This window comes from Elephas maximus, chromosome 1 (genome assembly GCF_024166365.1).
Source record: "Elephas maximus indicus isolate mEleMax1 chromosome 1, mEleMax1 primary haplotype, whole genome shotgun sequence".
Lineage (NCBI taxonomy): Eukaryota > Metazoa > Chordata > Mammalia > Proboscidea > Elephantidae > Elephas > Elephas maximus.
The window spans coordinates 96199463-96342071 of record NC_064819.1 but is presented as its reverse complement, the minus strand read 5'-3'; the positions used below and the strand labels follow the sequence as shown (position 1 = coordinate 96342071).

The 142609-nt window shown below is 45.6% G+C and overlaps 5 protein-coding genes across 10 annotated transcripts; 1 reads left to right on the top strand and 4 right to left on the bottom strand.

Moving 5' to 3' along the window:
* Positions 1-60233: 60233 nt before the first annotated feature.
* On the bottom strand, positions 60234-63941 carry ZBTB9 (zinc finger and BTB domain containing 9). Its single transcript, XM_049890283.1, has 2 exons — positions 63679-63941; positions 60234-63500 (listed from the first exon to the last, which is right to left on the bottom strand). Exons 1-2 carry the CDS (start codon positions 63726-63728, stop codon positions 62018-62020), a joined length of 1533 nt encoding a protein of 510 aa, XP_049746240.1. The 5' UTR covers positions 63729-63941; the 3' UTR covers positions 60234-62017.
* Positions 63942-66287: 2346 nt separating this feature from the next.
* On the bottom strand, positions 66288-96647 carry SYNGAP1 (synaptic Ras GTPase activating protein 1). 2 transcript variants are annotated; one of them, XM_049890261.1, is made up of 19 exons: positions 96570-96647; positions 93210-93331; positions 90797-90902; positions 84185-84276; positions 83655-83776; positions 81644-81797; positions 81315-81413; positions 79692-80318; positions 79421-79565; positions 79109-79253; positions 77372-77608; positions 77030-77231; positions 76647-76825; positions 75969-76010; positions 74503-75580; positions 73953-74126; positions 72022-72233; positions 70839-70929; positions 66288-67050 (listed from the first exon to the last, which is right to left on the bottom strand). In XM_049890261.1, the coding sequence occupies exons 1-19, from the start codon at positions 96634-96636 to the stop codon at positions 66904-66906; spliced, it is 4041 nt and encodes a 1346-aa protein (XP_049746218.1). In that variant the 5' UTR covers positions 96637-96647; the 3' UTR covers positions 66288-66903. The 2 variants fall into 2 exon arrangements, with proteins under 2 accessions (XP_049746218.1, XP_049746229.1); XM_049890272.1 differs by lacking the exon at positions 75969-76010 and having other exon boundaries at positions 72022-72227.
* A 2062-nt stretch (positions 96648-98709) lies between these two features.
* On the top strand, positions 98710-100313 carry CUTA (cutA divalent cation tolerance homolog). Of its 3 annotated transcripts, XM_049890237.1 has the most exons (7): positions 98710-98818; positions 98906-98954; positions 99218-99426; positions 99598-99657; positions 99771-99816; positions 99942-99991; positions 100088-100313. In XM_049890237.1, exons 2-7 carry the CDS (start codon positions 98913-98915, stop codon positions 100212-100214), a joined length of 534 nt encoding a protein of 177 aa, XP_049746194.1. In that variant the 5' UTR covers positions 98710-98818; positions 98906-98912; the 3' UTR covers positions 100215-100313. The 3 variants fall into 3 exon arrangements, with proteins under 3 accessions (XP_049746194.1, XP_049746209.1, XP_049746202.1); XM_049890252.1 differs by lacking the exon at positions 98906-98954 and having other exon boundaries at positions 98711-98818; XM_049890245.1 differs by lacking the exons at positions 98710-98818; positions 99598-99657 and having other exon boundaries at positions 98825-98954.
* A 108-nt stretch (positions 100314-100421) lies between these two features.
* PHF1 (PHD finger protein 1) lies at positions 100422-105929 on the bottom strand. Of its 2 annotated transcripts, none has more exons than XM_049890219.1 (15): positions 105409-105929; positions 104522-104698; positions 104350-104431; positions 104143-104238; positions 103596-103699; positions 103320-103468; positions 103042-103137; positions 102791-102859; positions 102526-102649; positions 102346-102413; positions 102078-102179; positions 101758-101953; positions 101579-101673; positions 101219-101299; positions 100422-101051 (listed from the first exon to the last, which is right to left on the bottom strand). In XM_049890219.1, exons 2-15 carry the CDS (start codon positions 104678-104680, stop codon positions 100757-100759), a joined length of 1716 nt encoding a protein of 571 aa, XP_049746176.1. In that variant the 5' UTR covers positions 104681-104698; positions 105409-105929; the 3' UTR covers positions 100422-100756. The 2 variants fall into 2 exon arrangements, with proteins under 2 accessions (XP_049746176.1, XP_049746182.1); XM_049890225.1 differs by having other exon boundaries at positions 101219-101296.
* Positions 105930-106811: 882 nt separating this feature from the next.
* KIFC1 (kinesin family member C1) lies at positions 106812-118109 on the bottom strand. Of its 2 annotated transcripts, XM_049890201.1 has the most exons (11): positions 118009-118109; positions 113875-113991; positions 113683-113782; positions 111560-111613; positions 111388-111438; positions 110776-111176; positions 109291-110070; positions 108349-108639; positions 108172-108245; positions 107951-108026; positions 106814-106984 (listed from the first exon to the last, which is right to left on the bottom strand). In XM_049890201.1, the coding sequence occupies exons 1-11, from the start codon at positions 118018-118020 to the stop codon at positions 106940-106942; spliced, it is 2001 nt and encodes a 666-aa protein (XP_049746158.1). In that variant the 5' UTR covers positions 118021-118109; the 3' UTR covers positions 106814-106939. The 2 variants fall into 2 exon arrangements, with proteins under 2 accessions (XP_049746167.1, XP_049746158.1); XM_049890210.1 differs by lacking the exon at positions 107951-108026 and having other exon boundaries at positions 106812-106984.
* Between the last annotated feature and the right edge of the window lie 24500 nt (positions 118110-142609).

Below are 142609 nucleotides of genomic sequence, written 5' to 3'. Positions count from 1 at the left end.
GATCTGAGTCTTCACCCTCACCTCCCCAGTACCCCGTGGACCCGCATTTGTATTAAAGGCCCTGCCCTGTGGGAAAGCCTTACTTCTCTGTCCTGAAATGGTTGTTTCCTTAGAAAGTAGTCCTGCCTGTTTACTCTTTTTCAACAAGCTCTTTCTTTAGTTGAATCCCCTAACCATAGCTGTTTTCACACAGACAAAAATGCAAAGGCTGGTTTTGGTCCATTGTCTTCCCTTTTCTGTTTTCATTGCTATGAACAATTTTATTTTTTTCAAGACTAATCTGATCATCCAGCTGGAACAAAGGGAAGCATTGTGGGTACCAGATCTGCAGGCAGCTAAGGACAGAAGTCTCTTTACTCCCACGGGCGAAGGAGGGAAAGGTCATTGGTACCCTCTCCTTGTTGCAGCTACTTACCTTGCACCATTGAAAATGTTGATGAACCCAAGGCAGAACGCTGACTTAGATGATTCCCCATTTTCTCTCTTGGTCTCTAAGCTAGCAGGTGAAATCTGTTTGAAACCTCTGCATAAATACGTGTAGGTGGCAGGTTCCTCTCCTCTGGGTTAACCACCTGCACAGAAGTGGCCTGATGTAGTGGCCTCTACCTGGTCTTCTGTCTGCATGTCTGCACTGCAGCCATTGCCCTTGACCCTCTTGTTTGTTTCTGTCAGGGGTTGACCTCCAGATGGAGTCATGAGATGACTTCCCTGCCTAGTCCTTAGGTGTTTCTCCTTATCCCTTTGCACCCTCCTTCTTCTCTTTCATATATTAGCAGTAAGTATATATTCACATATTACCCAGCCACCTTGGTCTGCTATTTCTTGGAGGTTTCCTTTTCTGGGCCCATCCTTACCCTTACTATTAAGGGTTGTGAAGATAGATACCACACCGTACCATTCTCTCCTTGTTGTTCTTGATTATTCTGTTGTTCTCAAGTTGATTTTTGTTTAGAATGAGGATCAGGTCATGTTGTATTTTTATTTGTCAGATGATGAGAGGAGAACCAAGAAGATGGAATCAACTTTAAAGCAGGGCGTTTCTCATGACACAGAGTGTGAAGGGAGAGCACTGGGAGAACTCCCAAAGTCTGGGTCCCAGAGATCCAGTTTTGTAGAATTTCATGAATTCCAAGAGATCCTGGAAGACATGGATACTTCAAGTATGGTGGGTACAGTAAGGGATCCACTAGGAAGTTACAGCTTACCACTTGTCAGAAAATCTACATTGGAGAGAGGTTCACTCACACCCATCCTGCAGCCCTGAGGACTTCCTGGTGAAGAGTCTGATAAACGTTAAGGAGTATGATAAAGTGTTGAGAAACAGCACATCAGAGTGCCCACACCAGAAAGAAACCCCACAACTGCAGGGAGTGTGGGAAATTCTTGTGTCCAGTACTCTTTACCTCAGATTGTCCACAGCAGAGAGAGGGCCCACGAATGTGATAAACATGGCAAAGCTTTTAGCTCTAGTTCCAGCTTACTGCATGTGGGAAGACATCTGAGTGTGGACGAAGCCTGAGGGACCAGTCACTGAGCCACTCATCAGGGTTTGACAATAGAAAACAGCGTCATGAATCTAACAAGTGGAGAGATACCTTCCAAGACAATGAGCCCTTTCTTCACATCAAAGCATGCACGTGAGAAAGGAGCTGTGTATCTGTAAGGAGTGCAAAAAAGGCCTTTTCTCAGAAGGCTGCTTTTATTGATCATCAAACACTGGAGAAAAGCCTTATCAATGTTCTGATTATGGAAACATTTAGCTGAAATTTATACCTTACTAAACATAAGAGAATTCACATAGGCAAGAATTCTGTGGTGAGCCTTCAGCCGGGGTTCTATGTTACCCAGCTGCAGTGCAGTGAATTACTTAATACGGCCCTTCTAGCCATTTTCTTAGCCATAGTCTTTGTGACTCCCACACGATGATTGGGTAGGACTGTGCATATGGGGTGCTTGTGGCCCACCAAGGGGATTGGACAGATTGCTGCTAATGCAGATAAGGTGTATGGAACTGTGATGGTTAAGATAAGGTGTCAACTTAGTTGGGCCATGATTTCCGGTGGTTTGGAAGTTACATAATGATGTAATTTGGCAGTTATGTAAGATGTAGTTTGGCAGTTACATAATGATGTAGTCATCTTCCATTTTGTGGTCTGATGTAACTGTCCTCCATTTTGTGATGTGTTATAATTTTAGCCTCTATGCCTGTGGTTATGGTGCCATTTGGGAGTGAGTTGTCTGTTAATGAGGCAGGATTAGGGTGGGATGTATCTCGAGTCACTGCCTTATTAAAGGGTGTGACTCAAGTCACCACCCTTACCACCCTTAATCAAGTCACACCATTGCGCCACCTTGCTCAAGTAAGGGGAGTTTCCTTGAGGATATGGTCTACATCTGATGTATATATGAATGCTCTGGCAAAGCTTGCTCTCTTGTTCTGGATCCTGCACCTGGCCCATCATCAGCAGACCTTGGGCTCTTAGAACTTGAGTCAGCAGCCTATTGTCTGACCTGATTCACCAGGTTCCGCAGCCTTGTGAGCTAACAACCTGTCACCTGACCTGCTGATTTGGGTTCGTCAGCCCCTGCAACCACGTGAGTCAGAAGAAGCCTCCAGCCTGACACCTGACCCACAGATTTGGGTCTTGCCAGCCTCCACAACCAAGTGAGCCATTTCCTTGACAGTTCATGAGTTCTATGAGATGTCACAGCGAATTACAGAACCCAGAAATGGGAGGGGAGTGTACTGAGGAGAGGAGGAGTAGCTGATGTTAGAGATGATGGAGTGAAATAGCAGTCTGGAAAAGTTGAGCATTTGGGACATCTTTTACCTCTGCCTCATAGGAACCAGCTTTGTGCTGATCCTTCCGAAAGAAATTACTCATTCATCAGCATACAGAATTCATACTGGAGAGAAACCTTGTAAATGTCATGAATGCTGAAAAAACCTTTGTTCAGGTGTCACAGCTTAGTGCACACCAGAGAGCTCACACCCAAAAGAAGCCATATAAGTGCAGCAAGTGTGGGAGAGCCTTGTCTTACACAGCCTATACTGTACATTGCCAAATTTGCACTGGAGAGAAGTCCCACAAATGTACTTAGTGTGGCAGTGCGTTTAGAAATAGTTGCCAGCTCTTGGTTCATCAGCGAGTGTAGGAAGGCCTTCAGGGATCTCGCCCACATCATTGCCCTTTAGAGTATTCACACTGGGAAGAAGCCTTATAATGCCAGAGGTGTGGAAAAATCTTCAGCCATAACTGGAATCTTGTTGTTGTGGTTAGCTGCTGTCAAGTTGGTCCCTGACTCATGGCGACCCCATGCACAGTGGAACGAAATACTGCCCAGTTCTGTGCCCTTCCCATGATTGACTGTGGATTGGTTCTCCATAGTGTTTTCATTGGCTGATTTCCAGAAGTACATCACCAGTCCTGTCTTCCTAGTCTGAGTGTGGAAGTTCCACTGAAACCTGTTCAGCATCATAGCAACACACAAGCCTCCACTGACAGGTGGTAGCTGCACCTGAGGTGCATTGGCCAGGAATCGAACCCAAGTCTCTTGAATGGAAGGTGAGAATTTTACTACTGAACCACCAGTGCCTCATAAGCGGAATCTTAGGGCCATGAAAGAGTCTACAGGAGAGAAGCCCTGAGTGGAGGAAGGCCTTTATGAGGAATACCAACCTTGTTAACCATAGACTGCAGTCTGGGGAGAGGCATTGACTGGGAGGAGGGAAGCAAGGTTGTTAATAATCACGGAGACCTTCATTAACATAGTAGAATTCACAACAATTTCAAATCTCATGAATGTGATGAGTGGGAAAGCAGAAAAAGATCACACCTTACTCTAGCCCAGAATTCATGTAGGAGAGATATTGTACAAATAAACCAAGGATGGAAAAGCCTTCACTTATAGCTAATTCATTTTAGAGCAGAGGTTAGCAGCTTCTTTCTGTAAAAAGAGCGAATATTTAGGTTATGCAATCTCTGTTTCAACTGCTCCACTCCGCTGTTGAAGCATGAAAGCAAAGCATCCATAGACAATAACTACAGTTGTCCCTTGGTATCTGAGGCGATTGGTTCCAGGACCTCTCCCCTAGCCCCCGTGGATACCAGAATCTGTGGATGCTCAAGTCCTTTATATAAAATGGTGTAGTATTTGCATACAATCTACATACATCCTTCTGTATACTTGAAATCATCGCTAGATTACTTATAATACCTAATACGATGTAATGGTATGTAAATAGTTGTACTATATTGTTTAGGGGATAATGACAAGACATGAGGTGAATAATATTCAGTAAGTGCTAAAGAGACTGAGGATCTGAGTAATGGCAGGAGGCTATAGCAGGGTAAGGATTCAGCGTAGTGCTCGGAGCACAGCAAGTTCAAGTTTTGCTTTTTGGAACTTTTTGCCTGCAGAATATTTTTGATCTGCAGTTGGTTGAATCTGCAGATTCAGAACCCACGGGTACATGGGCTGACTGTACATAAATGAATATGGCTGTGTTCCAGTAAAACTTTCTCTACAAAAACAAGCGACCAGCCAGATTTGATCCATGGGCCATACTTTATGCATATCGGTTCTAGAGGGAACGACTGTGAGCCTTAACGGTCAAGAAGGCAGTCACACTAGATTGGACTTCTGCAGAGAAATCTTTAGAAGAACATGGTCAGTGCAGCAGTACCTTCAGAGCATGTTCAAGCCTTATCAGTGGGGAGAGAACCATGGATGATCCAGAGCCCTGGGTTCATACCTGAGTTCTGCCATAAGATAGCAGAAGGACTAGTGCCCAGTCACCCAAAAGCCACAGGGCTTCTATGAGAAGAATGAGATAGAATATGTGCAAGTGCTTTAGAAAGAAATACATTAAACACATTAAAACGGTGATTTATGGAAAAAGTCACTCATTCTCCAAATGGCGTAATGTTTGAGCCCCTACTCTGTGCCAAGTTTCTGCCAGAGGTAAACTTGGGAGTGTCAACATGTAGATGGCATTAAGAGCCATGGGACTGAATAATTTCGCCAAGGGGGTTCATGTAGCAAGAGAGGAAGACTGAAGGTTGAGCTGGGGGTCCCCAACATTTAGAAGTTGGGGAGAAGTGAAGAATTCAGCATGGAAAATTGTAAAGTGGCCTGTGAGGTAGGAAAATAGTAGTGTAGAGTCAGGAAAGCAGAGTGAAGAAAGCAACTGAAGAAGGATGAACCCATCAAACACTTGGAAATTGAACAATACCCTGCTCAAAAACAACTGGGTTATAGAAGACATTAAGGATGGAATAAAGAAATTCATAGAATCCAATGAGAATGAAAATGCTTCCTATCAGAACCTTTCGGACACAGCTAAAGCAGTGTTCAGAGGTCAATTTATATCAGTAAATGCAAACATACAAAAAGAAGAAAGGGCCAAAATCAAAGAATTATCCCTACAACTTGAACAAATAGAGAGCAACAAAAGAAACCATCAGGCACCAGAAGAAAGCAAATAATAAAAATTACAGCAGAATTAAATGAAACAGAGAACAGAAAAACAGCAATAAGAGTTAACAAGACCAAAAGCTGGTTCTTTGAAGAAATTAACAAACTTGATAAACCATCGGCCAAACTGACAAAAGAAAAACAGGAGAGGAAGCAAATAACCCAAATAAGAAGTGAGATGGGTGATATCACAACAGACCCAACTGAAATTAAAAGAATCATACCAGTTTTACTATGAAAAATTGTACTCTAGCAAATTTGAAAACCTAGAAGAAATGGATGAATTTCTAACACACTACCTACCTAAACTAACACAAACAGAGGTAGAACAACTAAATAAACCCATAACAAAAAAAGAGATTGAAAAAGTAATTAAAAATCTCCCAATAAAAGAAAGCCCTGGCCCAGATGTCTTCACTGGAGAGTTCTACCAAACTTTCAGAGAAGAGTTAACAGCACTACTACTAAAGGTATTTCAGAGCATAGAAAAAGACGGAATACTCCCAAACTAATTCTATGAAGCCAGCATATCTCTGATACCAAAACCAGGTAAAGACACCACAAAAAAAGAAAACTATAGACCTATATCCCTCATGAACTTAGATGCAAAAATCCTCAAAATTCTAGCCAATAGAATTCAACAACATATCAAAAAAATAATTCACCATGACCAAGTGGGATTCATACCAGGTATGCAGGGATGGTTCAACATTAGAAAAATAATTAATGTAATCCATTGTATAAATGAAACAAAAGACAAGAACCACATGATCTTACCAATTGATGCAGAAAAGGCATTTGACAAAGTCCAACACCCATTTATGATAAAAACTCTCAGCAAAATAGGAATAGGAGGAAAATTCCTCAACATAATAAAGGGTATTTATACAAAGCCAATAGCCAACATCATCCTAAATGGAGAGAGTCTGAAAGCATTCCCCTTGAGAATGGGAATCAGACAAGGATGCCCTTTATCACCACTCTTACTCAACATTGTGCTGGAAGTCCTAGCCAGAGGAATTAGGCTAGATAAAGAAATAAAGGGCATCCAGATTGGTAAAAACCCACTGCCGTCGAGTCGATTCCAACTCATAGCGACCCTATAGGACAGAGTAGAACTGCCCCATATAGTTTCCAAGGAGCACCTGGTGGATTTGAACTGCCGACCCTTTGGTTAGCAGCTGTAGCACTTAACTGCTACGCCACCAGGGTTTCCTCCAGATTGGTAAGGAAGAAGTAAAAGTATCTCTGTTTGCAGATGACATGATTTTATACACAGAAAATCCTAAAGAATCCTAAAAAAAACTATTGAAAGTAATAGAAGAGTTCAGCAGAGTATTAGGATATAAGATAAACATACAAAAATCAGTTGGATTCCTCTACACCAACAAAAAGAACATTGAAGAGGAAATCATCAAATCAATACCATTTACAGTAGCCCCCAAGAAGACAAAATACTTAGGAATAAATCTTACCAGCGACACAAAACACCTATACAAAGAAAACTGCAAGACTCTACTGTAAGAAACCAAAAGAGACCTTGCTCATGGATAGGAAGACTCAACATTATAAAAATGTCTATTCTACCCAAAGTGATCTATAGATACAGTGCAATTCCGACTCAAATTCCAACTATATTTTTTAAGGAGGTGGAGTAATAAATCACCAACTTCATATGGAAGGGAAAGAGGCCCTGGATAAGTAAAGCATTACTGAAGAAGAAAAACAAAGCGGGAACCTATTATACCGCCACAGTAGTTAAAACAGCCTGGTACTTGTGCAACAACAGATTCATAGAGCAATGGAACAGAATTGAGAATCCAGACATAAATCCACATATGAGCAACTGATATTTGACAAAGGTCCAAAGTCAGTTAAGTGGGGAAAAGACAGCCTCTTTACAAATGGTGCTGCATAACTGGATATCCACCTGCAAAAAAATGAAACAAGACCCTTACCTCACACCATGCACAAAAACTAACTCAAAATGGATCAAAGACCTAAACAGAAAATCTTAAAATGATAAAAATCATGGGAGAAAAAATAGGGACAATGCTAGGAGCCCTAATACATGGCATAAACAGTATACAAAACATTATAACAATATACAAACACCAGAAGAGAAACTAGATAACTGGGAGCTCCTAAAAATCAAACACCTATGCTCATCCAAAGACTTCACCAAACGAGTAAAAAGACTACCTACAGACTGGGAAAAAGTTTTTAGCTATGACATTTCTGATCAGCATCTGATCTCTAAAGTCTACAAGATACTGCAAAAACTCAACAACAGAAAGACGAATAACCCAATTAAAAAACGGGGAAAGGATATGAACAGGCACTTCACTAAAGAAGACATTCAGGTAGCTAACAGATACATAAGGAAATGCTCACGATCATTAGCCATTAGAGAAATGCAAATTAAAACTACAATGAGATTCCATCTGACTCCAACAAGGCTGGCATTAATCAAAAAAAAAAAAAAAACACGAAATAATAAATATTGGAGAGATTGTGGAGAGACTGGAACACTTTGCCACTTCCTTAAAAAGCTAAAATTGAAGTACCAGCAATCCCACTCCTTGGACTACGTCCTAGAGAAATAAGAGCCTTTACACGAACAGATATATTCACACCCATGTTCATTGCAGCACTGTTTACAATAGCAAAAATATGAGAGCAACCAAGGTGCCCATCAACAGATGAATGGATAAATAAATTATGGTATATTCACACAATGGAATACTACGCATCAATAAAGAACAACGATGAATCCGTGAAACATTTCATAACATGGAAGAATCTGGGAGGCATTATGCTGAGTGAAATTAGTCAGTTGCAGAAGGGCAAATTTTGTATGAGACCACTATTATAAGATCTCAAGAAATAGTTTAAACAGAGAAGAAAATATTCTTTGATGGTTACGAGAGGGGAGGGGTATTCACTAATTAGATAGTAGACAAGAACAATTTTAGATGAAGGGAAAGATAACACACAATACAGGAGAGGTCAGCACAACTGGACTAAACCAAAAGCAAAGAAATTTCCTGAATACAACTGAATGCTTCGAAGGCCAGCGTTGCAGAGACAGGGGTTTGGGGACCATGGTTTCAGGGAACATCTAAGTCAATTGGCATAATAAAATCTATTAAGAAAACATTCTGCATCCCACTTTGGAGAGTGGTGTCTGGGGTCTTAAACACTAGCAAGCGGCCATCTAAGATGCATCAGTTGGTCTCAACCCAGCTGCAGCAAAGGAGAATGAAGAACACCAAAGACACAAGGTAATTATGAGCCCAGGAGACATGAAAGGGCCACATAAATCAGAGACTACATCAGCCTGAGACCAGAAGAACTAAATGGTGCCCAGGAACACAACAGAGAACCCCTGAAGGAGTAGGAGAGCAGTGGGATGCAGACCTCAAATTCTCGTAAAAAGACCAGACTTAATAGTCTGACTGAGACTAGAGCGACCCTGGAGGTCATGGTCCCCAGACCTTTCATTAGCCCAAGACAGGAACCATTCCCAAAGCCAACTGTTCAGACAGGGATTGGACTGGACTATAAATTAGAAAATGATACTGGTGAGGAGTGAGTTTCTTGGATCAAGTAGACACATGAGACTATGTGTGCAGCTCCTGTCTGGAGGGGAGATAAGAAGGCAGAGGGGGACAGAAGCTGGCTAATGGACATGGAAATAGAGGGTGGAGAGGAGTGTGCTGTCTCATTAGGAGGAGAGCAACTAGGAGTATATAGTAAGGTGTATATAAAGTTTTATATGAGAGACTGACTTGATTTATAAACTTTCACTTAAAGCACAATTTTAAAAAAAGTCAAAAAAAAAAAAAAGGATGAACCCGTCAACTCTAAGTGCTGCCAGTTGATGGGTAAGGGCAGGACCGGGAGTTGACACTGGATTTGTCAAATTACCACAAACTGGGTGGCTTAAAGCAACAGAAATTTATTCTCACAGTTCTGGAGGCCAGAAGTCTGAAATCAAGGTGTTGACAGGGCCGTGCTTCCTCCAAAGGCTCTAGGGGAGAATCCTTCATTGTCTCTCCCTTGTCTTCTCCAGGCATTCCTTGGCTTGTGGCTGCATAACTCTAATCTTTGCCTCCATCTTCACATGTCCTTCTCTTCTGTCTGTGTCTCTCTTCAGTGTGTCTCTTAGAAGGACACTTATCATTGAATTTAGGGCCCACGCAGATAATTCAGGGTGATCTCCTCATCTCAAGATCCTTACGTTAATTACATCTGCAAAGAGCCTTCTGCCAAATAAATTCACATTCACAGATTATAGGGAATAGGACAAGAATTTATCTTTTGGGGGACCACTGTTAAACCCACTACACTACAGATGTCAGTGGAGTGATGGTAAGAAAGCACATGGAGCATGATCTAGAAGGAATGGGAGCAAAGGGGCTGCAGACAGCAAGTATGGTAGAGCCAAAGGGTAAGGCTGAATCACACAAGTGCCTGATAAAAGTAAGGGTCCTATGTCTACCCCACTCTGTGTCAGTTTCGGATGCAGCACCCATCCTCAGAAGGGAGGGGATGGAGAAGGTAGGGAAGGAGTTGCATCAGTCTTACGATTTCACAGCCCTGGCTTTCTGGAATAAACCATTGCAGTGGGTGCACTGCTTCAGGGTCTCTAGGTGCTTAGAGGCCACACAAGCCCAGCTGGTAGTAGGGGTAGAGGTAGGGTTTCTAGAGCCAGTGGGCAGGAGTAGAAAAAACAAACTTGTTATGGCCTGAGCTGCCCTCTGCTCCCACTACCCTCCGTGTCCGGGAGCAGTTGCTGGCTGCTCCGTGCAAAGTCTGTACCATAGCTGCCTTGGGCCTCTCAGGAAGCCCTTAAGGCTGCACTGAGGACTTGGAGAAACTGGGTTACCTTAGCACTGAGGCAGCTGTCAATAAAACGCACATTACTTGTGCTTCCTACTGCCACCTCCACTTTCTCCATAAGAAACTTGTCCTCTTGTAGCTAAACTCAGTTCCCAGGCCTCCAGGAGAAAGGAAGAGGCAGGCTTCCAGCAGCATGCAGGGTGTCCACATTAGACGGCATTAAGGCCACAGCCCAGATAGCTGATGGTAAAAGGTCACCCACAGGATTTCTTCTATAGGAACACACGTAGATGGTGTGCTTTGGGGGAATGTTAGGTTAAGCAAAAGAGAATTTAAGAGCAGGTCTTTGGGAAGGAGACCTTGGCTAGAATAGGTCAGATTTCAATTTGTCGGCAAAGACAGTGATGCCAGGATGGGAATGCTGTGATTGGAAAGGGGTATTACCTGCAAGAGGACGTTTCAGGGGGGTGTATTTCAAGTCTTAATTTAAACATCACTTTTTCCAAAAGGTTTTCATTGACACCCAGCCCTAAATAAGTTGGATCCTCTGTTGTATTCTCCCATTGCTTGCTCCACCATGGCAGGGACCGGTCTGGCCTGTTCAAGTTGCTCCAGCATCTCTGCCTAACACATGCTGACACTGAATGAATTGCAGATGAGGTCTGCTGCATTTTGGGCCTGAGCAGTTACCATCTGAAGTCCCTCCACACAAAGGAGGCCTGCTTCTGCCCTAGGAGGTCGACTAGGCCACCTGCAGGGGCTATTCAGTGAGTCCCCACCCCCACCCCCACATACCTCTAGAGGTGGGGGTGGAGAGTGGCTGGTCCTATGGATGCCCTCAGGTGCTGGTCTGGAGTCACTGAGGCTGGAGTGAATGTAACCCTCCCCCATTCCCTGCGACAGGTTTGTCTCACAGGCCTCCTCTGTTGTCATTAAAGCAATCTCTTGCCACCTCCCAATTCTTCCCCTTCCCTGCCCTCATTCCCAGACTAAGGAATGCCAGACTGAAGTGTTTCCTGGGAGTCACTTCTGCCTCGTTTTCCCTTCGTCTCTTTTGGGCATCCCTGGCTGAGGAAATGCAGAGGCTGGTGGTCTGCAGCCCCCAACACCAGTATGTTCGTCCATCCCATTCTTTCCCTCTGCCAGTCAGATGTACTCAGTCCATCTGCTTGAAGCAACCATTTTTACTTATTCATTTTACATATGCCTCTGGGGTAGTGTTCACACAGTCCTCACTATGGATCAGATAGGCTGTGTACTCAGCTGTTTATGAGGTCTGTCTGGAGCTGGAGTTACTGGAGAAGCCCACTTTCTGTATCACATTCTTTGGTTTCATCTTTAAAGAAAACAGGCATATTGTAACCAGAGTGAAAAATTAAAATATCGAAAAACATGAGATTCGTTTGCTAGTCGTTGTCTTCAGGTGTTGTCGTCGAGTCGATTCCGACTCATAGTGACCCTATGTACAACAGAATGAAACACTGCCCACTCCTGCACCATTCGCAGAAACATTAGTTATTAGTATCTTTTGTAAGTAATATTTTCAGGATTAGGGCTCTACTCAGTTGATCTTTCCATACATTTATTTATTTTGAAAATTAGGTCTGACACATTAAAGGTCCATACGATTTGTAAAGGAGAGTTTTTTTAAAGCGTGACTTATTTTTGGTCAAAGAGGTTGTAGAGAAATGGTTTATATCTAATAGATAGCTCCCTCCCACCCCCCCCCTTTTTTTTTTTTTAAGATTAAAGCCAGTTCTAGTGGGATTGGTTAGAAGGGTATGTAATTTTTAAATAGTTGAGGAGTACCTGCTTCGTTGCCAACTAGTGTACCAATTGGAGTTCTTGGGTGGCCCAAAAAGGTTGAGCTCTGGATTACTAGCCAAAAGATTGGCGGTTCAAACTAACTCAGAAACGCCTCCGAAAATGGGTCTGGCTATCTGCTTCCAAAAGGTCACACAGCCTTGAAAACCCTATGGAGCAGTTCAACTCTGCACACATGGGGTTGCCATGAGTCGGAATCGACCTGACGGCAGCCAACAACTGTACTAATTGCGAGGTTTTTTTTCTAAGTGATTTCATCTACTAGTTGTGAAGGGTGGGTAATGTCCCACAGCCAGTCACTTGGGGACTTGTCTCCAGAACTGGTGTCTCAGGAAAGAAGTCTGTGAGGAGTGAACTTCTTTATAACTCAGGGTTCCCTTGGTGCAGTGCTGTGCTCAGCACGGCCTAGAAGTGATGCTCCAGTGTCTTGCTACTCTTGGGACACAGAATACTAAATATGTAATCTGAAAAGAAAGGAGAGGGTGGTTCCAGTTTGTAGACAATCTAAAAGAAGGAAAATGTCTCAACCCAAAGAAAGCCTCTCGAATGCAAACAGACTATTTTCTAAAAGCAAACTTGGCTTCATCCTTCAGATTTCTTTGACCGTGATTGTATTTCTCACTCTATAAACTCTCATATATGTGAATTCTGTTTTACTCTTGAGATAGGTAATTTCCACTGTTCGATACTTCTTAGAGGGTTTCTCCTCCCCCGCCCCACCTCCCCTTTCACCCGCTGCTTGATATGGGCATTTTTTGAGAGGCTGGATTTAAGGGCACCGTAGGATTAGACTGAGCTTTTTGAAAACAGGGGCAATTTCTTAGTCATTTTTGCACCTCCAGCAGCAGAAGACGAATACATGATTGAAGGAGTGGAGCCTGCTGCGCCGGCGCCGTCACGTGCCGTAAAGCAGCCAATCGGGTGCGCGCGCCGGGGAGGGGTGGGGCTCACGGTCCGCTCGGCCCGAGTGCGCCTCCAGCGAGGGAGGCGGGAAGTAGCGGGGGTTCTAGCTGGGCAGCCTCGCAAACGCGGGAGGGAGGATCGCTGGAGCATCCCCAATCTGAGAACGGTGAGGGCAACACCCCGGCATGAGGCGGAGCGGTGAGCGCTAGCGCACCGCTGCACCATGAGTGTGAATCCCCCTACCGCAGGGCCGAGGAACAGGGGTGCGGGAAGGAAGGGAAGAAGAGTCATGGGCTGGGCGGGTCAGCGCCTCACACCCGCGAGGGAAAGAGAAAGGATTTACAACGCAGCGAGGACAGGCAGGAAAGAAGGCTTCCTTTTCTTAGAGAACAAGGGAAGAGAGAAAGCCTAATTAAAATAAGTAAATAAACCCCTCATCCCCGCCTCCCGTAAGCAAAGGGCCCAGGAGGCCGATCTGCGACGGCGGAGGGGTGGGCTGCGGCTTGTGGAGCGGCTCCCCAGCCCCCAGACTGCAGTCCACACCGGCATCCAGCCGCGGGAGAAGCAGGTTTATGAGCCTTGAAACCCTCTGTGAAGTGCGAGATAAAATCCATATAATACAAGATTGCTAGAAAGTTACAGACCTGTTTCTCCCAGACGGCTGAAAATAGAAAGTAGGAATCAAAATTGATAGCGCTGGGAATGAGAAAGAAACAAAGCCATGTGTGCATTATGTTTAAAACTAGAAAATAATACCCAAATCTTCCGAACACATTACATTCCAGGTGCTGAACTAAGCAATTTGCACTTATCATTTCGTTTAATGTTCATAATATACCGAGATAGGTATCATAGTCTTGTGTTATTGGTGAGGAAGTTCGTTTAGAAAGATTAAGTAACTTGCCCAAGGTCACAAAGCTGAACCCAGTTCCAGCTGACTCAAGAGTGTCCGATTTAATCACTATGCCACTACCTTTCAAACGTTTTTGACTTAAGACCCACAGTGAGAGATATATTTTAGATCACCATCCAGCACACATACATGTAATTTATAAAACTGAAAGGAAAGTTTCACAGAACAACATGTGCCCTTACTACCTGCAGTGCTCTCTGATATTATCTGTTCTGTTCATTCTATTTTAAAAGAAATACACATCATGACCCACTAAATTCATTTCATAATTCATTAATGGCACAGGATTCCCAGTTGGACAAACACTGCACTATGCATTACCACCTCCCAGTTGTGGAGGGGGAGTTTTGGGGCCTAGAAGAGGGCTTCAACAGGCTCCCCTGAATTGCTGGGGTAAAGGGGTAAATAGCTGCCTGCAATAAACAGGATTGTAAAAGTGTATTCTGGAAGTCTCCTGGTCCTGATGAATTATAGTGAGAAAACTTGCCTCAGAAATCCTTGAAGAAGTGCCACAAATGAAATTGGCAATGAATTATAAACAATTAATAAAGGGAAGCTGCATGAATTCACAAGGAACAATTCATGCCAGATTTGTTTCTTTTCTGTTTGAAATACTTCAACTAATAATGTAGACATGGTGCTTCTGAATTTCAGCAAAGCCTTTGACTAGGTTTCTGATGATGGTTCCGAGAATAACTTGGGAAATGTGGAATGGTTTGTGGCTAAGTGAATTTATTCCTGGTTGACTGCCTATCCCAAACAGAGCTCAAGAGAGACAATCTGCAAGGGAGTGCTTTGTAAACAAAAGCACTGACCAAGTGTTATGATTTATGTCCTATCATATTTAATTGCATCTGTCTCCTCCACTAAGACGTGAATCCTCTGAGGGTGGAGAACGTTTCATTCACCACCTTTGTGTTCTGAGCTCCTGGCCCAGGGTCAGGCATTTATTTAGATGTTCCTCGACAAATCATGGTGGAATGTTTCATTAATTAATCAATATCTGCCTGAAAGAGGACTCCAGGGACACAGTCTAGGTTCTGGCCTTAGGCCTTTTATGTTCAGCACTCTTCTCAGTTCCTTAGACATGGAAACAGATGACATATTTATCAAAGTTTCAGATGGCAAAAAACTGGGACAGCCAAAAGCACTGGATGACAGAATCAGGGTCCAAAAATAACTTTGCAGCCTGGAATGGTGGGCTGAATCAAGATGAAAAATAGTAGAGATCTGTATTCTGCCTTTAGGTCTTAACTTTATAAGCACAGGATGAGGGGGTATATGATTTGACAGCATGTTCAATGCTGTGAAGGACTTGTGGTCTTTATTGGAAATTAAAGAATGAAGCAGCAGCGTGGTTGCCAATACTGCAGACTTAGGCTGTGCAAATACAAGCCTTGTGAACAAAAGGGGAAGGTCAGAGTCCACTCTACTCTATGCAGTCAGATGAGCCTGGAAGAACTGGGTTTGTCTGAACCACAGTTACGAAGGAAGATTTTGACAAATTGCAAACCTCCTGGTTATTGTTATTGTTGGGTGCCATCGAGTTGACTGTGATCCATAGTGACCCCATGTGACATAGTAGAACTGCCCCGTAGCATTTTCTAGGCTGTCATCTTTACAGAAGCAGATCTCCAGGTCTTCCTCCCACAGAGCTGCTTCATGAGTTTGAACCACTAACCTTTCTGTTAGCAGCCAAGCGGGCTCCTTAAACTTCCTAAAGTAGAACAATATGTTGAACTTGCCTGCATCAAAATTAAGGATTTCTGTTGGGTAAAGGACACCACAAAGCTAATGAATATGTAGTAGAGTAGGAAAAGATATTGTGGTATATAAGATAACACAGAATTAATATCTTAGAGTATGCAAGGGACATCTGCAAATCAACAAGGACAGGAAGACATTAGGAAAAAGGCACAGGAAATGAGTAGGCAGTTCACAAAACCACTACCAATATAAGAAAGAGATGCTCGGATTCACCACTAATCAAAGAAATGCAAATTAAAACAACTGGACTTCTCTTTCTAGTAATAGCAGGATAACTCTCTCAAGCAACCCTCTGCTGAAAACAAATAAGCTGGAAAAAAATGTTAAAAACATCCTCTTTAAAGAACTGCCAGACGGGACAGCATCACACTGTAGAGGCAACAGGTACCAAGGGAGGGAGGAGCCTAGAGGCTGCTTTCACCCCAAGGGCCTTTGTCCATCTGGAGAGGGTTGAAATGTCCTTTTGGTGGCCTCTTGAGATGAATGGGTCTATACAGAGCCCAGGGCCTGCCCCAAGTGGGAAGTCTAAGAGACCCTTCCCCCCAAAGTAAGTTCAGGGTGAGGATAAACCAGAAGAGGACCAAAACCAAAACCAAACCCATTGCCTCTGAGTCTTCTAACTCATAACGACCCTATAGGACAAGGTAGAGCTGCCCCATAGGGTTTTCAAGGCCGTAAATCTTTAGGGAAACAGACTGCCACATTTTTCTCCAGCGGAGCAGCTGGTGGGTTCAAACCGCTGACCTCTTGGTGGCACAGTTGTTAAGCCCTCAGCTGCTAACCAAGAGAAGTGGACCAACCTACCAGAATTACGGCTTGGTTCTATTTGCCTGGGATATCCAGGGAACCCCAACCCATGAATTTGGATGGCCCAGGAGTCAGAGTGCTCCCAGACTCCTGGCAGAAGCAAACAAATCCTCTGTGGAGGAAATTACCTTCATCCTGGTCCTTAAACTATTCCTACAGATAATTTTTCAGATAAAATGACCAGTATGTATATATATATATATATAGTTAAAGATAACTAGGGCACTTGGAAATTGGGCTCCTGACTACTGCCCTGGAAGCCTGATTTCTGTAGCTGCTAGGCTCCAAATCTGATACCTGAGGAAATGCAGAAGTGGCATAGGGTGTGTGGGCACAGCTGTTGTGTGCCCCAGCATCCAGGGATTACGTGATTGGGTGAAAGTGTGGGTACATGTGTGTGCCACCAGGGTTACTGACCACCAAAGTTCTGCAAAAGTCAGGTTTTGTGATAATATTCTAACTTTTAAGAAATGTATTTGGTATTAGGCAGGAGGGAGGGGGAAAAGGGGACTATTGTTTATGGAATACTGCGTTTCAGTTTATGGTGACAGAAAAATCACATTGATTAAGGGTAGGGTTGGACAGCTGATTAATGTAATTGCTGCCAATTAATGTAATTACTGCTAATTAATGTAATGTATACCTGTAAAAAGTTGAAGTGCCAAAAGCTGTGTGATAGATATGTTTCCAACTACAAGCTGCTGAGCCTGCTTTGTACAATCAAGACACCTCACAGGATTTGGTTCCTTAGTTTGGAGGTTTAGGATCATGGCTTCATGAGACATCCCAGTTAATTGGCTTAATATTGTGTTTATTGCGTAGTGCCTGGGGTTTTAAAAGCTTACAAGCAGCCATCCAAGGTACAACAATTGGTCTGTATTCGTCTGGAGCAACAGGAATAAGAGTCAGGAACAGGAGGAGGAAATGGAATGTGAGGCCAAATGCCTCCATGAACAACTGCCTCTTTTGTCATGAGACCGGAAGAACTGGATGGTGCCCAGCTAGCATTACTGAATGTTTTGATCAAAGATTCTATAGACGAATCCTGATCAAAAGGGGGAAAATGCAAAGCAGAATTTCAAATTCTCATGGAATCCAGATTTTCTGAAGCTATGGGGGCTGAATGAACCTCTGAAACTATTGTCCTGAGATAATTTTTAAACCTTAAGCCAAAAATATCCCCTGAAATCTTCTCAAAACCAAACAATAAAAATATTAAGCTTAATTAGTAAAGACTGTCTGCCTGAGCACTGAGCTCTTTTAAGATCTATCTATATGGATCAAATTGACAACAATGACCTGAAAGGTTAGATAGGAAATTTAGGGGGCAGTGAGTTTATGTAAATGGGGGAGGAACAACTCAGATAAAGAGGATGAGAATGGTTGTACAACTCAAAGAATGTAATCAATGTCACTTAATTGTACATGTAGAAAAGGAAGATATTCGGAGAAGGGCCATTTTTTCCAATTTACATAAGGGTCCTCTGTGGCCTAGTGGCAGCCCCAAGGAAAGACTTCAGATATTGGAGCTGTCTGATACAGAGTATAAAATAACTTGCTGTTGTTGTTAATTGCCATCAAGTTGGCTCTGACTCATAGTGACTTTATGTATAACACAATGAAACATTGCCCGGTCTTGGGACATTCTCACAATGTTTGGTATGTTTGAGCCCACTGTTGCAGCCACCATCTCAATCCATTTCACTGAGAGTTTCCTTGGCTTTCCTTGACCCTCTCCTTTACCAAGATGATGTCCTTTTCTGGCGAACAAGTTCATGATTTTAAAGAAGTATAAAACAAGTTTGAATATACCTGTAGGAAATGGGAAACTATAAAAAGTTTTATGGCAAGCTTTAAAAAGAACCAAATTGAACTTCTAGAAATGATAAATTAATCAAAATGAAAAACTCACATCAATGAGATAACTAATTTATACTAATTGGACAAACCTTAGAAAGGTGGGTGATACCTAGCACTGCTGGAATGTGGGGGGCCAGGGCCCTTGGACAATGCTTGTGGGTACATATAGGGTGCAACCCTCTGGAGAGGCACCTGCAGTGCATTGTGAAATCAGGTAGGTGTGCTCACTGCAAGCTAGCAGTTCTGACCAAGGCTCCAGAGCTCAGAGAAATGCTCGTACAGCCCAGTTGAGAGACAAGCTTGAGGGCCTTCACCTGGGCTGCAGACATATGAGATGAACACCTTCCTGCAGCTGGCGGTGATTTTCTGAAAGCCAGTATGGAAAGAATGCTCTCATTTGGAATAATTCGCTTTCTAGCATGTGGAAACTGAAAATGGAAGGAAACTTGTCTTTGGGGGGCTCTAACTTATTATTATTATTATTTTTAACTAAATAGGAAGCAAAGGTGATTTTTCGTGTTGAAGTTGAATTTTAATTGAACTTTTAAAATGTTTTACTTGCACTGCTGGCATAGTATGAAAATTGCTTAATTTGTTTTGTTAAAGTCAATACACATTTGTTATGGAGGAAATAACCCAGAAATAATGTGGCCATTTTAGAAAAATAAAATACTTTTTTAATGTCAATTTTTTGGTAATGGTGGTTGGTCTCAAAGAGTCTCCCAGCCAAAACGCAAAACTGACCAGTTAGCTGGAGACATTTAATTTACCGGTAACTCCTTAAATTACCTGCATCATCTATTTTTGCTAAGTATCTTAAAAAAAAAAAAAAATTTTTTTTTTTTTTTTATCTTAACAAAGTCATCTTACCATTTTTGGATATATTTGCGAAGTTAATGTTTTTTTTTTTTTTAATCATTTTAGAGTCTATATAATACATGAAGCCAAGAACCAAAACTGAGTTTTGAAGATCATGTATTAAATTTATATCAAATATTGAACATTACTTCTTGTGGAACGATGATTAAATCAAGAGATCCAGACCAGTGCCTTCAATAAACTTATACCATATGTTTTAAATACTGAGATGAATCTACTTTATTAATATCAGATCCCCAGACTCCAAACATCCGATGCAGCTTATGCTGATCATATTTAAAACAGTTTGCAATTCCTGAACATCCTTGGCAGGTCTTTGGAAGATAATAACTTGGAAGAGGTCAACAGGTAAGGAGACATATCCCAGCATCCTGTCTGTGCCCGGAAAACAGGGGATTGCTAGTGAAATGGATTGCCGCCAATCACCTTTCATGCTTCCTGGTTTGTTGGTTTAAGATTATGTTGAGGCTGCATTTGTAAATTCTTCATTAAGGGATTAAAGTTACACTGGTTTGCTTTGTTGTATTTAGAATGCTTAGCTCGGATACATGTTTATTAGATTCTGGAAACTCTAGGGCTTTCTTTATAAAAGTAAACTGCTTGTTAATAGCCTTTTTTGTACGTAAACAAAATCCCAAATTGGAAAAATGAAAGCAAATGAAGAACTAAAATTCCTTTACTTAAAGTACAGTTCTTTTTGTAGTTTTATGCATTCTTTTTCATTAATTATTTAACACATTTTAATGATCCATGGGGGTAATTGGCCTGAATTAAAATTAAAACTGAGAAAAAAATACATATGTGGTCCAAATGGTAGTGATTTTTTTCAATAACTGTTCTGAGGGACAAGGGGGTGCATTTGTAAGGAACATGAACTTTATAGTCATTCAGCTGAGTTCTAACTGGGGTTCTGCAATTAGGTACAGATTAATAACCCTGCTGCAGCTTCTGTTCTGTAAATGGGAATATTACCTCCCTTTAGAGTTATTATGAAGGTTAAAGATAATATAAGTAAAGAGCTTGGCACATGGGAGAGTTTTTTATATTATTCCCTTGTGTGATTCCTGCCAGGGTTTAACCATGAGACTCTTTTTTGTTTTTCTGTTTGTGTATTTGTTTTTGCATGTTTTAGTATGCACTCGTGGCTTTGGGAAGGAACAGTGGCAGTGTAGTGGTTAAGCACTCAGCTGCTAACTGAAAGTTCGTGGCAGAAAGATGTGATAGGCTGCTTCCGTAAAGATAAAAAAAACAAAAACAAAAACAAAAACCAAACCCAGTGCTGTCGAGTTGATTCCGACTCATAGCGACCCTATAGGACAGAGTAGAACTGCCCCATAGAGTTTCCAAGGGGCACCTGGCGGATTCGAACTGCTGCCCTTTGGTCAGCAGCCATAGCACCTAACCACTACGCCACCAGGGTTCCTTGGAAACCCTATGGGGAAGTTCTACTCTGTCCTATAGGTCACTATGAGTTGGAATCAACTCGACAGCAGTAGGTTTGGGTTTTTGGTGGCTTTGGGAGTGCTCTTGCTCTTTTGTATATTCTTTTATGTGATTTCATTTCCCCTTTGATTTGAGATATACTTTCATATGAATTAATTTATCCAATCCTTACAACAGCCCGTGAAGATCTGTCTCAAGTCCATCAACATGAGCTCATAATCCAAAATTAGAAAACCCACAAGGAAATAATCTACATGAATGAGAGTTTATCAACACAACAGACAACAGAATTAGATCCTGAAGGACTTCACAATGGAATTACAAGATGCAGACTAAAAATATATGTAGTGCTCGGTCATGTCAACTTGAACAGGTTATACCCGCTGCCATCGAGTCAATTCTGACTCATAGTCATGACCCTATAGGACAGTAGAACTGCCCCATAGGGTTTCCATGGCTGTAAATCTTTATGGAAGCAGATTACTGCAACTTTCTCCCATGGAGCGGCTGGTGGGTTCAAACTGCTCACCTTCCCTTTGCAACTGAGCTCTTAAATACTGTGCCACCAGAGCTTCTTGAATAGGCTGTAGTACCTAGTCACTTAATCAAACACTAGTCTAGGCGTTGCTATGAAGATATTTTGTAGATGTGGTTTAACATCTACCATTAGTTGGCTTTAAGTAAATGAGATTATCCTTGAAAATGTAGGTGGGCCTTATCCAATCAAGTGAAGTCCGTAAGAGCAGACACTGAGGTTTCTAGCAGAAGAAGTTTTTCAAAAATGCAGGAAAAATCCTGCCTAAACTTCCAGCCTGCTGATTTGCTCTAAGGATTTCAGACACAAGACAGCAATATCAACTTCTGCCTGAATTTCCAACCAGCCAGCTTGCCCTACAGATTTCAGACTTCCAAACTCCCCACAATCGCATGAGCCAACTCCGTAAAATACATCTCTTTATCTGTCAATTGGAAATCCTGGTGGCTAGGTGGTTAAGTGCTACGGCTGCTAACCAAAGGGTCGGCAGTTTGAGTCCACCAGGCCCTCTTTGGAAACTCTATAGGGGCAGTTCTACTCTGTCCTGTAGTGTCACTATGAGTCAGAATCGACTCGACAGCACTGGGTTTGGTTTTTTTGTTTGTTTGTTTGTTTGTTTATCAATCTGTCTGTCTATACCTTTTATTGGCTCTGGGCTCTGCTGTTTTCTCTGGAGAACCCTGACTGATACCAAAAAACAAACAAACAAACAAATCTGTTGCTATCGAGTCGATGCCAACTCGTAACAACCCTATAGGACAGAGTAGAACTGCCCCCATAGGGTTTTCAAGGAGCAGCTGGTGGATTTGAACTGCCAACCTTATGGTTAGCAGCTGAGCTCTTAACTACCATGCAACAAGGGCTCCTCTGACTGATACAATATGTTAAAATTATTGAAGTCATAAAACAAGGAATCAAAAGCATGAGAAATAAGCAGAATGCTATACAAATTATATCACACACAAGTAAGATTTTCCTGAAGATCATTCAAAGGTGGTTGCAGCAGTACATCAACGGGGAACTGCCAGATACTCAAGCCAGATTCAGAAGAGGGTGTGGAACGAGGGATATCATTGCTGATGTCAGATGGATCCTGGCTGAAAGTGGGGAATACCAGAAAGATGTTTATCTGTATTTTATTGACTATGCAAACACATTTGATTGTGTGGATCATAACAAATTATGGATAACATTGTGAAGAATGGGAATTCCACAACACTGAAATGTGCTCATGAGGAACCTGTACATAGACCAAGAGGCAGTCGTTTGAACAGAACAAGGGAATACTGCATGGTTTAAAGTCAGGAAAGGTGTGTGTCAGTTTTGTATCATTTCACCATACTTATTCAATCTGTATGCTGAGCAAATAACCAAGTAGCTGGACTATATGAAGAAGACAGGGGCATCAGAATTGGAGGAAGACTCATTAACAACCTGAGATATGCAGATGACACAACCTTGCTTACTGAAAGTAATGAGAACTTGAAGCACTTACTGATGAAGATCAAAGACCACAGACTTCAGTATGCATTACACCTCAACATAAAGAAAACAAAAATCATCACAACTGGACCAATAAGCAACATCATGATAAGTGAAGAAAAGATTGAAGTTGTCAAAGATCTCATTTTACTTGGACCCACAATCAACACCCATGGAAGCAGCAGTCAAGAAATAAAGAATGCATTGCATTGGGCAAATCTGCTGCAAAAGACCTCTTTAAAGTGTTGAAAAGCAAAGGTGTCACTTTGAGGACTAAGGTGCGCCTGACCCAAGCTATGGTGTTTCCAATCTCCTCATATGTATGGGAAAGCTGGACAGTGAATAAGAAAGACCAAAGAAGAATTGATGCCTTTGAATTATGGTGTTGGCAAAGAATACTGAATATACCTTGGACTGCCAGAAGAACAAACAGATCTGTCTTGGAAGAAGTAGAGCCAGAATACTCCTTAGAGGAAAGGATGGTGAGACTTTGTCTCACATACTTTGGACATGTTATCAGGAGGGATCAGTGCTTGGAGAAGGACATCATGCTTGGTAAAGTAGAGGATCAGCGAAAGAGAGGAAGACCCTCAACAGATGAATTGACACAGTGGCTGCAACAATGGGCTGAAACAAAACAACGATTATGAGAATGGTCCAGGACCAGGCAGTGTTTCATTCTTTTGTCCATAGGGTCGCTATGAGTCAGAATGGACTCAACGGCACCTAACAATAACAACATAACAAAATATTAGACAGGTTTCATTGTATAAATGAGAATTATAAACTATTGGATAGGTTGGACAGAGATTAGAAGTTGAGGACTGGAAGATAAATTTGAAAAAATTTACCTAAATGCAGAAGAGAAAAACAGATAAAAAAATTTATAAGAGAGATTAAGAGGCATGGTGGATAGAATGAGATATTCTCACGAATGTTTGAAAAAAGTCTGAGCAGGAAAGAATAGTGAGAATAAGGGAGAGGAGAAAATGCTTGCTTACAAATTCATTCAACAACTATTTATAAGCACCTAATGTGTGCCAGGAAACCCTGGTGGCGTAGTGGTTAAGTGCTATGGCTGTTAACCAGAGAGTCGGCAGTTCGAGTCCACCAGGTGCTCCTTGGAAACTCTATGGGGCAGTTCTACTCTGTCCTATAGGGTCGCTATGAGTTGGAATTGACTCGATGGCGCTGGGTTTGGTTTTGGTTTTGGTAATGTGTGCCAGGCAGTGTCCTAGGCTCTTAGAATACATAATGAGATAATGAGATGAGACAATGGTTAATCATCTTCCAGAACTGATTTTGGGCAAGAATTCTCAGCCTCAGGAAATGAGTCCCAAGATAAACTAAATCCTCACCCAGACACATCTGTGTGGGACTGTACAACTCAAAATGGCGGTGGGGGGATGTTAAAAGAAAACACATTTTCTTTTTTTTTTTTTTTAGAAAACACATGTTTTCTAAAAAGCAGCAGTGCCTGGACTGATAGCAAATTTCTCAACATTGTTAGAGGAAGTACCTGGCAACTTAGACCTTTCACCAAGCTAATCCCTGTTGAAGAAGGAGGTGACTTAAACAGTCAATGACTGTTTCTGTTTATCTAAATCTTTATCAATTTTTTAGACAATTGGGGAAATATGAATATGGACTTGGTATTAGATGGTGTAAAGAATTATTGTTACTTTCTTAATGATATTCTGGTTAAGTAAGAAAGGTCCTTATTTTTATAAAAGGAATACTAAATAATGTAGGGGTGAAATGTCATGATATATGTAATAATTTAAAACACACAATGATAGATGGTGCCCAGCAACCATCACTGACTTCTCTGACAGGGATCATAATAGAGGGCCCCAGACAGCTGGGAAAAAATGTAGAACAAAATTCTAACTCATAGAGAAAGACCAGACTTACTGGCCTGACAGAGACTGGAGAAAGCCCGAGAGTATGGCCCCCAAACACCTTTTTAGCTCAGTAAGGAAGTCACTCCTGCGGTTCACCCTTCAAAGATTAGATAGGCCCATAAAACAAATCGAGACTAAAGGGGCACACCAGCCCAGGCGCAAGGACTAGAAGGCAGGAGGGGACAGGAAAGCTGGTGATTGGGAGCCCAAGATCGAGAAAGGTAAGTGTTGACATGTCGTGGGGTTGTTAACCATTGTCATAAAACAATATGTGTACTGTTTAGTGAGAATCTAGTTTGTGCTGTAAATCTTCATCTAAAGTACAATAAAAATTACAAAAATAATGAAAGCATTTTGCTGTTGAAATTAAAAAAACAATGAGATATTAATTCACATAAACATGTTGGCAGAATTTTGTAAGTGTGAAAATACCAAGTGTTGGGGAAAAGAAATGTCTTACTTGCTGGTAGAGGTGTAAATTGGCTAATTAGGGAGTAATTTAGTAGTAAGCTGTAAAGCTGAAGGTGCAATTTTCTCCTACCCTGCAATGCTACTTAAGTTTATATCGTAGAATAATTACCCTACATGTGCACAGGCCTGTTCCAGGTGGTCCCAAAGTCCTGATGCGTGCAAGTTAAAGTTAATTGTATATGCCCCTCATCCTCAACATGCATTTTCCAACACTCGTCCCAATCCTTTGTTTATGATATACTCAGTGGTATCCATCACACAGAAGGACCCAATCTTTAGCATAGAATTTTGTACAAGAATGCTCATAATCCAGATAGGTAAATCAGATAGTATTTTCTCTTGATGTGAATGTTGCATCACCTGTGATGTGATCTAGCCAATAATATTTTATTTAAATCCAATCAAGACTTTGAATCTACTTACACTCTATAGGAATTATGGAGGAAAGATGAACGTGCTGAACACCACCACAGGAAGCAGACGCAGAAGGTGGAATATTCTACAGAGCAACTGGCCCTGTCTCTTTAGCTAATCAGTTTCATGAAAAAAGGAACTGTTTGAGATTAAAAGAGGCTTTTGGGATGTAATAAATAAACTGACACAGTGTGTGGTTCTGGATTGGATCTGATTTGGAAAACCAGACATTATTGAGATAATTAGGAAAGCTTGAATATGGAATGGATAGTCAATGATATTAGAAATTGTTCATTTTAAATTCTAACTCAAAAAGCAAGTCAAGACTTGCTGGCCTAACAGAGACTGGAAAAACCCTGAGAGTATGGGCCCCAGACAACCTTTCAGCTCAGTAATGAGGTCACTCCTGAGGTTCACCCTTCAGCCAAAGATTGAACAGGCCCATAGGAAAAAACAAGACTAAAGGGGCACACCAGCCCTAGGGCAGGGACTAGAAGGCAGGAGGGAACAGAAAACTGGTAACAGGGAACCCAGGGTTGAGAAGGGAGAGCGTAGACATGTCATTGGGTTGTTAACCAGTGTCACAGAACAATGTGTACTGTTTAATGAGAAACTAGTTTGTTCTGTAAACCTTCATCTAAAGTACAATAAAAATATATATATATTCCTAAAAAAAAAAAAAAAACTTTTGTTAGATGTGTTCATCTTAATTTAGATATGTCGTAAAAACATATATTTAAGGTTGAAATATCAAGACATCTGGAATTCTGAATTTTTTAAATATAAAGTAAGTTTAAATGTTTTTTAAATGAGGTGAAATAAAGCCGTTTTTATTCAAACAAAAAATCAGAGTTTATCACTTACACAGCTTCAGTGAAGAATTCCTAAGGATTGTATTTCAGGATGAAAGAAACTGAACACTGAAGCAAGAGTGAAGAGTGTACAAATAAATTGGTAAGGACTTGAGTAAATTTAAACAGGTGTTGTCTGTGTAAAGCGGTAATAATAAGTAACATTGATGAATTTGGGGGATATAAAAACAGATTCAACTTAATGACAGACATATTAACACACAAGATGGAAGAAAGGTGATCAGTATGGTAGCAATTGGAGACCTCTTACTGTCCTGAAAGAAGGTACAGAAATTAACCAACTTTAGACTTTGTTAAGTAAGAATGTTAAAATATAAAAGTATTAACAATAAATAAAGGTATTTACTAAAAGAATAGAAATAGAAAGTATAATTTTGAAAGCACTAGTCAGCTGCAACAGTGGGCTCAAACATACCAATAATTGTGAGGATGGCACGGGACTGGGCAATGTTTTGTTCTTTTGTACATAAGGTTGGCATGAGTTGGACCCAACTTGACAGCAAACAACAACAGAGAGGAAATAAGAGAGAAAAGAAAAGTACAATCATTCCAACCACAAGCAGGAAAGGAGAAAGAAGCAGCATAGGAAAATCACAAAACAGAGTAAGACAATAGAAATAAATCCAAGTATATCACTAATTACAATAAATGTAATTATTCCACCTTCTCAAAGATTGCTAACCCAGTCAATTGCTAGCTTGGATTATTATTTTTTTTTAATCTCACTGTATGCTGTTACTAGAGCACATTTTATAAAAAGGCATTAAAACATTGAAAATAAATGAATGGAAAGAGACATACCAGACCAAAAAAAAAGCTAACCAAAAGAAAGCATTACTAGAAATGAAGATGAGCTCTACATAACTATAGAAGATAAAATTCACAAGGAATATTTAATTATTCTAAATCTGTATGTATGAAATAGCCTAAGATATAAGAAACAAAAATTGACAGAATTATAAGGGGAAATTTATAATTCCCAATGATAGCAAGAGATTTTAATACATCTCTCTCAGAAATTTCTAGATTAAGCAGTTAATAAGAAATAGAAGATTAGCACATCATAATCTTGTATCCAATAATTAGAGAATTCACATTGCTGTCAAGTACATGTGGAACATTTACAAAAATTACAATAATGGACTATGTACTAGTACACAGAATGTCTTAACCAATTGCAAAGAATTATTATTGTATCAGACAACATGCTTGGACTACAATGCTTAAGTTAGAAGTCAGTAATAAAAAGATTCTTTTAAAGCTCTGTATGTTTGTAAATTAAACACATACATACTTTTAGATGATTCATAGGTCTAGTGAAAGATACTACAGTAAAGATACTACATCTGGGACAGCAGCAGTTGGAGTCACCATGAGATTAAGTTTACAATAGTCTGCAGTCATTATCCAAGATCCATGTGACTTATGCACAGGCCAAACTGATAAATGGAAAGTGACAGGTATCACTAGTCCTGCTTCTTTCAAGTCCTTGATGGGGGCAGTAATCCCTACATTTCCCCCACAGATGTGGTATTGTTTTATTTTACAATCTTGCAGGAAAGGGAAGTTCCAGAGGCTTCCACTTACCCCTGCCTACCATAATGACCGTTATCCCATGTGTCATACCCAAGATGGGGATTCTGCCAGTTACTAAATATGTCTATTCCAATTATACAATCTAGGAACCAGGGAAATAACTAAAAGCTGAGTTCGTGGACCAGCTAGACCAACTGTGAGTCAGACTTGAGTTTAAACTCCATCCATCACCTGATCACCATCATCAATTAACTACCACTAAAGAATTCTGTAGGCCAAGGCATTCTGATTACTAAAAATTCCCTGCTTCCCTTTATGATTGGTGTGCCCACCTTGTCCTTGATGGCTGAGTGCTTCCACTTGGCCTCTGCTACACTGGGATCCCACCATCCTCAGTGAAATCAGGAAGCCCGTCTTAAAGGTAGTATACCCTACAATCATGCCTGGCTTACAAAGGAGAGCAACCACAAAACTTTTCAAGGATGTGGTTGCTCCCCTCACTAATGCATTTTTTAATGCTCTAGTAAAGAGAGTGTGTTCTGGGCCTTTATACGGAATATACCTAGGGGATGGATGTGCAAGTTGCTCATGATAAATCCAGTGCAACATCCATATCTCCCTGAGCCTGTAGATTTCCTCCTCTGCTTCATGCCAAGGAAGCTCTGGCACTTTAACCTCATTAAATTAAATTAACTCATTAAATACTGAGTTCAAGTTTAAATCAACTAAACAAGTAAGTGGTTAGTGCCACCTCCAGCTATACGAGCTAACACAGTATATCCAGAATGCTAGTAAGTACACCCATATCAAAGAATTTGGCATGATCACCTCACTTATTCAATCTGCATGCTGAACAAATAATCCAAGAAGCTGGGCTATATGAAGAAGAACGCAGCATCAGGATTAGAGGAAGACTCATTAACCTGAGATATGCACATGATACAACCTTGCTTGCTGAAAATGAAGACTTTAAAGCGCTTACTGATGAAAGTCAAAGACTACAGCCTTCAGTATAGATTACGCCTGAACGTGAAGAAAACAAAAATCTTCACAATTGGACTGACATCATGATAAATGGAGAAATAACTGAAATTGTCAACAATTTAATTCTACTTCAACAATTAATGTCCATGGAAACAGCAGTCAAGAAATCAATTGACAAACACAGCTGAAAGAGATTCCAAAACCAAAAAAACCAAACCCACTGCTGTCAAGTCGATTCCGACTCATAGCGACCTGATAGGACAGAGTAGAACTGCCCCACAGAGTTTCCAAAGAGCGCCTGGCGGATTCAAACTGCCGACCTCTTGGTTAGCAGCAGTAGCACTTAACCACTATGCCACCAGAAAACCTGAAAGAGATTAAAGAAATTTAAATAAATGAAAAGATGTTCCATGTTCATGGATTGGAAGACAATATTGTTAGATGTCAATACTACCCAAACTGATCTGTAGATTCAACACAATCCTGATCAAAGTTCCAACAGCCTAATTTACAGAGATGGAAAAACCAATCCTCAATTTTATATGGAATGGCAAGAGACCCTCAAATAGCTAAAGCAATATTGAAGGAGAAGAATAAAGTAGGAGGACTCACACTTCCTGACTTTAAAACATATCATACAGCTACAGTAATCAAAACAGCCTGATACTAGTAAAACGATAGACACATAGACCAACGGAATAGTATTGAGAGTCCAAAAATAAGCCCACATTATCTATGGCCAACTGATTTTTGACAAGGGTGCTAAGTCCATTTGATGCGAAAAGGAGAGCCTCTTCAACAAATGGTGTTGGGAAAACTGGATTTCCACACGCACAAAAATGAAACAGGATCCATGCTTCACACCATACACAAAAACAAATTCAAAATGGATTAAGGACCTAAATGTGAAAATAAAAATCATAAAATTATTAGAAGAAAGTGCCAGGGCAAGGCTGTTAGGCCTAGCTTTTAACAATAGATTATCTAATATAATAACAAAAGCACAAACTGCAAGACAAAATAAATAAATGGGACCTCATAAATATTTAAAACTTTTGTCCATCAAAAGACTATACCAAAAAAGTAAAAAGACAAGCCACCAACTGAGATTAGCTTCAGAAACCATATATCTGATAAGAATCTAATAACCAAAAAATATATAAAACTTCAACAACCTAACAACAAAACGACAAATCACCCAGTCAGAAAATGGCCAAAGCACTTAAATAGACATTTCACCAGAGGACATTCAAATGGCCACCAAACGCATGAAAAGATGTTCAATGTCATTAGCCATCAGAGAGATGCAAATCAAAACTACAATGAGACACAATTTCACTTCCACTAAGGTGCCTAAGATACAAAAGAAAGAAAAACCAGGAAATAACAAATGTTGACAAGGATGTGGGGAAATTGGAACCCCTGTCCATTGCTGATGGGAATGGAAAACAGTACAGCCATTGTGGAAAACAGGGTCGTAGTTCCTGAAAAAAACTAAAAATAGAACTACCATTTGACTCAGCAATTCCACTGCTAGTAATACACCCAAGGGACTTGAAAGCAGTAGAGTGAACAGACATATGTACACCAATGTTCACTGCAGCATTACTCACAGTCGCCAAAAGGTGGAAATAACCTAAATGCCCATCAACGAATAAGTGGATAAACAAAATGTGGTACATACATACAATGGAATACTATTTAGCTAGAAAGAGAAATGAAGTCTTTTTTTTTTTTTTTTTTATTGTACTTTAGGTGAAAGTTTACAAATCAAGTCAGTTTCTCATACAAAAAGCCATACACACCCTGCTGTGCACTCCCGGCTGCTCTCCCCTCAATGACACAGCACATTCCTCCTTTCCACGCTGTATTCCTCGTGTCAATTCAACCAGCTCCTGTCCCTCTCTTCCTTCTCATCTCACCACCAGACAGGAGTCGTCCACATAGTCTCATGTGTCTACTTGAGCCACGAAGTTCACTCCTTACCAGCATCGCTGTCTGTCTTATAGTCCAGGCCAATCCCTGTCTGTAGATTTGGTTTCTGGAATGGTTCCAATCTTAGGCTATCAAAGGGTCTGGGGACCATGACCTTCAGGGTCCCTCCGGTCTCAGTCAGACCATTAAGCCTGGTCTTTTTATAAGAATTTAAGATCTACATCCCATTGTTCTCCTGCTCCATCAGGGATTCTCTGTTGTGTTCCCTGTCAGGGCAGCGATCGGTGGTAGCCAGGCACCATCTAGTTCTTCTGGTCTCAGGCTGATGGAGTCTCAGGTTTATGTGGCCCTTTCTGCGTCTTGGAAACCCTAGTGGCGTAGTGGTTAAGAGCTACGGCTGCTAACCAAAAGGTTGGCAGTTCAAATCCACCAGGTGCTCCTTGGAAACCCTATGGGGCAGTTCTACTCTGTTCTGTAGGGTCGCTATGAGTCGGAATCAACTGAGCAGCAGTGGCTTTTGGGTTCTGTCTCTTGGGCTCACATTTACCTTGTGTCTTTGGTGTTCTTCATTTTCCTTTGCTCCAGGTGGGTTGAGACCAATTTATGCTCCTTAGATGGCTGCTTGCTGGCGTTTAAGACCCCAGAAGTCTCTCACCAAAGTGGAATGCAGAATATTTTAATGTAAGAAATGAAGTCTTGATACATGCTACAACATGAATGGAGCTTCAAGGTATGCTAAGTGAAACAAGTCAATCACAAAATGACAAATATTGCCTGATCTCTCTTATATAAAAAGACAGGGACAGGCAAATGTATAGAAACCAAAGTTTTTTGGTGGCTACCATGGGTGGGAGGGAGGGGAAAAGGAGAGGGCATTATTGCTTGTATAGTACTGAGTTTTGGTTTACAGTGATGGAATATCATAATTAAGCTGCATAGCTGATTAATGTAATTGCTGTTCAATAAATTGTACACCTTTAAAAAGTTGAAGTGGCAAAAGTTGTGTAATAGCTATTTACAAAGCAACAACAAAAAAGCAGCTGACAGCACACAATACAGGGGAGGTCAGCACAATCGGACTAAACCAAAAGCAAAGAAGTTTCCTGAATAAACTGAATGCTTTGAAGGCCAGTGTAGCAGGGGCAGGGGTCTGGGGACCATGGTTTCAGGGGACATCTAAGTCAATTGGCATAATAAAATCTATTAAGAAAACACTCTGCATCCCACTTTGAAGAGTGGCATCTGGGGTCGTAAACGCTAGCAAGCAGCCAGCTAAGATGCATCAATTGGCCTCAACCCACTTGGATCAAAGGAGAATGAAGAACATCAAGTACACAAGGCGATTACGAGCCCAAGAGACAGAAAGGGCCACATGAGCCAGCGACTACATCATCCTGAGACCAGAAGAACTAGATGGTGCCTGGCTACAACCGATGACTGCCCTGACAGGGAACACAAAAGAGAACCCCTGAGGGAGCAGGAGAGCAGTGGGATGCAGACCCCAAATTCTCATAAGGCCAGACTTAATGGTCTGACTGAGACTAGAGGGACCCTGGTGGTCATGGCCCCCAGGCCTTCTATTGGCCCAGGACAGGAACCATCCCCGAAACCAACTCTTCAGACATGGATTGGACTGGACAATGGATTGGAGAAGGATGTTGGTGAGAAGTGAGCTTCTTGGATCAGGTGGACACTTGAGACTATGTTGGCATCTCCTGCCTGGAGGGGAGATGAGAGGGTGGAGGGGGTTAGAAGCTGGCGAAATGGACATGAAAGAGAGAGTGGAGGGCGAGAGCGGGCTGTCTCATTGAGGGGAGAGTGACTGGGAGTGTGTAAAAAAACCAAAACCAAACCCAGTGCCGTCAAGTCGATTCCGACTCACAGCGACCCTATAGGACAGAGTAGAACCGCCCCATAGAGTTTCCAAGGAGCACCTGGCAGATTTGAACTGCCGACCCTTTGGTTCGCAGCCGTGGCACTTAACCACTACACCACCAGGGTTTCCTGGGCGTGTGTAGCAAGGTGTGTATGGGTTTTTGTGTGAGAGACTGACTTGATTTGTGAACTTTCACTTAAAGCACAAATATTAAAAAAAAAAAAAAAAGAGCAGCTGCTGAGGCAGCTTATGTACAACCAAACACCTCATGAGACTTCGTTCCTTGGTTTGGAGGTTTAGGGTCATGGTTTCATGGGACATCCCAGTTGATTGGTCTAATATCGTGTTTAGTGCTACTGTTCTGTCTCCTAGTTCATTGCATAGTGTCTGGGGTCTTAAAAGCTTGCAAGTGACCATCCAGGGTACAACAATTGGTCTTCATTCTACTGGAGCAACAGAGGAAGAAGAAGAGTCAGGAATAGGAGGAAGAAATGGAATGTGTGGCTAATTGCCTCCATGAACAACTGCCCCCTTTGCCATGACACCAGAAGAACTGGATGGAGCCAACTATTATTACTGAACATTTTGATCAAAGAATACTGATCAAAAGGGAGAAATATGCAGAACAAATTTTCAAATGATCATACAATTCAGATTTTCTGGAGGCATAGAGGCTGGATGAACCCCTGAAACTATTGCCCGGAGATAATCATTAAATCTTATACCAAAAATATGGCCTGAACTCTTCTTAAAACCAAACAATAGTTTAGCTTAACTAGTAAAGAATGTCTGCTCTGAGCATTGTGCTCTTTTCAGTACTATCTATATGCAGGAGGAGGATATGGACTGTGTGGCTAATTGCCTTCATGAACAACTGCCTCCTTTGCCACGAGACCAGAAGAACCGGATGGTGTCAGGCTACCATTACTGAACATTTTGATCAAAGATTCTGTAGAAGAATCTGATCGAGAGGGGCAAAAATGCTGAACAGAATTTCAGATTTTAATGGAACCTAGATTTTCTGAAGCTGCAGAGGCTGGATGAACTTCTGAAACTATTGCCCTGAGATAATCTTTAAACCTTAAAGGAAATATATATATATATATATCCCCTGAAGTCTTCTTAAAACTATACACTAGTTTAGCTTAACTAGTAACCGTGGTGGGTTTTTTTTAGTAACAAATGTTTGCCTTGAACTCTGACCTCTTTTAAGAGCTATCTATATGGGATCAAATTGACAACAGCAACTTGAAAAATTAGATAGGAAACTTAGGGGGCAGTGAGTTTATGTTAATGGGGGGGAGCAATTCAGAAAAGGAGATGAGAATGGTTGCTCAGCTTGAAGTATGTAATCAATGTCACTGAATTGCACATGCAGAAACTGTTGAATTTGTGTATATTGTGCTGCATATATTCTCAACAACAACAGCCAAAAAAAAAAAAGAAAAAACACCATTCGTCTGTCAGTGTGTCATTCTGTGGTGGCTTGTGGGTTGCTGTAATGCTGGAAGCTATGTCACTGGTATGTCAAATACCAGCAGGGGCACCCAGGGTGGACAGGTTTCAGCAAAGCTTCTAGACTAAGACAGACTAGGAAGAAGGACCTGGTGATCTACTTCTAAAAAAAGTATTTTTTTTTTTTTTTGGTCAGTGAAAAGTTTATGAATGAATAGCAGAGGAACACTGATATAATTCCAGAAGATGAGCCCCTCAGCTTGGAAGGCACTCAAAATATGACTGGGGAAGAGCTGCCTTTTCAAAGTACAGTTGATTTTAATGACGTAGATGGACTAAAACTTTCAGGACCTATTCATTTGCTGATGTGGCATGACTCAAAATAAGAAGAAACAGCTGCAAACATCCATTAATAATCGGAATGTGGAAAGAACGAAGTATGAATCTAGGAAAGTTGGAAGTGGTCAAAAATGAAAGGCATGAAGGGCAATATCCTAGGCGTTAGTAAGCTGAAATGGAGTGGTATTGGCCATTTTGAATCAGACAATCAAATGGTGTACTATGCCAGGAATGACGAACTGAAGAGAAATGGCATCAAAAAGAACATTTCATGATCTATCCTGAAGTTTCTGTCAGTGATAGGATAATATTCATACACCTACAAGGAAGACCAGTTAATGTGACGATTATTCAAATTTACCCACCAACCACGAATGCCAAAGATGAAGAAATTGAAGATTTTTACCAACTTCCGCAGTCTGAAATTGATCAAACCTGCAATCAAGATGCATTGATAATTACTGGTGATTGGAATTTGAAAGTTGGAAACAAAGAAGAAGGATTAGTAGTTGGAAAATACTATGGCCTTGGTGATAGAAACGACACTGGAGATCACATGCTATAATTTTGCAAGACCAATGACTTACACATTGCAAATGCTTTTTTTCAACAACATAAACAGCAACTATACATGTGGACCTCACTGGATGGAAAACACAGGAATCAAATTGACTACATCTGTGGAAAGAGATGATGGAGAAGCTCAATATCATCAGTCAGAACAAGGCCAGGGGCCAACTGTGGAACAGACCATCAATTGCTCATATGCTGAAAAAAATTAAAACTAGTGGATGAAAGCCAAAGTGTGACCTTGAGTATGTCCCACCTGAATTTAGAACCATCTCAAGAATAGATTTGATGTCTTGAACACTAATGACTGAAGACCAGAGGAGTTGTGAGATGACATCAAGGACGTCGCACATGAAGAAAACAAAATATCACTAAAAAGACAGGAAAGAAAGAAAAGACCAAAATGGATATCAGAAGAGACTCTGAAACTTGCTCTCGAACATACAGTAGCTAAAAAAAAAAAAAAAAAGCAAGTGGAAAAAATGATGAAGTAAAAGAGCTGAACAGAAAATTTTAAAGGGTAGATCAAGAAAACAGAGTAAAGTATTATAATGAAATGTGCAAAGACCAGGAGATAGAAAACCAAAAGGGAAGAACGTGCTTGACATTTCTCAAGCTGAAAGAACTGAAGAAAAAATTCAAGTCTTCAGTTGCAATATTGAAGAATTCTATGGGCAAAAGACCTGGCAATCTACTCCCATGAAGATTATAGTCTAGGAAACCCTATGTTCTGTAGAGTCTCTATGAGTCAGAATCAAAATGACAGCACCCAACAACAACGGGCAAAATATTGAACGATGCAGGAAGCATTAAAAGAAGATGGAAGGAATATACCACCCCACTGTACCAGAAAGAATTGGTGGACATTCAACAATTTCAGGAGGTAGCATATGATCAAAAACCGATGGTATTGAAGGAAGAAGTCCAAGCTGCACCGAAGGCATTGGCGATAAACAAGATTCTAGGACTTGAAGGAATACCAACTGAGATGTTGCAACAAAAGTATGCAAGGCTGGAAGCACTACCTGGACAACCAGCTGAAGAGATCCATATTTGTGCCCATTCCAGAGAAAGGTTATCCAACAGAATGCGGGAATTATTGAACAAAAAATCATTAATATCACATGCAAGTAAAATTTAGCTAAAATTAATTCAAAAATGGTTGCAGCAGTACATCCACAGGAAACTACGAGATATTCAAGCCAAATTCAGAAGAGAATGTGGAATGAGGGATATCACTGCTGATATCAGATGGATCTTGGCTGAAAGCACAGAATACCAGAAAGATGTTTGTCTGTGTTTTATTGACTATGCAAAGGCATTTGACTGTGTGGATCATAACAAATTATGGATAACATTGTGAAGAATGGGAATTCCAGTACACTTAATTGTGCTCATGCAGAACCTGTCCATAGACCAAGAGGCAGTTCTTCAATGAGAATAAGGAGTTACTGTGTGGTTTAAAATCCTTTCACCATACTTATTCAATCTGTATGCTGAACAAATAATCCAAGAAGCTGGACTATATGAAGAAGACAGGGGCATCAGAATTGGAGGAAGACTCATTAACAACCTGTGATACGCAGGTGACACAACCTTGCTTGCTGAAAGTGAAGAGGACTTGAAGCAGGTATTGATGAAGATCAAGGACTATAGCCTTCAGTATGGATTCCTCCTCAACATAAAGAAAACAGAAATCCTCACAACTGGACCAATAAGCAACATCGTGATAAACGGAGAAAAGATTGACGTTGTCAAAAGATTTTATTTTACTTGGATCCACAATCAAAGCCCATGGAAGCAACAGTCAAGAAATCAAACAACATATTGCACTGGGCAAATCTGCTGCAAAAGACCTCTTTAAAGTGCTAAAAAGCAAATATGTCACTTTGAGGACTAAGGTGCACCTGACCCAAGCCATGGTATTTTCAGTTGCCTCACATGCCTGCAAAAGCTGGACAATGAATAAGGAAGACCGAAGAAGAATTGATGCATTTGAATTATGTTGTTGGGGAAGAATATTGAATATACTTTGGGTTGCCAGAAGAACGAACAAATCCATCATGGAAGAAGTACAGCCCAAATGCTCCTTAGAAGCAAGGATGGCAAGACTTTGACTCACATACTTTGGACGTGTTATCAGGAGGGACCAGTCCCTGGAGAAGGACATCATGCTTGGTAAAGTATATGGTCAGTGAAAAAGAGAAAGACCACCAACGAGGTGGATTGACACAGTGGCTGCAACAATGGGCTCAAGCATAACAATTGTGAGGATGGTGCAGGACCGGGCAGTGTTTTGTTCTGTTGTACATAGTGTCACTATGAGTTGGAACCGACTGGATGGCACCTAATAGTAACAGCATATAAAAGAAGAACTACATGTGATCAACTTGACAACGCAACTCAAAAAATTTGGAAACTTATGGGGAGTGAGTTTATGGTAATGGGGGAAGAACAATTTGGAAAAGGAGGAAAAGAATGGTTGCAGAACTTAAAGAATGTAATCAATGTCACTGAATTGTACATGTAGAAATTGTTGAATTTGTGTATGTTTTGCTGTGTATATTCTCAACAACAAAAAAAAAATAAAATAAACAACATATTTCATGGGACAAATGCACTGCAAAAAACCTCTTTAAAGTTTTAAAGTCAAAGATGTCACCTTGATGACTAAGGTGTGCCTGACCAAAGCCATGTTTTTTTTTAGTCACTTCATATGCATGGGAAAGATCGATAAAGATTTGACGCATCCAAACTGTGATTTTTGGCAAAGAATGTTGAATATACCATGGACTTCCAGAAGAATGAATAAATCAGTATTAGTAGAAATACAACGCTCTTTAGAAGCGAGAATGGTGAGACTTCAGTTCGCTTACTTTAGACACGTCGTCAAGAAAGACCGGTTGCTAGGAAAGGGCATCATGTTTGGTAGAGGGTCACTGAAAATGAAGGAAACCCTAAATGAGATGCATTGACACAATAACCATTAGAATGGACCCAAACATATCAAAGATTTGGTGAAACCCATGTGAAATTGTGCACTACAGATTAGTAAGTAAACACAAGTAAGTCCACATGTACCTGCTTAATGTGAGCCTGTGCGTACCCTGCTTACTGGTTAATCCGTACCTCTGAACGTACCAGCAATGGCATGGAGATGGCACAGGATCGGGCAATGTTTCTTTCTGTCATACATAAGGTTGCCATGAGTCCAGAGTCAACTTGATAGCAACTAACAACAACAAAGAGGTCCTGGCTTTCATAATAAGGCAAGAAAAATAATGGAAAGGTATAAGAGTTGGAAAGGAAAAAATTAAAACTCATTATTCACAGATGACATAGAAAATTCAAAAGAATCCACTTAGAAATATTCGAATTAATAAGGGAATTTAGCATGAGCCCAGAATCAGTATTTCTAAAAAATTACATTTCTAAATACCAGTACTCTCAATTAAAAATGAGATTTAAAAAACAATATCATTCATATTGTATTAAAAACATCAAGTATCCAAAAAAATGTCTAACAGAAGACGTGCAAGCCCTCTCCAATTAAAAGTTCAAATCATTATTGATAGAAATTAGTACAGACTTAAGTGAAAGCCTATACCATTTTCATGGGTTGAAAGACTCCATATTATAAAGATATTAATTCTCCCAAATTAATCAAGAGATTCAATGTAATCCCAGTAAAAACCCCAGCAGGTGTTTTGTAGAAATTGACAAATCGATTCTAAGATGTATATGGAATTACAAAGGGCCAAGAATAGCAAATATAATTTTGAAGAAACAGAAGAAAGGTGGAAGTCTTACACTATCAGATATGAAGACTTATTATTAAGGTATAATAACTAAGACAGTGTGGTATTGGCACAGATTGAAAAATAGACTAATGTTAAAAACACCCAGTGCCATATAGTCGATTCCGACTCATAGCGACTCTACAGGACAGAGTAGAACTGCCCCATAGAGTTTCCAAGGAGCACCTGGCGGATTTGAACTGCCTACCCTTTGGTTAGCAACCGTAGACTAATGTTATGGATTATCAATTCCCCACATTAGAAAATGAAAATGACTTCTGAGAAAGTGAAGAAAGAAGGTGAATTAAAGAGACCTGCAGACACAGGTATATTGAAAGGGGTAAAGTGTATTGAGGGATAAAAACAAAATGATCTACCTTGGCCATACACACATCTCCATTTACCAGGAATACTTTATTTTCTGTGTGGGAGAAAAGTAAAGATAAATTATAAAAATGTTGGTTCTGGAAATTGTTACCGTGTTCAAGAAACGCATTCAACCGGAAGGAATAATGCCAGAAGGAGCTAAATTGGGGGAAGAAAAGGAGCTACTAGTACTTGACAACAAATCTTTAAAGGAAGTTTTAGATCATACAGACAGAATGATAGCTGTTACTTAAAAGAAAGTATAATCATGACAAGAACAGAAAAATCACATGCAAAAATGCAATTTCCACCACAGACTAGGGTTATCAGGAGCTACAATAACACAAGCAAAAGGAATGCAACAATCACCCTTTTTTTTTTTTTATGCTTTGTCAATAGTTTCAGAAGGTGACTCACAGCCACCCACTTGGAAGACTCAAGAAAAGCAGACTGTCCACCACCTTCCTGGATGTGACATTGTGAATGAACCCCAGGCATTTGCTATTTCAGTCATGCCTTCCACAGCTCATTCTTGCTCATCTTCTTCCTCCACTAAGCAGCAATAGTAACTACAGCCTCCATCTCTCCCTTCTCATTTCCAGACCTCACTCAGGAAACACTTCAATCTTCAGTAACCATGTGTAAAAATTTGCTTTGCTATTTATTATTGCTAAGTGTTATTTGCCTTCATTATCTGTCTTTAACATGTTACTTCACTGTTTATTTACATTATAGTACACATTTGTTGCAATTAAAAGGAATACAATTAAAAGAATTTGTATCCTATAATGTTACTGCACAAATAAACTCATTAATGACTTCATTAAGTGTTAAACATTTAGGTAATTGGTGTTTTAAAGGCTTTATATTAAGCAGAAAACCCTGGTTGACTGTTAAATATGTTCTTAAGAGTGCTTCAAGTTGTACTCAGGGAAATTGGTGATTTTTGGTGGGCTGGAAATACATTATTATCTCTTCCATTTAAAATAATGACATATAGGCTCCCGCCATTTAAAAATTCACTATCAACCCACCTGGAGCAAAGGTGAATGAAGAACACCAAAGACGCAAGGTAATTATAAGCCCAAAAGACAGAAAGGGCCACATAAACCAGAGACTACATCAGCCTGAGACCAGAAGAACTAGATGGTGCCCGGCTACAACTGATGACTGCGCCAACAGGGAACACAACAGAGAACCCCTGAAGGAGCAGGAGAACAGTGGGATGCAGACCCCAAATCCTCATAAAAAGACCACTCTTAATGGTTTGACTGAGACTAGAAGGACCCTGGAGGTCATGGTATCCAGGCCTTCTGTTAGCCCAAGACAGGAACTATTCCCAAAGGCAACTCTTCAGACATGGATTGGACCGGACAATGGGATAGAAAATTATACTGATGAGGAGTGAGCTTCTTGGAGCAAGCAGACACATGAGACTATGTGGGCAGCTCCTGTCTGGAGGGGAGATGTGAAGGCCAGGGGGGACAGAAGCTGGCTGAATGGACATGGAAACAGAGGGTGGAGAGAAGGAGAGTGCTGACTCATTAGGGGGAGAGCAACTAGGAGTAATATACCAAGGTGTATGTAAGTTTTGGTATGAGAGACTAACTTGATTTGTAAACTTTCACTTAAAGCACAATAAAAATTAAAAAAAAAAATTCACTTCCCAACATGTCTTTAAAAATGGATTAAATTCTCCAAGGCGTGCCTGAACAAGGTACTGCAAAGGTACTAGAAGGTACTAGAAAGGATAGCCATCATAGTGATGTGTGCTTTATGTTGCATCCTATTAGAAGACATGTATGATCCAGTTATTGATGAACACGTTTCTCCTTGAGACTTTAAAGAGATGTATGGTGTTACTTGGCTCTATGTGAATGTCCAGCTCTCCAACTTTCACCTATTGGTTATAACACCAATTGACAGTGTTTGCCTGAATCAGTAGTTACTGGAGTGTGTGAAATTGCTTTTCTTTTTATTTCTTCCACATTTATTAACTAGAATTATCCTGTGAAACGTTTCCTCATTAATTGGGGCTATTTGGTTATCCTAAAATACATTTCTACTGGAAGATCAGATTAAATACAGGAATGTTTTCTTCTTAAATTACCATTTTCAAAATAAGGAGTTGTTTTAATAGTTGCTTCAAATGGTAACAAATGATATTTCTTGGCTTACTCTTATTTTGAGTATCATGGTGAACTAATAAATTTTCACAGATTCAATATGTTAAATCCAATATAGTCATTCTTGTAGCTGCTCAAATTGTCATAACTATGGTCAGTGGGAATACCTTTACATGGGTCCCTTTGACATGATTCCATTTATCTTCTAAGCTTTCATGCTTCTTAATGCAAAAGGTGTCCCCGGCTCACCTTGAAAATTGCCTGCCCTAGGCCTGGAATCATCGTATAGGGTCTTTATGAGTCAAAATTGACTCAATGGCACACAACAAGACCTGGAATCAGTTTCTCCAAGACCTAGCTCATTTTAATGTGGAATGGAATTTGTGTCAGCTTCCTAGAGTTGCTGTAACAAATTACTACAAACTGAGTGGCTTAAAACAACAAAAATACATTCTCTCACAGTTTTGGAGGCTTGGAGTCTGAAATCAAGGTGTTGGCAGAGCTAAGCTCCCTTTGAAGGCTCTAGGTGTTTGCCTGCAATCCTTGGAGTTCCTTGGCTTGCAGCTCCATCGCTCCAATCTCTGCCTTTGTCATCACATGGCCTTTTTCCCTGTGTGTCCAAATACATCTCTTCTTAAAAAGACACGAGTCACTGGATTCACAGTCCACCTTAATTCAGTATCACCTCATCTTAACTTGATTACAACTGCAAAGACCCTATTTCCAAATAAGGTCACATTCTTAAGTTCCAGGTGGACATGAATTCTGGGGAGACACTATTCAACCAAGTACAGTGTTAGCACTAGTGGAGCTCATTGCTTCTAGTTCATTTCAGTGGGCAGAACCAGAAAATACATTTTTAAAAAACCATGAATTCATATTCATTTTTCAATTTTAACATTATTGAATTTTTCCTTAATTTCTTTGATTATGTAATTGTATCACTTTTAACCTATACTAAAAACATTGATTCCTTACAACATTAATGTAACTACTTGCTTTATTTATAAGAAAATAATAAATTTTCAAAATTCCGGTACTGATAATACTACAAGTAATATAACTTCTAGGAGAAGTTTAAAATTTAAGAGAATTTAAAATGTAAAAGAAGTTAAAAGTTTGAAATTTTAATTGGAATATTTTTTTCTTTTTCCTAGTTTTGTCCTTAGAATACATCCCATTAAAGGATGTAAAATCTCTTGAAATACTTTCTCTCTGTGATTATGTTGCCAAGTTGATATGGTTCAGTTCACTTGTTTGCTTTCAAATTAAAAGAATTAAAAAATTCCTTTTTGAAATTTTTTGGGATTAGGTGATGGATTTATTTACGTGATTCGAAGTATACATAAAAGAGATTTAAAGTTCTCACGGAGCCTTTTTCTGCTCTTGCCTCCTCTATCTACGCCTTTTCTGTTTTTATTGGTTTCTTATTTATTCTTTTTTTTTTAATTTATTCTAGGAGTGCTTCTTTTTGCAAATATAAGCAACTATTATACCTTTTTTATTTCCTCCCCACCTCCACCCTTTCTCAGATGAAACATAGCATGTGCCTTGCTGTTTTCTGCACCTTTATGTTGTTATATTGTTCTGCACCTTGCTTTTTTTTCACTCAGCAATATATACTGGAGCTCTTTCTACATCAAGACAAAGTTGTCTTATTAACTTGGGTCAGAACTATGTGTTTGTAATACCAAATTTCTGATTAGACATTCTTAAAGTGTATAAATAGCTATTTCCAAAGTTATTTCTCTTTTTCTTTAAATTGATTATATATAAAAAAAAATTTTTATAATTTAATTTATAATTGTATAAATTAAATTATAATTTGTCTATTGATTATATATTAAAAAATTTTTATATATAATCAATAGACAAATTATAATTTAATTTATACAATTATTTACAGCTTATATATTTATACATATATGCATTTAATATTTTAATTCAATGCATATCTACAGGTAATGTGTCTATCTATAAATTACCAATGCCATCAAAAGACCAGGGCCTCCCTTTTTAAAAGCCTAAACACAAGAACATTATCGCAACTAAAATATTTAACAGTAATTCCTTAATATCATCCAGTATCTAGTCAGTGGTTGAGTGTCCAATTATCTCAGGAGTATCGTGTTTTTAACTTTTTTTTTTTTTAACTATAACCCGAATAAGGTCTACACATTATAAATGGTTAGTATGTCTTTTAGTGTCTCTTTTAATAGGTTTCCCTCCATCTCATCTTTTCTTGAATTTTTTCTTTTTGGTGAATAAAATGAGTTTGTCTGTAGAGTTTCTTACAGTCTCAATTTTGCTCATTGCACCACTGTGGTGTGGTTTAACGTTTTGCCCTGCCCTCTGCATTTTCTAGAAATTGATAGTTAGATCTTAAGGCTTGGTCAGATTCAAGTTTGGTATTTTTGGCAAGACTAATCTATAGGTGCTGGTGTTTTCCATAAAAGCACATAATGTCTGGTTGTCTTTTTTGTGTGTGTGTGTGATGTTAGCAGCCACTGAAGCTCAATGCCTAGATCCATTAGTTCATTAGGGGTTCATTTGTATTAATTATGCATCTTGCTTAGTTTTAAATATTACCTGGGCATAAACTGAAAAAAAAAAGGACACATGGAAATGTGTGCAATCACTGATCAGAAATGTGTTATCTTGAAAAGACAAATACTACCTTATTTCCATGTCTTTACTCTCTTTAGACATATGTTTTGATTTGATATGTAATACATTAATTTGTTTCTTAAAATCTATAAACAGACTTTTTCTTATCACCCAGAAAGAAGTGGAACTTGACATACAATTCACTTTACTTTGAGCTTTTTGAATGACTGAAATGAGAAAGTTATGGTAGGAATGATTCAGAAGAATTTTTTTTTTTTTACTTATTGTGCTTTAGGTGAAAGTTTACAGCTCAAGTTAATTTCTCATACAAAAATTTATACACATACTGTTATGTGACCCTAGTTGCAATCCCTGTAATGTGACACCACACTCCCCTTTTCCACCCTGTATCCGTTCAACCAGCTTCTACCCCTTTTTGCCTTCCCATCCTGCTTCCGACAGGAGCTGCCCATTTAATCTCATGTATCTACGTGAACTAAGGAGTGCACTTTTCATGAGTATTATTTTGTTTTACAGCCCAGTCTAATCTTTGTCTGAAGAGTTGGCTTTGGAAATGGTTTTAGTTGTGGGTTAACAGGGAGTCCAGGGGCAATGTCTTCAGGGTTTCCTCTAGTATCAGTCAGACCATTAAGTCTGGTCTTTTTACGTGAATTTGAGTTCTGCAGCACAGTTTTCTCTTGCTCTGTCAGGGACTCTCTGTTGTGTTCCCTGTCAGGGCAGTCGTTGGTGGTAGCCGGGCACCATCTAATTCTTCTGGTCTCAGGCTGATGGAGTCTCTGGTTTATGTGGCCCTTTTGTCTCTTGGGCTAATATTTTCCTTGTGTTTTTGGTGTTCATTCTCCTTTGCTCCAGGTGGGTTGAGACCAATTGATACATCTTAGATGGCCGCTTGCAAGCTTTTAAGACCCCAGATGCCACTCACCAAAGTGGGATGCAGAACATTTTCTTAACAAACTTTGTTATACCAATTGACCTAGATGTCCCCCGAAAACCATGGTCCCCAGACCATGTTACTCTGTCCCTCAAAGTGTTTGGTTGTGTTCAGGACACTTCTTAGCCTTTGGTTTAGTCAAGTTATGCTGACTTCCCCTGTATTATGTGTTGTCCTTCCCTTCACCTAAGATAATTCTTGTCTACTTTCTAGTTAGTGAATTCCCTTCTCCCTCCCTCCCCACCCTCGTAACCACCAAAGAATGTTTTCTTCTGTGTTTAAACCTTTTCTTGAGTTTTTATAGTAGTGGTCTCATACAATATTTGTCCTTTTGAGACTAATTTCACTCAGCATGATGCCTCCCAGATTCACCCATGCTCTGAGATGTTTTGCAGATTCATCATTGTTCTTTATCATTGCATAGTATTCCATTGTGCGTATGTACCATAATTTATCTATTTGTCTGTTGATGGGCACCTAGGTTGTTTCCATGTTTTTGCTATTGTGATCAGTCCTGCAGTGAACATGGGTGTGCATTTATCTTTTTGTGTGACAGCTCTTATTTCCCTAGGATATATCCCAAGGAGTGGGATTGCTGGATCATAGTACTTCTATTTCTAGTTTCTCAAGGAAGTGCCAAATCGATTTCCAAAGTGGTTGTACCATTTTACATTCCCACCAGCAGTGTATAAGTGTTCCAATCTCTCCACAACCTCTCCACCATTTATTATTTTGTGTTTTTTTGGTTAATGCTAGCCTTGTTGGGGTGAAATAATATCTTATTGTAGTTTCGATTTGCATTTGTCTAATGGCTAATGATTGTGAGCATTTCCTCATGTATCTGTTAGCCTCCTGAATGTCTTCTTTGGTGAAGTGACTGTTCATCTCCTTTGCCCATTTTTTTTTTTTTCAAATTGTACTTTAGACGAAGGGTTACAGAGCAAACTAGCTTTTCATTAAACAGTTAGTACACATATTGTTTTATGACATTGGTTAACAACCCCACAATATGTCAACACTCTCCGTTCTCAGCCTTGGGTTCCTTATTACCACCTTTCCTGTCCCCTCCTGCCTTCTAGTCCTTGCCCCTGGGCTGGCATGCCCCTTTAGTCTCGTTTTGTTTTAAGGGCCTATCTAATCTTTGGACGAAGGGTAAACCTCAGGAATGATTCATTACTGAGCTACAAGGGTGTTCGGGGACCATACTCTCAGGGTCTCTCCAGTCTATGTCAGGCCAGTAAGTCTGGTCTTTTTTTTTGTGAGTTAGGATTTTGTTCTACATTTTTCTCCAGCTCTATCGGGGATCCTCTATTATGATCCCTGTCAGAGCAGTCAGTGGTGGTAGCCAGGCACCATCTAGTTGTGCTGGACTCGGTCTGGTGGAAGCTGTTGTAGTTATAGTCCATTAATCCTTTGGACTAATCTTTCCCTTTTGTCTTTAATTCTCTTCATTATCCCTTGCTCCCAAAAGGGTGAGACCAGTGGAGTATCTTAGATGACAGCTCACAGGTTTTTAAGACCCTAGATGCTACTCACCAAAGTAGAATGTAGAACATTTTCTTTATAAACTATGTCATGCCAATTGAGCTAGATGTTCCCCGAGACCATGGTCCCCATCTTTTGCCCATTTTTTAATTGGGTTATTTGTCTTTTTGTTGTTGAGGTTTTTCAGTATCTTGTAGATTTTAAAGATGAGACCCTGATTGGATATGTTGTAACCAAATTTTTTTTCTCAGTTTATAAGTTGTCTTTTTACTCTTTTGGTGAAGTCTTTTGATGAGCATTTTTTAGGAGTTCCCACTTATCTAGTCAGAAAAATATTTTAAAACAATAGAAAAAAAAGCACAACTTGCTTTTTTTTCCCCCTCTGGGCAATATTTGAGCATTTGGTCAGACTCTCTTTCCCTTTAGCATTTCAATGTGTTCTCATTCTTAAACTTTTCAGATACTGTAAAAATAGTTTTGATTAAAGTTTCAAGTTACTGGAGTGGACATTCTCATTTACATTTGAACATATGTTTGAAGATCTCTTCACCATTCCATTCTATAACATAATTGATTTATACCATAGTGTTTTTAATATGCCTCGCTTTAGCTATTTATTGATTGGTTTTAAGAAATAATCCTTTTTTTTTTTTTTTTTAGAATTCTTTATTAAATTAAAAAAAATTGGTTTAAAGCCAACTCTGATATGGTCACTTAACAGATTTAATTTTAATCAAAACAAATGACTGATTTGAGTTTTTCTCCCATCCTTCTCACTACCTGCTGAGTTTTCTCAGTCCATGGACACATACTAATCATTTCTACAAGTTTTGGTAAAACACTGAAGTTTTCTTTCTGATCGCATCAGATACATATTTTTGAGCTCCAGCTCTGTGCTCAGTGCTAAACAAGGTGAGATGAGCAACAAAATGATGCTAAAGTGGATTTTTTTCTTAAACGGAGTAATGTTGTTAGGTGCCATCGAGTCAGTTCCGACTCATAGCGACCCCGTGTACAGCAGAACAAAACGCTGCCCGGTCCTGGGCCATCCTCACGATGGTTGTTACGTTTGAGCTCATGGTTGCAGCCACTGTGTCAATCATCTCATTGAGGGTCTTCCTCTTTTCTGCTGACCCTCTACTTTACCAAGCATGATGTCCTTCTCCAGGGACTGGTCCCTCCGGATAACATGTTCAGAGTATATGAGATGAAGTCTCACCATCCTTGCTTCTAAGGAACATTCTGGCTGTACTTCTTTGCTGATGTGGCATGACTCAAAATGAGAAGAAACAGCTGCAAACATCCATAGATTGTAAGGATAGTGCAAAGGACCAGGCAGTGTTTTGTTCTCTTGTACACAGGGTCACCATGAGTAAGAACTGACTTGAGGGCACCTAACCACAGCAACAACATGGTAAGTATATGCTTAACCTCACTGAAACTGCCATAGTGTTTTTTTTTTTTAATAATTTTTATTGAGCTTTAAGTGAATGTTTACAAATCAAGTCAGTCTGTCACATATAAGCTTATATACACCTTACTCCATACTCCCACTTACTCTCCCCCTAATGAGCCGGCCCTTCCAGTCTCTCCTTTCGTGACAATTTCGCCAGTTTCTCACCCTCTCTACCCTCCTATCTCCCCTCCAGACAGGAGATGCCAACACAGTCTCAAGTGTCCACCTGATATAAGTAGCTCACTCTTCCTCAGCTTCTCTCTCCTACCCATTGTCCAGTCCCATTCATGTCTGATGAGTTGTCTTCGGGAATGGTTCCTGTCCTGGGCCAACAGAAGGTTTGGGGACCATGACAGCTGGGATTCCTCTAGTCTCAGTCAGACCATCAAGTCTGGTCTTTTTATGAGAATTTGGGGTCTGCATCCCACTGATCTCCTGCTCCCTCAGGGGTTCTCTGTTGTGCTCCCTGTCAGGGCAGTCATTGGTTGTGGCCAGGCACCATCTAGGTCTTCTGGTCTCAGGATGATGTAAGTCTCTGGTTCATGTGGCCCTTTCTGTCTCTTGGGCTCATAGTTATCGTGTGACCTTGGTGTAAGAAATAATCCTTTTTAGAGTTCAAATTACATCTTAAATATAACTGAAAGCAGGAGTTTAAAATAAAGTATCATTAAAAACTTTATCATTTGAGAACTTAGTGTTACTAATTGTTAAGCAAATTAAGTCTGTACTTTGTTCTTTATTATTTTTTGCTTTGTAATGCAATTTTTAATTACATAAAAATTTAATAGATTTAAAAAATATGAAAAGATATACAGTGAAGTCCCCATCCCATCTTGGCCACTCATCAGCCCAGTTCCCATTTCCAATACACACACACACACACACACAAATACATACACATACAGTAAATGCTATTTTTACTTTCTAATATATCCTTCCATAATCTCTGCATATACAAGCAAATATGAACATATATTCTTATTCCCCTCCCTTTTAACAGAAAAGATAGCATACTATCCATACAAGGTGCAGAATCTCACCCTACCAAATATCAAAGCTTACTATAAAACTATAGTTTTTAAGGCTGTGTGGCATTACAGCAAGAGACATATAGAACAATGGAACAGAATAAAGCATCCAGAATTAGACCCATGCATATACGAAAATCTGATATAAGTAATTCTGCATAAATCAATAAAGAAAACAATGGACTGAGTGGTTATCAGGGGTGGGAGGGAAAGGAGTCATTGCTTAGGGGGCACTGTGCTTCTATGAATGGTGGTGGAATAATTCGCACAGGATAGGTTGTACATGATGACTGTAATCAATGCCACTGAATTATACGTGTAAAAACTGTTGAATTGGCAGATGTTATGTTATACATTTTTTTACCAAAATAAAGAAAAAGAGAAAATGATAGCTTGCTCAAGAAATGGTGCTTGGAAAATTTTTCATCCATATGGAAATAAAATAAAAATTAAATCCTTACCATTCACGATACACAAAACTCAATTAGAGGTAAAGGCTTAAATGTGAAAAACACAACTTTAAAGCTTTAAGAAGAAAATACAGAATAATATATTTATGACTTAAGGGTAAAACGGGTAGAAAATATTTGAATTAATATTCCTTATGAAAATTTCAAACACATCCAGGAGCAGACAGAGCAGTGTGATGAAGCCCTACCTGCCCACTGTGGAGACTCAACAAATATCAAGTATCTGTTGCATTGCCTTCATATATCCCTTTCCCCTTCCTTTCTTTCTTCTTTCCTCTCTTTCACTCATTCTTTTTGCTTAAATATTTAATAGCAAATCCCAGACCTCCTGTCATTTCAGCCGTTCCCACTTAGTATGCATTTCTAAAAATATAGACATTAAATTAAAAAAATAAAATTAAAATATAGAAATTTTCTTTTATATCTGCAAGGCCATTCTCACATCAAACAAAACTAAGGATAATTTCTTGGTATCATCTAATATCCAGTTCATACTCAAATTACCTTGATTGTGCCAAATATGTCTTTTTACATTTAGTTTGTTCAAAGACAGGACATAAACAAGGTCCATGACACATTTGTCTGTTACATTTCTTAAGTCCTTTTAAATTTACCACAATCCCTCCTCTCTTTCTCTTTTTTCTTCTCTTGGGGACATTAATTTACTAAAGAAATTAAATCAGTTTGTGGTGTTCCACACTGTGGAGTTTGTTTGCTTTTTTGTGATTTTATTTAATTTATTCCTCCCTTGCTTGTATTTCCTGTAACTGGAAATTGATTAGGTTCAGTTCAACTTTTTTGACAATAATACTTCATAGCTGGTGCTGTGTACTTTATATTGAGTCACATCAGGAGGTACATATCCAATTGTCCGGTTCTAAGTGAAGCTCAGATAGAGGACTTAGGCGGTGACAGCCTGCTCTCTTCCTTCTGAAGTTCTTCTCCATCAATCCCTCACCTAATGGTTTTACCAACTGAGGGTCTTTCTCAATCAGTTATTTCCTTAAAGGCTGCAAAATGATGATTCTTTGTTTCTGTCATTCAGAAAAGATGTAAACAAAACAAAACAAAAGCACAAAGCATACAATAAAAGATATCTATGATGTTAAAATTAAAGCCTTTATATTAAAAGATATCATAAACAAAGTAAAAAAGACAAAACACACAAGGGGAGATGATTGGTGTAGATTGGTCACCTTAGTCAAATGCTGTAACAAACAACCCTCAAATCTTAGTTTATGTCTTGCTTAAAGTTGAGGTGGCAACTCTAAGCAGTTTGCCTTCAAATGACTATTCAAGAATCCTGGATTCTTTTATCTTGTGACATAACCATCTTCACCACGTAGCCTCAAAATTACTACTGAAGGGGAAGAAAGAATGGGAAAGGCATCCTGGATGCTCAACCACCTTAGCGTTGAAGTGACACACAACACTTCTGTTTATACTGTTAGAACTAGTCATATGGCCCCACTTAGATGCAAGGGGAACTGGGGCAGGTAGTCTTTGGCTGGGGAGCTGCTTCTCGGCAACAGCTCTACACCACAGAAGGGAAGCACCACCTAGACCTACCATAATAGAGAGACTGATATATTTGTACATGAAATATGTACAAGAATTTCATGTTCAGTTTTATACTCAATATTACTAAAACGCACATACTGCCTCATTTGCTATTTCCAAGAACCTTGTGGGGAGGGTATTATTATCCTGATTTTTTCAGTTTAGATCACCAAAACTCAGAGGAATAGTGATTTACTCAAGATTGCTAAGCAAGGAAATGGAAGCAGGTGACATACTGGAATAATAAGTATTTTCAAGTCAGAAAAAAAAAAAAAACCAAGCTCAAATCCTAGTTCCTACGTATCCTTTCATTCATCCATTCAATGAATATTTACTGAGTGATTACCACATGCCAGACTTTATGGTAGGGCATAAGATATATAAGTAAGATAGCAATGTCTCTTGTTGAGCTTAGTCTACAGCAGGTGTAGACAAGCTATGGCCTGTGCCAAATCTTGTCTACTGACTGCTTGTGTATGGCCCCAAAGCTAAAAAAATGTTATAAAATGGTTGGAAAAAAGAAATCAAAATATTTTGTGACATGTGAAAATTATATGAAAGTCAAATTTCATTGTCCGTAAGTAAAGTTTTATTGAAACACAGCCACACTTATTTATGTATTGTCTAAGGTTGCTTCCACAGCAAAGTTGAATAGAAGCAACAGCTACCTGTGTGGCTCTTATCACCTGACACTACTGCTCAGTGCACTAAAAATTGCAGTATGCAGTTCTAACTTCATAGCGTAATATGCCACACATATTGCTGTGCCGCATTTTATTTTTCATTATCAGTGCATACTCATCTCGTCAAAACAAGAAAAAGGGTGGACTTTGAATGTCATGCTTTTAAGGCACAGTGGAGCGTGGATTATTTTGTTAGTTAGATGGAAAAGCATTTTGTTTATTATGCAATGACACTAGAACTGTGCTTAAAGAATAAACATATATTGGCACTAGAGACTTAGTACTCATCATACTATTCACAGCTTACAGGAAAGTAGCAGTCAGAAAGATTAGAAAATTGAAAAAGGAGTATCTCATCACAACAGAATTTCTTCAAAAAAATGAAAAAGAGGCTGCAACCAAAGTGAGTTTCTAAGTGGCTCATTTGTTAGCCAAGAAAGGAAAGCCATTTACCAATGGTGAGTTAATTAAATCATGTTTGCTTGCAGAAGCCAGAGAGATGTGTCCAGAGAAAATCAACTTATTTAAGACTGTTGGCCTTTTGGCAAGGGCAGTTGCTTGAAAAGTTGAGAACATAGAGAAAACATCAGTAGTCAACCAAAAAGCAAGGCAAATGATTCCAAGTGGTTCTTGGCTCTTGTTGAACCAACAGATGCTACTGATACCACTCAATTGTTATTTGTTTGAGGAATCAATGCCGAATTTGAAGTGACTGAAGAATGAGCCTCTCTCAGGAGTCTGTGTGGAACAATTACACACAATAACGTTTTCAAAAAAAAAAAAAAAAAAGAAGTTGAGAAAAAACACTAATTCAGTACAACCTGAACTGGAACTTGCTAAGATGTGTCACAAATGATGGGATAAAGAAAAAGGCTTAGTGGAGCAAATCCTCAAAACTTGTGAAAATGTCTTGAGTTGGAATCGACCCGACAGCAACAGGTTTTTTGGTTTATCTGTAAGTCCCTGGATGGTACAGTTAAAGCACTTGGCTGCTAACTGAAAGGCTGATGGCTTGAGTCCATCCAGAGGCCCCTTGGAAGAAAGTCCTGTCAATCTACTTCCAAAAAATCAGTCATTGAAAATCCTATGGACCACAGTTTTACTCTGACATACACATGGTTGCCATCAGTAGGCATCAGCTGGATGGCAACTGATTTAGTCAATTCCTGCTCATGGTGACCCCATGTGTGCAGAGTAGAACTGCTCCATAGGGTTTTCAAGGCTATGACCTTTTGGATGCAGATTGCCAGGCTTGTCTTCCAGGAGCCTTTGGGTGGGTTCAAATGGCGAACTTTTCAGCTAGTAGTCAAGTGCTTCACTGTTTGCATCATCCGAGGACTCAGATTTTGATGATAGAGAATACTTTGAACTCCTTAAGCAGCAGACATGTATGACAAAAAATTGTACTCGATTATTATATTTTGAATTTCATCCATAAAAACGTTTGGAAATTTACTTTGTTTTACAAGCACTTACATAATATCCTTGGTTTTGCTTGAGAGGTGTCATGGATTCAATCGTGTCCCCCCAAAAACATGTGTCAACTTGGCTAGGTTGTGATTCCCAGTAATGTATGATTGTCTACCATTTTGTCATCTGATGGGATTTTCCTATGTGCTGTAAATCCTATCATTATGATGTTAATGAGATGGATTATCAGCAGTTATACTGATGAGATCTACAAGATTAGATAGTGTTTTAAGCCAATCTCTTTTGACACATAAAAGACAGAAGGGAACAGAGAGACATGGGGACCTCACACTACCAAGAAAGAAGTGCCGTGAGCAGAGCGTGTCCTTTGAACCCAGGGTTCCTGTGCAGAGAAGCTCCTAGTCCAGGGGAAGATTGAGGACAAGGACCTTCCTCCAGAGCCAACAGAAGCAGCCTTCCTCTGGAGCTGACGTCCTGAATTTGGACTTCTAGCCTACTAGACTATGAGCGAGACCTGTATTCACTTGCTCAAGCAAAACTCTAGGGCTTCCTTTTTGTCCTGTCAGTTCTGTCTTCAGATAGAATAGCTTTAATCCATCTACTTCTCTCTATATGTGCTGTCTTCACCCACCTCTTGTCTGCATTGCTGAAATAGTCTTAATGGTCTACCTGCTTCTACTCTTGTCCCTTACTGACTCTGCAGCTAGAGAAACCTCTTTAAACTGTTAAGAGATCATTATTGCCTTATGTAAAACACTTTATTGCCTTCCTTTTGCACTTAGAATAAAATCCAAATTCCTCACACTGATCTGAAAGGTTCGATATGATCCAGCCCCAGCCCACCTCTTCAATCATATCTCATTAGTCTCTCCTCACTGGTCTCCTTGTTGAACATACCACTTTCTTGTTCGAGACCTTTGTATCTGCTAAACACTCTACTGGAACCATCTTCCTCCCCTGATATGCATGTTTGGTTCTTTTCTCTTTGGATATTAGATCAATGTGTACAGTGTGTTCTCCTTTTGCTACTCTCCACCTTATTCCCTGGTTTATTTCTTTTATAGCATTGGAATATATGCTTATGAGGACAACGTCCCTTGTGCCCACACATAGTAGGTAGCTGACAATTAATTACTGAATAAAGGGAATTATATACATATTAAAAAAAAAAAAACTCATGGGAAAATAGAAGCTACTAAGGTACATACCAGAGGTCCTACCTTATCTAGCAGTTATAGATTTCTAGAGGAAATGATGTTTAAGCTGGTATCTGAAGAAAGTGGCCATCAGCCTGTTGAGGGACAAGGAAAACTACCGTAGGTAGAGATGAACGTGCGCAGTGTGATGGACCGCTTTTGTGTGGCCTTTCTCATCATGGTCTTGTAATTTTCACCCAAGCGATTAGGCGAGACTCTGGAGATCGGGTAATTGTGGCCCACCAAGGGGATTGTTCAGTTTTGCCATCCTGATAGGCTTAAAAAAAGAGAGCCAATTCCAGAACAAAGGGAGAATCCTACAAACGCCAAGGAGGAACAGCCAGGAGGGAGGACCCGGGATCCCTGTGCTGAGCTCCTGGAAGGGGGTGGGAGGAGGAAAGAGAGAGAGAGAGAGAGATGTAACCCTGAAGACAGCGAGAAGCAGTGGCAGAAGCCTGCGAGAGACCATGCAGTGGGCTTCCCGGCCAAGTTGAGTGCCTGGGGTGCCTCTGGGGACTTACTGGCAGGGGATAAAAGAGCTTTGTAACACTTGCCTGCGCAGGGCAGAGGCCTGGAGTCAGAAAGATGTGTGCCTGCGAGCACAGCTGAAAAGAAGCTGTCCTAATGGACGAACTGTATTCTGAGTCTTGCTGAACCTGAATTGTAACCTGTTACTTCCCTAATAAACCCGATAATCTTGAGTATTGTGTGAGTTCTGGGTGGCCATGCAATGAGTTATCGAACCCAGCAGAGAAGGAGCGATGCTGTGAGAGGGACCGTTGGTGTCAGAATTGGTAAAGATGGGGGAGAGAGGAGGCATGTTTGACCTCTGCCTCATATGAATCAGCCTTGGGCTGTTGATCTTCTTTCTTGATTGTGAAGTTAAAAGAGGTCAGACACCACCCCTATGCCATTTTTACAGCATGAGAAGCAGAAAGAGTGAAGGTCTAGGGGAAATAGTAATGATGAAACTGTAATAATTGGGACTAGATCATTTGCACTTCATGAAAGAGCAAAAAGCCAGCCAATGGAAGGTTTTAAGCTGGAGAATTGTGCAATAGTATGCATGCTTTAGAAAGATCATTCTGAATGTAGAGTAAGATATGGAGCAAGACAAGACAAAGAACCAATTAAGAGGCTGCAGCGGCAATAGTGCGGAGTACATCAATTTGAAATATTCAGGAGATATAATTGATAGGGTAGTTCTGGGAGGTGAGAGAGACAGGTGTCAAGAACACTCGAGATTTCAGCTTTGGGTATTTGGGCAGAGGGTGGAGCCATTACCAAGACTGGAAACAATACTACAGGAGCAGACCGCTGAAGGTGAAGTAGTTTAGGAGTAGGTTAGTTTTAGACATGGTATGCCCGAGATGTCTATGAAATGCCCACATAGCTGATTTAAACATCTGTCTCTTAAAAAGATAATCCAGGGTTCAAGTCTCTATGATGCGTTCTGTTCATCAATGTCTGGTACATAGCATTTATTGTTGAATGAGGGAAGAAACTCAAGTAAGTCTGGAGGTCAGGAAAACTGGAGAAATAAAATTAAATGTCATCAGAAATTAAATAGTTTAACTCAGAAGAATAGATAAAATCATCCAGGAATGTGCAGAGTTAGAAGAGGGCCTAAGACAGAGCCCGAAAAACCCCAGCATTTACGAGACTGGTAGTGATAACATCTTATTGTTATTAGTTGCCATTGAGTCGACTCTAACTCATGGTGACCTCACGCATAACAGAACGAAACACTGCTTGATCCTGCGCCATCCTTACAATTTTTGGTGTCTGAGCCCACTGCTGCATTCATGGTATCTCATTGAGGGTTTCCCTCATTTTCAGTGTTCTACTTTATCTAACATGATGTTGTTTTTTTTGCAACTGGTTTTTCCTGATGTGTCCAAAGTATCCTTATCGAGTACTATAGGCCTCATTTCTCTTTTAGTTGAAAATGTTTTCCTTTATGTATGTGATCCCTCCCTGAGAGAAGCGACCTGAGTAAAGCTGTGGAGAACTGACTACTATTGGTCTTGCTAATATTAGCTAACATTTATTGAGTAGCTAGTATGTGCAAGGCACTGTTCTAAGCGTTTTGCATGTATTAATTAAATTCTCATAGCCCTATGAGTATGGTTAAATATTAACAAGGAACTACAGGTGGGGAGAAGGAGATGATGAGCAAAGGCTCTGGGAAGGGAACTAGCCTTAGACAGTAGGAGGGACAGCTCCTCTATTGGGGAAGAAGCAGCAGAAGGAGGGTACAAGTTTTATTAAGCCAAAATCTTTCATTATGGAACTTTCCCTGTATAATAAATAACAACTTTCAAGAAATATACTTTGGCCAAATTTCAGTAATATTTTTTAACGAAATTGAGAAACAAATCACCAAGTTCAAATGAAAAGGGAAGAGGCCCCAGATAAGCTAAGAATTACTGAAGGACAAAGTGGGAGGCCTCACACTACCTGATTTTAGAACCTATTACACCACCACAGTAGTCAAAACAGCCTGGTACTGGTACAACAAGAGATACATAGACCAATGGAACAGAATTGAGAATTCAGACATAAATTCATCCACTGTGAGCCGCTGATATTTGACAAAGGCCCAAAGTCTGTTAAATGGGGAAAAGAGAGTCTCTTTAACAAATAGTGCTGGCATAACTGGATACCCATCTGCAAAAAAATGAAAGAAGACCCATACCTCACACCATGTACAGAAACTAACTCAAAATGGATCAAAGACCTAAATATAAAATCTAAAATGACAAAGATCATGGAAGAAAAAATAGGGAGAACGCTAGAGGCCCTAAAACATGTCATAAACAGAATACAAAATATAACAATGCACAAACACGAGAAGAGAAAACTAGATAACTGGGAGATCCTAAAAATCAAACACTTATGCTCATCAAAAGACTTCACCAACAGGGAACGAAACAAAGAACCCCTGAGGGAGCAGGAGAGCAGTGGGTTGCGGACCCCAAATGTTCAGGAAAAGACCAGACTTAATGGTCTGACTGAGACTAGAATGACACCGGAGGTCATGGTCCCCAGACCTTCCGTTAGCCCCCGACAGGAACCATTCCTAAAGCTAACTCTTCAGACAGGGATTGGACTAGACTATGGGGTAGAGAATGATACTGGTGAAGAAGAATGAGCTTCTTGGATCAAGCAGACACATGAGACTATGTTGGCATCTCCTGTTTGAAGGGGAGATGAGAGGGTAGAGACAGTCAGAACCTGGCCAAATGGACACGAAAAGAAACAGAGGAGGGAAGGAGTGTGCTGTCTCATTAGGGGGAGAGCAATCAGGAGTATATAGCAAGGTGTTTATAAATTTTTGTATGAGAGTCCAACTTGATTTGTAAACTTTCACTTAAAGCACAATTAAAAAAAAAAAAAAAAAACTTCACCCAAAGAGTAAAAAGACAACTTACAGATTGGTAAAAAATTTTGGGCTACAACATACCCAATAAGGGTCTAATCTCTGAAGTCTACAAGATACTGCAACACCTCAACAACAAAAAGACAAATAACCCAATTAAAAAGTAGGCAAAGGATATCAACAGTCACTTCATCAGAGAAGACATTCAGGCAGCTAACACATGAAGAAATGCTCACGATCCTTAGCCATTAAAAAAAAAGAAATGCAAATCAAAACTACAATGAGATACCATCTCACCCCAACAAGGGTTGCCCTAATCCAAAAAACAAAAAGTAATAAATGTTGGAGAGGTTGTAGAGAGTCTGGAACACTTATACACTGCTAGTGGGAATGTAAAATGGTACAACCACTTTGGAAATCGATTTGGTGCTTTCTTAAAGCTAGAAATAGAAGTTCCATACAATCCAGCAATACCACCCCTTGGAATATATCCTAGAGAAATAAGAGCCCTCACAGAAATAGATGTCTGCACACCCACGTTCACCACAGCATTGTTCACAATAGCAAAAAGATGGAAACAACCTACGTGCCCATTAACAGACGAATGGATCAACAACTTGTACATACACACAATGGAATACTAAAAACCAAACCAAACCCACCGCCATCGAGTCGATTCCAACTCATAGCGACTCTACAGGACACAGTAGAACTGCCCCACAGAGTTTCCAAGGAGCGCCTGGAGGATCTGAACTGCCGACCTCTTGGTTAGCAGCCGTAGCACTTAACCACTATGCCACCAGGGTTTCCAATGGAATACTACACAATGATAAAGAAGGATGAATCTGTGAAACACCTTACAACATGGATCAATCTGGAGGCATTATGCTGAGCGAAATTAGTCAGTCGCAGAAGTACAAATATTGTATAAGACCACTATTTTAAGAACTCAAGAAAAGGTTTAAACATAGGAGAAAACATTCTTTGATGATTACAAAGGTGGGGAGGGAGGGAAAGGGAAATTCACTAACTAGATAGTAGACAAGAATCATCTTAGGTGAAGGGAAGGACAGCACATAATACAGGGGAAGTCAGTACAACTGGACTAAACCAAAAGCTAAGAAGTTTCCTGAACACAGCCAAATACTCTGAGGCACAGAGTAGCTGGGGCTGCAGTCTGGGGACCACGGTTTTGGGGGACATCTAGGTCAACTGGCGTAACAAAGTTATTAAGAAAATGTTCTGCATCCCACTTTGGTGAGTGGTGTCTGGGGTCTTGAAAGCTTTGGAGCAGCCATCTAAGATGCTTCAAATTGGTCCCAACCCACCTGGAACAAAGGAGAATGAAGAACACCAAAGACAGAAGAAAAATATTAACCTGAAACAAAAGGGCCACATAAACCAGAGATTCCATCAGCCTGAGACCAGAACTAGATGGTGCCCAGCTACTATCAATGAGGGCCCTGACACGAAACACTACAAAGAGTCCCTGATGGAGTGGGAGAAAAGCGTGGAGCAGAATTCAAATTCACATAAAAAGACCAGACTTAATGGTCCAACTGAGACTGGAAGAACCCCCAAAGCCATGGCTCCCTGGAAGCTCTATTAACCCAGAACTAAAACCATTCTTGAAGCCCACTCTTCAAAGATTAGACTGGCGTATTTTTTACGGGGTACTCATGAAGAGTGTGCTTCTTAGTGCAAGCAGATACACAAGAGAAATGGGGCAGCTCCTGTCTGGAGACAGGATAAGAAGGCAGGATGGGACAGAAATTGGTTGAACGGACACAGGAAATCCTGGGTGGAGAGGGGAAGTGTGCTGTCATATCATAGGGAGTGCGCTGTCACATTATAGGGAGTGCAACGAACGCCACATTAACAATACGTGTATAAATTTTTGTAAGAGAAATTAACTTGAGCTCTAAACTTTCACCTAAAGCACAATTAAAAAAAAAAAAAATCTGTGTACAAAAGTTCATAGTAGCACTATTCATAATAGCCAAAAAATAGAAACAACCCAAATGTCAATCAACTGATGAATGGGTATACAAAATGTGGTACAGCCCTACTATGGAATATTATGTGGCCATAAAAAAGGAATAAAGTTTGGTATGATGAAAATGTTCTAAACTTGATTGTATGATTCCATTAATACGAAATGTCCAGAACAGGCAAATCTAAAGAGATAGAAAGTAGATTAATGGTTGCCTAGATAGAGCTGGGAGTGATGGGAGGACTATAGATTGGCAGTTAAAAGTGTATGGGGTTTCTTTTGGGGGATGAAGAGAGTTAAAATTGATTGTGGTGACGATTGTGAAACTCTGTGAATATACTAAAAACCATTGAATTTCACACTTTAAATGGGTAAAACTTATGGTATGTGAATTACACTTAATAAAGCGGTTTTTAAAAAATCCCCCCAAAGAAATATACTTTGGGGAAGGCTATCACCCCTGGCCCTATAGTTGTGAATATAATTCCTGTGGTCAACAGCTTCCCATCAGTTCAGCTACCAACCGCAGAGCCACACCAGCACGTGAAGGAGTCAGGTGTTTCTTTGTGAAACCACCACTGACCTATGAAAGGTCTTTGCTCTGTTTCCTTTGTGCCACTACAGTAGCTTGTACTGCCCTAGATCATGGAGTTATACCATATTGTAATTGTCTATTTTCTGTACCAGCTGTGAATTCTTTCAGGGCAGAGTATTAACCAGGGTCTAGCATAGTTTTTTTTTTTTTTTTTTTTTTAGCATAGTGCTTTGCACTAAATGTAAGACTGAACAACTATCAAGCATCACACACAATACATGAAGTCAGAGACTATTATTGGTAAAGATTACATGAAACGTCTTTTAAAAACAAGGCAGAGAACCAGCTGGGAGTGCACTTTACCCCACTCCACCAAAAAAAAAAAAAAAGGTAGTTCAGACTGTGAAAGGTAACTTACCCAAGGTTATTCAGTAGGTCAGGGCCTAGAATTTGACCCACTGTAAGTCCAGGAGTGTTCTCTGCACCAGTGTGAAGCCATCCCATTCTTCTCCCATCAACATAACCCAGTCACAGAATGAACACACTAAGTCTCTGCAGCTCTGTTCTCACATTATCTCCCACACAAATTACTCAGTCCAGTCCCGTCAGCTTAGATTTCAGGGCAAAATTTATTTGGAGAAATTAAGTAACCTGCAACAACCTCCCCATTCCAAGGTCTACCCCTCCACCCTTCAACAAGGCTGTCCCATCAGGTATGGGTTGGGAGGGAAAGAGAGAGGGTGTGGTTCCACTGTGCAGTTACTCTCTAGACTTCAACATGAGCTATCTCAGCCCTGAGTCCTTCTGCCCACTGCAACTTGTTCAGAGTGCAGTGGTGCTGCCCTGGCAGCATTTAGGTCGGTGGCCATCTCCTGAGTCGACTCACATTTCAGTCACTGTGATTAGTATATGAGGGACCAGTGGTGGTGACAAAGGCAGAAAAGAGGCACAGGGTAGTGAGGGAATACCCTCTCTTAAAGAGGGTTCAAGGAATGACACATGGAATGCTCAGTGTGTTAAAGTGCTCAACTACAATATAAAAAATAAAAGTTGGGAAGGTATCTACTAGTAAGAAAGTAAGTTACGATCAGAGAGGCTTCTGGAAAGATACAACAAAATAGGTACAGAAAAAGATCTCTGCTCACATCATTCCAGCAGTGATGAGGGAAGCTTAGAGCTTAGTCATCCATTTACTCAAACTCTGAATCAAGTGTATCTCTACGTAGACACTGGTTCTTTTAACCCTTCACAGAGACCGAATGTAAAATTTATCATCATGTCTTTTTGCTCTAACTCATCTCTCACCAAATAACCCTCTGATCTGAAATTAAGTTTCTTGAATGGACGCCACCACCAGGAAAGGAGGGTCCATTATGGGCAAGTGATCAGTTTAAATATGACCTGTAAACCACCTTCCTATCAAGTGGTTAAGGAGCCCCGGTGGTGCAGTGGTTAAGCACTCAGCTGCTAACCAAAAGGAGGGCAGTTTGAACCCACCTGCCACTTCGCAGGAAAAAGATGTGGCAGTCTGCTTCCATAAAGATTTATAGCATTAGAAACCCTATGGAGCAGTTGTACTCTGTCCTATAGAATCGTTATGAGTCAGAAGCAACTCAATGGCAGTGGGCTTTGGTACAGGGTGGTTAGCAAAAACCCGGGGTGAGATGAGAAATCTGAGTTTCCAAATTGCCAGGCTGAGGCCCACACTGAAGACAGAGGTTATACACAGACCCATAATGTATCTACCCTCTTGACATGATTACAAGATCCAGGATTGAAGTGCAATGATAGTGAGGGGTGAGTATCCATCAGTAGCAGTGGCTCTCTTGTCCTGAAAATCAGTGTATGGCCTCAGAAATCACTTGTAAGTCCAGTGGGCAGTGGCCCAGCCCTGGCCCTTGCATAAGTCCTGATGGCGAAGGAAACAGGCATGGACTCTGAACCTACGGCCACAGTGGGGACAGGCGTGCAGGGCTCCAGCATGGGTCTTCATGTGCTCTGTCAGATGGTGCTTCAGCTTGAAGCGCTTGTTGCAGACGCCACAGCCAAAGGGCCGAAGGCTGAAAGTCAGCATGATGTGCCTGTCCCGCTTTGGCTTCACTGCAAATCGCTTCCCACACAAGCAACCAAAGCGTTTTCCATCTGCAGGGGGTGCCTCTCCTAGTTTCACAGGCCCATGCACAGCTTGCCCTGCTCCCCCAGGTCCTCCACCTCCTGACAGGATTTCATTCCCATGAAGATCCACTGGTTTCCAGGAGGGGCCTCCTCCCCCAGATGGTGCGTCTGCTCCTGAGGGCAGCAATAATTCTAACTCCCCATCTCTTTCAGTGTTCCGAGGGAACACTTTGGTCTCCTCCTTTGTTCCTCCAGACTGAGTTCCACCTCCTAGTATCTCTTCCTTAAGCTCAAAGGGTTCCTGCTTTATGTAGAAGATCTTGAGGGGCAGTGCAGTAGAAGTGGTAAGAGGCTCTGACGGAGCACTCTCGCCCTCTGGAAGCTTGCAGGGAGTAGTGGATTTTGGTGATGGGTGGGATCCATGAAGGCGGGGGAAATCTCCTGACACTCTCTGAGGCTGAGGAGTCTGCGAGAGTGCTTCTGACCCCTGGTCCTCATCTTCTTCTTCTTCCTCCTCCTCATCTTCCTCTACCTGAATCTGTAATACCTCTCCCAGTTCATTTCCCTCCCCTACAACAGGACTCTCCACAGAGGGCGATGACTGCACTGGGGTCTGGAAAGGGGGAGATCGAAGGCACCAGCCTCCTGCAGTGGATGTAGCGGAAAGAACTGAGCGGTATGGGGTTGCTCCACGGGCTGAGAGTCCACCACCTGAGGCTTCTAGTTCTTTAAGAACCTCTGAGCACTGATCTACTACTTGCCACATCTGGAGGCCACTGGCCACAAGGAGGTGGGCAGGCAGAGCATCTAGTGGCAGGTGGAGGCGTCCTGAGTAAATGAGTTGAAGTAGCCCCTCGAAGGCGTCAGCTTCAATGACATTCGGCAGGGTGAGACGCGGTGCATCCCCCAGAAGAAGCTTGTCATGGAAGTAAGGAGAGGCAGCAGCCAACACGGCTTTGTGAGCCCTAAGTTCCCGACCCTGCACCAGGAGAGACACATCACAGAACTTCCCCTCTAGCCTGTGGCGGTTCAGGGTTTCCAGCAGCGATGAGCTATGCTGAGGAAACTCGATCTGGATTGTCCGTGGAGCTGGGTTGCAGACGGGGGAGGGGGCCACAGGCGGCAAAGGCGTCGAGGTATCCATGGCCTCCTCGGAAAGAGAGCGATCCCAGAGGGTGGCCAAGAGGAGAAAGGGGGCTGGGGAGAGATCCCACGCGGGATGAAGGCTGTGGAGGAAAGAGACGGGGGGTCACAGAAGCCCTGGATAAGGGGAACCATGTCTCCTCAAACAACTACCCTCCAACATTTGTCAACTTTTCAGTCTGTGGAGGTTTTGGCAGATTAGTCCCGCACACTTCCCCACCAAGAAAACAAAAAAACAAACAATAACGACAAGTTACCAACCGGGGTTGTAACTTCCAAGGCCTGCGGAATAAGATGAGGAAGTCTCTCATCCACGAGCCTGACCTCGCCAGCTCGGGGTCGCTCCTGCCCCGCCGCTCCGTCTCCCTTCACGGTGCCCGAGGTCGGCTCCGGGGAGGCCACGGCCAGCAGAGACCGCGGGGCCCCGCCCGGCTGCCCTGCCCGCCGACACACCCCCACCGGTACACACGCGGTGTGGACCTAACAGCGCATCCGCAGCTTCAGCGCGGTCCTGGGCCGGAAGTCGCCGCCTCCTCGCCGGACGCCTACGCCGAGTGCAACCAGCAGGCTGGGGCGCCAGCCAATCGGAGGGCGGCAGTCTACAAGCCTGGTATTGACTGGTTGAGCGGGTGAGAGGGGCGGAGCTGGTGCGGTTTCTGGCCTGGCGCCTGGGCCGAAGAGGTGGCTGGGGGACGCTGCCGACTCGGTACGTGGGGGAGCGAGTTGTGAGTCGCCCCGGAAAACTGCGTTTCGTGGTGATGGAATGTAGCGCCCGGCCCCCCATAGGGGCTGAGAACGGCGAGATTAATTGGGCACCTACTGGGAGCTAGATGCTTGGCCACATCATCTTTTATCTTCCCACCAGCTCCTCCACGTAGGTGTTTACATCCTCGGTTTCCATGCAGGAAAACCGAGGCTGGAATAAACTCAGCTGGCAAATGGTGGGCCGGGAACTGGAAACCAAATTTCCTCCATTCCGCACAGGAGCGTTTTCACCAGCAATGAATTAAACAACCCTTATTTCTGGTAATTATTTTTTACTAGGGGGCAGTGGTGGTTAAGTGGTAGCGTTCTTGCCTTTCACGGGGAAGACCTGGGCTTGATTCCCAGCCAGTGCACTTCAGGGCAGGCACCATCAATGGAGGCATAGTGTTGCTTTAATGCTGAATAGGTTTCTGAGGAGCTTCCAGACTAAGAGTAGGAAGAAAGACCTGCCTATCTAACAAAAACCAGCCAATGAAAGCCCTATAGGTCACCAACTGGCCGATCCACAACTTGATCATGGTGATGGTGCAGGATCAAGCGGTGTTGTGTTGTGCATGGGGTTGCTATGAGTACGGCCAACTTGATGGCAGACAGTTTTTTACAAAGTAGTTTTTTTAGGTACATGTACTTGGAATCTTCTATCAGGAGCCCCTCCCCTCCTCCATCTTTGCTCCTTCAGTCTAAGTGGAACGGTGGGTGAGGGCACACTACATTGGGGAGGTTTGACTAGTCCCTGCAAAACCCCTACTCTTCATAATAAAAAAAAAAAAAATTAAATCTCCTTGCTGGGTGGGAGAGTCATTCTGTGAGGATTTGTGCACTCAGAGAAGGATAATAGTCATTTCTCCAGACTGTTAGTCTCCTCTCGAAAAGCAGATCCTACCACCCTGCTGGTCCATCTTGAGGGCCTCGCCTAGGAAAGTCAGCACAGCAATAAAAGAACAATCTCTGTTTATTAAACATTTTTCTGTTTCACCACACACTCCAGAAAAAAAGGAAACGGGGCTGGGAGTGGAGAAAAAGGGACTGTGATGGGGGATAGAGAAGGCTGGGAGTCATGTGGGGAGGGAGAACGAGAAAACAAAATAAAACTGGTAGGAAAAGCGTCCCCTACCCTTAGGATGGTGGGTGGGGAGGGAGTGGAGGGGGGGGGCCGGGAAGCTCTGTACAGAGGGGTTGCCCCCAGCCCACACGCGCACACACACACACACACACACACACCCTGGATATATACAGTACAAACCCCAGATAATTACAACAGCCAAAGAGGAGAGGAGGAACAGGGGTCCAGGGGTAGGGCCTGAGGTGGGAAAGCAGAGGAAAGGGCACAGGGATAAAATTTCACATATTTACAACTTTTATATAAGTATAAATTTGGCCCCGGCTGGGTGTATGTGTGTAGGGAGATGGGTCTGAAGGGGAACTGTCCATACAAAAGAAAGGGCGGAGTCTGGGAAGAGTCTCAATACCAAACGCAAAGGATGTGGAGGCAAGGCTAGGTAGGGGACAGCAGTTAGGGAAGAGGGGGTGCCTAGGAGGGGCTTCTCCCCTCCCATGGCCTACCCACCCCAAACCCCATCCATCCTACCTCCCCTATCCCGCCAGAGAGCTATGTACAGAGAAACACCGAAAAATTCTGGAGCTGGCGGGAGGGAAGGGGGAGAAGGGAGATTGGGGGGTAGGGAGGATGAAAGGGAAGCACAGCCCTGTCCTACCTCCTCCCAGGGGACACAGTCATGGAAGGGGGCCCCCCCAACACCCCTCCTCCATCACAGGTCCCCCCCACCCTGGGGGGAGGGAGACATGGCTTTTCCTAGAGTAAGTTCCCCCCTCCCCCTGGGAGTAGAGACCAAGAAGAGAGAGGGGAGGGGCAGGGGGACTGTATGTGAGGATATGGCAGGTAAACTAGTCTGTCCTCCCCCACATACACACCGTCCTAAACCCCATCCCCTCACTCTAACCTCAATTCCACCCCACCCAACACACTGGGGGAGGGGGGGGCATGAGCCCCCTCACCCCGCTCTGGGACCAGCCGAGAGCAGATCAGGTGTGGGAAGAAGGGAGACAACTCCCATTCCCCCCTTGCCGCCCCCTCCCTGCCCCGGTGGCCCCCTCCACCCCATCTGGGTTCTGGGTGGGAAGGGAGTAAATTTAAGAGTGGTGGGAGGAGAAGGAGTTTGTGCGTGCTGAGCCCCCCCAGACGCTCCTGAGAAATCAAGGGGTAATAGGGCCCCCTCACCCGGGGTCCCCTCCCCATAACAAGGGGGGCAGGGGAGGCCAAAATGGGGCGGTGGAGGGGAGTTAGATTGTCAGCTCTGGTTACTGCTAAAAAATCACCCTGAAGTTGAAAGTTTGGAGGTACCACACCCCCAGGGTGGGGGCGAGGTCTGTCCCCCAGTGCTCAGGGGAACGATGAGGCAGAGGATGGGGATAGCACCCCGGAGTGAAGGGGTCTGTGTGGGGTAGGTGGTGTCCTAGGGCTAGGGTCCCTGGGGGTCACAGAGGGGGCAGCACCCCGACAGGTAGGAAAGGGAGCAGCTGAGGGTCCCCACTCTCCCTTCTAGGAATGGTGCAGTGGGGGTAGGGGATCGGTGCTCCCCAAGGAGGCATCCAGGGAGGCACTCCCGCTGTCCCTCGGTGAAGTCCAGTCCTGGTGGTTGGTGCTGTTCCGGGGTGGAGTGCATGGGCGAGGAGGAGGATGGGTCGGTGATGCTGGGTGGGCTAGTGGTCTGCGGTGTTTCGGAACTCGCCGTTCTCGGTGATCTGTAGCCGGGGTGGGGGGGGCGGGGCTGGGGGGGCCAGGCCGTTCCAAGGTGGGGCCAGCGTCACACGCGGGTTTGTTGGACCCAAGGGGGGAAGCTGCCTCTCCTGCAAGATACCAAAGAGGAGAGCGCGGACTTATTGAGACGCTTCGCGGGAGCCTGGGTGCCAGCCCCCTAGCTGTGGCCTCCCCCATAGCCCGACCACTCCACAAGCCATGTCCCACCCCCTCCCCCCAGGACAATCCCCACCATCCTGTTTTGTTTCTCACCTGCAGTAGAAGTTATGTCCTCTGGAGTCAGGGAGAAGAAAATCTCAACCCTAGACTCCTAACTGGGGCCTTCAACCCAGGGAGTCACACCAGGAAACCAGCTCAAAAGAAACAAGTTCCTACCTTTCCCCAACCCAATCCCCTCTATCTTTACCGCATACTCCCTGCCCAGCCCACCCTCCTTCTCTTGGGACCCGCCTCCCAGCCCACCCCGAAACCCGAGGTAGGAATTTTGTGTTGAGGGAACAAGGGGAGGCAGTACAGCAAAACCTCATTAATCCAAACCCCCATGGATTTGGAATTTTTGTCATAATCTGAACAGAAACTGGGCTTGAGTTTTCCTTTATCTCTGAAGAAAGGGTGTGCTAAGCAAATTATGGTGGAAATGCATCTGTAGGAGGGAATATTTAACCTATACCAGAAAACAGACTTTTCAATCCTATCTATTCATTAACGCATGCTCCCTGAGGGCCTCGAGTGGAAAAAGCCTTGTTCATCAAGTTCTACTTACTGTATGTATTTTGAAGACATGCATTTCATTAAATAGACACTGTCATTCAGTTTTGTCACTTATTCAGAGTGGCCATCTTCTCAAATATAACATTCCAAATTAGAGAGGTTTAACTGTACTGGGGGGAAAGGAAGGGGATTCAGGGAAGTGATTTGGAAAGGGAAAAATGTTGTGGGAGGGATTGCCTCTCTCACACTTCTGGCAAAAAACGACTAGAAGCTTCTGCAGAGACACAGCATGCCCCAATCTCTGCATCCCCAGGAAGCAGAAACTGGCTCCATTCCTTTCCACCCCCATCTTCTTTTTAATCCCTCTCCCTGGGATCCCAGCTAGAGAGTGAGAGGTACCAGACCCTACTCACTCCCACCTCTGGTCCTATTCTCATCTCCTCCTACTAATCCTGGACCAATTCTTGCTTCCTACCCTCAGCTGAGAGAGAGAAAGAAAGCCATCTGTACTTCTGGGTCACTCACTCGGGTTTTTTAAAATACAGAGTCAAAATTAATTTTAATACTTTCATCTAAAGCACAATAGAAAATTTTTTTTTTTTTTAATTTTTTAATAGCCAAGTCACACAGGGACTGATACCCAGAAGTGGTTTCAAACAAATGTCCAAATTGTTTCCAGGGCCACAGGGCATTTAGGCCTGGCAAAGTAGCTATGCCTGACCATATCCTCCAAGAATACAAAAACATTCCAAGTAAAGGCTCCCAGATGAGCAGCTCTCCCTTCCATCCCAGGATCAAAGAGCTCAACTCTCAGTCACCAAAACCCCAGCCTTGAGCAAAGCTGCCCTCTTAGCTGGCTGGGTGTATCACACACTTTCTCCAAGTCAGCGAGAGGAAATTACGTATGCTAGGGTATCCTGAGATGGCGGGAGAGCAAGGAAGGAAACCTCAGATTCCCTTCTCTCTGCTCATCTGCTGGCGACAGCACTTAGGCATGCCCCCTACACCCCCGTGGACCCAAATTTAGAAAGTAGATAAATTAGGGTGCCATTATTCATTTTACAAAAGAATTCACTGCAGGAGTCCTTTAAATGGTGAGGTCCCCTGGTGCCTTTTAGCATCTGTTGACAGATCACTAACTACTCTGACAGAAAGGCTGGGCAGGCAGAGAGTTAAAATTACAGTGTGAGGAGCCACACTGCCCACTGCAGATCAATCCCACAGAAAATAAAAAAAAAAAATAAAAATAAAAATAAAGCATCTTGGAAATGATGTCAGTCCCTAACAGGTTCCCATTTACAGGCTTTTTAGGTAGGAATATGTGTCCGGCAAGGCCACTGGGTGGCAGGAGAGGAGGAGTGAGTAGCCTTAGCAACCCCTTGGGGCTGTGAGTTCTGAGGAGAATAGAGAGGTTATTTAACACGCTGTTCCTGGCATCTCTGCCTGGGAATCAACATGGCTACTAAGCCCATGATCTTATCATAGAAAGAAGATGTCTCACCCCACAGCCAACTCCCACGCCACACGGTCAAGTCCTCACGGGCAAGCCCACATCCTAACATCTGTCCAAGGTTCCTTTCTTGCCCATTCTCCTTCCACCCATTAGGTTCTCCTTGTTCTACCATCAGGACATCTGAACAGCATTATTTCCAGGGCCCTCCAAAGTCTCCCTGAGTTAACCACCCATTCCTAACTCCTGCCCAATGAGGGCTAATAGGTGCCCCAGATGCCTTCTGCCTCAGAGTTGTAGGGAAGGAAGAAGAGAGAGAAGTAGGTGAGGGGCAGAAAGAAGGGGTAGATAACCAAGGTTAGGGAAGGAAGAGGAAACCCCAACCTACCTGCTGCAGTCGGCACAGCCCCTATAGCCAGGGTTCCCCAACCCATCATCACCTCCACCCCACCTCCAACGCCACAACCCCCAAGGACGCTCTGGTGAAATGGGGGGTGACAGACGTACACTGGAGAGGTCAAGGAAGAGGAGAGTTTAGAGTCAGGAGGAGGCTGTGGGGGGTGGCTTTGTAGGATGGAGTGTTTAGGGGTGTGGTCTGTGACTGTGCTGAGCCTAGGATAAAATGCTTCTGCGTATTGGTAAGGTATTTCGGAACAGTTCTGGAAGGCAACAGGAAGCACTCTCTTTGGGTGGTGCCTTGGGAGATAGGTCTGTGCAAAGGTGTCAGGAGAGTAGGGTCTGTGGAGGTTCTCTGGGTGTGGAGGGCAGTGGTGAGAGAGGAGAGGCTCCGGAGGGTCGGAGGGGAGTGGGCTTCACGACCAACCTGCAGTGGTCCGGAGTCACCTCCCCCTGTGTCCTCCGCCCGTGGTCAAAGCGGAACCAGGAGAATTACCTGATGAGGAGCTGCAGGGGGAGAGAGTGGGGTCATGGGGTCAGGAACCTTGGCGGTTATGGTTGGGGGCAGCCTGGCGGTCAGAGCAGAGGAAGGAGGAGCATGGGTGGGAAAGTGAGCAGAATTTTGGGAAAGCAAGGGGTAGCATTGCAAGGAAAGCCCTGAAAGCTGACTGGTGAGGACAGGGAGTGCAGTGAGAGCTGGAAAGCTAGTCAGGTGTGCAGTCCTGAGGGGTAGGAAGGCCATACTTAAACAGTGAAGAAACAGCTGACCTTGGAGGCAAGATCTAAAGAGTCAGATGGAGGAAGCTATATAGGAGCTGCCAAGGGTCAGGAAAATTGGGGAGCCAAGAGAACAGTGGCAAAGGGGACCCCAAGTCCCCAGGGCACCTTCCAGAGCCTGGGGAAACCACAGCTCATATTACCCTGTGCTCTAGTCTAGCAAACTGCAGCTTCTAGCCCCTCTGGTCCGAGAGCTCAGAGGAAGCTGCACTCCTTGGGGTTCAAGGCACTGCATGGTGGTATGGGGGCTCCAAGAGTGGGGAATCTAGTAGAAGGTACTGAGGAGATGCAGAAAGGTGTGGGGAAGACGGGGTGGGAAGGCAGAAAGGGTGTGGCTGACACTGCCAGGAGTGACAAAGGCGCAGACGATGGGATGAAGATGGGGTCACTGGGGGGTTGCTGGGAGCAGCCAGCAGACTAATGGAGGACAACAGGAGAGACAGGTGGCAATGGGGCTGGGTGGTCGGTGCAGTGAGTGCACAAAGGACAGTGGGATGGATGGGGATGGGACACGGAGAAGATAAATGACATTGTAATTTCCACCTGAGCGTCGAGCAGCCTCTTCTTGGGTTCAGGCAGTGGCTCAGCCATGGTGGGGTGGTCCCGGCGCAGCTCCTCCTCCACCAGCATCAGCCTGAAGGGACGGGCTTCAGTGGGGTTAGTGGCGGGCACGGGCTTGGAGCCTGCCCATGGAACTCCTGATCCTGGGGAACCCCTACAGCTCCCTGGAAAAACCTGAGTTATCTTTCTCCCCCTCCCTCAATCCCTCCACTGTCACGTCTCAAAAGACTCCCTGTTACTCAGGATCACGCTCTACACCTTCCTCTCCCAGGGCTTTCGTGTCTCAAAGATCTCTACCACCCAGACACTCCCACAGCAGCATCCCTCCCACAGACCCTCTGTGGCTGAGGACCTAGATTCTACTTCACCTGTTCCAACTCACTGACCCTAGGCCATTTCCAGTGACAGCCCCTGGGACACTCCTAGCCCAAGAGGGATCTCTAGCATCATCATTCCCAGTGCTTCTGTCTTTGTGGAAGATTCTCAAAGTCCTTTATGGAATTCACAGGGAGTTACAGGCCCTCATAAAGGATATCAATTAGAACAGTGGTTTTCCAAAGAAGTTTCAAGTCAAGTACATTCAGAATGGATCAAAATGGAGTTAGCTCTGACTGAAGTGGGGCTCAGTGTCACTCCACCTCAGCTCTCAGGATAACCGGCCCCCTTACTGAGACACCTCCTTTGGAACCCACGGCTTGGCAGAGCAGTTGAAAAGTAGTACACAGGGTCATTCACTTTCTACTGGGACACCTTTCCAAGGCAGGAGAAGGAGGGTTTGCCCAGGATGGCGGCGATCAGGGACTACTCTGGCCAGGGATCTCTGCTTAGGTTGGGATGAATATCACAGCCTGGGTTGAGACTAACCAGTGGGAGTCCTGGCCTAGGCTGGGTCCAGACACAGTGATGGCTGGGTAGTCAGGACTTTCCAAGGACTTCAGAAGTAACTCCATCAGGACACAGATCAGGGTTTAGTAAGGGTACATTTCATGCACCAAGAGGCTCCTCCCCACCTGGTGATGGGGGGAGTGGGTCGCCTCCCTAGGAGTAGGGTGGTGGGCTTTCCTGGCGGTCTCCTGAGTTTGGGGATGGAGGTAGGAGAGGGAGCTCTCTTGCTCTCTTTAGCTTCAGGTTCTCCCTAGCCACTCCTCCCCAGGCCGCCCCTCACCTGCCAATGATGCTCTTGATCTGCGAGTCCTTCTCCACCTGCTGCTGCCTCAGCCTCTTCTCACTCTGCTCCAGTCGGGCCTGATACTGCATCAGGATTTTGCTGGTCTGCTCTTCCTGGGACAGCAGCCTCCGCTCATACTCTTCCAGCTTCCGGTTGGACATGTGCAGCCGTTCCTTCAGTGAGTGGATCTCTTCCTCGTACTCCTTCACCTGCCCGCCGGGCACAAGACCCCGCACTGTGAGGGGCACTGCACCCTGGTCCCACCACCCCGTCTCCATCCTACCTGCCAAGCACAGTCCCTGCATGGTGAGGGGCATCCCAGCCACCTCCTCCCACCCTTTCCCTGCCTATTGATCATATACACATACCCGCTTTTGAGAGGCCCTTCCCATGGAGCTGAAGCTCCCACAAAATGGGGCTAGGTCACAGACTCCCATACCCTGAGAGGTATATACATGCCCTCACATGTGCACCAGACATGAGGACCCTCACAGAGATCTAGACAGACTCACAGACACACCTGAGTGACTGCACTCAGAAATTAAAGACAATGAAATGACTCCTCACCCCCAGCCTAGGCCAAATGCATGAGGGGGAGACACAGGAAGATGTTACATGGGGGACCTGGCCAATCGGCTGTCCTACATGTGGCTCTGTCCCTGCAATAGGGATCTGGGCATCAAGTGAGTCCCAGGCAAGAATCTAGGAATGCTTCTCTGTTAGTAATGACCCTGGAATTCCAGGGCTGGAAGGGCTCAGAAGAGTCACTCTCTGCCCCACTGGCTCTACGGCCTAAACTCCGCTGTCCAATGCAGTAGCTACCTAGCATGTGTGGCTATTTAAAATTCAAGTAAAACTAAAAATTCAGTTCCTCAATCACACTAGCCACATGTGGTTAGTGGCTACTGTATTGGACAGTATAGACTACAAAACATTTCCATCATTCCATAAATTACTGTCCTATTGCACAGTGCTAATCTTGAGCCTTTCTCAAGGATTCCTCATCTGAACAGAAAAAAATAATTTGCAAGGCTATGTCCTCAGTTCTCCGAAGCGGGTACAAACATAACTCAACACCATTCTAGCTGCAAAGGAGAACTGTTAATTCACTGCCTATGATTGATACCTTAAAGTACGAGGGCTTAACTCTCTCATGGAAGCTGGTGGGGAAAGGTTGCTAAACCAAGTCCTTGTAAATCAGTCCCAACACGCTCCTCTGCTCAAACACCACTTCCTCCAAGAAACCTCTCTTCACTCCCCCATGTTGGGGTCACGCTTTATTTACATATGCCCCAACCCTACAGCCACCCTTTTCCTCAGGATCCTTGGAGAAATGGCTTCCCCTAGTGACTTCCCTGCTGTTATCTGTGAGTGCTTCAGAGCTCTTGGTGGCCTTTGTCTTCAGCCTCTACCAGCTGAGTCTAGACAGTCTTTCCACACATGGGCCAACATACACCACTTTCCAACATGCAACCACTGCACATGACCCTCTCTCACCTATGCCCATGGGACAGTGACTGGGAAAACCACCTGTTGTAGTACAACTGCAATGCCCTCTCCCTGCCCAGTTTATTAGTTCTATCTGTTAGTAAAGTTAACTTCTCCTTTCCTGAGCAGTCACAGGAACACAGGCCTTTATATTCTCCCTACGAAAGAACACGGAGGTAAGCTTAACGTAGAAAATATTTTTCCTCAGATAGTCTACGATGTGTATAACTTACAAAATAGAGTTAAAATCAGCTTGACTGTGTATCTATCTGATCTCCCTTCTCAGACTGAAGGCTTCTCAAGAGAAAGGACCAGGCCTTTCCATCTTTTATTTCCACCATAAGTACCTGACCCTGAATATTTTTCTTGGAAGTGACTAGAAGCCTCCCCTGTGGGTAAACGGAAGGTCAGGAGGCATAAGGTTGGCAGGGCCCACGTACCCTGTCCAGCCGGCTCTCGTCCATTGATTTAGAGTACTCCTTGAGTTTGTACTCTTCCCGCTCAATGTGGGCACTCTCGATGTCAGCCGACAGGTGAGGCATATTGGAGACCCAGGCCACTGTCCGTTCAGAGGCTGGCATTGTGGGGTTCAATGTGGATGGTGTCTGAGAATGCTGGGACACAGCAAGGGTGGGGGCAAACAGAGAAGAAAGATGGGAAAAGGCAGGGTGCACTTAGAGGGAGAGAGCACAGCCAAGAGAGATGACGACCCCAATCCTGTTACCCTGCTCTAGCACACATCACCTTCTGAATATTCTATCAGTTACTTATTTATCAGATCTCCCTGCTGGAATGTGAGCTCCATGAAGGCAGCGATTTTCAGCACATGGTACATTATCGGTGTTGTATATATACATTTGTTTAATGAATAAATGGAAGTGAGAAAATTTTAACTTCAGACCACAGTCTCTATTCCACCCTCATCCCCAGCCCCACTTCCTTCTTCCCTCCCCACTCTACCCATCTGGCCTTCTTCTCACCCTCACCTACCTGCTTGGTGATGGAGGGCTTGAGCCCCCCACCCCCTCCTCCGCCACCGCTGCCCCCGCTGCCCCCAATGCTGCCCTCCTTGCTGAGGCTCTGTTGCCGTGGACGGGTGGGGCCATAGCTTGGCTCTGGTGACTGCAATAGATTCCCACTGGATGGCCGGGGTTTCTGGGCAGCGCTGACCGTCAACTGCTGAGACTTGCCCCTCTGCAAGGGAGGCGGCTGGCCCCCGCCACCCCCGCCGCTGCCCCCACCACCGCTCCCACCTCCAGGCCCTGAGGGAGCTGGCCTTTGGGGACCAATGGTGATCTGGGGAGGGGACAGCATGTGCTGCAGGTTGTCCTGGAGTGAGAGCTGCCGACGGGTGAAGTCAGTGCCAGAGGGTCCAAACTCGTCGCTGTAGCTGTGGCTGTGAAGGATGGAGGCAGCAGGGGGCTTAGGGACCCCTGAGGAGAGGTCCTCACTCTTGCTATAGCCATGGAATGGGGCGAAGGTGTCCCCAGGGGGCTCTCCACCTCGGTGGTGGTGATGGTGGTGATGGTGGTGATGGGAGGAGGGTGGGCCGTGGCCACCACCTCCTCCATGGCCCCCTGGGGGACCTGGCCCATCGGCAGCCATGTGGAAGAGAGGGTTCTGGAAGGAGAGGGGGATGCGCAGTTGCTGGGCAGGGACACCATCCGTGGTGACGCCCATCTGGCTGAGGCGCATGCCAGCTGCCGTGATGGACGAGCCACTCCCCTGGGAGAGGCGTCCAGCGGGTGCAGGCCGCAGCCCCAAGGCCGCTGTCAGTGAGGCCTGGCTCGAGTGCAGCAGGTCCCCGACAGCTGCCAGGTTGGAAACACTGCTGCTGTTGAGGCGGCCACCGGGCCCGTCGCCCTGCAGGTCCAGCATGGACACGCTCTTGTTGACACTCAGCATCTTCTGTTCCGGCTCTGTGATGTCCGAGCTGCTTGTGCAGTATGCTGGTGAGGAACGGGCCAAGGGTGGGCGGCTCACGTAGAACAGGTCTTTACCCCCGCCAGGTGGCGGTGGGGGTGGCTTGTCCTTGGTTGGGGAAGGGAGGCGAGCCATATCCATAGAGCTGTCAGAAGGGAAGGGGCACACAGCAGAGGATAAGGCCAGGGTTACTGGCAACCAAGCCTGCTGTAGTCTGGTCCAGGCTTTGGGATGAAAAGTGGGGCCCACAGGGGAGGGCTGAGAGCTGGCAGAGACAGCTCTGGAGATAGCAGGCAGGTAGGATGGGAAGGGGTACTTGGGAAGAAGGAAAGGACAAGGCCCCTCCAGGAAGGGAACAAGGCCTAGAGGAAGGGAGATGGGGCCAGCAAGAAGAGGGATGAGGGGCAGGGTCTGGGCAGATATGGAGGAAATGAGGGTGTATTGAGGAAAAGAGAGGAGGGTGAAGGCCGGTGGAGTGGGAGAGGGAGCAGCGAGGAGCGGAGAGGAGGGTGGGGGAGGGGAGAGCCCCTCACCTGTTGAGGCCTCGAGCCATGAAGGACTGAAGGTCGATGGAGCTGGAGAGAGATGGAAAGAGGGGCGAGCACAGACAGAGAGCAGGAGAGAAAGATGGGCAGAAGGAGAGGCGTGGACGAATGGACAGGTGGGAATGGTGGAATGGGTATGGTGTCATGGACAGAGAGACACGAGGCAGAGGAACAAGCAGGGTAATCATCAAAATAATGAACAGCAGGTAAGGCACGGGTGCTGACCCATCAGAATGGATCCTTGGTTCTGGAGCAGACTCCTGGAGGCCCTGCTAGGCTTCCGGTTGTTACTTCTCTAAGTGCTGGATCATGGGGAGGTCTGCAAGGTTCTGGTGGGGGCCTGGGAATGTGCTTATTTATCAACTAGTACCAGAGATATTCGACTATTTTGAACACATGGCTGAACCAACATGTGCTGCTGAACTTCAGCAGTGGGACAAGCATGGGCGGGTAGAAGGACTAAGCGAATCAGAGCTTGCAGTGGCGATCCCGAGGAGGAGCCTCAGCACCTCTCCTGGAGCTCCGCATTCCTTGCTCCCTCTGGCTTTAAAGGGCTCTCCGCCTACCACTGACTGTACCTGTCTCCTTCCCATTTTTCTCTGACAACCTGCTTCTTTTTCCATTCTTTCAAGCCCTAGAGAGACACGTGTGGGTCCCAGGTCTCACCTGTTGAGGTCCCGCATCATGTAGCCCTGCATCTCGGCCGATGGCCCCCGCAGCACCACAGGCTGAGGCCGGGGCCGCTCGCTCTGGCGGCTCGGCTGCCTTTGGATGTTGGGGTTCCTCAGAGCCGTGCTGATGTCGTTGAGGAGCCGGGGCAGTGGGCCCAGCTTCAGGAGGGCTTCCTGCAAGGGGGAGGGTGTTACCCGGGGGCTAACTGCCCAGCTCTCAGAGGGCCTCAGAGGGTGTAGGTGGAGGGCGTCTGAGCTGGAGGAATGGTGGCGATACCTCCAGGAATAGGCAGGGGAGGAAAGTCTATGTGGGCAGTCTCTCAGGTCACAAGGGCCTCTAGAGACATCTGGGGATGAGGCAAAGGGGCACTTGCTGACCTTGCTGAGCTGAGGCAGCACCTCCCAGAGCAGGGCATGCAGTGTGGACAGCTCTCGGCCCAAGTCGATGTAACCCTCAAAGCTGCTGCTGTTGGTCAGCGTGTCCAGGTTGGAGATCTCATACAGGAACTGCTGCATGGAACCCCACTCCAGCTCCAGAAACTCATTCATGAATCCCAGAAAGTCCTCCTTTGAGGTAAACCTGGCCAAACAATCCAGAAGGTGGAGATCACACAGAGAGAAGGCCTCGCATCCACCTCTCTCTAAGGATCTCTGAGGACTCAGGAGACCCTTCCACCTACCTCCAACCTCACCCTACCCCCTGCCTGAGGCTTTCCTCACTTGGAAAAGTTGGCCAGATTCTGGATGACCTTGGCGATGAGTGTCAGAGTTCGTGAGGTCTGCTCATCTGGGTATTCCTGCATGAGCCCAAAAAGACTGGGCGACATAATGGCTGGGCAGAGGAAGCGCAGGAAGAGTGAGGCGCTGATCAGCCTGTCAGCAATGTCCTCCCGGCCCCGCTCTGCGCAGCGTAGTCTCCAAGATGCAAACACCTCTTTCAGCTCCCTCGGGAACACGCTGGGGGGAAGGGATGGGGAGACAGAGAGAGAGAGAAAGAAAGAGAGAGACCGGGACTGAGCCCCAGAGACCCTCAGCTTCCAGGGAACATGCTGAGGGGGGTGGTAGGAGGTGAGGGTGTGGAAACAGAGGTGAGAGAGACAGGGAGGAAGGGACCGCAGGAGGAGGACAGGAGGCTGGAAGAAGAGGGCCATGGCAGAGGAACAGACAGATTAGGGAGAGAGAAATGGAGAGGGAAGAGAAAGTGAGGGAGAGAGACACGTGGGAGAGAGACAGAGGGATGTGGGAGAGAGACAAGGAGAGGAGGAGAAGAAAAACAGACACCAGGAAGAGACAGAGATGGGAGAGAGATGGAGGGTCACTTGAGGTACAGGGAGCTCGGACCCCCCAACTCTTCTGGATTCCAGGAAAATGGGGATGAAGGTAACCCCGACATGATCCCCAGTCCCTGCAATGGCTGAGAGCTACTCCCCCGCCTCCCCATTCCACTTCAGTGTCCCACTGACACCTTAAACTTGACTTGCGTAACATGGAGCTCGACATCGCCCCCATACCTCCAACTGGCTCCTCCTCCTCCTCCTGACTTCCCTGGTTCTGTCAATGAGGCTACCAGTCTCCCAACTACCAACCTCATGGCCTCGAGTCAACCTCTCCTCCCCACAGACATGCTCCCTCCTTTCTAATCAGTTGACAACTCTGCTGATCCCTTCCTCAGATCCTTCACAGCAGCACCTTGCCATTTGTTCCTACCACCATCCTGACTCTGGATCTGACCTTCATGCCTGACCTATTAACAATAGCCCCCAACTGGCCTGGACATCATGCTCCCTACTCGTCATTCCCCACTCCTACTACTTATGGATTAATATTCTCACCCATAATACTTCCTGGCACCAGCATCTTTAATGGCATCCCATGACCTGCTGATGAAGCTCAAACTCCTTACCCTGGTATCTGAGCCCTTCCAGATCCTAACTCTAATCCACCTGTCTAGACATCTCTCCCACCACTCTCCAAGTACCCCATTAAACCTGTTCTAACTGCTGTCACCTGAAAGCCTCTGGACCTTCTCACCTTTACACATGTGCCTGTGCCATAGCCTTCCAAAGTGTCTTCCTTGCCTATCATGTCCAGATTTCAGAACCTGACACCATCTTCAAAGCCCAGGGAACTCCTCCTCCACAAGGCCTTCCCTGCTTGTATCGATCAAAGCACTGCCTCCTTTGAACTTCTGTTGCATGAGAGAACCCTCACCTGGCACTTAACACATACGACAACTATTCTGTGGCTATTTATGTAGCTAGTTTATCTCTCTGCATTCTGCATTCCCACGAAGGGCAGGGACCAGGCCGCATTCATCCCTGTCTGCTCTATGGCACCTGGCACATCCCTTCAGCCCTAACTGGTGCTCAGTCCTCTTTGAGGATGGACAGATGGATGAACAGATGAACACAAGACTCAGCCCACCCCAGCCCCCCGGCCCAGCGTTCCCAGTCTCACCAATGGGAGTTGACCACTTTGCACAGGGCCAACTCACAGCACATTCGCAGGTTGGCCTGGTGCTCTGCCAGACTGGACGCTGTGCACTTGATGGGGTCCACCTCACAGTTTTCCTCGGACTCATACAGAGCACGGATGAACTCCCCTGGGGGTAGGGCACAACAGGGCGAGATCATGCTTTCCAAGGGCAGGGACAGGGGACTGCATCAAGCTGGAGGTGGGTGAACTTCGGGTCTGGGGTAACCAGATTTGGCGTTGGAAGCGGGCGTCTGGTGTGTTGGGGAAGAGGATGACCTGAAAGTGGGGTCATACCAATGGCATCCTTGAGGTATTTCTGACCAATCAGTCTCATGTACTCTTCTATGGCTTTAGTGGCGAGCGTGTTCTCGCGGAATATGAGGTGCTCCCGCTCCATGAACCGGTCCACCTCAGACATGGCCATGTCTGAAAGGAAGTCCTACGGCCCAGGAGAATTCAAGGCTCAGCCTTTGTGCAGCTCAAGCTCACGTAGACAGTATCCTATCTTCACTGCCCTTCAAGCATGTACTCCCGTATCACCTTTCCCTAAGGGCAGAGCACTCACCTTGGCCTTGCCCGTGCTCTGCAGGATGTGAACCAGGGCACTGGCAACCTCCTCCTTGCCCTTGACATTCAGGGCAGGCTCCAGCACTGCACACAGCATCCGATAATGGTTGGTGACATATTCCGCAAATTCCTTATATAGCTCCATGGGCAGGATGCTCATTGTCTGGTAACGTGCTTTCAGTCGCACAGCTGGGCAACCTCCTTTGCCCTTGCCCCCTGAGCCTCCCCCCGACCCCCCTCCTCCTCCTGAGCCCCCCATACCCCCAGAGCCCCCACTGCCAGTTGGCAGGGTTACAGGGTACCACTGCTCCGTGAAGTGGCGCCCAGCCAGGGTGGCCACAGGCACAGTCACCAGGCCAACATAGCCTGCCTTGTCCTTCTTGCGCTTTTTGTCCGAGTCACGGTACAGATGCAGCCGCAGGGCACGGACAGCCGGCAGGTTGTTAAACTCGAAGTGTTCCCCCCAGAAGACGGTGTCCCCCGAGGCCGAGCGGGGCTTGGAGGTGGTGCGTGCATACAGCATGTCATCCAGGCAGAGCTCACAGTAGTACCGCTTCTTGGGGGGCAGCTCCCGGGCCTCTATGATCCACAGCTTTAGCACGTTGTCTACCCGGCGGCTGTTGTCCTGGCATGGGGGAGGTGGGCACAGTGGTTAAAGGGAAAGGGAGACACCCAAAGCGGGGAGACAGAAAGTGGGACAGAGTATACCGACAGTGATCATAAGGCTGAGAAGGGTAGCTCATATACTAGACGACATAGTCAGTACTGGGAAGAATTTTAAAAGCTGGAAGGAGAAATCAATCAGAAATTAATGACAAAAAAAAAAAATTAATTGCACAAATATAGGATGGGTGAGGCTTGGTAGCTGGTGTGAAAAGGCCTGAGGGATACAAATAGCCACAAGCTCATGGGGAGGCTCAGGTGATGTTGTAATGCACTGAAAAGGTACATGGTGTTTGGAGTCTACATGGGTTAGAAAGCATCCAGCATCTTGGGTCTAGTTCTTTAAGAAGGACACTGAGAAACAAGAGCTCTCAAGAAGACAGTGACCAGAACATTGAACTTGCTAGAAACTTTGATACAGAGAATAGCTGGCAGGACTAGGAGCATTTCTCTTGGGACCTAAAAAATCTGGGGAAGGACACAGACTTGTAGAAATTCTGAGGCAAATGAGACCTTAGAGATCATCTAGTTCAACCTCATTCCCACCAATTTTTCAGAGAAGAAACCAAGGCCCAGAGACTTGGCTAACTGACAGTCTCCTATGTCCTGTAGAAACTCTGCACGCAGGAGCTGGGTGGCCACCTACTGGGGTGTTAGTGAGGCATTCCTGCCCAGAGGGAAGCTGGACCAGAGTTCCATCAACTCTTAAGTATGATTTCTGTGGTAGGGAGATAGATCACAAGGGAGGCTAAGCAGTGGGGAAAGAAAGTGAAAAGAAATAGGGGCTCAGAGAAAAACAGGAGGAACCCCCTGCTTATCCAGGTCTCCTCCACCTCTGCCCCTCTCCTACCCCAGCCTCCCCTCCTTTAGCTCACCTTCCTCTCTAGGCCTCTGGCTTCCTCTGTGGCTCCCCCTTCCCCCTGGCCATACTGTCTTTGTCCCCTTCACTTCCCAATACCTTGTTGGGTTTTACTGCCCTCTGCAGATTCTCGATCCATTTGTCCCTTTCGGCCGCAGACCGACAGGCAAAACATTTTGTTCCTGATGATGTTGTTACCTAGAGACAGGTGTGGAGTTGAGAGATGATGCTCCAGAGGGGAGCTGACTCCTATGCACCGGAGGCTCCACCATCATCTCTTCCTCCCTAGCCTCTCCTCCCTTCTCCAAGCCCCAGAGGTTTCTGTTTCCTTGATAGTGCCATCTGTGTCACTTTCTCCAGGCTTTTCTGTCCCCACCCACTACCATATCCCTGCCCTTTGGCCCTCCCCAGCCCACCAGACCCAGTACCTCAAAACAGAACTCCTGGCCCAAGATGGAGCTGTGCACTGGCTTGATAATGGAATCCTCATCCAAGTTGAGTTCCAGGGCCTCAGCCGCACTGCTAGGACTCAGCAAGGACTCATGGGAGTGCGACTCCTTAAAACTCTGCATCAGCCGGGCCCTGGCAGGCAGGAGGTTCAGGAAAAATGGTCAGGGCCCCCACCGTTCTTACGCATTCAGCGGCCCTGCATCATCTGGCTGTAGGATGGAGATGTAGGGAAAGGGTCTCCTGATACCCCTTCTTACACAGACACAGAGAGAAATGTAGCTTATCCCTGGGGAAGGACATGAGAGATGTTTGAGAACCTAGAACATTTTAAGTCCTCTTCACAGTGCATACCTAAGGGGTTGTGAGGAGTGGGGATACCTAGAAATATCTTAACCCAGAAATGATTCATGGCAGAAAAAGAAGAGAATAAGTTGGGCTTGAGAGACTTCTAGGTGGAATTTACTAGGTGACTACCAGAGCCCCAATACAATGGAAAAAATGGAAAAAAACAAAGGTAGCGAAAAGATAATAAGGTTTGTCTGGCCTGGGCCTGGCACACAGCAGTGCTTAATAGCATTTAATGATTACAAGAACAAATGAATGAATGAATGCATAAAAGAGCAAGTTTAAGTGGAGTCAGGGGAAAGAGTGAGGGAACATCATAAAAAATTGGAGAAAGCTGATGGCAGGAAAAAAAAAGAGTAAAGATAGGAGCTTGAAGAAGTGCTGGGGAAGAAAAGGAGATAAGACAAGCAGTAGAAAAGAGAAAGACAAAGATATGTGCCGAAAGATAGGATGGAAGACCAGCTGGAGAGATTGACATGGGAAAAGAAAGGCAGGAGAAGAATGGGTGGAAATACAGAAAACCACTGCAGGAGAGCAGATCAAGGGGCTGAGGGGACTGGCGGATGGGGCCCAGAATAAGGAGCAACAGAGTTGTCGCCCGTGTGGAGATGGTAGGGGACTAAGAGTAGAGAGCAGTAGGAAACCGGGAGGGGGAGCTCGGGTGTGGGAGCCTCCATGAAGCTATTTATAGCAGCCCCGTCATCGCGGCTCCGGCTGCCGTCAGCGCGACGCTCCCCCGGCCCCCCACCCCCGCGGCCAGGAATACCATGCCCTCACCCCCCACCGGCCCCAAATCCAGCTCTGTCGGCATGGGAGGGGGGCAAGGGAATGTGTGACTCACCTTATCCCAACCTCCCTACCTGCCCAATCCTGGGGGCGGCCAGACATGGGGGAAAGTGAAGATAGGGTTCTTCCCGGGGAGTGATTGGGTGAGAGGGAAACCCAGAAAGGGACCCCAAGAGGCAGATAACAAAGGCAAACATCAGTACATTTCCTTTAGCCCTGGCTTTAGGGACAGTGCCCTCTGGGCTTCTCTGAAGGCTTCTTCCTCATGCCTCAATCCCTGGATTAACCCTACAGCCTCCCCTCCCCATTCTGTCAACCAATACATCTGCCCCAGCCCCCAACCCCGGTCAGCCTCTATACTGTCCCTTCTATAGCCCTAGACCTCACCCATTAATATCTGCCACCCCAATACCACCCCAACCTGCTGCCCCCTGTACTTCCTGCCATTCCCTTCTACCTAGCTCATATTGCTCCTTCCCCCACCAACCCACTACCACCCTCTTCCCCGGATTCCTTAAATGTTCCTCCTGGGCTTCCTCACTCCTTCTCTGTCCTTCTGTATAGTTCCTTTAAACCTGGGCGGGAGCCTAGCCTTCTGTCAGCCTGAAGAGTCCCTCCTTGGCTTCACCTTCATTCCTTTTTCTGCCCGTCCTCTCCCTGCACCCAACCCCTCTCCTGCTGCTTACAAATCCTTACCCAGCTCCTCTTCTACTCCATTCTGTCCTCTGCCCCATAATCTCTCTCAACCAACCTGAGTCCTTCAGCCTTTGTGCTCAGATAACCTCATTCCTGCCCAGCTCATATCAGAGCCCCCAGGTTGTTACATCCATCCCATCCCACATGCTTGAGCCCCTGTACCGGTCATGGTCAGCACTTCGGAAGCGAGGCAGGATCTGGCGAAAGCTGCTGGTCCGGTCAAGTTTGGGTTGTGACTTGGTCCGTTTGATGGAGCTTTTTAGCCGGCGGCTCAGGAAGCCTTGCTGGGGGGGGGATGGGGATGGGGTGGATTGGGGCTAGGTCAGTTCTACCTAGTCACCCCTCAGCTGGTAGAAAGTCCCTAATGAAGGTGGGATGGTGGGAGAAAAACAGAAGCCTCGAAAGGTGAGGAAAGGGGTTTAGGAGCCCCGCTCCCAGTTTGTCTTCCTTCGCTCCCACGGGTGCGAGCGCACACACAAACACACGCGCACCAGCTTGGAGAAGGTGGGAGGGCTGGTCCGAGAAGAGGGGGGCAGAGCCAAGAAAGGGGAAACTGAAGAGGTGGGGAGACACACAAACACATTCTTTCTCTCTCTCTTGCCCCCTTTCTCAGAATCCTGGGGCTCCAGCTGGGACTGAAGGGGAGGGGGCCCCCGGTAAGCCACATCTGGCAGGTGCCTTTACTCACTCACCGAGGGCCGGAAGGGTGCAGCGGGGGCGGCCTCCATGCTGTACTGCTTTCCCCCTGGGACGCTCTTCCTCCTCGAGCGACCCAAGTGGTATTCTGGAGGAGAGGAAGAGCCAGAGGGAAAGTTGGAGAGGGGGTTGGGGGGAATTTCCACCCCTGGCCCCAGCACATCACCCCACCACCCTCTGCCCCTTAGCTCTGGCCTCACCTACCCCCCGGAAAACAGCAGGAAGAGCAGCGGCGACGGAGAGGCTGGTGGCGGCGGGAAGGAGGGGGCAAGGAACCCGAGCCGGAGCCCCCGGAGGGGGACGGGGTGGGAGGCCTTAGGCCCATGACTGGGGCTGGCAGTCAGCAGGGGGACATGGCTGAGAGGGTTAGTAACACCCAAGAAATAAAAGATACCAAAGATCTAGGGAGGCTAGTTCCCTGGTGCCCACTCCCGCCCCGACAAGGAGGGGCTAGCTGGGGAGAAAAATGGGTCAAAGGTCATTGCCCATAGGCAGGCTTTCCTCTTTCCCAGGCTGGGGACATCTTCAACCTGTCCCCCTTCCTGGAATTCCTGTCTGGCCGGAGTGTCAGGGCTGTCTCATGACCCCTCCCCTAGAAAGGATGGGGGGGTCCTGGAAGGGACCTGTGGGGGCTGGCCATCAGAAAATCCACAGAAGGGGCAGATGGGGCAGGAGGTGAGGGGGAGGGGAGAGAAGGGGCCAGTTTCACGTGCACTGCAGTGGCAGGCAGTCTGAAGGGGAAGAGGGAAAAAAAGATTGCAAGGGAGTGGGCAGGGAGTGGGGAGGCCTGGCAGTGGGGGCTCTGGGGACTCCCCAGTGAGGGTAGGCAGAGGAGGGGGAAGATGAATGCGGATGAAGCTCAGACTGGCAACAGTCTGAAGCAGTGGCGGCTAAGAGGAGGGAAGCTGAGGCTCTGCTGCCAAGGGATTTAGAGAGGCCGAGGGGCTCCAGAGAATGAAAGTGGGGGGATGCCAAGCTCCGGCTCCAGCTCCAGAATGGCTGCCCAGGCCTGGGCTCCCCCCTCAGCCCCACAGTCACCACTGCAGCCAATGGGGGGGCCGGTGCTGCATCAGGGGCGGGGCCACCATCTCCACGGCAACAAGAAGCTACAGGCTGGGGGGGCGGAACCGGAAGAGCTGCCTGTTAACCCTCTGGGTTCCGGAACAAGGGACGACCACAGTTTCATTTTCACTGTCTGCTTCCAGAATTACAAAAATTGCCCTAGAATCAGTCCCTGGCTTCCCTTTTTACCTATAAAACCCAGGTGTTAGGAGGTTTGCACACAAAAATGTGGATCCCATGACACAGGAGCCCTCATTAGTCCCTCAGGAACACGCGTAGAGCACAGACATACATTGAGCTGTGGGGGTACACGTATATATACACCACAATACAAAAAATAAATAAGGAGCTAAAAATACATAAATAAATACGGATCTTCTGTACATATGGGTCCCTGGATGGTGCAAATGGCTAATATGTTTGTCTGCTAACCAAAAGGTTGGAGGTTCAAGTCCAACCAGGGTTGCCTCAGAAGAAAGGCCTGTGGATCTACGTCTGAAAAACCAGCCATTGCAAACCTTATGGAGCACAGTTCTACTCTGATACACATAGGGTCGCTATGAGTCGGAATTAACTCAATGGCAACTGGTTTAATTGATATGTGCTTATGAGACATACAGACAACTGTGAGCACAGGGGTGCAGATCCCCACACCCCCACAGGATACATGCTTAGACATATGTGAACACTGCAATAGAGGAGTAAATACTTGGACCCAGACACCTATATGAGGACTGCTGGTGTGGACATGTGGCCCAAGTTCCTGGGGCAATCATGTGGGCAGCACACTACACAAATGGACATTTAACCCTGACACACATACAGCCCCCACACCAGGAGAATGTGAGTTTAACCCCTGTAGTAGCAGGACATGCTTGAGCACACTGTGAGCCTGAGACATCAAAGTATCCCCATATACGAAATGCACAAACATCCTCCATTCACACGAAAAGTACAACCACATCCACCCTGTCTCGGGACAACCCTATTTGCTCCCCCAGCCCTTCCCTGACTCCCAGCACAGGCATGAGCAACTGCTACCAGAGAAAAGAATGAGGAGCAAATATGTTAATTATCCTTCCATTATACTCCAAACAACGCATCTAAGGGTTCAAGATATCTCTTTCCTATCACATTTCTCTGTATTTCTCAGGTATGGCTGCCTCAGTCTCGTTGCAGGGAACCTGGCTCAGCCATTATTTTCACATGCTAGCTCCTCTAATCAAGTTTAACTTTAAATCCATTAAAATTTGCTTCGGAACTAAGGAATTAACAGAAGGAGAAAAAACTTGCTAATTGGTTCACATGGCTTTTGGAAGTAATACAACCTTATACCCCTCACCAGGTACTAAGATCCACGAACTCACACATAAGTCACAGGTACACGGAGGCCACACACACACATACGTTTACAAAGACTCTCACTGCTGCAAGAAAAATAGCGGAAACACTGAGAAGAAGGGGACAGAGTGACAGAAACATAGGACATCCTGTTATTAGTGCTGTGTGTAGTGACATGTACAAAGAACACATCACACACCCATGTACACACACAGAGCAAACCTGATAAGCATGCACTGTGATCCTGGGTCTCCAGGTCCCATCCCTGCACGATGTATACATGCGTGCACGCACGTAACAGCCACCTACACAGACCCGTAACACAGGCATTATGCATACACCCACACATGTACACACCCTGTGTACACACAAAATAGCGCTCACACACACACATACACTGCAAGGACATGGACTCCGGCCTCTCTAACCTCTCTAATCTTGACATCACCCATAGAATCTCCCCCTGCCTCCCAATTCCCCAAATCCCTAACTTTCCCTCTGGCCTTTCTTTCTCTCCACACTCGGCTGGCAGCTCCTCAAGGGGAGCCAGGGGAGGGAGGTTGAGAGAGAAGGATGAGGAACAGGGTTGGACAGAGAGCAGGAATATGGGAGACAAAACTCTGTGCTGGGGACAGGAACCTCTAATGACTGTCCCTGCAGTGACAAGGCCCATTGTAAGCCAGCCTCTATGCCTGAGTGGCCTCCCCTGATCCAACCAAACCTCATCCCACAGGGCCTACCTGAATCTGATGCCCTCTCGGACCACCCCCCTTTCTTCTTTCAGAGATCACTTTACCCAAAGGCCTCTCTCCTCCCCCACCCTCCACTTCCAGGCCCCTTCTTCCACCATCTCCATCCAGGTCCCCGGTCCCCATCTTAGACTCTCTTGGCTCCTCTTCTCTTCCAAAATCTAGCTCCAGCTCTCTCCCACATTCCCATTCTCCAGCTATTCTGTCTCCCTGGCTCTATATCTTCTCTCTTCTCCAAACTCTCTCATTCCTCCTCTTCCCTTTCCGCCCCACTTTTCCTCTTAACCCCACTCCTGCTCTTTTCGGCTTTTCTGTCCCCACTCCCTGACCAAGCAAAGGGTCGTGCGTGCCTAAACTAAAGGTATTTCATACAAGGTAGGATCCCAAAGCACACACTCACACTCTTCTCCCCACAACCACCACTCACACACCACCCACATCCAGACACGCCCTGGACACCCATGCTGGGATTGACACAGATACCCAGGCCAATGCATGGCCTGGAACACGCATGCAAAGACATACACCTGCCAGCAGGGACACAGAAAATCCTGCTTATGCGGCCACACATCCCCACACATAGGAGACTGACCGGAGGTGAGCCCCAGCCGAGGACATGCATCCTAAGGGTCTGGGGTGACACGGACCAAGATGTCCACGGACTGCTCCACAAGCCAGTGGCCCAACCAGCAGGCCCCTAGGCAGGAACCCGGCAGAGGCAGGACAAGGCAAGGCACACTTGCATGTGGTTGGTTGCACATGTATGCACGAGGAACAGAGGTTCCTGGGTGCACATGGCACCGACACACAGGGGACACGAGCATGAACACAAACACACACGCGGACACACGGGCTGCCCCTTCCACAGAGGGGCTCCAAGACCCTCCCCACCGGTCGCCCCCGCGCGCTCGCGACCGTGGCTCCCACGATGATGGTTCCTGACCCCCCGACCTCCACAGACCCCCTTCGGTTACCATAACTCCCCCCACTCGGAAGATTCAGCGAGAACATGCGGAGGAAGCAGCTGCCGCCGCCGCCGCCGCGGCCTCCCCGCCCCCCCTCCCCGCGCCCACGCACACGCGCCCCCCCCTGCGCGCCCCCCCCCACTCGCTCTCCGTCCGCCCGGCCCCGCCCTTACCTCGCGCCGCCCCCGGGGAGACCGGCGGGGCGGGGGTGTCCCCGGTGGGGGAGGGGCCCCACCCCAGCGCGGGGGGGGGACGGGGTGCGGTGGGAGAGGGGGCGGTGCGGCCCGGCTCGCGCCGCCCGGCGCGGTGGGGGCGGCGGCGGGGCCCGGGACGGCCGGCACGGCCGGGACGGCCGCGCGGTGACGGCCGCGGGAACGGCTCCCTCCGCCGCCGCTCCCGCCGCTGCCGCCGTTGCCCGGGCCCCGCCGCCGTTGCTAGGCGACCGCTGCTGCCGTGGCCGCCTCTGTCACGAGCCCCGTCGCCCAGAGACAGCGCGAGAGAGACGGGGGAGGGGGGCGAGCGGACCCCCAAAACCAACCGGGCCTCCCACCATCCCCTTCTAAGCAGGACCACCCCCCAAAACAGAGGCGGCAACACCGAGAGGCTGCCGGCTCCACCCAGCAGAGGAAAAGCCCTGGATTCCAATTCCCCTCAAAGGTCCGGAGACCTCTCCCGAGCTTGAGCGTTCACTGCCTCAGCACATACCCATCCAGAAGGGCCCCCCAAGGCCCCAGTGACCCCAATGTCCCCTACGGATCCCTCATGCCTTTTACAAATCTCACGACCCTCTGAAGACCCTAAAGGTTCACCACCTATGAACTTTCACTAAACCCTCCCCAAAATATATATACCCCTGGGCTATCTCTCAGCCCCTGTTGAATCCCAACACAGCAACCTCCACATACCACCCTCAACTCCAAACACACACGGGTACCCCCACCCAAAACACACAGGAGACCAGGCCAGAAACCCCAGACCCTGAAGACTCAGTAAAAAGAAAAATGGAGAATATGTGGGCAGAGCCACCAATCACAGGGACACATGATAAACATGCTCCGTGAACATGTGAACATTCTGGCCTGGGCACACAGGTATGCACGTGTGCACACAAACACACGTCTTTACCAGACACGGACATGACACACACAGATGTGACAGACATCACACACATGCTCTGTACACACTCCACCACCACCACCACCACCACCACCACCACCACCACCACCACCACCACCACCACCACCACCACCACCACCACCACCACCACCTGGCTTTGCTCACAGAGATGTGCTACCCACACACCCCCATGGTCAGAGATTTCCATGACAATGACACACTTCCCTAGCCACCCACCCTCCTAGGGTCCCAGAGCTGGCCCCCAAGGCACTGAGGCCTGGGCCTATCAGAAGAGGGATGGAGGAAGCCAAGAGATGTGGCCCGGCCATGGTTTCCTCTACGGGGAGAGACAGTGGAAGTCTGAATCCCTGAGGGGAAGGGGAGCTGATGGGAGAAAGGGGCCACCCAGGGGATGAGGGGTATGGAGGCCTGGATCCTTGGTCCTGGAAGGGGAATGCAGTGGAAGGGGGCAGTGACCAGGGGGTTTCCGGGGGCTGAGGGCATCTCTCTGCACCTTGGCTGCAGATCTCTGTTCTCTGCCTTCATCTCTCCTCACTGTTCCCATGGAAACCTTTTAAGCGAACTTCTCAGGAAGACAAAAATCTTTTTTTAAATGACTAAAGAGGGGGGTGGAGGGGGGGCAGAAAGAGGGAGGGAAGGGAAGAGACAGATGGAGAGAGGGAGAGAGTTGGAGAGGCAGACTGAGCAGATAGCTCTACAGACAGAAAGGAGATGCGATGGGGGTCTGATGAAGTTCTGCTGGGTGTAGAAGGGTAAAGGGGGCCTAAGGGGTAAAAAAATAATAAGAGAAATAGAGGGAGCAAGAGGAAAGGGAGTGACAGAGTTGCAGAAAATAGAAGCATTAAGATGAGAAGAGGAAAAAAAGGGGCAAGAAAAGGGGAGGGGGCGGGAACCACAGGGCTGAAGGTTTGGAAGAATCAAGGGCACAGAGATTGGGCAGCCGGTCTAGGGGCAGGGCAGGAACTGGGTCAGTCTCTCCAAGATCCCAGACCAAGGGCTGGGAGGAGCAGGGACAGGAATACTCGGACAGGAAGCTAAAGATCTAAGGAGACTATTTTTACAAGCACCTGGAAAACAGTCAAACTTCGCTGCTGGAGTGGAAAAAAGGAGCGAGGCAGAGCAGAGACCCACCGGGGGCCTCTCACCCACAGCCCCTGCCCAGCTCCAGATCCCACAGGCCGGCGCCTTCGACTCCCAGGCTCCCACTCCCAGGATGCAAGACTTGGTCTCCGCCCCCTCCCGCCCCCTGACAGCTCCTTAGTTCCCCCTCACTCCCTTCCCCCGCCAGCCCGGTCCACCTTCCCCCTTTGCCCCGAGGCTGTCAGAGGCACGCGAGTCTGCTCGGCCGCCGTACCATGCTCGCCGTGGGGCCGCCCCTCCACCGGCACGGAGACTGTGCGTCTCAGGAGTTTGTTGCGACTGGACTCGCTCCTCCGGTCCCGGATCAGAAGGGGGTGTATCTAGGGGATGGGGGTATGTGTCAGACCTCCCTGGCCGAGGCCTTTCTCCTCTGCCCCTCCCCTCCTCCAGGAAGGATGAGCATCCCTCTTCACCTGGCCTGCCCACCTTATGCCACCTGTCCCTCCACACTTTCGTGTGTGTGCCTCTAAGTGGGTTTCTCTTACCCGTCTCTCCCCCAGTCTCTCTCATTCTTTTCTCCCTCCTCTTTTCTCCCTCCATTTCTCTTGAAACACTCTTTAGAGAATTTTCCCAAACCCTACTAAGCTCTTCCCACAACCCCTCAGGAGTTAGCTACTCCCAGAATCCAGTTTCCCCTTGACCTTCAGTTCCTCTATTCTCCCTGCTTCCCTCCCAACCTCCCACCTCCCTCACCACCTTCTCTCCCTCCGTGCCTGTCACAGGGGTAGCAGAAGCTGCATTTATAATCAGGATCCACAGCTTGTCTCCCTCCCACGCCCGGCATTCGGCCAGCCAGGGACCCAACCTCCCCTCCCCCAAGAGGGCCTGGTCACCTCCCCCCACCCTTCATTTCCTTCCATCACCCCCACCCTGCCTCTCTCACTTCCCTTCTTCCCTTTATCCTTTACCTTTCTGTAAGCCTTGCCCCTAACTTCCCCTCAGCACCTTCTTCCCAGCCTCCACACCTCTCCAGCCCTCTAACCTCCTCCGCCCCTACCAGAAGTCACAGGAATGCCCTCCCCCCTCACTAGCCCCCAGTTCTGCTTTCACAACCAATCCAATTCCAACTCCCCCTGGCCCTTCGAAATTGCTCAACCTTCCCAATTCCACCCCACTCCCCCACCCCACCCACACCTTACTCCACACTCTGGCCACTCCTGTTGCCCCTCAGCTTGCTGGCCAGTGTACCCACTTTATTGACCCCCTTGACCCATCCCCATCTCTACCATTCCTGCATTACCCTATTCATTGATCCTCCCTCTCCATCCTCCCAACAGTAACCATTCCTGTTGGTTCTGATTTCCCCAATTCATCCTATAAACCCCAAACCCCTGATCAAAGCCAATGACCACTGGTGAATCATTCAAATGCCCAAACCTCAGACTCCACCACCACTACCACCTCTCCCTTCACAGTCACCACGTCCCTCCTATGTCCAACCAGTCCCTGGTGATGCCCTCTCAGTATCTCTCTGAACTCCTGATCTCAGGAACCCTTCCAGTCTTTACCCCCATGCATGCCAAGATCCGCTGACTTCCCTAGGCCTGAAGCCCTCCACTCAGCCATTTCTCTACACTCTCACCTGTCCCCTCCATCTGTCCCCAAGCCCCTGACCACCTTGGTTAACCCTAGCCTTAACTCTATTCCTGCCTACCACACCCTTCCCAACAGCTTTTAGGGGACAGACATCTCTCTGGTCTCCCAGGCTACTCTACGTCTCTGTATAGCTGATCCCCAAATCAGCCCTACTCTTTGAATCATACTCCTGAGGTGTCCACCCTTCATATCTGTATCCCCTATTTCCTCTGCTGACCCAGCTCCCATATCAGAACCTACTCTGCCCTGGCTCCCAAATCACTCTGCTTGGCCACTACCTCCCACAAGGACCCTCTGTTCATTTTATGTCCTTCACTCTAGCTAATCCCTACCCCTACCTCATTTTTACTTCTTTAGACCACTCCCCACACTCCCAGTTCCCCTCATCCCCAGGCCTCTCCTTATATTTTCTCCTGATGTCCAACCAGTCCCTGGTGAAGCCCTCTCAGTATCTCTCTGAAATCCTGATCTCAGGTACTGTTCCAGTCTTCACCCCATCCATGCCAAGATCTGCTGACCTTATCATCTCTCCCAGCACCCTCCAGCCCTCTCCCAGTTACACAGACTCCTCTGTCCTCTGATTTTTCTCTGGGCCCCTCAATTCCCTCTCCCTCCATTCTGCCCCATCAGTGGGCAGAGGGGAGAGGGTTCTGAAGGATCTCTTTGGAGGTGAAGTCTTCCCATTCTTCACCCCTTCTCCAAGCCCTTCATTTTCCCTTCCCCATTCTAACCTGTTCTACAACATGGGCAGACTGAAAACAGTAGATACTCTTCAGATCTTCAGAACCATATCCCTCCAACACCAAACATAGTTCTCAAAGACCCCCTGGTCAAGGTGACAGAATGAATGCCCCTTTTATCACACCCCAACCCAAATCTCAATGGTTATCATCCTCCCACAGCTTGCAAATGTTTTTCTTTTATGTCTACCTTCTCTCTTTCCCCTACACTAATGCAGATTCTCTCCGTTTTCTCGCCACATTCTCCTGTGCTACCCAGGGGTCTTTTCCCATCCTTCTCACCCTGCTCACCTCATCCTCATCCAGCATGAGCAGCTGGTTCCCCGAGATGATGCAGAACCGAGGGTTCCAACCAGGACGATCATACGGGGAATGAACGTATTGGGTTCGGTGCATAGGGGGTCCCCGTACATCTGAGGGGCAGAGACACAGAAACGGTAAGGCAGGCTCTATGCATTTGAGAGAAGCAGCCCAAAGTGGCAAGAAGAGAGTCCACAGAGAGGGAGAAAGGGACCCCACCCACCTTGAGGAGATCTCAGATAGGGATAAGGCATCTGGCAACTTTAAAGGAACAGAAGATAAGCCTATACATCTGGGGGAGAGAGGGGAGGGGAAGCACATCACAGGGCTCTGTAGAGTTGGGGGAAGAAATACAAAGGGGTGGCTCAGGGAGTGGAACTGCATCACGTCAGAGAAAGGACACGTTTGGGGACAGAGAAAAAGGAAGGAGCTCTCTATCCACTTAAGGAAAATGAAAAGTTGGAGGTACAGCAAAATTATCAGAAGAAAAACACAGAGATTGGTGGCAGGTATCTTGGAAGAGGGAGGGCATCCAAGTAACTGGAGAAGACAAGGACCTGGAAAGTGGCACCGCCCATCTGCAAGAGAGTAAAAGGAAAACTGCATAGCTGGGGGAAAAAAGGATGGTGGGGGGGGAGTTGCAGGGAGATCTTGGAATATTTGGTTAATGAGATTCTGAGAGCTAAACATCTGGAAAAGAGGAAGTGAGGGAGCTTACCTGATCAGAGTAAGAACATGAAAGAGCCTCCCCTCCCTCCTGTCCTTGCCCAACCCTGCTTATTCCTTGGGGAAGTTCTGGTTCCTCAGGTGACAGGAAGATGGCTCTAGTCAGTGTTTGGCTGGGTAGGGGGAGGGATGGGATGAAGGAGGTAGGAAATATGCCCTTGTTTGGATAAAGACCCAATTAGTCTCTTCCCTGTCTCCCCCCAACCCCATGCCCAGAGGTCAAAGATTTAACACTGCCCCACCACCATCCACCTGGTCTCCCTGTACAGTATGGAAGTCAGCTCCACAGGTTAGCAACTTCCCCAGGGCACAGTGAGGAGCTTGAGGAGAAAAAGGCAGAGGAAAGAATGGACTATCCAGGCCTAGTGACATAGTGGAGGCCTCCAGAGAATGAGGTGGGGATAGGGACAAAACTACCAGAAGAATAGAACAGGAAACCAAGGTCACTCTTGCTCAGAGATGCCCCCAGGGTCCCCCTTCTCAAACTTTGCTGTTCTTGCCATGACCCCCCTCCCTGCAAAATGCCTCTCCTTTAAACCCCAACTGCTGCACATTTTCACAGTGATTCAGGAGACAAGCCCCATGGAAGTAAGAGAAACCAGATGGGTGATATCAAAGTGATAGAAAATAGGCTATAGAAGAGAGACAGGTACCAGATTTAAGGAATCAGAGTGAGAGAGGGTTTAGAGGAAGCAAAATCAAATTCTGTCACTTTAATGGGAAAACTAACAATGGATAGTGCAGGAGAATTGGTCTTTGGCTTCATTCCAACTGAATAACCCTGACTGGTAGAGTTTTAAAAATTCAGGTCTCTTTCTATCTAAAACGTGGCCCTCAATTTACCCAACCTACAGATCAGTCAGAGATGAACCCCCAGAATATAGATGCCCTATACTTTGCAACTTTCACTATCTCAACATCATCTCAGAGACTCTAACCAATATTCTCTAGAGATCACCAGTACGTAGGCTCTGACACCACAGACACTGCAGGTAACATGCCCACAGCACTCAGACATTTGTACATCCAGAGAAGAAATCTGTTGATATACATAACCATTATGGGAGGGGCTGGTTCAGGCTGCAGCCAAAGGGAGGCAGGTTAGACTTCAAGATGCGCTTTCCCCCTGGGAGCAGAGAAGAACACTAGGAACTTAGCTTAGGAGCAACTCCAAACACACACACACACACACTTAAACACATTGTCTGGACTTGGGGAAGGATGATTCTGAGACGCAGATTCAAGAGGCAAAGGAACATGGCTGAGAAAGGGAAAGATTCACTAGGAGAAATCCTGCCAGGGCACAGATACGGATCTTTTGTAGCCCCGTTTCCACAATCAAAACCTCAGTGTCTTTATACCCCTAACCTCCAAGAAGTCAAGAAAAGAGGAATGGGTGATAAGAACTGAGGCATTAGGAGAAAGTGGGTAGGCAGAGACCTGTGGCGACAAGATGCGGAGTGGGGAGGGGAATAGAGGATGGGCTGGGGGACAAACGACAGGAACGGATCTAAGAGAAAAGGAGATGGAGATGATGGGAAATCCCTAGGGACGCGGGGATACACCAGAAGGGCCCAACTGGGCATAGGGAAGAGAAACTGAGATGGACCAATAGGGGGGTTAGGGCAAGGGGGTCAAGAAGGAGGGAGTGGAGAGGTGGTATAGATACAAGAGAGCTACCAGACAGAAGAGAGGGAGAGAGAATGGACTCCAGAGAGGGGACTGATATAGGAGAAGGACAGAAAGGGAACTCATATAATGAACGGACACCATATGGGGGGAAAGATATAGGTGATGGACACCAGAGGAGGGAGGGGGAATGGAAATAAGGATGAGGGCGGGGGAGGGGGATAAAAGTGGTGAAGTGAAGGAAGCGCTTAAGACCCCAAGGGTTACGTTTCATTGGTCAAAAGCCTTAATGAAGATCAGAGTTTGGGGCAGGGTCCTAACCTGCCCCTACTCCCATCACTCAATCTTACTAATATCTACTCCCCTCCCCCCCACAACAAACATATAATTTGGCCCTCCCCCTGCCCTGATGTCCCCTCCCCCAAACCGTTCCCTCTCCTCTTTCCTCCATCTGGACCCTCCATCTACCCCCCCCCAGCCTCCCTCTCTCTCCATCTGGCCCCTTCTTCTCTCCCTCCATCCTCCTCCCTTTTTCTACTCCTAACCATTCTCTGAGCCCCACCACGCTCCCCCCCATCTTCTTGGCCTCTCTTTTCACCCCTGTGTTTTCATTTTCCCCTCCTAGCCCCTCTTAAGACTCTGCCCCTCTATTTTTTTGATATTTTCCTCATCTCTCAGCTCCCGCTCCCAAATTATTTCTGCAGGTCTCCCCCCAAACCTATCCTTCTACCTTCTCACCCCTTTCTGGCTCTCTTCCCTTTTCATCATTTTCCCGTCAGCCCCCCTTCAAGGCTTGTTTTCTGGCCCCTCCGTCCCCTATCTACCCCTAACTCCCTGTTCTCTAATCCCTCCTTCCTCATTGCTCCCACCCCTGCTTCCCCAGTCCTCCCCTCTCCCTCCATTTCAGCCGCTCCCTAGCCCTGGCTCTACCCCCGCCCCCTGCCCCTCCCCCTCTTGCCCCCCCATCTGGCCCTCCCCCTCCCCCCGCCACCGTACCTCTGAAGGGGGCATAGGACATCGCGGGGATGCTCCCCCGATGGATGGAGGCGCGAGACCTGCTCATCAGGCCTGAGTGGGAGGGGGCGGGGGGGAGACGGGGGAGAAAGAGAAGAGAGAAAGAGGGGGAGAGAGGGGGAGAAGGAGGAGGAGGTGGAGGAGGAGGAGGAGAGAGGAGGAGAGAGGAGCAGAGAGGAGCAGAGAGGAGGAGAGAGGAGGAGGAGGAGGAGAATGGGAGCCAACGGCAGCAGCGACAGCGGAGAGGGAGAGAGAGAGGGGGGCGGGGGAGCGAGCGAGAGAGGAGAGAGGAGGAGGAGGAGGGAGAAACTCTGCAGCCCCCACCTCTACTCAGGGAGCCCTGGAGAAAGAGACCCCTCAATAGAAACCACTCCAGACAGGGAGAGCTGTTCCGAAGATGCAGACCCCAAACCCTGAGTCTGAGAGACCCCAGACCCACAAAACAAAGATAACTCACATTGAGAGGGGCGGGATCTAAGACCTCGGCTCCCCTTGGGCAGAGGGTAGAGGGTTAATCTGAGGCACAGACCCATAATCTAGAAGAAAAGAGACCCCTGATTTTAGAAAAGACCCTCTGGACTCCCTAGAGAGATCAAAGATCAAAACCTGAGAGTCCAACCTCAAAAAGGTTCTTCCACAGCCACTGAAATCTCAGACTACAGACTCTGAGACGGTGATGTCAAGAACCAAGACCTGAGACCAGGACTCAAAGAAAAAGATCTGAGACCCCAGATTGGCAAAGAACCCAGACCCAGAATTAGGTCTTAAAGAACTCACCCAGAGGGAGCTCAAAGACCCCAGATTTATATCAGAGACAAGAAACTGCAGACTCAGAGACTGATAACTCTGACACAGAAATTAGCCCAGAGATGGAAAACTAAGGAGACCCCAAACTCATAGAGTTTGAAAGACCTCTAAAAGAGCAACTTCAGACCCGGAAAACCAGAAACCCCCAAACAAATAACAAAACGGAAACTCAGTCCTGAGAAAGACCCCACAGAGATCCATCTCAGAGACAGACTCCAAACTGAAAAACAGAAATCTCAAGGAAACCCCAACTCTAGAGATAGGTATGAGAGAACCATGACAGTCCTGGAGAACTCCCAGTCACACCCGCCCATCAAACCAGTGACCCCAGACCATGGTGGAAGGGGGATTACTGGGGAGGAAGAGTGACAAGAACCTTTTTCTCTGCTGCCTTCTCGCACCTGCACCTCTCTTGCTTCTCATTGGCCCCTGTCTCCATTTTTGGGTCACAGGATGTGCTTGGGCCCCAGGGAGGGAATGTAGGGCAGGTCCTGGCTCCTACGGGGATGGATTAAGGGAAGGAGACCCAAGGCTGAGAGATGGACCTGCCCTGAAGAGTGGAATAGGCAGGAAATAGGTGACGAAAGGACCATCACCACTTCCAGGTGCCCTTTTCTCTTCTCTCCTCTGATCCACCAATCTGTTTCCAGCTTTGGGGTTTAAGTCACCAGAGCTTAGGTGCCCTCAGTCCCACTTTCACCATTCTCTATCCCATTTACAGGGTCTTGCTCTGCTCTGTCCTTTTACAATGCATCATTCCTCACCCAGGCATGTCTTGCCATGCCCTGTGCCTGCCTAATCACTCCCCCCTACCCAGGGCCAGCTGGCCTCTCCTCGGATCATTGTTCTTTTCCAAACCGGGACACATCTCAATCCTAAACAAAAGGGCAGGGGGCGCTCTATTCAACCCCTTAAGTTCAATCTTCTCAGACCCCTCCCACTCCTTAAGGCCTCTGGTACAGTGTCGGGACTGTTAATGTGCTCATTCTGGGGTTTAGGGATGACTCCCCACGCCACAACCTGACGCATGGGGCCTGCGGGGGCTCCGGCCCCCCCTTTCCTAGCGTCAGTTCTCTCTTCACATGGCCTGAGGGACTGAGCTGCAATTGGCCTCTTCGCGACACTCAAAGAGATACCGTCGCCGGAGAGGGCCCGCCCCCTCACGTGACGGCGGAACGCCGCAGCAACCCTCCCCAGCCAGCAACTAGCCGTTTCCGGTTTATGCGGAAGTGGGCGTGCCATTTCGGTGAACCTCTGCAGCTCTGACTGGCGATTGGTCAAACTCCTCTTCGCTCCTCCCTCATCAGGAGGCGGGGCAAGCAGGGCCCGGAGACTGGTAAGATTGGCTGCCTGTGGAGGCTCGGTGGTCCAGCTTCCACTGTCACGTGGTGTGCGCTGTTTTCGTATCACGTGGCTGCGCCCAGGTAAGAAGAGGCCGCTCTTCCTGGGTCTTGGGTCCTTTCTCCGTGTAACGTGTGGCCCTTTGATATCTAACTCTCCTCTACCAGCAGAGGCTGCATGAGGGGGGGGCGGGCTCCTGCGATCCTGCTCGGCGGAGTGGTGAGTGACCGGCCCCGTCCCTTCCGGTCCTCGCAGTCTCGATCACTATCCTTACCCAAAATCCCATAACTTCACAGCTTAAGGAGGGAGTGAAAACTGAGTCTTTGCCTTAATTTTCGAAGTTTGTCTCCCAGGTTCAGGGACGTATTCCTTCGGGGAGCCTGAGAGGGAGTGCAGAGCCAGAGTGTCCAAGTGAAGGGTTCCCTCGGTGCAGTTTCCTGGGGTATTTGAGGAGAGAGACTGAATTCATCCCCTGTTCTCAGGCCACTCTGCTCCTGTCGTTTCTTTGGATGCCAGCGCTGCTGCCTGTGGCCTCCCGCCTTCTGTTGCTACCCCGAGCCCTGCTCTCCATGGCCTCTGGAAGCCCCCCGTCCCAGCCCTCGCCGGCTCCGGGCTCCGGTTACGTCCCTGGCTCGGTCTCAGCGGCCTTTGTCACCTGTCCCAACGAGAAGGTCGCCAAGGAGATCGCCAGGTGGGGATCTCAGTGGGGGTGGGTAAGGATGATCATGAAGGGAAGAGTGGGAGATGGGGGAGGAGTGCCCTCTGGTTGCTTCTTGCAGTATCTAGTTTAGGAAGCTTGTCTCTGGGCTGCCAGTACCAAGTTCCAGGTCAGGGGGCGCTCTGAATGGGGCTTTCTCTTTAGGGCTGTGGTGGAGAAGCGCCTAGCAGCCTGTGTCAATCTCATCCCTCAGATTACATCCATGTGAGTCATAGGGAGTTGGGGGATTAACCTAACTCGGGATTTACACGGAGCGTTTTACCTGGGAGGAAATCTTTGCTCCCCACGACACACTCTCTCTTTCTCAACCTTTTCAGTTATGAGTGGAAAGGAAAGATTGAGGAGGACAGTGAAGTGCTAATGGTGAGAAATTTTCCCCCAACAAAACCTCCCCAATTCCCTGACATTCCTTTGGTCCCTGTCCCTCATCTAAGATCCTGAAATCTGCTGCACACCTTGACTCAACTGTATTTCTTCTTGCCCCTTAGATGATTAAAACCCAAAGTTCCTTGGTTCCAGCTTTGACAGATTTTGTTCGGTGAGAACTTGCTGGGCAGTCTAGGGCTTGTGTCTAAGGGAGCGAAGTCCTCTGGGTCTTTGTGTAATCCTTACCCCCCAAAAACCTTTTTTGCAGTTCTGTGCACCCTTATGAAGTTGCAGAGGTGATTGCATTGCCTGTGGAGCAGGGGAACTCCCCATATCTGCATTGGGTGCGCCAGGTCACAGAGTCCGTTTCTGACTCCAGCACTGTCCTACCGTGAGCAGCCCTGTCCCCACCATGATCCCCTCATATACATCAGTGACACCTGACTGCCAGGTGATGACTGGGTCCCCAATAAATCCTATCTTTGGTTCTCTTTGCTTTTTGTCTTGTCATGTATGCAAATTTGTTGGGGAAACTTAAAAAGTGCTTCTAGTTCCTGTGTTCCCCTCCTCTTTCAGAATGACTCAAGGCTGCTAGATTTGCTTAATTCTCTTTATTTCAATCATACAGAGTCCGGGATCCCTTATTATCCCCCCCTCCTCAGTCTCCGCCCCCAGGGGTTAAATAATTTTAAAAAATATTAAAAGCTGTAACAAAATAACATCAAATGGGAAAAAAGGATGGGGTGGGGGTGGGGTCCAGGAATCAGGAAAGAGGTAGAGAAGAGGGAGCCTCTTCTCCACACCCCAATCCAGATTCCAGCCTGGGCAGTAGGGAGAACTAACCCCCTACCTCCTCAGGTACATCCCAGCTGCAGGTGAGGTCAGGGTATGAAAGTGCCGGTTTGTGTGAATGGGGAGCTGGGCAGAGAGAGGCTGTTCAGAAGATGCTCCCTCCTCCCCACTCAACCAGGTACTGCACAGAGCCATCCGGCCGTACTCTCCTAGCAAGGACCCGGACAGGGTCCCCTCGGGATAGGTAGCCAGTGCCAGCCCCACCTCGGGCTCCTCCCCCAGTCCCAGAAGACAAGCTACGGCAAAGGGGAGAAGGGGGTACTGAGCGTCTAGGAAGACCTGGGGAGGGAGCTGGCACTGAGGAGGATGAGGCAGCCATCGAGTGGGGGACACTTTTAGGGGTGTCTGTGGGGAAACCAATGTGAAGTTCCAGGGGTGACCTAGGGAGAGAAGGCAATTTCTGAGCCCAGATAAATGCAGGCAAGAACTGACCAGAAATGCAGACCAAGTATGGATCAGAGCAATGAGGAAATGGTTGGAGACTGAGGAACTTGAGAGCACAGAGGAAAAGACAGGGTATCACAGGTAAAGGAGGGTAGAATCTCACCTATCTGGGGGTTCTCCATCCCCAGAGGTCCCTGCGGTGCTGGCAGAGGGATGGAAGGAAGCGAACATCCGGATGGGGCTGCTGGGGTTGGAAGGGTGAATGTCAGGACCTGAAGCAGGGAAACAGGGCCCTCTCTCCCTGGGAAAGGCAGCTTAAACACTACCTCCCAGGTTACACTTATCTCCAGGGTACTGGGTACCAGACATTGGTTCCAGAAATCTCTCTAAGACAAGAAGTAGTAGCCAAGTGTGAGAGGGAAAGGAATTTTAGAAAATATGGGGTGAGTGAGAAAATCCAGAGGATGTAAACAATTGGAGGAAAGGTTCCAAGAGAGCACATCTGGTTGGGGGATAGACTTACCTGGGCAGGCAGCGGGCGTCTGTGGGCCGGAAGTTGTAGCCGCTGCTGCCCTGGTAACTCTGGTTAGGGCTGGGGGGTGGTGGAGACACTGAGGCCTAGAAGGGGCAACGGACTGAGAGATAATCCTTGATTCCTTCCTATACCCCACCACTCACCCCTTGGGTTCGTCGCCTCTGTACCTGCAGCGCCCTCTGCAGACGAGCCCGCTCCCTCTGCTCCCGGGGCTCGGGGTGATTGCGCACTGCCGAGGGTGGCCCCAGCTCCTCCACTTTCCCCTTCTGCCTCCGCCTCAGGGGCTCTGGCTCTGGCTCCGGCCTCCGGCGCTTCCCCAGGGGACGTGAGACCCCTCCCCCAGGGCCCTGCCCTGAAGGGAAGCTGTAAGAGGCCTCCTTATCCCCCCAGCCCCCTCCCGGGCACCCCAAAGACCCCCCTTTTCTATATACATATGCCCCCAGACTAATACCCTGAGGATTTTCCCCATTCCCCCTGGACCAGTGACCTGGTGGGGGCTCCATCTCCAGTGGTCTCCACCGGGGGAGGGGTCCGAGCATGGAGACCAAACAAACATTTCCTCTTCTTAATCTCCCTCCCTGAAATGAAACTGGGGCAAGGAGAAAAATGATACAGGGTCAGTGCTACTTGAAAATGGACCCTCTAATGCTGACAGTCAATCCTTTTCAGAGATGTTCCTTCCTGTGGGTCACAGTCCCTCTCCTCCCAGGCTTCCATAGCTCTAATCTCTTCTTGCCTCTATCCCTCCAACTCACCGGTCCTTGTGGCTGTTGAGAGCAGAGAGGAGCTTGGAAGAACGTTCTCCCTTGGGGGTATCTGACAGCTGGGGAAGGGGAAGGAAAATGGGGTCACAGGAACGATGAGCCCTTCCCCCCCACCCTTTTCTCCACATCTCAATGTCCCACCCTAAGCTCCAAAGCCTCATCACCCCTTACCTCCCCCAGAAGCAAACTGTCCCAATTCTCAGAAGTGAAGGGGAGAATCTCTCGATCAAAATCAAAGTATTTCTTCTTACAGCAAACACTGAGGTGATACAGGACAAGATGGGCCACATCCACCCTGGAGAAGCAAAGGGTTGTCAAGATCCCAGAAGCATTACAAAAGCCAGAGGAGTTCCGGGGTAGGAGGTTGGGGCGTGTAGGGTGAACTACTGGGGGTGTTAAGAGGAGTTACACTGAGGTCATGTCCAACCCAGCTCACCAGCGAAGCTGAAGCCTCCGGACCTTCTCAGGGCCCCCCCGACACACACAGCATTCAAACTCATAGAACCTGAACATAGGCAAGAGAGACAGAATACACTTTATACTGGAAAATTATGTTCTACAGAGGACTTACAAGCAAGGATGATGTGAACAGGTGAGGTTGGGAAGCGACTGGAGGAGAGAAAGGCATGAGGGAACACAAAGCAAGGAAGTCTCCCGCAGTTCCTGGAGGGTCTTCCCTGGTCTCACCTGTCGCCATAGAGGAGGGGCTTGCTCAGACACTGGGTACAGGCCTCATGGAACCACTGCAGGCAGCTCCGGCACTGCAGCATTTTCAGGTTCCACCTGAAGGGAACAAAAGACTAGTGTCCTCCAGACACCCCCCCCCACCATAACCGTCTCAAACCCTGTTTGTCACCTACTCCCATTCCCTTCAGCACTCCCCTCCCCCATTCTTTCTACTACATTCCCTGGGATGCCCTCCCCTTTGTCAGTCATTCCTTAGGCCCCTACCCCTCATTACTCACTCCCCAGGGCCGCCACAATAACAGTAGCTCTGCTGCCGATTGCTCTGATGTCCAGCATCCCAGTCTAGTCCCTTTAGTCCATATGGCAGAGAGAGCTTCATGCCCAGCATGGCCCGGGCATAGGGCCCCTTCTTCAGGGCACCCCCCCTCTGCAGAGACAGAACAGGCAGGAGGTCTCAGACCGGTGGGGAGAGGAGAGGCGTGGGAGAGTCTGTGGATGGGGGAGTTCCCACAGAAAGGGCCAGTTCAGTAGGGGTAACAGGGAGGTACCTTTACCTTGGTGGCAATGGCAAAGACACACTGGCGGCAGACCCAGGGAGATGGACCCTCTCCCTCTCCAGGGGCTGGCGCCCTCGGAACGTGGCAGTCCTGGTGATAAGCTGAATAATGATAATGTTGACAATAGACCACTTATTATAGTGCAGACCTGTGTTAGGCACCTGGATAGGATTAGTCTTATCCATTTCAATCTTTGTCTGTGGTCCTGCTGGAGGGGAGGGGTAGTTATTATCCTTATTTTACAGGTGAGGGAACTGAGGCTCCTAGAGGTTAAGGGACTTGTCCAAGGTCATATGACTGTAGAAGAGAGTGTACTTAAACCACCTTCTACCTGCAAAGTCCACACCATCCCCCATTCCATGGCTGCCTCTCCCTGGGTTGGAACAGGGGAAGGTTACAGGGTTGAGGAGACTGGTCAGAGTAGTGACCCGGGGACTGAAGTGACCTGGGGACTCAGACTGGACAGGTAGCATAAGGATGGGTATAGGAGAAAGGGCGAAAGGCAGCCTGGAAGGCTCATGGCAAGCTGGACCAGCCTTCTCACCATGGCGACACTTCTCACAGCTGACCAGCCTGTTCCCAGGGACCACAGTCTCAGAGCGACAAACACAGCAGAGGAGTTCCTCCCCAGGGAGGGCAGCTGTGAGGGAACACAGTGTCAGGGGGCCAGCCTAAGCCTCCTCCTGCCCACCCACCCAAACCAGGTTTCTGTTTCCATGGGATGCACACTCTCAGGCCTCTAAGGTCTCACCAGGGCTAATGTCTTTCCATAAAACCAGAAACTGGGAATCATCCTCAAATTGGACCAGACACACTTCCCGAGCACTGTCCACCTGGAAAGGTGAGCACAGAGGATAAAATGGGAGCCAGAAAATATAAGGGGAATGGAAAGAAGGTGACAGCTCAGAGATCAAAACTCTTACCTTCTTGATGGTCCCCAAGTATAGCAGCCCATCAGTCCATCTGGCCAACACATCTTGACCCTCCCAGAGTCGAGGTCTGGTGCCTGAGGTGGGAGCAGGGGAAGCTGGGTCCCAAAGCGAGGAGGCACCAGAGCGGCTCAGCCGGGGGGGCTGCGCCATTGCATCCTGGGGGGGGGGCTAGCCAGGAATAGGACAGGAGAAGGTTATGAATGCTGAGAATCCTTACCCATTTTTGCCTATTTTTCTGTCCTGAGTTCAAGCAGCTTCGCCCTCAAGTTTAAATCCCTGAGACACCTGGGGCACCAGCTTCCTGACTCCAGCCCTCTCAACTCTGGTGCCTTGCTCTCCTCTCCCTAACACCTCTCCTCACTCCACAACCTCATTCACTAGTTGCCCAGTTTTTAGAGCTCCCCTGGGATATTATACCCTGGCCTTAAAATTTTAGGGGAAACGATGGTCGCAGACGCAAAGATTATTCAGTTACTGTCACCTTCCCCATGCTGTTTAGAGGTGTCATAATTGGGGTGCTCTGTTGTCCAGAAATGTTTTTGGGGAGCTTTCCTCGAGATGTTTTTCAGAGCTTCTCAGAAACGGTTGCCTCCCCAGGCCCTCGTGTCTCATTCAGAACAATCACTCTGGTGCCGGGTTATGTCAGGTCACTCTCAAATTCGGGGCTCCCTGCCCCCGGGTTAGATAACTTCCCTGAGTGCCCCCAGAGGGGGCGTGTCCCATCCCGGTCTCTACTCCCCACGACCGGCGAGTCCGAGAGAGGACTTGAGTCGGCCTGGCCAACCCGATACCCAGGCGGTGTGGGCTCTCCCGCCCGCGCCCTGCGCGCCGACCCCCGGCTCCCTGCCCCCCACCGGCGCCTCTCGCCGCCTCTTTACCGGTGACAGCTGGGGCCGCCGGGAGCCGGGCAGGAGCAGCCGTGGGAGATCAAGGCGAGCCCCTCGCGCGGGGAGGGCACGTCCGGGCGTCGGAGGGCGTGCAGGCAAAGGCCGGGGGGTCCCCAGGCCCAGCCCCTCCGTCCCGGCAGCTCTGGGGCGTATGACGCAGCAGCCAAAGCAGCGGCAGCGGCAGGAGGAGGCGGCGGGGGGAAGGAGGGGAGGGACGGACCGACTAGGGGGAGGGTGGTGGGAGGGGAGGGCCGGGGGGAAGGAGGAGCCGGGGGGGCGGGCACCACCTCACCCCACCTCCCTCACCTCTAGCAAGCCTGGAGGGCGCTGAACGCATGGCGACCCCTTCGCAGCTGGGTCGGGCGGACAGTCGGACCCGGAGGGAGAGGGAATCCCCACAGCCCCTTCCTCTGACGGGAGACCCGCCCTCGGGGCAGGAGGGAATCCCCCCTCCCGGCAGTCTGCCTCGGGTCTGGCGCCAGGCCCCATGCCACATCCATTAACTGTCCCCCCCCCGGACATGGTCACTCAAAGTCCCGCCCCTCTGACCCTAGTCATGGCCCCGCCCACCACTCACCCTTCCCCTTGCCCTCGCCACGCCCTCCCCCTTGAGTGCCCCGCCCTCCTCTCGCCGTAGCCCTCGGCCCCGCCCTCTCCAAGGCAAGTTGTCCCCCCCCCGCCGCGCTTCTGCGCACGCGTGGCCCCTCCCGCGTGCGGCACCTGGGAAGACTGAGCCCCTCCTTTACGGGGCGGTGGCCGTTGGCTGTTGGCGCGAGGGATTCGGCGGGCGCGCGCTCCCGCTTCCCCTGTATGTCCCGCCCCGGGCTTTGAGGGCTAGTGCAAGGACGAGGAGAGATAATACCAGTGACGTCACGGAGAGTCAGCCAATGAACGGGCACAGGGCAGAACCCTGGCGATTCGAACAGGAAGGCAGGGAAAGGGCGGGAAGAGCCAGCAGTTTGCCCAGTGCACGCCTAGTCCCCGCCCCTCGATTCCTGTTCCCACATCCACCAAAGGAGTTTTTCTCCCAGGGGTTGGGGTAGCTGATGGTGTGGGTGAAACGGTGGGGGTGACCATGACGGGGCTGTGGGGTAGCTAGTAGGCGCACCTCCTTGATATTTATGATGGGGGAGGGGACGTTAGGTGAGAGAGAGATGGGCCAGACCAGGGTACAGAACCACAAAGAACTGAAGGTCCCCTTCAGACTCCAGCGGGAGACCTGTCCGAGAGAAAAACTGCAGCCCTCACCCCACAAGACACACACACTTGGCAGAGTGGACAGATCCACAGTTCCCATCCTTAGATGTATGAAAAATAGCTCCCTCCTTGGGTATCTGCTAATAAAACCTTTATTTTTTTTTTAAAAAAATTCTTTATTTGATAGGCCCAGGTACAACAGCCTTCCTCACCCCTCCCCTCCCATAAAGCATCCCTCAGCAACCCTCTCCCTCAAAACACACATGGGCACAAAACTTGGGCACACATGGACAGACACACACACCCACAGGATCTGGGTCCATTTTCATTTCCTGTTGGCCTGGGCAGTACCAATAACACACTGGTTCACCTGTGGGCAGATGGACAGGATAAAACAATTTGTGGAGTAACAAAAAGAACAATTTTCTTGAGACCTCCTTACATCCCCTAATGCTATGGCTGCCTTCAGTGAATACTGAAATAGGGGTTCTGGATGTAAGCTTAGGCTTGTTCTAGTTCTAGTAAGTTCTCTGATGCCCACTAGGCACACCAACTGGTGGAGAGAACATAAGTCTCCTCGAGAATTCATGGCCACCAGCTGACCCTCATGGAGTTTGGAACCTGAGTTTACACTATTTGGAATGATCTGAAAAACTCATGTTCTCTCTTGATCCAGCAATCCTACTTCTAGGAATCTTTCCCATAGATATCACTAAACAAATGGACATATGTACAAGGTTAATCAGTGTGGGTTTGTTTGTAATAGCAAAAGAATGGAATAAATCCAAGCGTCCACCAGGGGGAACTGGTGGACAAATTTTGCTGCATTCACACAGTGGTGTGCTAGGCAGACCTAGAAACGACAGATTGACTGTGTGTTGATGGAGATTAATCTTGGGGCTATATTGTTAAACACAACAAATAGGGGGCAGAACTATATGTATATATGAGAGAGAGGGAGGGAGAGATCATTTATATAAGATGGAAGAGAGTAAGACCATATATATAGGTTGCATTTGCAAAACAAGAAACTGGAAGGATAAACAAGAAAATGATAAAAACATGTACCTATACAGGTCAGGTGGGGTGCAAAGGGGGTGGTAGCAAGACTCCATGTATGTGTATAGCTTTCCAGACAGTTTTGACCTACTTTAAAGAACTTAATTATTTAAAAATGGATCCAGGTGGGTAATGCCCCAGATGTCTGGCTGAAGCACAGGAAATCCTTTTTGGATGAACGTGCTACCCTCAGCCTCAGAGGACAGAAGGGGTTGGAATGGAGAAGCCTATACCATCCAGAGGTCCTAACAGGGCCTTGGCTTGGTGGTAATCGCACCTTGGAGGCAAAGCGCAGGGAGTTGAGGGACTCGGAGACGTTCTCTTCTAGGGGGGAAATATTCACAAACATGAGCCTATGGAAGAACAAGAGGGGCCAAACACAGTATCAGTGGCTGAGTGGACCCTGGACCAGGTCTCCACGCTCCCCCTTTTCCAGCCCTGAACATCTGTCCCATCTCAGTTCCTACCAGACACCGTCCACCTGCCCCTTTCACTCACATCTTAGCACTGCCACCCAGAGAGTTTTGCAGCAGGTAGGTGAGCTTGCTGTTCCGGTAGGGCACGTGGGACTCCTAGAGGGTTGAGAGGGGAGAGGTGGTTAGGACAGAGGAGGGTTTAGCATGGGCAGACCCCAAAAAAAACTTACCCCCAATTCCCACCTGCCCCCTCCCCCACCTTGTTGCTCAGGGCCATGATGACCAGCCCCAGTGTAGACAGGCTGCTGTTAATGGCCTGCGTTTCCCGAAGCCGTTCCCGCTCCTCAGCGCCAAGGGCTAAGCCAGAGTCTAGCCGCTCACTCCCGGCCAGGTCTACCAGGTTGAGGGGAGCCCCACACTGTAGGCTCCGGCCAGTGTGCTCCCCAGTGATCTGTAGCTGGAACACACTGTGGCTGCGTGATGACCGCTCGTTCTGGGCTGTGCAGGCCACAGCCCGGTTCTGGCGGGCCAGATGGAGCAGGGCCTCCACCTGGAGATGGGGAGCAGCAAGAGGAAAAGGCAAATACAAGTCAGTACACAGCGATGTCAGGAATAGCAATGAGTGAGTGTCACCCCTGCCCTCTTGGAGCATTCTTTCTACCAGGTAAGGAAAACAATAAATAAGTAAAATGCAGAGTATGTCTGACAATGCTAAGGAGTAAAGGAAAAGAGAAGAATAGGGAGTGTGTGAGGGTGGGATGGGGCTGCAATTTTTGACAGGATGATCAGGGACAGCCTTGCTGCCTTAAGAAGAACTCAAGGCAGTGAGGGAATAAGCCATTACAGGGGAGAAGCATCCAGGCAAAGGAGACAGCAAATGCAAAGGCCCTGAGTCAGGAATGTGACTAGTAAGTTGAGAACAGCCAGGAGGCCAGCATGGCTAGAGTGAACTGAGCAAGGATAGTAGGAAATGAGACTTGAGATGCAACAGGCAGGAGCCAGAGCCGCTCCCGCTTTAGCAGCTGCATCACCCCTCTCTGCTCCCTGGTTCTGTTATAGCCCACTAGCCAAAACAAAATGGGGCCCTCTCCTCACAAACTCACCCTTCATCCTTCAACTTTCTCCTGCTCTTTTCTCCACCCACCTCCTCTGTGTCACCCTGCCCACTCCTTTCCCAGTCCCAGTACCCCTGGGTCCTTACCTCTTTCTCACAGGAGACGGGGACATATCGGGCATTGGTGACAGTAAGCTCCTCACTCCCTGGCCCAGCCCGGCGAATCTTACACTCACTGCCCTGGCCCTTCCGGGCTCCAATGGCCAGCAGGTCTCGGACGGTCTCATTGTAAATCTCTACATAGCTTGCCACAAAGCGGTATGTCCAGCCCTGGCCACCCAGCTCCTGGGCCACAGAGAAGAGGTGCCGCAGAGCCCGGGGTATCAGCCCTTCTACCTGGGGGTCTCCCCCAGGCCCACCCTCCATTGTGAAGGTCTTGCCACTGCCTGTCTGGCCATAGGCAAAGATGCATACTGGGTAGCCATCCAGGGCCGACTGGACAAGCATGGCAATCTCCTCAAACACCTCTTCCTGTCCACTCCCTGGTGGGAATACCCGGTCAAAGGAAAAGTCATGGCGGGTGGTGGGGGCTGGTGCCCCATTCAGGGTCCCACGCCGTTCATCAGACCGGGAAAGGCTGAGGCGGGTTGGAGGATCAGAAGGCCCACCAGGGCCAGCAGGAAACAGGAGGAGGCCAGGGGGCGGGGTGGGCTCGCCTGAAAGGACTGGGCGGACCCGGCAAAATACGCGGATATTGCCCTTGAGTTCCTGCAGCTGATTGTGTAGTCGCCGGCGCTCCATCTCTAGCCCGTGAAGACGCTCTCCCCGCTCGGCCAGTAAAGTCCCCTGGGCTGCAGTCTTCTGGCGCAGAGATGCCACCTCTGCCTGGCTGCTTGACAGAGCCACTTCTGATGCCTGCAGCCGCCTCTGCCCAGAATAGAACAGATGGAAAGGGTAAGATGAAACCAAGAATAAGAACAAGTCACAGGGCCAAGTTGAGGTGAAGGTGGGGTCCCTGCCCCCAAGGAACTCTCAGTCTGGTGAGGAAAAAGAGATGAAAAAAACAGGGACTCATGCTAGGATAGGGACTGCTATGGGAATGTCCAGGAGAGGCACAAAGAAGGTGTTATCTAAGTTGAGACCCAAAAGTGTAAGACTGAACTATGGGAAGGATGGAGTAGACAAAGAACATTCCAGAAAGAAGGAAGCACATACACAAAATGTCCAGAAGTAAGAGTCCAGTCACTTGAGGGACTGCAAGTAATTCAATCTAGTTGATGCTCACCAAGAAGGGGACAAATGGGCATGGCAAGAGGAAAAGAGAGTGCTGTGGGGATTTTTTGATCAAGATGGGGACCTAAAGAAAGAGCGAGATGGAGAACTTGGCGAGACATAGATCCAGGTGGGAGCTATGAAAGCAGAGTTGAGGATAGGGAGTAGTGGAGCAGAAAGCAAGTGGGCTGGGGCGGAGATGGGTAGAAGACAGAGGTATACTGCTGGAGGTAGATGGTCAGGGATTTTGAGACCAGAGAGGTTTCAGGGGAACCTGGAAGGTGGTGGAGGGTGGGGGGAGGGAGCACATCCTCTGCCAAAGAGAAGAGGGTTGGCATTTGGTGAGAGTTCAGCCCTTACCTCCTGTTCCTCCAGCCGGGCAGCCAGTTCTCTCCGCTCCTCCTGCAACGCCAACTGTTCTTTCTGGAGCTCTTGCACCAAGCCCTCCTGTGTGCCCAGCCGCTCTTCCAGCTCCAGGACACGGGCACTCAGGTTCCCCAGCTCTTGCTGGCCTTGCTCTGCCTGAGCTTGCACCTCAGCTAACTCCTCTTTCAGTGTCCTGCGTTCTTCCCCCAGGGCTGTGGCCTGTTGCTGGGCTTCTTTGAGCTGGGCCCGCAGCTGTTGGTTCTCCTGGTCCAACGTTTGAGTCCTCTCACGGTAGCGTTTCAGCTCCACATTTAGGTCACCTAACTGACCCTTTAAATCCCAGGCTGGACGTTTGCTGGGTTTCTTCCCTCCCACCGTGGGAGGAACAGCTGATACTACAATGGGTATGAAAAAGACAAAGGTCACTGACAAAGGACAAAGTCCTTCTAGCATTTAGAGTCCCACCCCCCAACGCCTAATGCTACATCTATCTCCTTCCTCTCCAGATAGGAAAAAGACCAAATGGATTTTTTTGGATACTCACCACCTCCTCTTCCCTATCTTAGTGGCCCAGCCTCTCACCCAGTAGCTACATTTGTCACCTACTATCAGGCTTCTGGGCAGGAACAGCAGCAACTGGCTTCTTGCTCTTCGACACTAGGGAATTAGGGAGTTGACATGAGGACTTATAGGATCAGTGTCCTTCCACCTCCATCATTCTGCCCCACACATACCCCAAGTCCCCTCTTAGACTCAACTTTTAAGTCATATTTATTACCTGTGGTAGTCGCTGTAGAACACCGTGGTCCTGTTTTCTTGGGAACTTTCTGGGCTGTCGAGAGATGGGAGAGAGGAAAAAGTAGAACAATCATTCTCAGGTTGGCATGCACACTGGCCAGGCCAGGAACAGCAGTGTTGCCTTTTCTGGAGATCAGAAATAAGATTAACTCCCCTCTTCGAAGTTCAACCATTTCAGGAGGTAGCATATGGTCAAGAATCGATGGTGTTGAAGGAAAAGTCCAAGCTGCACTGAAGGCACTGTCAAAAAACAAGGCTGCAGGAATTGAAGAAATACCAACAGAGACGTTTCAACAAAAGGATGCAACGCTGGAAACGCTTACTCATCTATGCCAAGAAATTTAAAAGACAGCTACCTGGCCAACTAACTGAAAGAGATCCATATTTGTGCCCATTCCAAAGAATGGTGACACAACAGAATGCAGAATTTATCTAACAAAATCATTAATATCACACGCAAGTAAAATTTTGCCAAAGATAATTCAAAAACGATTGTAGGGGTACATCAACAGTGAACTGCCAGAAATTCAAGCTGGATTCAGAAGAGGAAATAGAATGAGGGATATCATTGCTTATGTCAGATGGATCCTGGCTGAAAGCAGAAAATACCAGAAAAATGTTTACCTGTGTTTTATGGACTATGCAAAGGCATCCAACTGTGTGGATCATAACAAATTATGGATAAGATGGCAAAGAATGGGAATTCCAGGATACTCAATTGTGCTCACAAGGAACCTGTCCATAGACCAAGAGGCAGTCATTCGAAAAGAAGCAGGGGATACCGAGTGGTTTAAAATCAGGAACGGTGTGCATCAGAGTTGTATCCTTTCACCATACTTGTTCAATCTGTATGCTGAGCAAATAAACCAAGAAGCTGGACTATATGAGGAAGAACAGGGCATCAAGAGTGAAGGAAAAGTTATTAACAACCTGTGATATGCAGATGACACAACCTTCCTAAAAGTGAAAAGGACTTGAAGCACTTAATGATGAAGATCAAAGACTATAACCTTCAGTATGGATTACTTAAGAAAACAAAAATCCTCACAACTGGAGCAATAAGCAATAGCATGATAAATGGAAAAAAGATTGAAGCTGTCAAAGATTTCATTTTACTTGGATCCACAATAAACACCCATGGAAGCAGCAGTCAAGAAATCAAATGACCTATTACATTGGGCAAATCTGCTGCAAAAGACCTCTTTAAAGTGTTAAAAAGCAAAAATGTCACTTTGAGGACTAAGGGCACCTGACCCAAGCCATGGTGTTTTCAATCGCCTCACATGCATGTGAAAGTTGGACAATGAATAAGGAAGACTGAAGAGGAATTGATGCCTTTGAATTGTGGTGTTGGTGAAGAATATTGAATATACCATGGACTGCCAGAATAATGAACTGACCTGTCTCGGAAGGAGTACAGCCAGAATGCTTCTTAGATGCAAGGATGGCGAGACTTTGTCTTCCATACTTCGGACTTATTATCAGGAGGGACTAGTCCCTGGAGAAGGACATCACACTCGGTAAAGCAGAGGGTCAGTGAGAGAGGAAGACCCTCAACAAGATGGATTTACACTGTTGCTGCAACAATGGGCTCAAACATAGCAACGATTGTGAGGATGGCACAGGACTAGCAGTGTTTCTTTCTGTTGTACATAGGGTCATTATGAGTTGGAACTGACTTGACAGTACCTAACGACAACAATGACCCCCCTTCCCTAAGTCTGGCCAGGTCCTAATAGCCAATTGTGCCAACAACTGGACCAAGATAAGCAAAAAGAAGAAGGGAGGCAGAATCCTGTGTAAAGTATGCCACCAGTTTTGTACAAAAAAATGTGAGAGAATATGTCCATGTTGGCTTGAATAACCATAGAATAACCGTGGAAGGATACACAGTTGCCTCTGGGGAGGGCAACTAGGGGGCTAGGGAAAAGAAGTAGGAGGGAGGCTTTTCATTATATAACAAACTTGGTGCTGTTTGAATTTTGAACCAGGTGAAATGTGTTACCTATTCAAAATCAACTAAAATTGAAAGAAAAGAATGAAGCAAGTTGGAGAGCACTGGATTACCAGGCCCTTTGGTCTCCATCCAGCCCTAGCACCCACCTGCAATCTGGCCTTGTGTCTGTGGCACTGTAGTGAGGGGCGGTGCTCTGGGGTGGGACGTGACAATTTTGGTTACTGCGCCCAGGCCTCGTATCCGTTTCTGGGGAAAGACAAGAATGGGATCCGTAGTCACCCTACCCTCCCTACTTGGTTTACACAGACATACATGCACAGCCCTCTGAATCAGCTCACCTTCTCAGGCTCCAAGGCATTCTCCATCTGGTCAGGCCCCCTCTTGAGCCTGCCTCCTGGGAGAGGCAGTCGAGAAGGTGCCTTGTTCCCTCTCACTTCCAAGAGGGGGTGTCTCTGCTGGGAAAAGAGAGACCTTTAATACAACATCCTGGAGCCCAAATATCCCAAGAACCCCCCATCTTGGCCCCAATTCTCAACATCACCACCAACAAGTATTAACTGAGTACCTCTTGAGCCAAAAGCTGGGACTCAAAGATTACATGCCAGCCAAGCATGGGTAGAAGTCAAACATAACATAAAAATGGGAGCAATCTGTCCAGGAAAAGCTGAATAAATGTTAGACTTTAGCTAACTTTAAGGGTAGTATTAAGCTGAGAGGAATGGGCATTCCTTGTAGAAGGGAAAAGTTCAAATATGCACATGGTGTATGGCTAGGAAACCAACAGAGTCCTTTAGCTAGAGCTGAGAACCATTAATAACAGAGAGAGTGGAAGATCAATACAGCTGGAAGACTGGTTGGGAGGAGCAGCTAACACTGACTAAGCTCTGTCTTAAATGCTTTACCTGTGTTATAGGCTGAATTGTGTCCTGAAAAAGATATGTTGAAGTCCTAATCCCTAGTATCTGTGAATGTGACCTTGTTTGGAAATAGGGTCTTCGAAGGTATTATTAGTTAACATGAAGTTATGCTGGAGTATGACTGGTGCCCTTATAAAAAGAGGAAAAGAGACACAGACACAGGGGGAAGATGGCCATGTGAAGACAGAGGCATATATTGGAGTTATGCTGCCACCAGCCAAGGAACACCAAGGATTGCCAGGAATCCCAGGGCTAGGAAGAGAATTTACTGAAGACCTCCACCTCTGAATTTATGTGGCATCCTACAAATGTGTTCAAGGTTTATTATTCAAGACAGCTCCAGAGAGTACAGGATTTATTTTTCTCCCATCCATAAAGGTAGACACAATGACCTCCAACTTTTCCACAATGAGAAATCTAAGTTCTTAACCTTCTATAAGAAACAGATACTAATCCAACCCCTCCTAAATCCACTTTACCACGAGATTATAGATGGATGACCTGCTCCCAAGGCAGTTCTCCCACTCATTCATCAGATCCCACCCCTTCTCACCTACTCAGGAGCATTGCAATTCGCCCTTCTCTGCACCAATGACTTTTCACTCTACTGGAGCATTCCTATCAGTAAATACATGCTATTACTTCTTGCTACCTAAAAAAAATTCTTCTTTTGACCCTACTGTCCCTGGCAGTCTGCTTCCATAGAGATTTGCAGCCGTGGAAACCCTATGGGGCAGTTCTACTCTGTCTTATAGGGTCATCACTATGCATTCAAATTGAATCGACAGCAATGGGTTTGGATTTTTTGGTCTTGGTTCCCTACTAACTACTACCTTATTTCTTTGCTGCCTTTTGCAGCAAAATTCCTCAAAACTGTTGTCTATATAGTATTCACTGTTTCCAATTTCTCTCCTAAACCCCTTTCAATCAGGATTTCACCCCTACCAGTGTACCAAAAAGGAGCCCTGGTGGCACAATGGTTAAGCCACTTGGATGCTAACTGAAAGGTCCTGGTTCAAACCCACGAGTGGGAGAAAAGACCTGGAGCCTTGCTCACATAAAGATTACAGCCTAGGAAACCCTAAGGGGCAATTCTACTCTGTCATATAGGGTCACTATGAGTTGGAATCAACTTGAAAACACACAATACTCTACCAAACCTGCTTTCCTCAAGGTCACCAGTAACCATGTATTGCTAAGTCATTTCTTCACTTTCAGGATTCCTGACCTATCAGTAAGTAGCATTTGATACAAATGATCACTTCCCTCCTTAGTATACTTTCTTCATTTAGCTTCTAAGCTACTGCCCTCTCTTGGTTTTCCTACCTCACTGGTAGGTCTTCCTCATCTCCCCAGACTTAACAGTGGTCTTTCTATTCTCTATCTGCACTCACAGTTCACTCCCATGGCTTAAATACGATCAATATGCTTACAACTCCCAAATTCATATCTGCAGCTCAGACCTTGCTCCTGAACTTGACTTGTATATTAAGCTGCCTCCTTAATGTCTCCACTCGGAAATCAAATAAACATGTCAAACTTAACACGTTGAAACTGATCTCTTGATGTCCATTCCCCGTCAAACCTGCTCCTCTGGCAGCCTTCTCCGTCTCAGTTGACAGTAACTCCATCCTTCAATTGCTCAAACTAAAAAAGCCAGAGTCCTCTCTTTCTCTTACACACTACATCTAATCTGTCAGCAAAACATGACTGATTCTGCATTTAAAATAAATCCAGAATCCTACCACCTCTTACCACTTGCATTCTACCATCTTAACCCAAGTTACCATCATGTCTAACCTAGATTACTGTACTCCAATAATTCTCAACCAGGGGCAATTTTACACACTTCCCCAAGGGGACATTTGACAATATCTGAAGACATTTTTTATTGTCATGACTGGGGGGAGAGTGCTGAAAGCATCTAAGGGGTAGAGACCAGGACACTGTTAAACATCCTGCAATGTACAGGATAGCCTCCCACAACAAAACACCAAAATAGTGCAAAGTTTAAAAAATCCTGCCACATTCCTAACCATTCTCCTTGATCCCTTACAGCCTAATCTCAGTGAAGCAGCCAGCATGATCCTCTTAAAATATAAAACAGATCATGTCTTTCTTTGTTCAAAACTACCCAGTTGACACTCTATTTCACTCAGAGTCAAAAGTTAAAGTCCTTACAACAGTCCCAACAAAAAGCAACGTGATTCAGAAACCCCATTCCCTGTTACCTGACTTCCTTTCCGGCAACTTTTCCACTTGCTCACTCCATTCCAGTCATACTAACCTCCTTGCTATACAACACTTTAGGGCTCTAGTAGATTCCCTCTAGCTGGAATGCACTTTTCTCAATATCCACTTGTCTAGCTCCCTCACCTTCAGGTCTTTACTCATCTATCACCTCCTCAGTGGGGCTTACTATGGTCATCCTATTTCTTACTCCACTCTGTCAGATGGCCTCCCCTCCTCTCTCTTTCACCCTGCTCAAGTTTTTCTTTTCTCTATACAACTTATCACCCCAGTAGAGTTATATAATTTACTTATGTTTACTGCTCGTCTCACGGTAGAATGTCAGCTCCGTGACAACAGGGATTTCTGTCTGTCCTGTTCATCTAGAACCATGGCATCGAGTCGATTCCGACTCATAGTGAACCTACGCGACAGAGTAGAACTGCCCCGTAGGGTTTCCAAGGAGCAGCTGGTGAATTCAAACTGTCAACCTTTTGGTTAGCATTCGAGCTCTCAACCACTGCACCAGCAGGGCTCCTGGCATACAGTAGGTACTCAATATTTGATGAATAAATCTGAGAAGGCTTCTACTATTTTTCATGCCATATCCCATGCTCTGATCTTTGGTTCCGAAAGAATCTGTCTTCAAGTTCAAACCTTACTTTGGGTAAATCTGAATGTGAAATACTAGTAAACAGAAGATTCAGGCAGGAGCACTTTCCTGACATCAGAGGTCAGTACATGCTTGTCACCCACACCTCTCTCTCTACTGGTCAGAGGAGGCTGTAAATAATTGCAGAATGCAGGGGGGCACCAAAAAGTGAAGGAACTATCAACCAGTCCCTTTGGGCACGGATCTCTGCAAAACTTGGGGAAGGAGAATGAGGCATCCTTCAGACCAGATTACCCTACTTCCTCTCTCCCCTTCTTACATCCTAAAACAGCAGCAGTGAGACGACAGGAGATAACAAAAGAACAAAAGTAGGGGTTTGGCCTCACACCATTTCCTCAGAACACTCCCTCGTAATTCCATACTGCCATCGTGGGGAGGAATGGAGAGAGGGAAACTTGTCAGACAAGCCTAAGAACTCGAAATGAGAAATCCTGAAGACATGAAAGTGAGGAAGGGCGCAGGGGCTTCCAGAACCTAAGGCAGACAGTCAGGCGTCTCCTCCAACCTTCTAGGGCTGCTCCTTGCCATCTCCACTCTTCCCTGTCCCTCCCATCGCCACAGTGGAGCACGGAAGTTCGCCGCCATCCCCGTAGGCGAGTGGACCCGCAGGATCCCGACCCCGAGGCGGGAGAACCGCGCCAGCCCTTAGTCACCTGCTGCTCCATATTCAGCTCCGTCCTACACACTCCAGGGGAGCGCAATAGAAGAGGACAGGGCGTCGGGGCTCCCGGGACCCAGATTCTCTCGCTCGCTCGCTCGCGACGCAGAACACTCGCGCTATGGTATCGGACGGCTACCAGCTCCGCGACACACCCGCCACTTTTGAATTCAAACGGCCACCACCCATCCTCACCAGGCCCCGCACGCAGAAGCCAATCGACAACGTCGCCACAGCCGAGGACCAATCACAGTGCCCTCCGCCGGCCGAGGCCGCACCCCACCCGGCCAGCACCTCCTCCTTCCTGTTTCACCCGCGCCCGGAAGGCGGACAGATCAGTCACACTTTCGGGTTCACTTTTCCTTCTCCCGCCCCACTGCCACGCCCGTACAAATCGCGCAGGACTTCCGCTTCGCTCCCAGCACCCCTGTACGTCTGAAATGCGTGAAAGACGCCGCAGGAACGTAATTGGCCGAGGTGGGGAAGAAGGGGGAGGCACAGGGAGACTGGAGGAAAGAAATCACGCGTGCGCAAATGAGGACTCGTGCCTGGAGAGGGGGAGGACGAGCGCCCGCTAGCGATTGCAGGAGGGAGTGCACTCGTTAGCCTGGACGGGATCGACGTGTGTGGGGCTAGTGTACCGTGACCCCCGGCCAGGTTGAACTGTTCCCGGAAGTGGCGGCTAGAGCCAGGAAACGAACGGGAGGGTGGCGGAAGTGCTCATTCTCCAGGCATTTTGGCATTTCTCACTACATTTAGGGACTCCGCGTACGATTTGTCTCACCATGGAAGCAGTGGGAATGCGAGGAGAAGTTTCAGGGGGAGACGGTTTTTCTCTGTTTCCTCACACAGCCTCCTGCGTGCCAGGGTGCGCGGTCGTTCCTTGTGCAGGGGAACTGGCTTTGGGCCTTCTGAGGCTCCATCCCTGGAAGGGTTGACTGTTTCCACTTGTGGAGTATTTTATGCTTTACAGACGATCTACCCGTGAATTATCTCGTTTAATAATAAAATTTCCCGAGTTCTTAAAAATTCGCCAAGTGCTTTGCATACGTTATCTGTACGATACAGTCACAGTCCTGGCTTGGAGTGGATCTAGATTCCTTAGCTCCAAAATCCAAGCTATTTCTGTTATCCCACAGTGCCTGTAACAATCTTGTATATGTATTTTTATTTTCTTGTTGAGCGTATACACAGCAGAACGTCCACCAATTCAATAGTTATCACAGGTTCAATTCAGTGACATTGATTACATTTTTCAAGTTGTGCAACCGGTCTCACTCTTTTTTAAGTTGTTTCTCCCCCATTAACATAAGCTCACTGTTCCCTAAGTTTCCTGTCTAATCTTCCAATTGCTGTTGTCAATTTGATCTTACATAGGTAGATCTTGAAAAAGCTCTGCTCAAGGCAGATATTCTTTACTAGTTAAGCTAAACTATCCTGGGGTTTGAAGAAGACTTCAGAGGATATTTTTGGTTTAAAGTTTAAAAATTATCTCAGGGCAGTATTTCAGGGATTCATCCAGCGTCCATGGTTCCAGAAATTCTGGAGTCCATGAGAATTTGAAATTCTATTCTGCATTTTCCTCTTTTTGATCAGGATTCTGGTATAGAATCTTTGATCAAAATATTCAGTAGTGGTAGTCAGGCACTATCCAGTATTTCTGGTCTCATGGCAAAGGAGGCAGTTGTGGAGACAATTAGGCACACATTCCATTTCCTCCTCCTATTCCTGACTCTACTTCCTCTGACACTCCAGGTGAATAGAGACCAATTGTTGTGCCTTGGATGGCTGCTTCCTCTGACACTCCAGGTGAATAGAGACCAATTGTTGTGCCTTGGATGGCTGCTTGCAAGCTTTTAAGACCCCAGGCACTACACAATGAACTAGATGGAGGTAGAACAAAAGCACCAAACACGATATTAAGCCAATTAACTGGGACGTCTCATGAAACTATGACTCTAAATATCCAAATCAAGGAACCAAATCCCATGAAGTGTTTGGTTGTATACAAGAAGCCTCAGCAGCTACTCTTTTGTTGCTGTTGTAAATGTAGCTATCATACAACTTTTGCCACTTCAGGTTTTTACAGGTGTACAACTTATTGATAATTATTTCATTAATTGGCTGTGCAATTCTACCTTTAATCAATGCGATTTTTCCATCACTGTAAACTGAACTTCAGTACTGCATAAGCAATAACCTCCCCTTCCCCACTCCTTTCTGCCTCTGATAAAACAAAAAAAACAAATACATTGGCATCGAGTCAATTTCGATTCATAGCAACCCTATAGGACAGATTAGAACTGCCCTACAGGGTTGCCAAGGAGCGAGCGGCTGGTGGATTCCAGCTGCTGAACTTTTGGTTAGCGGCTGAGCTCTTAATCACTGCACCACAACGGCTCCTATAACCACTAATAAATTTTGGTTTCTATACATTTGCCTGTTCTTGCATTAAAAAAATATATATATATACATATATATATAGTATTTTAAATGAAAACTTACACAGCAAATTGGTTTCCCGTTTAACAATTTTTATACAAATTGTCCCGTGATATTGGTTACAATTTTCACAATGTGTCAGCATTAACATTATTTCCATTCTGTTTATTCTGTTTCCATTGATATAGTTTCCTTTCCCTTCCCTGCCTTCTCATCTTTGCTTTTGTGTAAATATGGACCACTTGGTCTCATGTACTTGATTGTTTAATGGAGCACATTACTCACAGGTGATATTGTTTGTTTTATAAGCCAATCTATTATTTGGCTGAAAGGTGTCCTCCAGGAGTAGCTTCAGTTCCAAGTTCAAAGGGTACCTTGGGACATTCATCTTGGGGGTTCCTCTAGTCTCTATCATTTTAGTAAGTCTAGCCTTTTTTAGGAATTTGAATTTTGTTCTACATTTTTCTCCCATTCTATCCGGGACCTTCTATTGTGTACCTGGTTAGAATGGTTGGTAGTGGTAGCTAGGAACCATCTCAGGTAAGAAGAGGCCATGGTTAGAAGAGGCAAGAGGTTTTATATCACTGAAGACATACAATATTGTCCTTTTGTAAATGAGTTATTTCACTCAGCATAATGTCTTCAAGCTCCTTCCATATTGTAGTATGTATCAAGACTTCATATTCCTACTGGCTGAATAGTATTCCACAGAATGTATGTACCACATTTTGTTTGTCCACTCATCCGTTGATGGGCATTTAGGTTGTTTCCACCTTTCAGCTATTGTGAATAGTGCTGCAAGGAACATTGATGTACAAGTATCTGAGTCTCTGCTTTTAAGTCTTTTGGGTATATACAGTAAAATCTGAGAGAGTGGGAACTCAACAGGACTGCCTTGTTTTTCTGGGTCTTGGAAGTCTTCCCCCTTTGGCAGGGTGCAGTCTTACCACTTTTCTGTCACTCTCTATTAGTGGAAAATATTTTAGTTTTCCTTCTTACTTGGGTTCTGACTTTCGCAGGTTTTACCGTACCTAGGGAGTGGAATTGCTAGGTTATAGAGTAGTTCTATTTTTAGTGTTTGAGGAACTGCCACACTGTTTTCCACAATGGCTATATCATATTGCGTTCCCACCAGCAATGGATAAGGGTTCCAATTTTCTGACATCCTCACCAACATTTGTTACTTTCTCTTTTATTTATTTATTTATTTTTAAATATCGTAGCCATCCTAGTGTGAGTGAAATGGTATGTCATTGTGGTTTTGATTTGCATCTCTCTGATGGCTAATGACGGTGAGAATCTTTTCATGACTTTGGTGGCCATTTGAATGTCCTCTTTGGTGAAATGTCTATTCAGGTCCTTTGCCCATTTTGATTGGGTTATTTGTCTTTTTGTTGTTAAGTTGTTGAAGTTTTATATATTTTTTGGTTATTAGATTCTTATCAGATATATGGTTTCTGAAGATATTCTCCCAGGTGGTAGCTTGTCTTTTCACTTTTTGGTAAAGTCTCTCTTTTTTTTTTTTTAATGTTTCACTTTTAAGCAGTTAAGAGCCAGTTTCCCTCCTACATCTATTCTCTTCCCCTGCCACAGTGACTGAATAGAGGAAAGCCCTTGCTCTCCAAGACCAAAGTCCAAATTGGATTCTCTGTGTGTTCCAATAAAAGCTTATATACAAAAACATGCAGTAGGTCAGATTTCCAACCCCTGATATAAGACATCCCATTGCCCATTGCTATTGAGTCTATTCCAACTCATGGGGATCCCATGTGTTACACAGTACAGCTGCCTCATAGGGTTTTCTTAGCTACAGTCTTTATAGAATCAGATTATTGGGCCTTTCTTCCATGGCACAACTGGGTGGGTTCAAACCCAACTTTTAGTTCAGTAGTTGGCTATTGTGAAGCGCAAATCGTTTGTGCCATCCAGGGGCCTCTGATATGAGGCATGCTGTTGTTTGGTAAAGGCCTTTTGAAAAAAGTTTTTAATTTTTATGAGATTCCATTTATTTATTTTATCTTTTGCTGTTTGTGGTTTTGTTATTATATTAGATAATCCATTGTTAAAAGCTACACTTGACAGCATTGCCCCTGCATTTTCTTCTAAGAATTTTATGGTTTTAGTTTGTCCATATAAGTCCTTAGTCCATTTTTTATTTGTTTTTGTGTAGGGTGTGAGGTTTCATTTTTCTACATGTAGAAATCCAGTTTTCCCAGCACCATTTATTTCCCCATCAAATGGACTTAGCACCCTTGTGAAAAATCAATTGACCATAGATGTGTGGGTTTATTTCTGGACTCTCAATTCTATTCCACCTGTCTGTGTCTGTTGTTATACCAGTATTGGCTGTTTAGATTTCCACAGGTGTATAATATATTTTAAAATCAGGAAGTATGAGTCCTCCTACTTTGTTTTTCTCCTTCATCATTGCTTTAGCTATTCGGGGCGTCTTGCCATTTCATATGAAGTTGAGGATTAGTTTTTCTATCTCTGTCAAGAAACCTGTTGGAAATTTTATCAGGATTTTGTTGAGTCTATAGACCAATTTAGGTAGTTATGGACATCTTAACAATATCAAGTCTTCCAATCCATGAACCGGGTACATCTTTTCATTTATTTAAGTCTTCTTTAATCTCTTTCAGCAATGTTTTATAGTTTTGATTGTATAAGTCCTTCACATCCCTGGTTAAATTTATTTCTGATTATTTTATTCTCATAGATGCTATTATAAATGGAATTGTTTCCCTGATTTCCCTCTCAGCTTTCTTACTGCTGGTGTATAGAAACCGAACTGATTTTTGCTTGTTGATCTTGTACCCTGCAACTTTGGTAAATTCCTCTATTAGCTCCAGAAGTTTTCTTGCAGACTTTTTGAGATTTTCTATATATAGGATCAAGTCATTCATGAATAGATATAATTTTACTTCTTCTATAGGTCGCCATGAGTTGAAATCGACTCGATGGCAACTTTTTTTTTTTTTTTTTCTTTTTCCAGTTTGGATACCTTTTATTTCTTTTTCTTGTCTCATTGCTCTGGTTAGGACTTCTAATACAATATTGAACAGAAGCAGTGAGAACAGGCACCTTTGACTTGTTCTCAATTTCTAGGAAAAATCTCTCAGTCTTTCTCAATTACGTATGATGTTGGCTCTTGGCTTTTCATATGTGCCCTGCATCGTATTGAAGAATTTACCTTCTGTTTCAATACCTTTGAGGGTTTTCATCAACAAAGGGTGTTGGATTTTATCAAATGCATTTTTAGAAAATAAGAGATGGTCAAAGGAGCCCTGGTGGTGCAGTAGGTAAGCGCTCAGCTGCTAACCAAAAGATTGGTAGTTCAAATCCACCAGCCACTCTGTGGGAGAAAGATGTGGCAGTCACCATGAGTCGGAATTGATTCAATGGCAAAAGGTAGAGGTGCTCATGTGGTTCTTTTCCTTTGTTCTGTTGTTGTGGTGTATTACGTTGATTGATTTTCTAATTGTTGGGGGAATGGTCTGCCTCTATGCCTCCTATCTAGGCTGCCTAAGTAAAGGCTTTGGGCTCAGAGCATTCTCTGATAAGGAGGCTGGGACTTGGGCTGCCTTCTCTCTCCTTATCAGAGAAGGCTTCCCTCTGTTGTGGGCACACAGTAACTTTCTTTGTCTCTTGCACATACGTGGGTACCTGATAGTACCTGACCATATTCTCAGTGGGGAGGGGAATGGGGTCTCTCGTGCTATAGCATGAGAGGGGGAACATACCAGATTGTAGGAGCCAGCCTCAGTGGGTGGCCTGAAAGGGAAATAGGCTTTGTGAGGCCGAACATGAGCACTGTCCTGTGGTCCGCTAGTTCACTACCATTTGCTGAGTCATTCTTTTATAAGCCCCTGGCTTGCAGGCACTGTTGTCCACCACCACTACAAAACCTCTGCCCTCCCACTGAGGGGCTCAGAGATCTGCTTTGGTCCTGTGGCCGTCAAGGACTTGCCTTGTCTGTAAGTCTCCCTACTAAACTCCTTTGCTGCCACACTGGAGTTGCCCACCCCCACCTCTTTCTCTGGTCTTTTGGTACCCTCCATTTTGGGAGGCACATTTCACGTAACTGGTCCATACTTGGACAGTTGACAAGCCAGCCAGAAGACTGAGGAAATGGCAAGTGGGAGTGAGGCCTCTTGGGGGAAATTCTGGGTTGGCCAGTGACCACCATGTGGGGAAGTCTGGCTCGTATACTTCTCTGTGGGGGAAGTCCCAGGTTGGCCAGTGACCTCCATGTGGGGGAGTCTGGCCCATATGCTCTTCTGCTGTGGACTACTGAATGTGTTTGGGGATGCCCTGAAAATGCTAAATGGCATAGCCCTGTTGTGTGCAGATGCACACCTTCATAAATGTGGAAAAGAAGCTGGGAGAGCAGTAGCAGCCATGAGTTAGCTACTGCTCTGGGCTGTCCAGATGGCCGCTGAAGCCTAGCTAGCTGCTGAAGCACACGTAAGAGTGTTGCAGGAAGAGTTACCGTTAAAAAAAGATGTGCAGCAGTTGTGAGCTGCCGCGTCCACGATCAGGAGAAGCAGCCAGGAATGCACACCTGCAGGTTTGTAAAGATGGGGGTTCAAGGGCTAAGGGAACAATCCCATAGGCATTGCTCAAAGCCCTCCAACAATGAGACCGGAGATAGTTGGAAGGGCTAACCAGGTCCCTGGTGCTGAGAATATCCTGTAACACCTAAAGATAAAACAGCAGGGAAAAAAAAGTAAAAAGCCCTTCAAGATAGCTTGTGTTGAGCAGCTTTGTAGAGACCTTAGAGACCCTCTCTGGAACTCTCTGATAATTGGGCAGTAACAAAGTCGCAACTGCAATAGTAAAAGGAAAACTAAAATATGAGGGCTCTCCTCCATGTTAACAGGCATCTGGGTTGAACCAATGTGCAGTGCGATGGATCGCTTTTATATGGCCCTTCTTGCCATGATCTTGTAACTCTTACCCAAGTGACTGAGTGGGACTGCAAATAGGATGATTGTGGCCCATCAGAGGGATTGGTCAGCTTTGCCACCCCACTGGGCTTGAAATGAGCCATCCCAGAGGTGGGAAGGAGAGAATGTCACCACCACCAAGGAAAAACAGCTAGGAGTGGAGCACACCCTTTGGACCTAGGATCCCTGCGCTGAGAAGCTTCTGGAACCAGGAGACAGACAGAGAGAGCTGTAACACTGAAGATGGTGAGAAGTGGTGGAAGAGAAATGGTGGCAGGAGAGACTAGCAGGAGACAGCACAGTGGGATTCCTGGCCCACAAGCAAAAAGCTGAGTGCCTTTGGGCAGGAGGCTTGCTGGCAGAGTAGGGTGCCTGTGGGCACTTGGTGGAGCTAGGTTTGCTGACCCACAGAGCTAGAGCTGAGGGCCTTCAGGCTGAAGCTTACTGGCAGAGTGGGGTGCCTTGGGGCACTTAATGGCAGAACTGAAATAGCTTTGTAACATTTGCCCAAGCAGGGCAGAGGCCAAGGGCCAGAGGGAGTCGTGCCTGTGAGCATGGCTGGAAAGAGGCTGTCCTGATGGAAGAACTGTGTCCTGACTGTTCCTGAACCTGAATTGTAACCTGTTACTTCCCTAATAAACTCCATAATCATGAGTATTGTCTGTGAGTTCTAGGTGGCCACTGCAATGAGTTATCGACCCCATCAGAGAAGTAGAGAGTGCTGTGGGAGGGACAGTTGGTGTCAGAATTGGTAAAGATGGCAGAGAGAGGAGGCATGTCTGACCTCTCTGCCCTATAGGAATCAGCTTTGGGCTGTTGATCTGGACTCTTTCCCCATTGTGAAGTTAGAGATCAGATGCTACCTCCACGCCATTTTTACGTGAAGCTTGCACTTGGTATGGTGGAGGCAGAGCTCCACAAATGACTGAGGGTTCTGCTGACTTTGCCTAGGTCTTCTGACTTTCAGAAATAATTAAGACTGAGGATTAAGACTAGGTCCCTCTGTCACCAGGAAGGATCAAAGACCTTATGTTACAATTAAAGATGGATAAGGAAATGAAAGAATTGGATGCCTTGGGTTTTTAGATACCAGTGCACAGGTGACTGTGATCTCTGTAACACCTGGCACCAAAATGAGGAAAACTTTTGGGTCTGAGGTCACCATCATTGAGACCCTTGCCCAAGCCTAACTATGGATAAGTCCCTTCAGGGCCCCTACAAACTCCTATTATATGTATTAATGATGTTGATGTATTAACGTACACCATTGTTGACTTTTGCCTCCGAGCACTGACAGGAATTGCTGCCATTAGGGCCATTTTTAGTGGGGCACATGGAAACTGTTACATGGGCTAGATACCCTGGCCATTCAATCTGGCACTGACAACCATCAGACTGACATACAAAGCAAGCCCCTATGGGAGTGAGACATCTGGACCAAAAAAAAAAAAATCAGTTCTGCTCCTGATAAACTTTTGTTTCTTGTGTGGATGGTCACCAGAAAGGCCCCTATGCTGAGAGGGGAAAACAACTGAGCAGACCGCCCTTGCCAGACGACTGCAGAGGCTGAAACATCCTCTCCTCCAGAACAAAGAGATGGGCAACCAACCACCTCCTGGATTTAAGAGAGGATGGCCCGTGAAGATTCACACACCATCCTAGACTGGGCTTACACACATGGACTGCCACTGTCATCAGAAAACACAGGATAGCATACAAAAGCTGACCTGCCTACGAGACCCTGGCCGAAGCTAAAATCTGCCGGGGGCAGATTCCCGAGCCAAGAGGCCAGGGGGTTCTCAGTAGATAAATCGTATCACGGCCTCTTATCCTATACAGAGGCTTCCACTGGATATTTTTTTTTTTAAATAATTTTTATTGAGCTTTAAGTGAATGTTTACAAATCAAGTCAGTCTGTCACATATAAGCTTATATACACCTTACTCCATACTCCCACTTACTCTCCCCCTAATGAGTCAGCCTGCTCCTTCCTTCCAGTCTCTCCTTTCGTGACAATTTTGCCAGTTTCTAAACCTCTCTACCCTCCTATCTCCCTTCCAGACAGGAGATGCCAACACAGTCTCCAGTGTCCTCCTGATACAAGTAGCTCACTCTTCATCAGCATCTCTCTCCAATCCATTGTCCAGTCCCTTCCATGTCTGATGAGTTGTCTTTGGGAATGGTTCCTGTCCTGGGCCAACAGAAGGTTTGGGGACCATGACCACCAGGATTCTTCTAGTCTCAGTCAGACCATTAAGTCTGGTCTTTTCTATGAGAATTTGGGGTCTGCATCCCGCTGATCTGCTCCCTCAGGGGTTCTCTGTTGTGCTCCCTGTCAGGGCAGTCATCGGTTGTGGCCGGGCACCAACTAGTTCTTCTGGTCTCAGGATGATGTAAGTCTCTGGTTCATGTGGCCCTTTCTGTCTCTTGGGCTCATAGTTATCGTGTGACCTTGGTGTTCTTCATTCTCCTTTGATCCAGGTGGGTTGAGACCAATTGATGCATCTTAGATGGCCGCTTGTTAGCATTTAAGACCCCAGACGCCACATTTCAAAGTGGGATGCAGAGTGTTTTCTTAATAGAATTATTTTGCCAATTGACTTAGAAGTCCCCTTAAGCCATAATCCCCAAACCCCCGCCCTTGCTCCACTGACCTTGGAAGCATTCAGTTTATCCCGGAAACTTCTTTGCTTTTGGTCCAGTCCAGTTGAGCTGACCTTCCGTGTATTGAGTATTGTCCTTCCCCTCACCTAAAGTAGTTCTTATCTACTAACTAATCAGCAAATAACCCTCTCCTACCCTCCCTCCCTCCCCCCCTCGTAACCACAAAAGTATGTGTTCTTCTCAGTTTATACTATTTCTCAAGATCTTATAATAGTGGTCTTATACAATATTTGTCCTTTTGCCTCTGACTAATTTCACTCAGCATAATGCCTTCCAGGCTCCTCCATGTTATGAAATGTTTCATAGATTCGTCACTGTTCTTTATCGATGCGTAGTACTCCATTGTGTGAATATACCATAATTTATTTAACCATTCATCCATTGATGGACACTTTGGTTGCTTCCAGCTTTTTGCTATTGTAAACAGAGCTGCAATAAACATGGGTGTGCATATATCTGTTCGTGTGAAGGCTCTTGTTTCTCTAGGGTATATTCCGAGGAGTGGGATTTCTGGGTTGTATGATAGTTCTATTTCTAACTTTTTTTTTTTGTTTGTTTGTCAAAGGTAAATCTACTTTTTTTTTTTTTAATTAACTTTTATTGAGCTTCAAGTGAATGTTTACAAATCAAGTCAGACTGTCACACATAAGTTTATATACATCTTACTCCGTACTCCCACTTGCTTTCCCCCTAATGAGTCAGCCCTTCCAGTCTCTCCTTCCGTGACAATTTTGCCAGCTTCCAACTCTGTCTATCCTCCCATCCTGGCTCCAGACAGGAGATGCCAACACAGTCTCAAGTGTCCACCTGATATAATTAGCTCACTCTTCATCAGCATTTCTCTCCTACCCACTGTCCAGTCCCTTTCATGTCTGATGAGTTGTCTTCGGGGATGGCTCCTGTCCTGTGCCAACAGAAGGTTTGGGGACCATGACTGCCGGGATTCCTCTGGTTTCAGTCAGACCATTAAGTATGGTCTTTTTATGAGAATTTGGGGTCTGCATCCCACTGATCTCCTACTCCCTCAGGGGTTCTCTGTTGTGCTCCCTGTCAGGGCAGTCATCAATTGTGGCTGGGCACCAACTAGTTCTTCTGGTCTCAGGATGATGTAGGTCTCTGGTTCACGTGGCCCTTTCTGTCTCTTGGGCTCTTAGTTGTCGTGTGACCTTGGTGTTCTTCATTCTCCTTTGCTCCAGGTGGGTTGAGACCAATTGATGCATCTTAGATGGCCGCTTGTTAGCATTTAAGACCCCAGACGCCACATTTCAAAGTGGGATGCAGAGTGTTTTCATGATAGATTTTGCCAATTGACTTAGAAGTCCCCTTAAGCCATAATCCCCAAACCCCCGCCCTTGCTCCACTGACCTTTGAAGCATTCATTTTATCCCGGAAACTTCTTTGCTTTTGGTCCAGTCCAATTGAGCTGACCTTCCATGTATTGAGTGTTGTCCTTCCCTTCACCTAAAGCGGTTCTTATCTACTAATTAATCAGTGAAAAACCCTCTCCCACCCTCCCTCCCTCCCCGCTTCGTAACCACAAAAGTATGTGTTCTTCTCAGTTTATACTATTTCTCAAGATCTTATAATAGTGGTCTTATACAATATTTGTCCTTTTGCCTCTGACTAATTTCACTCAGCATAATGCCTTCCAGGTTCCTCTATGTTATGAAATGTTGCACAGATTCGTCACTGTTCTTTATCGATGCGTAGTATTCCATTGTGTGAATAGACCACAATTTATTTACCCATTCATCCATTGATGGACACCTTGGTTGCTTCCAGCTTTTTGCTATTGTAAACAGAGCTGCAATAAACATGGGTGTGCATATATCTGTTTGTGTGAAGGCTCTTGTTTCTCTAGGGTATATTCCGAGGAGTGGGATTTCTGGGTTGTATGGTACTTCTATTTCTAACTGTTTAAGATAACGCCAGATAGATTTCCAAAGTGGTTGTACCATTTTACATTCCCACCAGCAGTGTATAAGAGTTCCAATCTCTCCGCAGCCTCTCCAACATTTATTGTTTTGTGTTTTTTGGATTAATGCCAGCCTTGTTGGAGTGAGATGGAATCTCATCGTAGTTTTAATTTGCATTTCTCTAATGGCTAATGATCAAGAGCATTTTCTCATGTATCTGTTAGCTGCCTGAATATCTGCTTTAGTGAAGTGCGTGTTCCTATCCTTTGCCCACTTTTCGATTGGGTTGTTTGTCTTTTTGTGGTTGAGTTTTAACAGAATCTTATAGATTTTAGAGATCAGGCGCTGGTCAGAGATGTCATAGCTAAAAATTCTTTCCCAATCTGTAGGTGGTCTTTTTACTCTTTTGCTGAAGTCTTTAGGTGAGCATAAGTGTTTGATTTTTAGGAGCTCCCAGTTATCTGGTTTCTCTTCGTCATTTTTGGTAATGTTTTGTATTCTGTTTATGCCTTGTATTAGGGCTCCTAACGTTGTCCCTATTTTTTCTTCCATGATCTTTATCGTTTTAGTCTTTATGTTTAGGTCTTTGATCCACTTGGAGTTAGTTTTTGTGCATGGTGTGAGGTATGGGTCCTGTTTCATTTTTTTGCAAATGGATATCCAGTTATGCCAACACCATTTGTTAAAAAGACTATCTTTTCCCCAATTAACTGACACTGGGCCTTTGTCAAATATCAGCTGCTCATACGTTCCACTGGATCTTGAATGAACTCTTCACACTCTATATTACCCCCAAGCCATAGGGGGGATTGAGCACTTCAATGGACAGACTTAAACAACTGATGAGACGGGATAAGACTACCTCAGCCTGAACTATAAATCTCAGGCAAGCAGTCTGGGGTCTCAATGCAGCAGTTCTCTGCAAGGGCTTTTCTCATTTGTGCTGTATTTTTGATCAAGTTATCTATTCTATAAAATGTGTTTCTTTTGGATACAACATTTCTGACAAAAGATCTGGGTTCCCACAGAGGTCAATGCCTCAAGAGTAGGACAGATAGCCTGGGTGGTTATACCCAGGCAACCCTCATATCAAGTCCCATGGGAGATAGGGGAGAAGAGGAGGAAATTGTTAAATTTTGTCTCTTTTTCTTCTCAGATTATCTCACAGTGCTCACAGTAATGGACAGGCCCCTCCTCCATGGGCCCCTATGACACAGGCTTTTGCTAGAGCTACAAATCAGACTAACTGTTGGCTTTGTCAACATTTGAAACAAGATGACAAGTCATCTCCATTCATTATTCCAGCTGATCTGCCAACAAGAAGTCACCTCGTAGACCAACCGAATGTGTAACCTGGTATACGAGGAGATCACGTGATAAATGAATATGGTCAGCTCCACTACCCATGGAAAACATCTTTTGAAATATGAGAGCTGCCTCTGGGGAGTGCTCCAACTTTAGAAGGAAATTTCTCTCTGTGTGTTAAAAAAATACGAATGACAAAGGACAAGATGGTTTGACTCTGAGAACGGTACTTTTAAGACTGAGTTTCACATTACTCTGGACATGGACAGCTCGTAGAGTATGACAAGGGTGTCCAATGTACATTGACTGACTACACCAAGTCTGAATTAGCCTGATCTGGCAATGGTAATACCTTGTTCAACTGTGCTGAGAAAGAGAGTTTTTATATTACTTGTACTGAAATGTGTACTGTTCATATAATGTGCCATCTTGGGAGAAATACGCCGTTTTTACCTAAATGAATCAGGATGTGTTATACATACATAAGATTGGACAAATGCAGCCTGTCTTAGTGATCTAGTGCTGCTATAACAGAAATACCACAAGTGGATGGCTTTAACAAAGAGAAGTTTATTCTCTCACAGTCCAGTAGGCTTCAAGTCCAAACTGAAGGCACCAGCTCCAGGGGAAGGCTTTCTCTCTCTGTTGGCTCTGGAGGAAGGTCCTTGTCATCACTCTTGCCTTGGTTTGGGATCATCTCAGTGCAGGAAGCTCAGGTCCAAAGGACATGCTCTGCTCCAGACACAGCTTTCTTGGTGGTATGAGGTTCCCATGTCTCTCTACTCGCTTCTCCCTTTTATATCTCAAAAGAGATTGGCTAAAGACACTACCTAATCTTGCAGAATGCATTAATATAACTGCCGCTAATCCATTTTATTACATCATAGTGATGGGATTTACAACACATAGAGAAATCACATCATGTGATAAAATGGTAGACTATCATACAATCATACAAGGGAATCATGACCTAGCCAAGTTGACAGATATTTTGGGGGGACACAAGTCAATCCATGACACAGCCCTTTGATCTATTTAGTTGGCTTGGAATAAGCCACAACTGGGTGGCTGTTTGGGATCTCTCCTCCAAGCAAGCCTGATCAATCTGCTGGGGACAGTCCTACTACTAACCCTCATTAAATGCTGCTTCAAAAGATGCAAAGATATAACATCCACCAGAGTTATGCACCAAACCACAGACATGCAGCTCAATGTCCAAAATGGGTGATGGGCCTTCCAGGACTTGGTACTGCTTTGCTTCTTTTTCTGGCACCCTGATGGGGGTTTGGAGGTGGACTGTTAGGGGGAATGATCTGCCTCTAGGCCTCCCATCCAGGCTGCCTAAGTAAAGGCCTTGGGCTTAGAGCACCTTCTCTCTCCCGGTTTCTTCTCCTCTTCAGAGATGCCTTCCCCCTGTTGTGGGCACACAGTAACTTTCTTTCTCTTGCAAATGCACAGGCACCACACAGCACCTGGCCAACCCCACTTCTATATCTGTTCTTGACAGGGAGGGAATGGGGTCTCTCATGCTATGGCACGAGAGGGGGAACATGCCAGATTGTAGGAGCCAGTCTCAAGGGGTGGACTGAAAAGGAAACAGGCTTTGCAACGTTGAACATGAGGGCCCTCGTGTAGCCCCCTAGTTCACTACTGATTGCTGAGTCATTCTTATGTAAGCCCCTGGCTTGTAACCACTGTTGTCTACCACCACTATAAAACCTCTGCCCTCCCACTGAGGGGCACAGAAATCTGCTTTGGTCCTGCGGCTGCCCAGGACCTGCCTCATCTGTGGAAATCTGTAAGTCTCCCTAATAAACTCCTTTGCTGCCATGCTGGAGTTGCCTGCCTCTTTCTTTAGTCTCTTTGTGCCCTTCATTTTTGGAGGCAAGTTTCACATTACTGGTCCATGCCTGAACACTAATGTTGAGCCATCCCTGCATTCCTGGAGTAAATCCCACTTGTTCGTGGTGTATGACTCTTTTAATATGGTATCAGGTTCTGTTCGCTAGTATTTTGTTGAGGATTTTTGCATCTATAGTCATAAGAGATACTGGCCTGTAGATTTCTTTTTTTGTGATGTCTTTGTCTGGTTTGGGTATCAGGGTTATATTTGCTTCATAGAATGAATTAGAGAGTATTCCTTCCTTCTCTATCTTTTGGAAGAGTTTAAACAGCATTGGTGTCAATTCGTCTCTAAATGTTTGGTAAAATTCCCCTGTGAAAACATCTGGTCCAGGACTTTTTTTTGTTGGAAGGTTTTTGATTACTAATTTGATCTCTTCACTTGTTATGGGTAGGTTGAAACTTTGTTTCCTCTTGAGTCAGTTTGAGTAGGTTATGTACTTCTAAGAATTTGTCCATTTCATCTAGGTTATGATGAAATGTGTTTGTTGCTGTAGAGTTGTTCACAGTATTGTCATAGTTCTATTTGTTTCTATCAGGTCAGTTGTATTGTCCTCTGTTTCATTTTTTATTTTGGTTATTTGCATCTTTTGTCAGTCTAGCTAAACTTTTCCCAATTTTTTTGATCTTTTCAAAGAATAAACTTCTGGTTTTATTGATTCTGTCTTTTGTTTTTTTGTTTTAAATTTTATTTCTCCTCTGATCTTTGTTATTTCCTTTTGTTCTGGTAGGTTTAGGCTTAGTTTGTTCTTTTTCTAGTTCTTGAAGTTGTCCAGTTAGGCTGTGGATTTGAGGTTTTCCTTCTTTGTTAGGCATTTATTGCTGTAAGTTTACCTCTGAGTACTGCCTTGGCTGCATCCCATAGATTTTGGTATGTTGTGCTTTCATTTTCATTTGATTCTTAAGAAATTTGTGATTTCACTTTTGAGTTCTTCCTTGATCCACTGGTAGTTTAATATTATCTTGTTTAATTTCCATGTGTTTGTGTACTTTCCAGTTTTTTTTTTTTTTTTCAGTTATTGATTTCTAGCTTCACTTCTTTGTGGTCAGAGAAAATACTTTGTATGATTTCTATCTTTTTAGAATTATCAAGATTTGCTTTGTGACCTAACACATGGTCTGTCCTTGCAAATGATCCCTGTGCACTGGAGTAAGCATGTAGATTGTGCTTTTGTTGAGTGGAGTGTTCTATATATGTTTGCTAAGTCTAGTCAGTTTATAGCATCATCCAGGTCCTCTGTTTCCTTGTTGATCTTTTTTGTAGATGTTCTGTCAAATATTGAACATGGTTTATTGAAGTCTCCCACTATTAATTGTATTGCTATCTATTTTTCCCTTCAGTTCTATCAGTGTTGGCTTTATATATTTAGGTACTCTGATATTGGATGTATAAGTATTTATGATTGTTAAATCTTGATGAATTAACTCTTATCACTACATAATGTTCATCTTTATCTTTTCTAACAGACTTTGTCTTAAAGTATACTTAGTCTGATGTTAAGGTTGCCATCCCCAGCTCTCTTTTGGTTATCTTACATGGAATACTTTCTCCATCTTTTCACTTTTAACCTATTTGTGTCCTTGCTGTAAAGTGTGTCCCTTGTAAACAACCTATTGTTGGATCACGTATTTTTATCCATTCTACCACTCTCTGCCTTTTGATTGGAGCATTTAGTCCATTTACATTCATTATAATTACCAATAAGAAGTGACTTACATCTGCCATTTTCTTTTTTGTGTGTCTTAAGCCTTGTCTTTGCTCTTTACTACTGCTTGCTTTTAGTTTTGTTGTTTTATTGTAGTGAAACATTTTGGTTCCCCCCTCCTTTCCTTTTGTGTATGTTTTTTAGGTGTTTTCTTAGTGGTTACTATGAATATTCGCTTGTGTTTATAACATCCTAGGGTAGGTTGGTACCAACATAACTTCAGTAACACATAAGAAATTCTATACTTATAACATTCCCCCCCATTTTGTTACTGTTGTACCATTATATTTCATGTGCTCAATAACATAATTTTATCCTAACTTTTTTATACATTTGTTATTAAAAACTTGAAGGACAAAACAACTAGAATTATTAAGCATGAATGCCTTAACACTAACCCTTATACTTGTCCATGTAATTCGCTTTATTAGGGATCTTTCTTTTTATGTATGGTTTTGAATTACTTTCTAGTATCTTTACCCTTCTATGGAAAGAACTCTCATAAGTATTTTGTGTAGGGCCAATCTGGTGGATATGAACTCTCTCAGCTCCTGTTTGTCTAGGAATGTTTTAATTTCATCCTCATTCTTGAAGGACAGTTTCACTGGGTATAGAATACCTGCTTGACCGTTTTTTTCTTTCAGCATTTGAAATATTTCATTCCATTGCTGTGATGGTTAAGGCTGCGTGTCAACATGGCTAGGTCATGATTCTCACTGGTGTGGCAGTTATGTAATAATGTAGTTATCCTCTTTTTTGTGTGTAATCACCTCCATGATGTGATCAGCCAATCAGCAGTAAGGGGAGTTTTCTCAGGGGTGTGGTCTGCATGCAATATGGATGGACATCCTGGCAAAGCTCATTGGCTTTTGCTTGCTCTGGATTCTGCATCCAGCTTGTCATCATCTGACCTCTGATCCTTGGGACTTGAATCAGCGGCCTGCCATATTCCCTACTGATCTTGGGATTCATCGGCCTCCACAGCCTGTGAGCCAGCAGCCTGCCATCTTACCTGCTAATTTTGTATTCATCAGCCTCCACAGCCTGTGTGCCAGCAGCCTGCTCTCTGACCTGCCGATCTTGGGTTCATCAGCCCCTGCAGTTACATGAGCCAGGAGAAGCCTCTAGACTGACACCTTAAAAGACACCTTATATATATGTAAATACACACACACACACACACATATGGAAACCCTGGTGGCATAGTGGTTAAGAGCTATAGCTGCTAACCAAAAGGTCAGCAGTCCAAATCAACCAGGCACTCCTTGGAGACCCTATGGGGCAGTTCTACTCTGTCCTATAGGGTCGCTATAAGTAAGAATCAACTCGAAGGCAACAGGTTTTTTATATACATACGTACATACGTACTTCACTGGTTTTGCTTCTCTAGAGAACCCAACGTAAGACAACTGCCTTCTGGCATCCAGTGTTTCTGAGGAGAAATCAGCTCTTAGTCTTATTCAGGATCCTTTGTATGTGACTGCTTCTCTTTCACTGCTTTCAGGGTTCTATATTTATCCTTGCTTTTTGAGAGCCTAACTGATCTGGAGCCCTGGTGGCATAATGGTTAAGTGCTTTGGCTGCTAACCAAAAGGTCAACAGTTCAAATCCAGCAGCTGCTCCTTGTAAACCTTTTGGGGCAGTTCTACTCTGTCCTATAGGGTCACTATGAGTTGGAATTGACTCGATGGCAATGGGTTTAACTATGATCTGTCTTGGTATAGATCTCTTTGAGTTTATCCTGCTTGGGGTTCTTTGAGCTTCTTGGATTTGTAGATTCTTGTCCTTCATCAGTCTTGAGAAATTTTCTGTCATTATTTTTTCATGTATTCTTTCTGCCCCTTTCTCTCTCTCATCTCCTTCTGAAATTCCCATGATGCATATATTAGGTCTCTTGTTGTCCCATAATTCTATTAAATTGTACTCAGCATTCTTGAGCCTTTGTTCTTGTTGCTCTTCAGCCTATATAATTTTGACTGTCTTATCCTCTAATTCATTGATTCTTTCTTCTGCCTGATGAAATCTGTTATTAAATCCTTCCATTGTGTTTCTCATTTCAGTTATTGTCCCTTTCAGTTTCAATATTTCTGTTCGGTTTTTTTTATCTCTTTTTTTTTTAGATCCTTATTTTGTTCTTGCATTGTTTTCCTTACATTTAGATCTGTGTCTGTTTTCTCTTACCTCTTTAATTATATTTAACATTGTCATAGTATATTCTCCCATACTTTCCATTATTTGGTCTCCCATAGATGTGCTTTCACTCCCTTTGTCATGTTCATTTGGATGGGGCATTGCTTCTCTTTTCTTTGTGTGTCTTGTCATTTTTTGCTGGGGCATTGGAATTTCAAGTGTGTTAACTTTCTCGATTCTCTCCAGTGTTTTGTCTTTTTGCCTTTACTGCTTTCTGCACAAAGCTCTTAGGCAGGCAGAACTTTTGGTCTTTACTTACCATTTCCTCTTCCTCTCTGAGATAGCTCCTTCTCCTTCCCTAGTTTAATTAGGATTTGAAAGTTCCAAATCTCAGTTTTCAACTTTCAATATCTCCCAAATGCACCAATAGTATGTTGTGGTCAATTTGCCCACCAGCAGGCACCACCACTCAGGCAAAATTTTGCACGCTAATCAATCTGTCCACCAGGGGCACCATCCTCTCTCTCTAGTTATTATTCCCTTCCCTTCTCTGTTTCTGCAACTACGTTTTCAGTTGGAAAACCCATGCCCAGTGAGCCCCTTTGAGGCTGGGTGTTGCCCTCTGGTTTTGCCTGAGTCTTCCTTTGCTGTCCTGTGGGGGCTGCTTATATTTCTGCTGGCATTCAGGGAGGCACAGGCAGACTTTCATCCATTTCAGGAGGAGAAGGTGCTGGCACTCCCCGAAAGGACCTCCAAGAGATTTGTTGGTTTCTGAGCCCCAGTGGTCCAGTGGTCGTTGTGGGAACAGTCTCCACTTAGGTGACCCACCTCTAGGCTCCACTGTAGGAGTTTATATCAGTCTAACAGCCAACAGTTACCTGGTGGGGGAGGGACTGTCAAGCTTCAAATGGACCCCCAGGGAGGTCTGTCTTATTGCTGTCAGAGGCCACTTCCCCCCAAAGTGTGTTGGCTCTGGATGTAGCCTTCACTCACAATGCTTGCTTCCTAGCACACAACAGCCTCAGTCAGCAGTCCTTAGTTCCAACTTGAAGGGGGAGCAGACAGACCCAAACTGATCCCCAGGAGGTCTGTTCTGTTCATTATAAAGTCCTGAACTATGAGGAGCACAAGGAGGCAGGCTGAGCGTTGATTATGGGAGCAGACTCCACAACAGGGGCCTTCCGTAGTAACTTGCAGCAGCCTTGCAGCTGACAGTGTCTGGGTGAAGGAGGTGCTGGCACATTCTGAATGGACTCCTGGGGAAGTCTACCTGTTGATTTTAGAGCAGAAGCTTGGGGTTCTCTCTTTGTACAGGCATGGGATGTGGTCGTTAGGGAAGCAGGCTCTTTTAGTGGGGCCACTCCCCCAGTTCATAGCAACTGGCAGCCTGTGTGTCTGGGGGAAGGACAGGGATAATAGGAGAAGTGATTTTCCTTCCATATGCTACACGTTGTTGATTCATTGATTCTTGCCTGTCTGCAGATCCCTGCTGCTGTCCTCTGCTCCCTGATTCAGAGTCCCTCAAAGCCGAGCATTATTTCCTTGTTGTATTTCTCATTGTATTTGTGGGGGAGGATTAGAACAATGTTCTGTTTATGCCTCCATCTTCCCAGAATCTGCCTGTAATAATCTTAATAAGAAAAACAATAACCTGTTGGTGTGAATAATATTCTACTTTGCAAAGTGGTTTTATGACATTCATTCACCTGTGCTTCCAGCCAATTGTGGGAGTAGGCAGAACAGGTTTTATTTATGATACTGAAAGACAGGGGGACTAAGGGATCTGATTAGGGCCTTGGTGCACAGTTGGAGGGTGACAGGACTGGAACCCAACCTGCCTGTCTTCTAATCCAGGGCTGTAACTCAGATTCAAACCCACCTGTAGAAGGAAAGGAGACTGTGGGAAGGCATTTAAACTATCTGAAAACGCTATTGTCAGCACCTTACCTATGATATCCTAGGAAACCTACAAAAAGCAGAAACATGAAGTAAGAGAGTGAGAAGAGGAGTAAAGGAGAAAACCGGAGAAGAAAATACCAAAATGAATACATGGAAGAGGGAGAGCTAAGAAGGAAATCCTACTGATGAAAATGGAAACCTGAGAAGAAATGTATAGCAAAAGACACCACTATCAAAGTTGAAAAAAAACAAGTGTCAGACTAGGAGAAATATGGACCCATTAACAGATTCAAGGGGAAAATTTTTATTCATCTCAATTGATGCAAGAAAAAAACACAAATTATTCAACATCCGTTGATATTAAAGAAAGAAAAGAAAAAAACCTTCATAACATGATAAAGTACACCTACAAAAATTCTACAGGAAGCATCACAATAAAGGTGAGATGTTGAAAGCATTTCTCTTAAGATGAAGAAAAAGGCAAGGATGCCTCTTTTCAATAGCCCTAGTCAATACAATAAAGGAAGTCTTAGCCAGTCCAGTAAATAACAACAAATATATAAGTATTGGAAAGAAACAAGAATGTCAGTTTTGAAGATGAAATTATTGCATATGTAGCAACCCCAAAAGAACTCAGGTAGAATTGATAAGTGAGTTTAGCAAGGTTGCTTTGTACAAAATCAATGTAGAAAAAAATCAATATAAAAAATCAATTCACTTCTATCATCAACAACCATCTGTTAGAAAATGTAACTTTAAAAAATACACCATTCGTTTACATGGGTATACACATATGTAAAAATTAAGCTGTGCTCTTGATTTGTGCACTTTCTGAATACCTCAATAAAATTTTAATAAATATACCATTTGCAACAGCAACAAAAATATAAAATACTTAGGAATAAATCTAACAATAAATGTGCAAGCCCTTTGTGGAAAAAAATGATAAAGCTTTATTGGAAGACATTAAAGAAAATCTAAATAAATGAAAAGATACGCCAAGTATTAGAGTGGAAGACGATATCATAAGCATGTCAATTCTCCCTGAGCTCTCAGCACTGGGGTGAGGGAGTGATAGTCAAAATCCCCGATGCCTGGTCCTATGAGAATATCTCCCATTTGCCCATCCCAGGAGCTGGCTGAGTGGGGGACAACCCTTGGTGGTCCCTACAAATGGGGGAGGCTTTCTCACCTTGGAAATCACATTCTTGGATCCTGCATCCCCACCTCCCCCTGCTTCTCTTCCTAGTCCTCTGGTGGATTCTTTTCCACCTGCCCAGCCCTCTGCAGGCCTCTCCACAAATGGCAGAGCTGCAGGGAGCCCCCAAGGTGCACCATGAAATTACCTTGATTAGGTCTGAAAGACATCAACCCTCCATCCCCACTCCTGCACCCCCAATACCATGATTATATCCAGCAAAATGATACCTCAATCACCTAATAACCAGTTGGACTTCAATTTCCCTTATGTCCCCAGATTGTCTTTTTGCAGTTAATTGTACAACCAGAATCTGAAAAAGATCCACGGATTACATTTGGTTGGTTTGTCTCTTGAATTTTTTTTATGACAGCTCCACCATCACCACCACACAGATTTTTTAAATGCCCTTTATTTGTTGAATAAATAATACATCTTATTGTTTCACATTCTGAATTGGATTTATTGTAATTCTGTGGTGTCATTTAATGTGCTCCCCTGGATTTCCAATTTCATCCCAGGAGGTGCATGCCTGGTTGTCCCACACTTTGAGGGTTTTTAAAATAATGTTTATCATAATTTTTTTTCTCTTTTTCCAAAGTGGTATTTTTTTTTCCTAATGTAGAAAATTTAGAGAAAAAAAATCCTTTATTCTGCTACCTACAGATAACCACTGTTAATATTTTGGTGTATTGCCTTCCAGCCTTTTTTTCTTTGCATATGTTATATAGTTGAAATTCCAAGACAAAAACAAAGCAAAATAGAGCAACAAAATAATATGAAAAACACTACAGATAAAAACAGAGTATATCCATACAATGGAATATCATTCAGCCATAAAAGGAATGAAGTACAGTGCTACAATATGGATGAATGTTGAAAATATTATGTTAAGTGAAAGAAGCTAGACATAAAAGGCCACATATTATATGATTCCATTTCTATGAAATGTCCAGAATAGGCAGATCCATAGAGGCAGAAAGTAGATTAGTGGTTGCTGGGGAAGGAGGGAGCAGAGATTGGCTGTTAATCGGTGCAGTGATGAAACTGTTCTAAAATTAGAGGGTGGGGACGTTGACTAACTGAATATGCTAAAAACCACTGAGCTGTACATTTTAAAAAGAAGAATTTTATCTTTCAATAAAACAAAAAAACGCAAACCCATTGCCTTCGAGTTGATTCTGACTCATAGCGACCCTATAGGAGAGAGTAGAACCGCCCCATAGGTTTTCCAAGGAGCAGTTGGCGGATTCAAATTGCCAAACTTTTTGGTTAGCAGCCAAGCTTTTAACCACTATGCCACCTGGCCCCGTTTCAATGAAGTTGTTATAAAAAACACTGAAAGGTTAGGTCTCTGGTGGCACAAACGGTTTGCATTCGACTGGTAAAGAAAAGGTTGGTGGTCCAAACCCACCTGGTGACACGTTGGAAGATATAGGCCTGGTGATCTCCTTCCATAAAGCCTGTTGTTGTTAGGTACAGAATGAAACATTGCCCAGTCTTGTGCTATCCTCATAATCGTTGTTATGCTTGAGCCCATTGTTGCAGCCACTGTGTCAATCCCTCTTGTTGAGGGCCTTCCTCTTTTTCCCTAACCGTCTACTTTACCAAGCATGATGTCCTTCTCCAGGGACTGGTCCCTCCAGGTAGCATGTTCAAAGTATGTGAGATGAATTCTCATCATCCTTGCTTCTAAGGAGCCTTCTGGCTATACTACTTGCAAGACATTGATTCTTCTGGAAGTCCATGATATATTCAATATTCTTCACCAACACGGTATTTCAAATGTGTCAATTCTTCTTTGGTCTTCCTTATTCATTGTTTAGTTTTCACATGCATATGAAGTGATTGAAAACACCCTGGTTTGGGTCAGACGCACCCTAGTCCTTAAACTGACATCTTTGCTTTTTAACACTTTAATCTGTTAAAGTGCAATGCAATGCGTCCTTTGATTTCTTGACTGCTTTCATGGGTATTGATTGTGGATTCCAGTAAAACGAAATCCTTGACAACTTCAATCTTTTCCCCGTTTATCATGATGTTGCTTATTGGTCCAGTTGTAAGGATTTTTGTTTTCTTTATGTTGAGGTGTAATTCATACTGAAGGCTGTGGTCTTTGATCTTCGTCAGTAAATGCTACAAGTCCTCTTTGCTTTCAGCAAGCAAGGTTGTGTCATCTGCATGTTGCAGGTTGTTAATGAGTCTTCCTCTAGTCCTGATACCCTGTTCTCTTTATATAGTCCAGCTTCAATCTGTATGCTGCACAAATAATCCAAGAAGCTGGAGTACATGGAGAAGAACGTGGCATCAGAATGCAGAGTCCTGGAATTAGAAAACCAAAGAGAAGAACACACTCGGCACTTCTCAAGCTGAAAGAACTGAAAAAAAAAATTCAAACCTCAAGTTGCGATATTGAAGGATTCAGTGGGCAAAATATTGAATGACCCAGGAAGCATCAAAAGAAGATGGAAGGAATACACAGACT

Excerpts from the sequence above, each read along its gene's own strand:
- ZBTB9 (XM_049890283.1), bottom strand. The coding sequence starts at position 63,728 with ATGAGAGACTTCCTCATCTTATTCCGCAGGCCTTGGAAGTTACAACCC. Across the intron at positions 63,501-63,678 it reads CCTTGGAAGTTACAACCCCG|CCTTCATCCCGCGTGGGATC; the intron begins GTTGGTAACTTG and ends TTTCCTCCACAG.
- SYNGAP1 (XM_049890261.1), bottom strand. The coding sequence starts at position 96,636 with ATGAGCAGGTCTCGCGCCTCCATCCATCGGGGGAGCATCCCCGCGATG. Across the intron at positions 83,777-84,184 it reads CTGCACCCTTCCGGCCCTCG|CAAGGCTTCCTGAGCCGCCG; the intron begins GTGAGTGAGTAA and ends TCCCCCCCCCAG. Across the intron at positions 76,826-77,029 it reads TGCTGCCTCAGCTCAGCAAG|GAAGCCCTCCTGAAGCTGGG; the intron begins GTCAGCAAGTGC and ends TCCCCCTTGCAG.
- CUTA (XM_049890237.1), top strand. The coding sequence starts at position 98,913 with ATGAGGGGGGGGCGGGCTCCTGCGATCCTGCTCGGCGGAGTG. Across the intron at positions 99,427-99,597 it reads GTCGCCAAGGAGATCGCCAG|GGCTGTGGTGGAGAAGCGCC; the intron begins GTGGGGATCTCA and ends CTTTCTCTTTAG. Across the intron at positions 99,817-99,941 it reads AGGACAGTGAAGTGCTAATG|ATGATTAAAACCCAAAGTTC; the intron begins GTGAGAAATTTT and ends CTTGCCCCTTAG.
- PHF1 (XM_049890219.1), bottom strand. The coding sequence starts at position 104,680 with ATGGCGCAGCCCCCCCGGCTGAGCCGCTCTGGTGCCTCCTCGCTTTGG. Across the intron at positions 103,138-103,319 it reads TATTGTGGCGGCCCTGGGGA|GTGGAACCTGAAAATGCTGC; the intron begins GTGAGTAATGAG and ends TGTTCCCTTCAG. Across the intron at positions 101,052-101,218 it reads GATGGAGAACCCCCAGATAG|GTCACCCCTGGAACTTCACA; the intron begins GTGAGATTCTAC and ends TTCTCTCCCTAG.
- KIFC1 (XM_049890201.1), bottom strand. Across the intron at positions 111,177-111,387 it reads TCCTGCCCAGAAGCCTGATA|TATCAGCTGTTCCTCCCACG; the intron begins GTAGGTGACAAA and ends TACCCATTGTAG. Across the intron at positions 110,071-110,775 it reads CCCGGCTGGAGGAACAGGAG|AGGCGGCTGCAGGCATCAGA; the intron begins GTAAGGGCTGAA and ends TATTCTGGGCAG.